Source organism: Budorcas taxicolor, chromosome 2 (assembly GCF_023091745.1).
Source record: "Budorcas taxicolor isolate Tak-1 chromosome 2, Takin1.1, whole genome shotgun sequence".
Lineage (NCBI taxonomy): Eukaryota > Metazoa > Chordata > Mammalia > Artiodactyla > Bovidae > Budorcas > Budorcas taxicolor.
In genome coordinates, this window is record NC_068911.1 from 1,472,128 (window position 1) to 1,607,291 (window position 135,164).

The 135,164-nt window shown below is 64.7% G+C and overlaps 6 protein-coding genes across 8 annotated transcripts; 1 reads left to right on the forward strand and 5 right to left on the reverse strand.

Annotated features, from left to right (window-relative positions):
- Window positions 1-26,910: 26,910 nt before the first annotated feature.
- On the reverse strand, window positions 26,911-45,736 carry MICALL2 (MICAL like 2). The gene is made up of 18 exons (XM_052635539.1): window positions 45,594-45,736; window positions 38,148-38,196; window positions 36,390-36,531; window positions 35,491-35,669; window positions 34,742-34,854; window positions 33,736-34,479; window positions 33,278-33,307; window positions 32,050-32,309; window positions 31,165-31,255; window positions 30,443-30,603; window positions 29,928-30,080; window positions 29,314-29,378; window positions 29,107-29,227; window positions 28,890-28,980; window positions 28,613-28,686; window positions 27,993-28,107; window positions 27,558-27,604; window positions 26,911-27,038 (listed from the first exon to the last, which is right to left on the reverse strand). Exons 1-18 carry the CDS (start codon window positions 45,734-45,736, stop codon window positions 26,944-26,946), a joined length of 2,673 nt encoding a protein of 890 aa, XP_052491499.1. The 3' UTR covers window positions 26,911-26,943.
- Window positions 45,737-54,039: 8,303 nt separating this feature from the next.
- Window positions 54,040-78,499, reverse strand: INTS1 (integrator complex subunit 1). The gene is made up of 47 exons (XM_052660905.1): window positions 78,180-78,499; window positions 77,248-77,538; window positions 74,958-75,154; window positions 74,684-74,821; window positions 74,272-74,431; window positions 74,066-74,171; window positions 73,784-73,970; window positions 73,553-73,698; window positions 73,137-73,278; window positions 72,726-72,902; window positions 72,180-72,288; window positions 71,504-71,624; window positions 71,089-71,166; window positions 70,362-70,519; window positions 69,814-69,910; window positions 69,249-69,340; window positions 69,055-69,115; window positions 68,392-68,589; window positions 67,957-68,086; window positions 67,592-67,771; window positions 67,249-67,398; window positions 66,740-66,919; window positions 66,474-66,578; window positions 65,492-65,659; window positions 65,245-65,356; window positions 64,435-64,596; window positions 63,644-63,790; window positions 63,389-63,487; window positions 63,035-63,159; window positions 62,513-62,767; window positions 62,162-62,321; window positions 61,821-61,961; window positions 61,500-61,674; window positions 61,298-61,421; window positions 60,637-60,767; window positions 60,165-60,252; window positions 59,849-60,075; window positions 59,644-59,767; window positions 58,568-58,701; window positions 58,081-58,273; window positions 57,488-57,615; window positions 56,926-57,038; window positions 55,940-56,053; window positions 54,995-55,065; window positions 54,691-54,782; window positions 54,473-54,582; window positions 54,040-54,351 (listed from the first exon to the last, which is right to left on the reverse strand). Exons 1-47 carry the CDS (start codon window positions 78,235-78,237, stop codon window positions 54,236-54,238), a joined length of 6,570 nt encoding a protein of 2,189 aa, XP_052516865.1. The 5' UTR covers window positions 78,238-78,499; the 3' UTR covers window positions 54,040-54,235.
- A 14,492-nt stretch (window positions 78,500-92,991) lies between these two features.
- LOC128043342 (basic proline-rich protein-like) lies at window positions 92,992-93,780 on the reverse strand. The gene has a single exon (XM_052635679.1). The coding sequence runs from the start codon at window positions 93,778-93,780 to the stop codon at window positions 92,992-92,994; it is 789 nt and encodes a 262-aa protein (XP_052491639.1).
- Window positions 93,294-102,549, forward strand: MAFK (MAF bZIP transcription factor K). 3 transcript variants are annotated; one of them, XM_052663321.1, is made up of 3 exons: window positions 93,294-93,385; window positions 100,677-100,756; window positions 101,453-102,549. In XM_052663321.1, exons 2-3 carry the CDS (start codon window positions 100,721-100,723, stop codon window positions 101,885-101,887), a joined length of 471 nt encoding a protein of 156 aa, XP_052519281.1. In that variant the 5' UTR covers window positions 93,294-93,385; window positions 100,677-100,720; the 3' UTR covers window positions 101,888-102,549. The 3 variants fall into 3 exon arrangements, with proteins under 3 accessions (XP_052519281.1, XP_052519272.1, XP_052519287.1); XM_052663312.1 differs by lacking the exon at window positions 93,294-93,385 and adding an exon at window positions 94,807-95,455; XM_052663327.1 differs by lacking the exon at window positions 93,294-93,385 and adding an exon at window positions 96,249-97,138.
- Window positions 102,550-106,226: 3,677 nt separating this feature from the next.
- TMEM184A (transmembrane protein 184A) lies at window positions 106,227-113,455 on the reverse strand. Its single transcript, XM_052635871.1, has 9 exons — window positions 113,368-113,455; window positions 112,208-112,396; window positions 109,693-109,858; window positions 109,217-109,307; window positions 109,036-109,111; window positions 108,830-108,921; window positions 107,830-107,999; window positions 107,195-107,392; window positions 106,227-106,489 (listed from the first exon to the last, which is right to left on the reverse strand). Exons 2-9 carry the CDS (start codon window positions 112,394-112,396, stop codon window positions 106,227-106,229), a joined length of 1,245 nt encoding a protein of 414 aa, XP_052491831.1. The 5' UTR covers window positions 113,368-113,455.
- A 6,449-nt stretch (window positions 113,456-119,904) lies between these two features.
- On the reverse strand, window positions 119,905-121,649 carry PSMG3 (proteasome assembly chaperone 3). The gene is made up of 3 exons (XM_052635522.1): window positions 121,631-121,649; window positions 120,788-121,025; window positions 119,905-120,381 (listed from the first exon to the last, which is right to left on the reverse strand). Exons 2-3 carry the CDS (start codon window positions 121,001-121,003, stop codon window positions 120,229-120,231), a joined length of 369 nt encoding a protein of 122 aa, XP_052491482.1. The 5' UTR covers window positions 121,004-121,025; window positions 121,631-121,649; the 3' UTR covers window positions 119,905-120,228.
- Between the last annotated feature and the right edge of the window lie 13,515 nt (window positions 121,650-135,164).

A 135,164-nucleotide genomic window follows, 5' to 3' on the forward strand; every position in this document is an offset into this window, starting at 1 on the left:
AGAGGTGGGACACCCCTAAATTTAAAGGTAGGCAGAGGGGCACAGAGCACCAGTCAGCCACCCGTGCAGACAAACACCCACCCGCGCCCCCCAGAAGCCACGCAGCTCTTGATGCTGAGACCTGGCCCGACCAGGCCCCTCAGCCCCTTGCCCCTGCTGCCCCTCTCTGGGTCCACACGTGGTTCTGCTCTGCAGGGTGGGGGGCCAGAGGACCCCAGGATCCCAACTGAGGTGACGGGAAAGGGCCTTCACACTGCCTGCTGGGATGGGCCTCAACACCTTCCTCCCCACTTCCCTGACCCTCACAAAACCCATTCCAAAGGCTCAGCGTACACAAGAACATTTCTCAGTTTATTTACTTGCTGAATAGCTAATGTTTAAGATTTTAAAAGGAGACAGGGGGCTAGGTATGCACCCTAAATAAGCCAGAGGCTACCTATGAAGTTTCTATAACCACCAGAAACTGGGAGCAACAATGGATCCCTCCGTAGGAGGATGGATAAATAAGCCTTGGGGCATTTGAATAGTGGAGTACTACGCAGCAGTGAAAAAGAACAAGGGCTGCCTGCATGCCACAGATGGGTCTCAGCATGCGATGATGAGTGAAGCAGCCTCACAGGGCTCCACACAGGGGCCCCAGGACCGGCTGTACTGCTGGATCCACTGAGCTGCTCGCCTGGGAGGAGGCATGTTGCGGAACGTGGCTTTGGGGGCTTATTTTTTTAAGCAGAGAAGGGTTTACAGAGAAAAGATTTCGTCTCACTCTGTCTCCAGCCCAGTGAGCTCCCCTCTCACAGTCAGTGTCGACGTTGCCCTGGGAGCCCTTCCAGAAACACCCTGCACACACAGGTAAGGGCAAGGAGGCCTTCCAGAAACACCCTGCACACACAGGTAAGAGCAAGGAGGCCTTCCAGAAACACCCTGCACACACAGGTAAGAGCAAGTCTGGATCTGCAGGTGGGACAAACACCCCAAGTGGTTGTGCTGAAGGTTGAGCCAAGACCCCGGTCCAGGACACTGAGTTTTATACCTTCAGGGGGACAGCAAGCAGGGGCCTGCGTAAGGGGGTCCATTTTGAGGGTGTCAACTAAGAAACACTTCCATTATTCATGGATTTTCCAGAAAACCTTACAAGTCCCATTGTGGACCACCCATGACAAGTTGTCTGCAGAAGTGTCTCCCAGGACCCAGAGTGACTGGCGGGGCCGGGAATGAATTGAAGACGCCGGTCTCTTGTTCCAAAGCTGGAAAAGGTGACCCTGGAGAAGCCCCCGCAAGGCTGCTCCTGCTCTTCTGCGGCCTCCTTCCTGCTGAGCAGAAAGTCTCACGACCCTGCGAAGAGATGCCAAAACATGGTCGGGCAGCAAAACACACATAAGGTAAACGTACCACGTCAAGCACTTGTCAGCACCCAGTTCAGAGACACGAAGAGCATCCGCGCTGCCATGCCACTGTCGCCACCATCATCTCCAGAACGTTCTCATCTTCCCAAACCGAGACTCTGTCCCCGTGGACAGTAACTCCCCATCCCCCCAGCCCCTGGCCTCCACCCCCTACTTCCTGTCTCCGTGGCCCTGGCCCCCCGGGGACCGCACAGAAGTGGGGTTGCCCAGTGCCTGTCCTTCGCTGTCTCCTTATTTCACTGAGCATCCGCGCTCTGGCAGGGTCAGAGCCCCCTTCCGCTCAGGCTGAGTCACAGCGCAGTGAGTGGACGGAGCAACCTGTGCTTATCCATCACCCATCGACGGGCACTCGGGTTGTTTCACTGTTCGGTTGCAGTGAGTGATGCTGCTCTGAACATGAGCACAGAAGTATCTCTTCGAGTCCCTGCTTTCAACTCTTTGTGTAAAGACTGAGAAGATGGGGTGATTCCGTTTCATTTTTGAGGAAGCATCGTACTGTTTTCCGTGGTGGCTGCACCATTTTACATTCCCACGGGCAAGTGTTCCAGGCTCTCCAGGTCCTCATCGACACTTGCTATTTTCCACTTTATTTACGTATTTAGAATAGCCGTCCTCACGGGTGTAAAGTGGTAGTTACCTCATTGCAGTTTTGATTTGCATTTCTCAATGATTCATGATGCTGAGCATCATCTTATGCACTTGTCAATTTGTATATTTTCTTTGGACACATGTCTATATTCAAGTCATTGAGTATGAATATGGAAATGTCTACTGTTCATTTGTTAATTGGGTTGAGTTTTCATTGCTGTTGTGATTTTTGAAATATATTTCTGGATATTAACCTCTTATCATATTTATGATTTTCAAATATTTTATCCCTCCTGTGGGAGCCTTTCACTCCATGGATTGTGTTCTTTGTCACAAAAGTGTTTCATCTTGATGATTCCAATTTGTCTATTTTTCTTTTTGTTGCCCCTGTTTTGGTGTCACCTCCGAGAAGTTGCTACCAGATATAACATCACAAAGGTGGCCCCATCTGTTCTAAGAGCTTTATAGCTTCGCTGTTCTGTTCAGGTCTTTGATCCACTTTGCGTCAATGTTTGTATGTGGTATGAGACAAGGATTCACCTTCATTCTAGAAGTGTGTGGATCCTCTGTTCTTGGTGTGTGGATTTACAGTTTTCCCAGAGCCATTTGTTGAAAGGACTGTCCTTTCCCAGTTGAATAGCCTTGGTGCCATGAGTGCTCAGCTGTGTCTGACTCTGAAACACCAAGGCCTGTAGCCCGCCAGGCTCCTCTGTCCATGGGACTCTCCCAGCAAGAACTCTGGAGTGGGCTGCCGTTTCCTGGGCACCTTCTTGGCCCAGGTATCCAACCTGTGTCTCCTGAGTCTCCTGCACTGCAGGTGGATTCCTCATCACTGAGCCACTGGGAAAGCCAGATGGTGGGTTTTATTTATTTCACATCATTCTAAGTAAAAAATAATTTTAAAAATTTTAATTATTAGCATGAATTTTACCACTCACCTTTGCATTGTACAGTGTCAGCTTTAAATGAGAATATAAGGATATTTAACTCATATGCAAAATCATCAAATGACACAGTTCATGTTTTCTTGCTCATACATCGTATGTTTTCCTCTTACTAGAACAGTTGATGGCATTTCTGCAGGATGGCTGCTGTCCCCATGTTTTTCCAGAACCTTCCATCAAGTGGTCGAGTCCATGTCCCCTCCCCTTGAACCTGGGTGGACCTCAGTGGCTGTTCAACCAGCTGCAGAGCAACTTCAAAGGGAAGGTCACAAAAATGCCAGGTGCTGCCACTGTATTCTCTTAAAAGCCAGTCACTGTGCTGGGAAGGAGCCCCCATATGGAGAAGAACCAAGACCCCCGCCCACAGCCCTCTGGGCTCCTAGGCACAGCCATGCAGACGAACGAGCCCTCACTTTGTTAAGTACAAGGAGCATGCGGCCGCTTGGGGCCCTGCCATGGGTACCTGCTGTCCACCAGAGTCTCAGGGGAATCCCGGAGGTCTTCCTGGAGCAGGGGACATCTGCACAGGTTTACCTGCCTAACGTGAGGAAAGGGAGTGAGGCGGTGAATCACAAGACTGGCAGGGGGATCCCAGGACACCCCACAGAGGCAGAGGCCCAGCTCAGGACCCACAGCCGACCCCTACACTGCAGCCCCCCGCCCCGCATAGGCCCCGCGCTCTCATAGGCCCCACCCTTAGGCCCCGCCCTCTCATAGGCCCCATCCTCTCACAGGCCCCGCCCTCACACAGTCCCGTCCTCTCAAGGCCCCGCCCCTCGAGGCCCCGCCCTCTCACAGGCCCCGCCCCCACACAGTCCCGTCCTCTTGAGGCCCCGCCCTCTCACAGGCCCCGCCCTCTCACAGGCCCCGCCCTCAAAAGCCTGGGGGTCAGCTCTCCGTCCCCTGAACAGGGGTCCAAGGAGACAGAGCAGTGTGAGTGGGGGCAGGGGCTTCTCACCACTTGCCAGTGACGGGTGGGGCCTCCCTCCCGCCGGCCCCTGAGCTGTGCCTCAGGTCAGCTGGGTGTCTTCAAGCTGCCCCGAGACCTCAGGTGACACCACTCCCAGCTCTGGGCCGCAGGCCACCCACCTATTCTACCCGGGTCATCCCCACGCCCTGGGGACCTCCCCCCGCTCAGCCCCGCATGGCAGGTTTGCCCTCCGTGCCCTCCTCGCCACCAGGCCCGCGCCTCCGTGCAGGCTGACCCTGACGTTGGCCGGGCCAGCACCGTCCAGGGCGCCCCAGCCCCGGGGAATGTGGCAGCAGGCGGGCAGGAGGCAGAGGCCCTGTCCAGGGTACGTCCTGGCTCCTGGCTCCTCCACGGAGTCTGTTTGTTTTCATAACCAATTCAATATTTAAGACCCGGCGAGCCGCTGCCTGAGCTCGCGGGCTCCCCCTTCCTTTGTCTCAGCTCCCCTCCGCCCCTCGCACCTCCTGACAAACCAAGCGGCTCTGATGGAAAATTCATTAGTGGTCCGGTCCTCCCTCCCGCCCGCGTTCCCAGGCAGCTCCTCGCCCGACGTGTCAGCCTCTCCATCCTGATTATCTGGAGACGCCAATTTCAAAGAGACATCTTAATAGTGATGTCAACGAATTAATTAGATGTGTTAATGAGCTAAAAGCAACCCAAATTAAATTAATGCAGTAATAAGCGCAGACAGCAAAATTAGCTCCAATTTCTCTAAATGATTCTGAACTGTACACAACACCTCATCTCGCTCGAACGTTACCATCCCCCAAAGCTAATCAAGAACCGGCGCAATTAACTGCTTAATTACAAACAGGCGCGTGCACGGGTGGGCGCACACGCGCACACACACACGCGTGCACTCACGCACACACGGCAGACGGGGAGAATTCAGCCTGGGCCGGCCTGGGGGGTGGGGTGGGAGCTGCAGACCCCCCCACGTAGCCCAGGTCATCATTTCCTGCCTCCCTTCCTGGCTCCAGGAGGCTCAGCCTCCCCAGCGCCAAACTGGGTGCTGTGGACAGTGTCAGGTGTCTGGACCAGGCCAGTCAGGGGGAGGGACAGCTGGAGGGCTCCCCCTCCGCCCCTGGGCATCTGCCTGGGGCGGGGGCGAGATGGGGTGGGGGAGGAAGGGAAGAGGGAGGAGGGGCGTGGCGGAGGCCGAGGGCAGGGGAGGGGCCGTGTGCAGAGTTGTTTATGGCTTGCATCAGAATCTGAGTTGCAACTAAAGAGCTAATTGTCCAGCCCGGCTGATTTCCCAGCGGGCAGGGAGAGCTGCTAATAGCTTCCAAGCCACTCAGGTATCTGATTAGCTGTAATTGCAGCTGGAGACGGGAGAGAGGTGAGGACAGGAGTGGAGAAATGGCCGGGGGCAGAGTGAGGCCGGGGGCAGAGTGAGGCCGGGAGGAGGCCAGGCAGGTGCAGGGCAGGAGGGGCTCCGGCCAGAGAAGGTGAGGGAGGGCAGAGGTGGCTTGGGAAGGCCCGCCCCTGGCAGCCTCTCCGAGGACCACGTGGCATACACACACCCCGTGTGGACCCAGAACCCTGCTTCCCTGACCACACCGTCTAGGGGGGAGGCCTGCGCCCCCGCAGGCCCGTATGTAAAACAGGATATAGTCCGCCTCGGGGACTGGGCATGCAGGCTGCACCCAGGACCCAGAGCTGGGCGATGGGAGTGGGCCAGGGCTGCACACAGTCAGTGCCAACAGGCAGGGGCTGGAGGAGCTGCCCCGTGGGCACCAGGCAGGCGGGTGGCATGGCCGGGACCCCCATCTGTCTCCCACCCTCCCCCCTTTTACAGGGAAGAGTTCTGTCTCCTTAGCCAAGAATGATTTTGTTCATTTCTGATCAATTCAGGGAGGAAGGAGCTGATTGATCAGCCCCTGCTAACCAGGTCCCCCTACCCCAGGCACCCCATCCCCCTAAGAGAACGGCTCTTCCCAGAGGAGGATGGGGCGGGGTCCCCAGGAGGACCACAGGTGGGGTCGGGGGCAGGGGGCTGCCAGGCCCCATCGGTCTGCAAGCTGTCCTCCCCCCGATGCAGGATCCCCCATCGCTGGCCCCCGGCCTCCTCACTTCCTTGTGCGTATGTTCACTTCTCTATCTGTTTGTGTTTCAATGTATTGATTGCTTTAAAATACAGTCATTTCCATCCTTGCTCCAAACGAGAAGGAGGGTGACGCTACCTCATTAACCCGTGGGCCGGGCCATAAGCTGCACGCCCGTGGTGGCACCCTGCCCTGGGGACCGCGGTGACGGTCACTCCCCTGCTCCCGGGAGCTCCTGGGTGCTGAGCCCCAACGTGTGCACTGATGAGGGGCCTGGGAACCCCTGTGCACTGGGGGCAGAGGACAAGCCAGGGAGGTGGCTTTGGGGGGGCAGGATGTGGGTTAGTGGGGTGGCTCAGTGGGGGTGCCAGATGTTACATGGAAGGAAAGTGGGGGGCTGTTGGAGTCCCAAGAGGGTGGCCCCTCAAGAGTCCCAGAGCCAGGCCTCACCCCCTTGGCCTCTGCTTTCAAGCCTGCAAAATGGGGGCATCGCAGCTGTGCTCTCAAGGAAAAAAGGCTCAGTGACTTCAGGGCTAGCAGAGACTGCCGCCACCCAAGGTCATCCAGGCCACGAGCCCACGCATGAGGCATCAGGCAGTGCTTATGAGTACAGGCAGGGCCGTGCCCCCTGGGGCCGGAGCGTGAGGTCCCCAGGCTGGGGCCTCGCTCCAGTGTACAGGTGAGGAGAGTGAGGCTGGGGGCCAGGGGTGGATACTGCTCAAGGTCACCCGGGCCCTCTGCGTGTCCCCCTTCAATGCCAGGTGTTCACTTTTGGCCGTGGTTCCAGAACGTTATTTCTCAGCAGAAAGAAAAGATTGTTTTGCTCAGCAAGTGTTCCTACGAGCTTTCTCCGCCCTGAGCAGGGGTGAGTCCCAGAGTCCCTGGGGTGGGGACAGTGGGGCGTAGGGGTAGGAGGAGCTGTGGGGCCCGCAGGGGGCGGAGAAGGGGCGGGGCCAACGCTGGCCAATCGGATGGCTAGACGCGGCAGCCACGTGACCGCACCTTGGTCTCCATACTCCGAAGACAGCTTGTGGTCTGGGGGCTTCTTTGGCCGGGGGATGTCCTGTATCAAGGCCCAGGTGCTCGTGGGCTGTGCCGTTTGCACCCACACAGGTGCACACGCGGGCCGGCCAGCTGGCCTCGGGGAGCCAGGCGCTGGCGTGTCGGGTGCACACCTGGAGGCCTCCAGGCTCCCACAGCCCACACCAATTAGGAACTCACTCTGCATTATTTTAATTTGTCTCTGGGGCCCTGGAAGGAAAGTCTTGCGATTATTATTATATTTTGGCTGCAAACTCCAGCCACCATTATATAAATTACGTGTAATTGAATCCATCAGAGGCAGTTTCTTCTAAGCAGTCATGTTTTCCCTTCCCGGACCATGGGCACCCTCTCCTCACAACTGACTGCCATGCTCCTGCTGAGAACTTACTGGCCCTTCCGAGGAGGAGGGAGGCCTGTGGGCCACCCGACCACCTCACCCACGGGTACCGGGTGCTTTAGAATCCGACTGTCGTGGGGCCCGCCCCTGCGGTGAGCTTCTTGCTGTGTGACCTCCAGCTAGCTGTCTGCCCTCTCTGAGCCTCAGTTTTCTCATCTGTGAGAGCCTCTGCCCCAAAGGGCCGGCATGAGGCTTAAAGGCGATAGATAGTGCCTGGAAAGCCCTCCGTGTGGTGCCCACTGGGAACATCCTGCTTGGGGATCTCTGCCTTCAGCCTCCCAGCCCAGGGCACACACATAGTACCGGGATCTCTTTTAATCAGGTGTGAGGGACACAGACTTGGACATGCCTGTCATGAAGGAAGTTCGGGTTATTGTCACATTCCCGCAGGGCCACACAGGGAAGCCCCAAGGTCGGGCAAGAGGTCGAGTGAGGGGCACTGTGGGCCCGGGGCTGCCGTTGGTGGTCTGGGACCTGCCAGGAGACGAAGGCAGGAGACCACGGCAGGAGGGTGCCAGCTCCTGGAGAAGGGGGTGGGCAGGCTCTGCACTGGCTAGTTTGCGTGTGAAAACCGCACCCTGGCAGGTGAGTTTACCTATCTATAGGACATGGCTAACCCCGGAGGGAAGGGTGCCTCAGCCAGGCCCCCACGAGTGTCAGAGGATCAGACAGACAGAAAATAAGGAAACACAGTTAATATGACAAAATCCAAGTGATGCTGGCAACGGAGCTCTCCGTCGGGGCCGAGAGAGGAGGCTGTCCCCGAGTGCAAGTGAGGACGCTGAGGCCCAGCGGGACCGCTTGCCTGAGGTCATGCAGGGGGGCGGGCAGGGTCTGGTGAAGGCCAGCCTGGAGACCGCACCTTCTGGGCTGGGCTCTGGGCTGTCGGAGGAGGAAGGGCTGGACGTGGGAGGCCGTGCCGGTCTGTGTCACAGGCCACCAAGGCCCTGGCCATACACACAAGTGCACAGCGGGGCTCCGTCAGCGCCCGCTCTCTGGGTGACCCCGTCTGCCCTGCGGGGGTGCCATGTTGGGTCAGGGGCCAGGATGGCACATGCCCTTCGCCGGCCACTATGGGGCCAGCAAGACACAGGACTGCTGCTGTCACTGTGGGGAGGGGGACGGTCGACATTAGTCCTTGGGCACACAGCCCTTCCGGCAGCACAAGAGGCGGCCTGGGCTCTGCACTCACAGGCAGGCTTGCCTGTCGCTCCAGCCCGGTGAGCTGCCCTAAGTGTGTTTTTCACCACATGCTTGTGCTACTTTCTTTCCAAAGAAATTTCAAGCGCTTCTAAGTGTCCAGCAAGAAAACCGAGAATCTTTCTCCATGCACAAAACTGTGCATGGATATTCACAGAAGCAGGACTCACAGCGGCCAGAATGTGGGGCCAGCCTGGAAGCCCATCACAGGATGAGGGGGAACAAGCATGGTTATGGGGCGCAGCCTCAGAGACAAAGGAGGCACCGAGCCCGCTACAACATGGATGGGCCTTGAGGATGCACACGCGAAAGCGGAAGACGTCAACGCGGAGGACGCATGTCCCATCGATGAGAAATGTCCGGAATGAGCAAATCGCTAGAAACAGAGGGGTGTCCCAGGCGTCGCTCGTGGTAAAGAACCAACCTGCCAGTGCAGGAGACACAAGAGGCAGGGATTCTGTCCCTGGGTCGGGAAGATCCCCTGGAGGATGGCAGGGCAACCCACTCCAGCAGTCTTGCCTGGAGAATCCATGGACAGAGGAGCCTGGAGTGCTGTGGTCCCTAGGGTCGCAGAGAGAGGACACGACTGAAGCGACTTGGCACGCACACATGCATACAAACAGGGAGGGCTGGGGGCTGGGGAGGGTGGGCTGTGACTGCTGGAGCGGGCGGAGTTTCTTTGGGGGTGACGGCCCTGCTGCTCCGCTCTGCGGCTTGCGCTGAGAATGCTGAAGTGTACACTTCAGAAGAGAGAATGGTGCGGCTAGCGTGTGAGCTCCCCACGGCTGCTGGAACAAAGGACCACGAGCTAGGTGGCCGGAACCACAGGTCCTGGAGGCCAGAAGTCAAGGTGTTGGCAGGGCCAGCCTCCCTCCAAGGACTCTAGGGTGTGCTGCCGAACACTCCAGGCCTGGCTCCTGGGGTGGAGCAGCCACATTGCTCCAATCTCTGTCTCCATCTTCCCGTGACTTCTCTTCTCGTAAGGACACCAGTCACCTTGAATCAGAGCCCACCCTAAAGCCCTCACTTGGATGACCTCTGCAAAGACCTTATTTCCAGGTAAGGCCTCATTCCAGTGGTCACGTATGGACTATAAAGAAAACTGAGCGCTGAAGAATTTGTGCTTTTGAACTGTGGTGTTGGAGAAGACTCTTGAGAGTCCCTTGGACTGCAAGGAGATCCAGCCAGTCCATCCTAAAGGAAATCAGTCCTGGGTGTTCATTGGAAGGACTGATGCTGAAGCTGAAGCTCCAATACTTTGGCCACCTGATGCAAAGAGCTGACTCAGTGGAAAAGACCCTGATGCTGGGAGGGATTGGAGGCAGGAGGAGAAGGGGATGACAGAGGATGAGATGGTTGGATGGCATCACAAAGTTGATGGACATGAGTTTGAGCAAGCTTCAGGAGTTTGTGATGGACAGGGAAGCCTGGCGTGCTGCAGTCCATGGGGTTGCAAAGAGTTGGCCATGACTGAGTGACTGACCTGAACTGAACAGGTACGGGAGGTTAGGACATCTTTGTGGGGGGGGGGGGGGGTCACAGTTCATCCCACCGCACTTGTGAATTATCTCAGTTATTGTTGTTGTTTAGCCACTAAGTTGTGTCCGACTCTTTGCAACCCTATGGACAGAAGTTGTTATTTTTTCTAGAAAGTTTTAAACATTAAAATATAGAAAGAAAAGAGTTACACCCCAGTGTAGGGGGCATGGAGCCTGAATCAGGCTGGGAAGTGACCAGTCTGGGAAGAGCAGACACAACTCTCCGCTGGGCTCCAGAATAATCTCTCGAATAATCCACAAGAACGACAGCAGTGATAACCAGATCCCTGGCCTGCCTGTGGATCCTGGCTGCCCTGATCACCCGGCCTTCCTGGAAGGCCCGCCCCTGAGCTCTTGCCTTGCCCACCCTTCTGGCCCCTCCCGCCCCCCCATGTCCCCCCCAGGCCTGTCAGGCGCCCACGTCCCCAACTTGTAAAGTAACAACCTGTCACACGCACAACCTCTTTGCACCGAAATGTTCTCTGGTCTGTGTACACTGCGATTGAAGCCGCAGCGCTTGATATTAATATCTTTTGTTGGTGTGTCAGGGTTCTGCAGAATCTAATTAAGGCGTGTTCTCTGCGCATCCGGGGTGTTGGAACAATTCCGCGGAGCAGACAATGCAAGATGTTGACCTGCAAGATAAACTGTGCTTACGCAGGATTTGGGGGCGGTGGGTGGGCGGCACACGGCTGTTCTTTTCTGCCGGTCACCAGCCACCCACTCGCCTGTTGCCCCTGGGTGCCAGCGGCAGGGTGTCTTCACTGGGGGGCGTTGATCACTGCAGCGGTTTTCTGCGTGTACTTCTGTGTATACACACGGGCATACGTGTGCACACACACAGATGCACTGGTACACGGGAGGCAGCCTCCCTGGCCAGGCGACTCCTGTCTCAACAGCCTCCTCCCTGCCATGTCTTGAGGTGGGCCTAACAGCCCTTATCACAGATGAGGAAGCCGAGGCTTGAGACGCCTGTGTTCAGGCGGAGAACGGCGACTCTGAGAGGCCTCTGGACGCCAGACAAGCCTGCGTCTCGGGGTTGGGGGGCTGGGCCTGGGTGAGGACACATGGCCCAACCTTCAAAGCAGGCCCAGGTAAAACTCATCTCTCCTGGACAGACAGGGAAGCCAAGGCCCAGAGAGGTCAGGGGCTTGTCTGCGACACACAGCAGGCTGGGGTCAGCCCTGAGTCCTTCCTGACCACAGCCCGGAGGCTGAAAGTAAGTGTCTTCCAGTTCCACGGCAGCTTTGAGACACCCTCCACCTATGATCCTGGCCTCTTCTGCGGGTGACCTTGGCCAGCGCCAGGCCCACTCGGGCCTCAGTTACTTCCCTGGGAGGCAGGGTTGATGGGGCATCACGGCAAAGTGACCTGCCCGCCAGCCCTGCCTGACCCAGCGCCCAGTGGGGCTGCCGTCTCTCTGCCACTGTCCCAGCTCCAGGGTCGGGAGCCCTGCTGCCGCCTCTCCCCACCGCGCTCAGGACCTGCCTGCCCGCCGGTGGGCCAGATAGAGGGGCCCACTCCAGGCTGGGGGGCTTCCTTTGGGCTCCCCATCTGCAAGTTGGACCCCAGACTCTGACAGCCCCGAGTAGAGGAAACCGGAGCCGAGGTCTGCCGAAGGCCAGGTGGGGAAAGACTCCAGAACCCCGGGCGGCAGGAGGAGGAGGCCGGCCAGGAGGCGGACACGGCGGGGACAAAGGTCTGCGGACAGCCTGAGCCTGGGATTCAGTGCAGCAGGGAACCAGCGTGGCCGCGCGCGGCGCGGGCCTGCGCCCGCGTGTGCATGTGTGTAAGGGAGGCGCAGGCACGCGGCTTACGTGTGCACACAACCGGGTGCACGCGCACCCGTGCACATCTTGTCTGTGCGCGGAGCACCTGCCCCCCGCACCCGGCGCGGCCTCGCCGCCCGCGCGCCTTAGGAAACGCCGCAGCGCCACCTGCTGGCCCCGCTCCGGCCGCACGGAGGGCGCGCGGCGGGACACGAGGCCCCGCCCCGGTGGCCCCGCCCCAGCCCCGCCTCCCGAGGCCCAGGCCCCGCCCCGAGGCCCAGGCCCCGCCCTTTGAGGCGTGCCCCAGGAGGCGGCCCTGGGACTCTGAGCCACTGGCGCCTGGGAGAGGTGGGCACCCGGGTCTGAGCTTCTGGGGGCCCGGCTGAAATGGGGACCCTTGCGAGGATTAAACGTGCACCAAGGGCACAGCGCACCGCCCTGATATGGCCCCATTTTACAGATGCGGAAAACGTCACCCGCCAAGGTTCCACAGGGGTGGAGGGTGGGGGCGAAACCTGAGTGCAGTGTGCGTTCAGCCACGACCAGCAAACTGAGATGCATTTGTTAACTATTAAGTAACAGTTATTTACAAGCACCGACCCATTAGCCCTCGCACCACTTTGCAATAGGTGTGCTAACAGCCGCTCCAGGAGCTCGTGCAGAGCCCTACCTGCATGTGGAAGTGACGGGCAGGGGTCACCCTGCCTTCCGGGCTACTGCCAGGGCCTGACAGGAGCAGGAATTTGGGATGGGAACGGAAATGGTCAGGATTTCAGAGCAAGGTCAGTAGGGTTGACTCCCATAGGCTGGCTTTTCCCAGCCATACAGTGTTGGGGCGGCTGCTCCCGCTGCTAAGTCACTTCAGTCGTGTCCGACTCTGTGCGACCCCGTAGACCGCAGCCCACCAGGCTCCCCCGTCCCTGGGATTCTCCAGGCAAGAACACTGGAGTGGGTTGCCATTTCCTTCTCCAATGCATGAAAGGAAAAATGAAAGTGAAGTCGTTCAGTCCTGTCTGACTCTGTGCAACCCCATGGACTGCGGCCCACCAGGCTCCTCCATCCATGGGAGTTTCCAGGCGAGAGTACTGGAGTGGGGTGCCATTGCCTTCTCCATTGGGGGTGGCTAGAAGAGATATTTTCTCAGGTCCTGTCCCTGCCTCTCGCCTCCCCCCCTACCCCGCAAGGCAGTGCAGGATGCCAGGAACCTGTGAAGAACTGAGCAGGTCCAGGGACTGATGGTTCTGGAGGTCTAGCGTCCGGCCTAGCCTCCTGCGGGGTCCCTCCCAGTGTCCATGCCAGTCCCCGATGGGAAGTCCGAGCGCCGCTGCCTGCCCAGGCCCCTGCAAGGGAGGGGCCTCTTGGAGAAGAAGGGGCTGGCAGGGCAGATGGTGTCGGCCTGGGTGCCAGCCCAGTTAAAGTCGCCAGAGGAGCCGGGAAGAGCCTGCTGCTGGGAAAGCCTCTGCCAAGTGTATGGCAGACCTTGCGCCTAGGGGGGGTCACGCCAGGGAGACCCTGAAGGGGGAGGGGGAGGGGCAGCTGCTGGCCTGCCTGGGCAATGTCCCTGACCTTGGGTGAGACCCTCTGCCAGCCCTCCTTTCCCAGCCCCCAGGCCCTGCTGTCCGAATTCCTGCCCACCAGCTATGTGGGCCCCCAGCCACATACAGCTCCATTTGCACCCCACTGGGCCCCTGACTGGCTGTGGGGCTCTGGGCAGGTCGCTTCACTTCTCTGAGCCTCAGTGGTGTCATCTGGAAAATGGGCTGACGCCTGGGCTGGCTCTGGCTGTGGCGCGGGTCCAGAACCAGCCTCGGAGACCCTACTGTGGGATGTCGCGGCGACAGATGCTGGTCACTGCTGGTTCACTCTGTCCAGACAGCCTGCCCGACAGCCAGGCCAGCGGGCCTTCGTTTTTCAGGTGGGACAGTGGAGGTGCGGGCAGTGCGACTTCCCCATGGAAGCTGTAAACAGGGCTCGAAGTGGGTCGCCACACCCATCCTCAGGCCAGGACCCCCCCTCACCTCTGCCCGACCTGGGGGCGGGACTCGGGACCCCAGTGGGGAGGACGTCTACACAGCTCAAGGGCTGTGGTGCTGCTGAGCCCTTCAACCCAGCTTACAGACAGTCAGCCTGAGGCTGGGGCAGAGCTGGGGCAGCCTGAAGCGTGCGTGCCTCCAAAGACCACCGCAGGCGGGACGTGCCATGGGCGGGACAGCCACCTGGACCCACAGCCACATGGCACGCGGCACACACAGCCCCAGCACACCGTGGCCACACCCCCACGCTGATGACAGGCTCCCCTCTGGGGCCCCAGAGAACAGTCAGGGCGGGGCCTGACTTCCTCTATCCTTGCGTTCAATCCCTGGCTCAGAGTGAGGAGGCCTGAGACTAAGGGCCCAGGACAGATGTCCCTCCAGGCTGTAACCATTTGCCTGGTCCCCCTACATAGACACACATGCGCACACAGCTGCACGCACGTGTGCCCAGGCTCACACCTGCCCACCCACCCGGCACAGATGTGCCTGCAGGCTGTAGGCTGAGCCAAGTGGGCTAGGCTCAGGCTAAGCAGCTAAACATGCCTGCTTTCTTATGTTCAGATGCTGGGCAGACAAATGTCCACTGCAGTTGCTGGAAGGATGGAAGGATAGACAGGGAGGGAGGGACAGACAGACAGCTGGGTAGAGACTGAAGCTGAGTGCACTGCTCACGTCCCCATTGTCTCCTGGTCAAGATGGGTTACTCTAAGGCCTGCTATGAACCCATTTTATAGATGAGGAAACAGAGGCAAGAGGTAGGAATTGACTGGCACGGGGTCACACGCGAGTTCTCAGTGATGCTCAGGACCCAGTCTCCAGGGAGGGGCCTGCCTGGCCTGAGTGATGCGGATCTCGGGCACCGGCTCCAGCACCCCCCACGGTCCTGTGCTGGGGTCTGCCTGCTCCCCTGGGCCTGCAGGTCAGGCCTCAGTGGCCTGGGAACCTGCTCCACCTGGCTCTCTAGACCCCCCTCCCCACCTGGGCCGGACCCGAGGGGCTCAGAAGCAGCGCACAGCGGGATGAAGCCCGAAACTCTCCCCACCCACAGCGTTCACAGCACACGGTACTCAGAAGCTTGTAATTAAACACTTGAGTGTCATCAGATACCCCAGCAAGGGGCCTGATGAATCCACCACCAGGACACAGACCCCTCGTTCTCCTCCCCCCGCCCAGTGTGCAATGGTGGCCCTGAGCTGCGAAGTGGGGGCGACATTCTAAAAGAGCAGATCCCACTCACCCCCCACCCCGACAGGCCCCATCCCATCTCCAGCTCTATCAGCCGCCCACCCAGGCACCAAGGCCAGAGACAGGGGTCCTCCTGGCCCCACTCAAGACTCAACTCCTGAGCCGCCCACCTGCCCCTCCCTTACTGTCCTGAGCTCCCAGCCCTCTCCCAACCCCCCCACCCCCACCCCCGAGTCCTGTCCGGCCCACCCTGAGGGGCCTGGATGCGGCCCCTCCACCACCTTCCAGGCAGCCAGACTCATGTTCTCAAAACTCACATCTGACGACGGGACTCTTCCTCCAGAAACCCAGAACCCCAGCCTAAGCCCGAGAAAAGCTTCGGCTAAACCCAAACGAAGGGGTGCCCTGCAAAATGCCTACCTAGAGTCCCTCACACCCGCCAAGGCCCTCAGAAGCAAGGACAGTCACAAAACAAAGGAGATGCAGGGGCTGAATGTCACGTGGGATCCCGGAACAGTAAAGGGGATTAGTGGAAACAAGGAAATCTGAGTCAAGTGTGGGGTGAACTACCAGGAAGGTACCAGCCCGGGTGTCTCTGCCAGCGCCCACAGCCCACCAGACGAGGTGAGGTGTTGCAGGAGGTGGGGATGGCTTGCGCGTGCCCAGGAGCCCTCCGTGCCGTCTCTGCACCTGCTCTGTAAATCTAAACTATCCCAAAATAAAAAATGTTCTAAAATGAGAGTGCATGCCAGGGGTCCGATTAAAGTGGTGAACTGTTCACAGCTGTTTAGTCTTGGTTGGGAGTCGGGGTTCCCAGGTGGTGCTAGTGGTAAAGAACCAAAGAGCCCGTCTGCCAGTGCAGGAGAGGTAGGAGACGCGGGTTCAGTCCTGGCCGGGAAGATCCCCTGGAGGAGGAGACGGCAGCCCGCTCCAGTATTCTTGCCTGGAGAATCCCACGGACAGAGGAGCCTGGCGGGCTACAGTCCACGGGATTGCACAGTCAGACACGACTCCGTGACTGAGCTCACAGTCTTGGTGGTGAGGCAGCTAGTATCTGTTATATTGTTTTCTGTGTGTTTGAAATGTCTCATAATTAAACATTTAAGAAAAAACAAACCCAAATCTAATACATTACTCAGGCCTGACACCCCCCCACAGAGACCCCCTTAAACTTTAGGATTAAGTGCAAAATTCGTAACCTCCTCCACAAGACTGCCCAGGACTCTCCCACCCACCACTTTACCCTGACGTCACGTGAGGCCTGGCCAATCCCTAGGGTCTTGCCCTGTGACGTCACACAAGGCCTGGCCAATCCCTAGGGCTTTGCCCTCTGATGTCACTCGAGGCCTGGCTAATCCCCAGCAGTTGGCCTCCATGTCACACAGGGAAAAACGCCTTCCATTTTCCCTGGACCAGGCTGCCTGCCTGCAGCTCTGGCAGATCCAGCCTTTGTCACAGATTCCCAGCCCCTGAGGGGTCACCTCACTGGGCATCACTGGTTGTGGTGCGTGAAGCTCTCCCTACCCCCAGGCCCAGGTCTGGGGGCCGCCTGTGAGGCTGGCATTGCTCTCCCGTTGCCACCCAGTGATTGGAGGGGTGTGGGCTAGAGGCCAGAGTCTGTCCCGTGGACCAGCGCTTTCCACCTCGCTGCCTTCCTGGCCCTGGTTTCCCACCTGTGAAGTGTTTCCGGGGCCACAAGGCCAGCCTGGGTGGAAGAACTCTTGGGGCCCTTGTATTCTGGGCCCTGTTACCTCTCAACCCTCAGGTGAAGGACACCATAGAATTTTACTGGGCACCTACTGTGTGCCAAGCCCTGAGTTTACAACAGCAATGATTCAAGTCCCTGGTAGGGCTTGTGTTCTGGGCGGGGGGCGCCTGGCAGTGCATAAGCAGGCGCATACTGTCCTGACTGGAGGTCTCTGAAGAATGCAGGCGGGCAGGGGGCTGGGAAGTCACGGTGGTGAAGGGGGAGCCCCCAGGAGGCCCCCTGCGAAACCAAGACCTCTGAGCAGGAGAGGGAGTCAGGCAACGACTCAGGGAAAAGCATCACCGGCCGGCGAGAGCAGGTGCAAAGGCCCTGAGGTGGGCGCTCCTCCGCTCTGTTTGAGAACAGCAGAGAGGCCAGAGGCCAGCGCGGCTGCAGCAGGGTGGGGGGCCTCGAGGAGGCCAGGGTCTGCTAGGCAACAAGCGCCCCGGTGGGACGCTCATGGTCCCAGGTCTCACAGGGCCAGGCTGCCGGGGTCTGAGGGCTGGCCAGCTGGTGGGCCCTGGATGTCCCAGGCGCCAACTGCACCAGGCTCGTCCACTGTCTTCAGAAGTCTCCCTCTGGTTCAGTGACTGTCCCCCCGCCACCGCCCATCACAGGACTGGCAGGGAAATGAGGGCTGGCAGGAGGGGTGGCCAACAGTCTTCAGAGTCCGGGCCCAACTCCCATCATACCAAAGGGAAGCTGAGGCTCAGGGGAGACTCAGAACCAGCTGCTGGGGCTAGCTCCTGGATCCCCTGCTTTCCCGGCCAGGTGTGTACAGGTAGGCAGGCAGGTGCATGGCTTACCTGCTGGGCAGGTGTGACAGGGCACAGCCGAATGTTCTGATGGGAGAACCAGTCAAAGTGCCAGGCAGAGCTAAAGGCCCTACGAGGCCAGCTGGGTCCACCCGTTGGGCTTCCAGGAAGGGAGACTGGCCCGGAGCGGGCCGGCTCCCAAGATGCCCCAGTGCACCTGGGCCAGACAGTGCCCCATCTTCCCGCCATGTCCCCCCGGCCTCGCGACAAAACGACGCCTGGGCCAGGGGCTGCGGCCCACCATGGACTCACCCTGCCCCAGGCCCCAAGGAACAATTTACCTTTCAGAGCCGGTCCAAGATATTAATTAAGATAAATCTACCTCAATTTTGAGATTCTCTTATCATGTAATTTATCAAAATTATGTTAATTATTTCTGTAGGGCAGCAAAATTATTACCTCTTTTGTGTCTGATTTGTATTAATATTCATAATTTAATAATTCAGCATCCTGGCCATCTGGTCCGGGAGCGGCTCCCTTCCCTCCCTTGGTCCTCACAGGAGTGTCCCCACCGCGCCGTCCGTGTCCCCGGGGCCCGGCTCCCCGGTCCCCACACCTTTGAGCGTCCAGTCCTGTGGCAGCCACCCCTCGCCAGCCCGCCCGGCCCGGGGCCCCCGTGGCCTCAGCCCGCAGGTTGAAGTGCAGGTACCACGCACACACCGCCACCCCCGCTTGGCAGGTGAGCCAAGCTGAATTGACATTTTCCACACTTTGTGAGTTTTACACTGTAATTTGACATAATTAATGCCTACATTACTGCTGATAATTTAGCTAGTTAATTAAACTCGGAGGAGATAATTAAGGAAAGGCTACTGCTTGGATTGCTAATTGTTTTTGTCATTATTTCAGGGGCCGACAGCTGCCGGCTGAGTCATCCTGTTTTGTCAGCTGACGGGTCACGTGATACGGGGGGGTCCCCTGGGGGGCCCCCCACTTCCAGGGGAGGGAGGCAGGCAGCCGGCTACCTGGCTGTGGCCTGGAGCCCCGCCAAGTGCTGCAGGCTGGTCCCGCCCCTCCCCACTCCTCCTGTTGAGGTGACAGCCACCCCCACGTGGGACACTGGGCCTGGGGTCACTCCAAGGTCAGCCTGAGCAAGCCAGGGGAGGAGGGCAGCCCTCCCAGCCCCGCATCCAAGCCCACGGGCTGACGTGCCCGGGCAGCACCCCAGCCTTCTGCAACGGGCAGACAGAAGAGGGGACTTCCTGGGCCGGCTGGAAGTCAGCACAGATTATCCCGCGCAGCGGAGAAAGACTGGAGGCCGTGGGGGCAGGTGCGGGCGGGACCGTGCGCCCAGCTCTGCGACGTCCATCAGCAGGTGGAGCTGGGCTTGGAGAGCTTCTCTGACTCTGCTCCAACCCTCCCAAGGGTGGGGGCTGCCCACCCCCTGTGGCAGGTGGACCTGAGGCCAGAGGAAAGGGGGGCTGCTGAGATCCCCCCAGCGGGCCGCAGTCCCCGACAAGCCGACAGTGCACGAGGCCGCCCGAACACAGCGCAGCACGGTGTAACACCGGCACCGGGGTCTCCACTCTCAGCGAGCCAGGGCCCTGCTCCAGGTCGTACCGCGGACCCGCCGCAGGCCGCAGGGAGGGCAGGGAGCTCAGGAGGATGGGCTCCGAGGCCCGGGCCATGCTGCCACAGACGGGGGGCTGCCCCTTCGTTCCCCGAGCAGGCCCTGAGGGAGTATGTGATCACGTGGTCAGGCGAGGTCGTCATGGCCGTGCGGCTCACAGTCTGGGTGGGGCACACACAGGCAAGGGGAAGGACTACACACGTAGCTGGGCATCCTTAGGGGGCTCGACTTGGCTATCAGAACACGCAAGGCAGAGGCTCAAACGATCCTGCGTTATTATCCCTTAGAACAAGAAGTCTCCACATAAGAAGGTTCTAGATCGGCTAATTCAGGGCAAGGCAACAGCCACAGGATGTCAGCAAACACCCAGGAGCCTTCCTTGTTTCTGCCCTGCCAGTCTCTGTGTGGTGACCGTATCTTCCCTCATGGCCCCAAACTGGCTGCTGTGGCACTGTGAGCCCCAAGTCCCACCATGGTTCCCCCACACCCCAGGCGGAGTCCAGCAAAGATGGGAGGGCCGTGGTATCTCTCATAATCATATGACTGTCTTAATGGGATGTTTGCAGGGAGGCCTAGAAACGGGGGCTTTCCTCCCGATGAGCCTTCTACTTCCTCTCTGCTTTTGGCAAGAGCTTTAGCTTGGACCATGAGAACTGGCTTTCTTCCCGCAACAAAGCTCCTTCGTGGAATGCTGCATCAGCCTGGATGGCAGAGCTCTGTCAGCAAGTCCTCAGTGTCCTTCCTCTAGCTTATGGGTTGGCTCCCTTCACCCCAAACCCACCTCCCTCATAAGACCTATCAAAGGCCACAAGAGGCAGTCAGTCAGCACTGTATTCTGAGTGCCTTCCTAATATTTCCCCAGCTTTGATGAATCTGTGGTCTGGAAGCTAGGGCAGTACAGGGTAACAGCTGCATCTAATTTTCTGCGAGTTCGTCATTAGGATCACCGACTCTCCAACCAGAGCACCAGGCCTCACAGCCCGCTGCCCACCGGCCCTCCCGCAGACAGGTCCACGTCTGAGGTTCTGCTAGGGGCCACACCTCCACTCCAGGAAATAAGTTCCCAGTCGTCTACAAATACCAGAAAATCTGAGTAAAACGAAATGGGGATACTTTTCCCATACAGAGTAGGTTGTCCCCTAAAACGTCATGTCTACCAGGAACCTCACAGTGCGACTTTATTTGGAAATGGGGTCATCAGTGGGGGCCCTGGCCCTTGTGAAAGGGGGCGTCTGGACCCAGACCTGCACAGCGGGCAGAGGCTGCAGGAACACTGGATTGACGCAGCTGCGCCAGAAAGCCGGGGATCGTTGGCAACACCAGGAGCTGAGGAGAGGCCCAGAGCAGGCCTTCCTCCCAGCCTCAGAGGGAGCCAGCCCACAGACACCTTGGTTCCAGAACCGGGTACTTTCTGCCTGCACCATGCGGCTTGTGGGATCTTAGTTCCCTGAGCTGGGGTTGCGTCCGGGCCCTTGGCAGTGAGAGCGCAGAGTCCTAACCACTGGGCTGCCAGGGAATCCCCAGATTTCTGTTTTTCAAGCCAGCAAGTTAGTGGTACTCTGTTTTCGCAGCCCTAGGAAATTCCTACACCATAAGAAACCCAAAGATACGGAGGTTCTGCCTGTGTACCAAGACTCTCAGTCCTGTTAGACTCTTCTGTGACCCCGTGGACTGCAGCCCACCAGGCTCCTGTGTCCATGGGGATTCTCCAGGCCAGAGTACTGGAGTGGGTTGCCATGCCCTCCTCCAGGGGATCTTCCCCACCCAGGGATCGAACCCTGGTCTCCTGCGTTGCAGGCGGGTTCTTTACCGTCTGAGCCTCCCAGAGCCTCCTTTATTGGGAATGAGAATGGTCATGATTGGCTTGTACTAAGTATGACTCATTTCCTAGGGTTGGGGAGGGGGCTGTCTAGCCTGAGCCAAGGATACCATGAGCCGTCTACCCTGGAGGGGGACATCCAGACGAAATGGGGAAGCCAGCAGGGTCTGCTCTCAGGCACACGCAGGGCCCTGGGAGTGAGCCGCGCAGGGGACGCGGTGGGGCCTCTGGGGGACAGCGGGTGGGAACGGGCCCCCTGTGGGGACTGGACAGCGGCCACTCAACCCGGCTCGTGCAGAGCGCCGCTGGCCCTGTGATAAGAGGGGAGGCGGGGTCTCGGAGGAGGGCAGAGGCAGGGGTGGTGGGCGCGGGCGGTGTCCGCACCCCCGGAGGTGGGCGGGAATAGAGGGACACCGAGCCGGCGCAGGCGGACGACCCCAGCGGGCAGGCGGGGTCATAGCGAGCCGCTGACCGCCGGACAGAGTTCAGACGGTGGCTGCGAGGGCCGGGCACGCAGTGGCGAATTCCCTAGCACCTGCGCTAAAAAAGCGAGCAAGAGACGAGATCAGTCTCGTAAGGTATCTTATTGAACCGCTCTGTGTGAAATGTCTCCATTTCTACACGTGATCAACATAAAATGCTCTGAACGGGCGGTCCTGTCCTTCCCGCCGGCGCCGTGTGGGAAAGCCCGCCCGCCTCTCACCCTGGGGGCGAGCCTTCCCCGGGACTGGCCGCAGGGCAGGTGCGCGACGCCCCCTCCCCCAGGCCGTCTGAGTGCCCCTCTCCCCCGACTGGCAACTGGCGAGCGGGGGCTCTGCCGGAACTCAAGGCTGCAGCCCAGCTTCTTCTGTCCCAAGGAAGCCCAGCCACACTCAGGCTCACACCTGCTGCTCACCTACCTGCCCGCCCTCCAACCCGCAGCTCCGAGGGGCTTCCTTCCCCCGCTGCACCTCCAGCTGCTCAGCTTGTCCCTCACGGTCCCACCAGTTCCTGCCTCTCCCCAGCTATCCTAGAGACAGCATTTTCCTGCTAAGACGCCCCTGTCCCCCCGTGGAGCCTCGGGCCCTGATCCCAGCCCCTTACTCGCAGAGAGGGGCGGGTCCACCCCGCGGGGCCAGCCCCAGAGCCGGACGCTCCCCTCCCCTCCCCAGCACGTCCTCCCCCTCAATAAATGAGGAGAAATGGCCCATACGGAAGCGTCACGTTCTTAAAAGCACTGACGAAGCTTCACACGGCCGTGCGAGAGCGAACCGAACGGTTTTAGCTTTTTAATTTAATACGATATAATTTCAATTTGTGATGAGATAAGATGTCCTGGAGATTGCGTTCCGATCGGATTCCATCCTCACGGACTTTGGGAGGAGTCAGCGGCTGCAGGTGAGGTGTGTATCGGGGGGACGTTCTTTACAAGCAGCATAACGAGCCGGCGCCCATGCCATCCGCCCTCATCAGGGTCCTGGGAGAGCCCGTCAGCACAGAACCTGGGACTCCGGGACAGGACGGCTGGGAGAGGAGCCTGGGTGGACCTGCAGACGGGTTCCCAGGCCCCCAGGCCCCCGGGCGCCGGCCTCTGCTGGGAGGGGTGGGAGGCACCATGGGGAGGCCCCGGAGTCAGAGCTCTGTCCTTGGGGTGAGTGGGTGCCACAGCAGCCTCGGAGGGCAGGAGGCCCCACTTGCAGGGAAAGGCAGTGCCACGGACGCACGGGGCAGGAGGAGGGCCGGGACCCCGTCTTCCCGCTGCAGCCCTCCTGAGGGGCTGGGAGCCTGTGGGCTGAGGGGGTGTCCACCCTGAGCTCACGTCCACTGCCCACACAGTGCCCTCCGGGTCCCCGGGCTCCAGAGTGCCGTGACCTTACAGCCAAGGTCTGAGACCCCCCTTGGGGGTCCTTACGAGCCCCCATGCACTAGTGTGCATGCTCCTAGGCCCACCCCTGCTTCTACCACGGGCAAGGAGACCCCTCCCAGGGCAGGACAGGCCCCGGTGGGGGAAAGAAGAGCATGGCCCATGGGCTCTGGGAGGCCCCTCCCCTGAGCAGACCTGGCCCAACCTCTGGCACCTTCACACTGACTCCACCAGGAAGAGCCGTGGCCAGCGCTGGGGTCAGTGGCCCAGGGGGAACTCGGTTGGGCTGGCAGAAGCCAGGTCACACCCTGCGTGTGTCCTCTAGAGGCCTGGGCAGCCCTTTCTTCCCGGGACCCCGGAGATGCTGAGAGGTGAGAACGTGACCACAGAGACTTGTCTGTGGGGCGACTGCGGCTCCTGCCAAACCGGGGGCCCTCCCCACCGCAGTGAGTCCCAGACAGGCCCCTCCCCCCTCAGTGAGTCCCAGACAGGCCCCTCCCCCTCCCCAGTGAGTCCCAGACAGGAGGGGGCCTGGACGGGGCCCAGGCTCTGTCCCTCGCACCTCCCAGATGGAGGCTAAGGACACCAGAGTCCAGGCCCCACCACGCCTGCCGTGCGACCTGGCCCTCCTCCGGGACCCACCACCTTCCTGGCAAAGGCGGTGCTGCTCACCTGACTCCTCGGCCCCCAAGACGGGCCTGCTTCCCGAGGCCACGCCTGCACCCTGGCCCCCACGGTCGGACACCCCCTGCTGCCAGCCCCGCCCAGCCAAGGATGGCTCTGTTGACCCCTCCTCCTCCTGCCTCTGACCCAGGGGGGCCCTTCCCCCCTCTAGGGTGGGAGTGGAGATGGCTGGGGGGTGGGCGCAGGGAGCCCGGGTCATCTGTGGAAAGGGCCAGACCAGCCAGTGGGGGTTGCGGGGGTGAAGGAGGCCGCGGGGCCCCACTGAAGTCGCCGCTGTTTACAGCTACTGGGGCCTCATGTGTGTGCTTGTCCACAACTCCTGCCCACGGGCTGTGCTGGGAGGGGGTCCCCAGAGGGAGAACCTCACTCTGACACTCCAGGGGGCCTGGGGCTCCCCAGGCTGAGCGCCCTCTGGGCCCAAGAGGTGGGGCCACCAGCCCTGAGATAGCCCAGAAACCCCAAGGCCTTGACCCCTCCCCGGCTCCGTCAGGTCTGAGCAGGGTAGGAGGGGCCACCCACCCCGTGGGCGCTCTGCCCACCTGAGCCCACGTAGCTCTCCAGCCCTGGGCAGTGCCCCCGCCCCCAAGGCAGTTCTGAGCCACCCCGGGGCTCAGGCTGGCCCTGTCCGGGGGCCGGGGGACCCCCAGCAGCATCCCGAGCCCCTCGCTGGGTGAGAAAGCTCAGGCCCAGGAAGGGTGGTGAGTGGGCCAGAGTCACATCCCGAGGCGGGCCTCACTCACTCACTCACCCCACGTGTGCTCGGCTCATCTGCGTGCCAGGCATGGTCCTGGGTTTGGGACACGGCCCAGCTCCCTGACTCACCAGGGTGACCTCCAAGGGCCCCACATGGGCCCGGGTGGTGGGCAGCCAGGGGCTCAGGGAGCCTCTTCAAGGAGAGCCCAGTCTTGGAGCCAGGCTTGTGGAGGGCGGGGCTCCAGGCGAGGAGCGGTCAGGGCTTGCCACACGTCTGCCCGGGGGGAGGCTGGGGCAGTGGAGGCTCCGGCGGCAGCAAGGGGAGGAGGCCGGGCGGGAGGCTCCCGGTGGGCGCGGGGCCCGGCAGACAGAAGCCCTGCTGGGTCACCTCCCCGTTCCTCCCGCAGCCCCACCCTAGGCTCCCCTCACACCCCGGACCCTCCACACAGCCAGGCCTTGGTCCGAGGTTCGCCTCTGCCCTGAAAGTCTGCCGGTGAGGCCCCAGGCCCGTGTGTGGTCCCCAGGAGGGCCCCCGAGAAACAGCCCTCTCCGAACACACAGCCCACCACCCTGTCCAACAACGGCAGCACGGTTCCTCCGGGCCACGTCTGGGAACAGAAAGGCCGTACTGAGTGCCTTCTGGATGCACAGGTGGGTCTCAAGCCCACTGCACACTGCCGTGCCCGCTCCCATCTGGGCTGCGGGCCCCTCGCAGTCGTTGGGGTCCCCTGGGAAGGGAGCACCACCTGATTCTCCTCCAAGTTGGGGGTCGCAGTGAAGCCGGGCCCCACCTACATGCCTCGAGGGTGGTCCCTGCATCCCCTCCTGCCCTGCCCCCGATGGAATGCATGTTGTATGACCTGGCAACTCCTCAGCCCCCAAGGACACCGCCATGCTTGACCTGCCATGACCAGGCGCTGGCCCCCGGGTGGACAGCAAGCACAGCCTGCCAGCAGCTCAGACCCTGGGGTGTGACCGCCAGCAGGGGCTCTGCTACCTTGAGCCCCCCAGCACCCTCAGGGGGGCCTCCAGGGCCCCAAGGATGGAGGGCAGCCCTCTCTCCCCGGGGGGGTGCCCCTGAGGTGCGTGTCCCCACCAAGGCCATCCCCTAACAGGCTGGACAACCTTACACACGCTGGGAGGAATCCTTCCCACCCCATCTCGAGATGCCCTGTGCACCTGCCCACCCGGGCTCCCGGGCCACATGGAGGGCACTGCCACAGGGGTGCTGGAGCCGGGCCGCAGGTTCCAGCCCCAGGCCACACCTAGCTTGCTGTGTGACCCTGGCGGGCTGGCCGCACCGCTCTGAGCCGGTGTCCTTGTCAGTAAAACGCAGCTGTCGGCTCTGCTGAGTGGCCCTCTGCCTCCCCCTGGTGTTGAAGAGGCTGCACTGCCGCAGGGGCCCACGTGGGAGGATGGTGTGGGGGCTGGAGCTCAGGGAGGGTCAGGCTGACAGCCCCAGGGCCCTTCCCCATCCTCCTCCTAACATGCGAGGGCCCCGGGCCTCTGGTCAGAGCCACCACTGTGCCCAGCGCCTGCAGAAGGACGTCAGGCTGCCCTACCTGACCGAGTCCCTGCAGGGCCCAGGCCCCACTGACCGCCCAGGGCTGTCCATAGCCCCGTCACCCCGCCCTCCAGCGGGATCTGGCTGTGATCCAGGGGGTGGCAGGAGATCTCTGAGCCCCTCCACCCACTGCTGAGCCAGGCTCAGCCCCGTGACCCCATCAACCTCACCGGGAACACGCAGCCCATCACTACCAGAGGCTCAGGGAGGGCAGGGCCCTGGCCTAAGGCCACATGGCTGAGCAGCACAGCTGGGGACCAGCCCCCCGCCTGACTGCGGGTCCCCAGACCTCAGCGGAGACCCCCACAGCCCGTGAGGACAGAGAGCTGAGAGCCGGTGGGCCCAGCACACTCAGCCAGGGGCTCCCACCCCTACGGGCACCCACAGGGTCCTGACGCCGCCTGTCGCCAGGCGGGCGGGTGTCAGTGCTTTGCTGTTGCCGAGGGTCCCTGGGGCGGGACCATCAAGGTGGGCTCCGCGGTGGCTGCAGACCCCACAGGAAGACTCCAGGCTGGGAGGCTGAGCCCTGGGAGTGTGACTGCAGCCCAGGGGCCCGGGCTGGAGCCGCTGAGGACGCAATCTGGGCCGCAAGGGAGCTCTGCGCCCTCACGCCTGCCCTGCGGGACTGTGGACCCCTCACCCAGCGTCGGGCAGGGCAGCGCCCGGCTCCCTTGCTGGACGCCAGGAACGCCGCCCACAGGGGCCCAGTCGGCCTTCACCTCAAAGGTCAAAGTCACAATCTAGACAGGGACCCCCACGAGGGGGGTGGGGGCCAGCACCTGGTGGCGGTTTGCAGAGATCCCGCCCTGCCCTGGCTCCTGAAGGCTCACATCTAGCCTGTCCGCGCGGCCAGGCCAGGAAGCAGCCAGCAGGGCCTGAGAGGCTGCAAGCGCCCGGGGCCACAGGCCTGTCCACACGGCGGCAGAGGCGGAGGGTGGCTGAGACCTCTGGGCTGCCAGGAGCTCGGGGCCGGACGGGACACGGAGCCCAGGCCACGCGTCAGTTTCTTTATTGAGGCGCCCCGACCCCGCAGTGGGGCAGCGTGGGTCCCACCCCGCCCGCAGACGAGGGTTCTGCAGCGCCGCCAGGCGGCTACTCGGGGGTCCTGCTCCGGCTCTTGGGGGACCAGATGCTGGACAAGCGGAACCGGGGCTTCTTCCTCTGCTCCTCGCCGCTCCTCTGCAGGTCTGGGGGCGGACACAGGGGCCTCGCTCGCCACCTGGAGGCCGGCTCCCCACGGCCTCCCACCCGCGGGGCCCCAGCAGAGCCCACCCGCCGCCCTCCTCAGGGGTCGCGCCGACCGCCTGCCTGGAGAGCACCCGCCGGGCTGGGCGCGTCTGGGGGACGAGGCCTCCCCTCGCCCCGACCATGGGGCCCCTCAAGCCCGGGGTACTCACTCCCTCACGGTGAGCCTTCCTGACCCCACGCCTCTGCAGCGCTGCAGGCCGGCCCGCCCCGGGCCCCGCCCCCGCCCCCGCCCCGGGCCCCGCCCCCGCCCCGGGCCCCGCCCCCGCCCCGGGCCCCGCCCCCGCCCCGGGCCCCGCCCCCGCCCCGGGCCCCGCCCCCGCCCCGGGCCCCGCCCCCGCCCCGGGCCCCGCCCCGCCCCGGGCCCCGCCCCCGCCCCCGCCCCAGGCCCCGCCCCCGCCCCCCGCCCCGCCCCGCCCCCAGGCCCAGGCCCCGCCCCCTGCGCCGGAGCCCCCGGTCACCCAGCTTCTGGATCATGCTCCGCAGCACCTCGTCCTCCTCCTGCTCCCTGAAACGGAGCAGCCGTGAGGGCACGCGGCGGCGGGGGTGCGGCGCCCTCACACCGCCCGACCTCACACCGCCTGCCCGCGGGCCACACCACGGAACCACCCCCTCCTGCCCTGCGCAAGTCCCCGCCTCTCGGCCCGGCAGGACCCGGGACAGTGACCCGGGACCGGAAGGGCCGGGGTGCCCCAGGGGCTTCCCTAGGGGAGACCCTGGGAGCCGGGCTGCCTGGCAGGGCCCACCCTCCGCCTCGGGCCCCACCTGCGAAATGCACAGGGTGGGTCTCCTCCGGCTGATCGGAAGGGGAGGTCCTGAGCCCCCCTCACCCGGACCCCCTACACCTGGAACACCGCCCCCCGGACCCCCTCACCTGGACCCCCCTGGCCCCTCACCTAAGCCGGTCCTCATCCAGGAAGTCGATGATGTCGCTGCGGTTGTTGACCGTGTCCACGTACTGGTCCAGCAGATCCTGCTCCCGCTGCCGGTCCTGGGGGGACTTCAGACCCTCTGCGGAGACAGCTGGCATCAGCAGAGCCCTGTTGTCCCCACCCTGCTCAGGGACGCGGTGTCCCCATTCCCCAAGGGTAAGGCCCCTCCCCCGGCGGAGAAGGGGGTCCCCGGGGCGTGAGTGAACAGCGCCTGAACGGGAGGCGGGCGATACAGGCCCCTCCCGGCTGTCAGCCACGCACACAACACCGCCCGCCCGCCTGTCCCAGACACGGCGGGCTCGTGGCACTACGGCAAGGTGGGGGCGGGCCTGCCAGGACCCGAGCCCCAGCCCAGCACTCAGCCGCGGGAACCACGACGCCAACAGATTCGTCAGCTGCTCCCGGCACGCCCTGCACAACCCTCACCACCACTGGAGGAGAGGGTGCTAGAATCGCCCCCACTTTCCAGGAATGAAACCCAAGCACAGAGAGGCTGAGGGTCTCAGCCAGGCAGCCAGCCGGGGGCCCGGGGAAGCCCGCCCCTGAGCCCCGCAGCCCCGCCCCGCGCCACTGGCTGGACGCACCCGGCTTGGCCATCAGCCGGCGCAGCTCCCCCTCGAGGTCCAGCTGCCGCTCCTCCAGGCGCTGGTCCCTGGCCCTGCAGAGGGGGCGTGGCTGTGAGCCAGCCACCTGCGAGCACGCCCACGAGCATGCCCGCAAGCACACGTGAGCACACCCACAAGCACAACTGTGAGCACACCCACGAGCACACCTGTGAGCACACCCATGAGCACACCTGTGTGGACGCCCATGTACGTGCACGGAGAAGGCCCCTCCAGGGGGCCACGGCCAGACACTCACTTGTACATCAGTTCCGACTCCAGCCTCAACAGCAGCTGCTTTTCGTGGACGAGCCGGAACCAGTCCACCATGAGGGCATCCTCCGAGTCATCTACGGAGAGGAGTGGGCTGGGCGTGGGCGGGCCAAGGGGCCCAGGGCCACGCTGGTCAAGGCCAGGTCAGGGTGCTGGGTGGCGAGGGAGAAGGGGGCCCGACGCGGGGTGTGGGGGGCGCTCACCCCCCTCGGCCGCTCGCAGACGCTTCTCCAGCTCCACGCCCCGGAGCTCCAGGGCGTCCAGCTGCCTCTCAATGTCCTGCACTTGCCGCTGGATCTCGGGCGGCATGTAGTCGGGATGTAACTGGGGATGGGTGGGTGGTGAGAGGCGGGGGCGGCCGCGGGCCCCGGGGCTGAGCTTCTCACCCACCCCTACCCCAGCCCACTCACCGTGACTGGGGAGGTTGCCGACCTGGCAGGCAGAGCGGCTACACCGGCGGGGCCTGGCGGCCTCCCTGGGGAAGGGGCAGCACAAGCCTCTTCAGGCATCAGGCCCAGCGTGACCCAGACGCAGTCTGCAGTGGGGGCCACCCAGCCCTGCCCCCCGGGACACCCTGGCAGCCTGGTATGCCTGCCATGCCCAGCAGCCCCTGCTGGTGCCCGAAGAGCGAGAGCTGGCAGACACATCCCAGGAGACCCCGTGCTCATCCGGGCCCTGCCCTCCTCCAGGTCGGCAGCAAGGACGCCCTGCAGCACCCCAGCCACCCTTCCCACAAGACACCGGGAGCAGAGGCCCAGTGGCTGCCAGGGTGACTCAGCCTCCAGGAGGCAGGCGGGGCCTCGATCCCGTCCTGCTGTCCCTTCACGTGGGAGACCCTCCAGACCTCCAGCCCCACCTCAGACACACAGAGCCCGGGCACGTCCAGCTGTGCTCGCCTCCGCTGGCACTGGAGGCTTGTCTTCCTCCATTCTAGGCTTCATGAGCTCTTACACATCCTCCAAAGCCCCAGGGGGCATGTTCTCCAAAGGGCCCCAAGCAGGAACGTGGTATGCCCTGGACTCACCTGGTTTGCCTTGCGGAGGACCTTTCTCCTCCTCCTTCTGGTTCTGGGCAGGGCCTTCCTTCCTTGACGGTTCAAGCTGCAGCCAGTCACCAGAAACATCCAGGCTGGCTGGGACGGCCAGCTTCCTGAGAGGGGATGCGGACGCAGACGCGGCTGCCCGCGGTGGGGACGAGCCAAGCGTCAGGCCAGTAGCCCCAGGCCCTCCCCCTCCTGCCTTCCTGAGCTGGGCCCCCGTGGAGGGGCGCCCACACGGGTGTCAGGCCACGATCCACGTCTGCCCGGCTGGCCACGTCCACAGGAGGGGAAGGGGACAGAAGGCTGGCCCTTGAGGGCACAGGGGACCTGCCTGGGGCGGCAGAACGTGGCTGGGAGCAGACACGCGCAGACACGCGCAGTCACGCCTCACACACGCATGCCCGCCCGCCTGGACCACCGGCTGCTCTGCCCCTGAGGAAAGGGCCCGCTAAACCAGGGCTGCCTGCGGAGGAGGGTTGAGGGCCTCTGGCCGGCAGTACCTGGGAGGCTGGCCCCGGGGCCGGCTGCGCCCGGCATCCTGTCCACCCGCACAGAGGTCAGCGTGATCTGGATGCCCCCCTTGGAGCTCCCGGATGCCTTCCCAGCTGTGTCACCTGCCCTCAGCTCTCCCAGGACCTGAGGTTCCTTTGGCTCCAGGACCCTGGGCAGAGAGGCAGGAGGTCAGCGGAGGGAGACAGGCCTCCCCGCACCCTGTGCCGACCAGCCTGGGGTACGCGTGCCGCTCTCGGCCCTGACGGTCTCACCTGGAGCACAGACACGGGTGCTCAGGTGCAAGCGTGTGCTCAGGTGCCCGGAGCGTGCATGAGGACGGGTCCCCTGCGGCTCACAGGGAGGCCGCCCCGCACCGCGGACCTGCAGCGGCCCTCTCCCTCCCCGCCCCTCTCTCTGCCAAGCCTGCAGTGAGTGGGGGTCCCAGGTCAGCCCTGGGGGGACGCACCTTGGGTGCTCTCATTCCCCGGGGCCTCCAGGCTGGTTCAGTGAGGATCCCACGGTCGTGGTGGGCCCTCCCTGGAGCTGCCTGACCCCCCGAGTCCAGTGGCCCGAGGGCACATGGCCTGTCCCGGCAGGCTCCTGCTTCCACAGCTGACCTGCACGGGCCGCCATGTGGCCAGCCTGAGAAGCGCCTGCTGGGTGCCTGCCCGGTGCCCACCCTGGCCGCAGGCGGGGGAGGCTCGGCGCCCCGGGGGCCCGCCGCACGCACCTGTCCGCGGGGCTCTTCTCCACGGGCTTCAGGCGGGCCCTCCACCCCGCCGGCTGGTCCTCCGGGCTAGCCTGGGGGCTGGTGCCCGGGCCTGGGTGGGAGCAAGCGGTCTGCTGGGAAAGGCCGCCCTTCCTGCTCCTCCCACCACCCCCACTTCGGGCGCTCCCACAGCCAGCCTGGCCCCTGGGAAGGGGCGCTCCCTGTGGGAGCTCCTGGGAAGGACGCCCCCCTGTGCTGTGTGCCTGGGGGGTCCCCGCCCGCCTCTCCTGCTGCCAAACAGGGTGCGTGAGCCCCGGGGACTCCGTGCGGGTGTGGGGTGACTGCAGGCCTCCTTGGCTCCGGGCAGAGTGGCCTTCCGGCCGGGAACTCAGCCACGAAAGAGTGGGAAGAATGCTTTGGATCCTGCGTCCTCTGAGCCGCCCAGTGACCCCACGGGTGCCCTCAGGGGCAGCCCCAGTGCCAAGAAAAAGCCGAGTGTGCAGTCCTGGAGCACAAGGCCAGGGCAGTCGGGGGCATCAGGGCCTTCGGACAGCAGGCCCTGAGGCCAGTTCCGGGCAGTGACGAGGGATGCACGGACCGGGGGTGCACACCCCCAGGAGGGGGATGGACCGGGGGTGCACACCCCCCCCGGGAGGGGGATGGACCGGGGGTGCACACCCCCCGGGAGGGGAACCCTGGCAGGGCGCCGTCACTACGGGGCGGCGGGGCTGTGGGGCTGGGCCTGCAGGTGACAGCCCGAGACTGGCCCCAGGAGCCGGGCTGTGAAACAGGACCACGGGCTGGGAACAGCGGCCACAACACGGCGGCAGGCTGGGCGCGAGGACCCCGGGGACCCCGCCACCCCCACAGCACGGCCCGTGCCCCGCCCACACTGGGGGCTCTTACCCTTGGCCAGCGGGGCCTCTGGCTTCAGCCTGGAGCCAGCACCGACCCCGACGGCCCCTGAGGAGGCAGCTGGGCCCTTCTTGGCCTCCTGGGATGGCCATGAGGCGCTGCCCACACCCGGGGCCGGGGGAGGCCCCGTCCTCGTAGGGGAGCTGAGGGTCTGTGGGGACGCCGGCTGTGATGCTCTGGCTGGTGGACTGGCTGCAGGCCCCCCAGATCTGGGATGGGAGCTGGGAGCAGGGGTGGCGGCGGTGGGGGCCCTGTGGGGGGGCACGGTTGTCAGCATGGGTGGGAGCCCCCTCAACCCCCAGGCAGTAGGCAGCCCCTCATCTCCCTGAGACGCTTCCCAAGGCCCACCCTCCTGAGGGCCGCCGCGGGTGTGGGCATCGCGTCTGGCCTTGGCACTCCCTCCTATGAGCTCTGGGGTCGGCTGGCACTGAACACCCCCCGAGGCACCACACGCAGGGCGTGGGCAGCACCCAGACCTCCCTCCCTGGCCCTCCGGCCCACCCGGAGCAGCCGGACTGCAGGGCAGAGTCTACGCTCCGTCCTGAGTGACATGCACAAGGCCCGCCCACAGCCACTGTGTCCCTGGGGGCGCACTCGCGCAGGAAGTGGGGCCCCGGGCCCCTCAGGCAAACAAGTTCTCTCCCCCGGCCCCCCCAGACTGGGCTCCCCACAGGGAGCACCCCGGGGGCACTCACGCGGCCTCGGCCCCCGAGAGCTCCGCACCCCGGGGGCGCTCACGTGGCCTTGGCCCCCAAGAGCTCTGGACACCCCTCAGTGCTGCAGGGGCAGGGGTCTGCCTGCCCATGCCCGCCCTGGGAGGCCCTGGCACTCGCCAGCGTCAGCAGCTCCGAGCCAGGAGCGCCCCCGATGGGAGGGACAGCTCTGCGCAGTGGCTGCAGCCTTGTCACCGGCCTGGCGTGGACCCTCCAGTGTGTACTGGTGCCAGGGGGACCCCCCTCATCCCTCCAGGGGCTCAGGGAGTGACCTTATTTGGAAACAGGCTCTTTGCAGGTGAGATCAAGCTACGACTTGCTCATCCTGGACGGGGTGGGGGGGCCCTGACGTCAAAGACAAGAGGGAAAGGAGAGGAGGAGAGGACAGATGGACAGACAGGAGCCCGTGAAGACAGCAGAGACGAGCCGGGGCCACGGGCGCCCCCAAGAGCCGGACGAGGCAAGAGAGCCCCCGCAAGCCTGCGTTGGGGTGCGGCCCTGCCCACCTCTGGCGCTCGTTCCCGGGGCCTCCAGCTCTGTGAAGGAACAACGCCTGCAGTTGTAGCCACCCGGGCCCCGCTTGTCCAGCAGCCCCAGGATGTGAGCACGGAGACCCACCTCTACCCACAACCCTGCAGGCCTACGTCCCGCGCGCTGAAGACACTGGGCCATGCTCAGCCCTGCTGACGCTCAGACCACCCGTGGCCCCGGCCCCTCATCTGTGCATGGCGTCTTCATGTGGACTGAGCGTGGGCAGCCCCCCTGCACACACATGGCTGGCTGTACAGGGCCAGCCGTGGCCCCCGCCTAAGGCCACCAGGCCCTCCTCAGTCCCCACACCCCCCGGTTGGGAAACAGGCCAGGGATGGGCAGCCCCGGTGCCACACGCCAGGCAGGTCCGAAGCCCCGAGCGCCTCCCCAGCTGCCCCGACCCCACCGGGCCCCAGGCCCCTCCTGCACCCACCTGCCGGGCGCCCCGAGCTCCGGGAGGGTCTTGCGGAGGAAGCTCAGCGCCTGCTCCCTGCGGCCGTCCATGGAGGGCGCATCTGCAGCGGGCGGGCCAGGGCTGGGGGCAGCTCCGGGGGTCTGGAAGAACCGCTCCCGAGCCTGCTGGGTCTTAGAGGATGACGGGGTCCAGGCCGGGGTGCCTCCTGGCACTGGAGATGCCGGCCTAGAACTGAGTTTGGTCTGGGGGGCTGTGACTCGGGGTGTGGCCCAGCCTTGCGGTGTGGCTGGGCAAGGGTCCGGGGCACACGGGGTCCCGGTGGGCCGGGGTCTGCCTGCTGGCGACGGCCATACCGTCAGGGAGCTGCTGGTCACATGAGTTCTGGCTTCACCCCCTGCGGGGCCCACCATGAGCCTGGGCGCAGCTGGGCTCCCCACGGGGACTCGGGATGAAACGGGGGCTGGCGGGTCGGCTGAAGCTGGAGGAGAACCTCTGGCAGACGCGCTGCCTGCCGCGGGGTCCCAGCCGGGCGGCCTGGCCTTTGGCCCCGCGTCTCTCTGTCCGCTCGCCTCCCGCGTCTTCCTCAGGCCTCCAGGGGTCTCCGAGTCCCCGGACATGGCCCCAGGCCGCTTGGAGGCCAGGCTGGGCAACGTGGGGCTGGCAGAGGTGGTTTCGGGGTGATGGCTGGAGCAGGCGAAGACGCCGGGCTCTCCTGTGGCCCTGCAGGCCCCCGAGTACAGCGTGCTGGGGCACTGCTTACACCTGGGGGGGCGGGGAAGGTTGCAGCCACATGCGTGTTCATTCCTTCCTCCCAGAGCACACGCATGTGCGTCCCGTGTCCCCTCGTGTGGCTGGCGAGTCACTCAACAAACACCCCATCCCCCAATCATTGTGAGGCCGTCTCGCCCAAGGCCCTCATTAGAGGTGCAGACACCCTGGGAAGCGCCCATACCCAGCAGCACGCACACAGACGCACACGCGCGTGCACGCACACAGGGGCGCGCACACATGCGCACACGCCCACCTGAAGCAGCCGCGGTGGTACAGCCTCCCGTCCGCCAGGTGGCGCTGCATGAGGTGCACGTGCTGCCCGCAGATGCCGCAGCTGCTGCTGAGGGAGCCCCCCGCGGCCTGGCCCTGGGGGGTGGGCGCCGCTGAGCTGCCTGCGCCACCCCCCACACCCAGCCCGCCCAGCTGTCGAGGGCGGGAAGATCCCAGTTTACTGACCGAGGCCCGGGAGGAGGCTCACGCCTGGACTCGGTTCAGGGTCTCCCGCCTGGCCCAAGGGGAGGGAGGCTGGGGGCTGATGTTGGGGGGCCCCCGAGGACCAGGACAGGTTCCAACACCTCCTGCTCCCACCCCAAGGTGCAGAAATGCAACCCAATTCCAGCGCCCCAGGCGGGGAAGCCTGGAGTGACCACCACACCCCGTCCCGTGTCCACCTCATCTTGCAGGGCTGGCCTGGGAGCAAAAGACACACTGCGCGTCCTCCGGGCCCACCGGGCGGGGGAGGGGCTGAGGTGAAGCAGCTGCTTGCCGCCTGCCGGGCCTGCAGGGCCTCCCTGGCCTCCATGTACCCCTCTGTGCGGTGGGCATCACACCCCCACCATCACACAGCATTGAAGGAGCTCGGGGGGCCAGTCTAGGGGGCAGCTGGGGCCACGTCTGAGTCCTGAGGGGCCTCCCCATCCTGGGCACACTCAGGGCCCAGAGCCCTGCTCGGGGAAAGCTGACGTAGAACCCGTGAACCACAGCGAGAGGCTGGGCACTTACAGCCTTCTGCGGGGGACCCTCCATGCCCCCATCCCTCCGCTGGACCGTGCGGTTTGTGCTGACTGGAGACAGTGGCTGTCCCCGGGCCGGGCTGGGTGTGAGTTGGGACGGGGCCTTCTTTCCAGACGGCTCCTCACTGGCATCGGACGGCGGCCTTTTGACACCGGCCGTGCGCTCAGCTGGCATGAGACGCGGGGTCAGGGCCCAGGCCCCACATGCTGGCTCCGAGAGTCCAGCCTCCCCCTCCCCACCCAGTGTGGGTTACCTGGAGGTGCCAGTGCCAGCGTGGGAGCCGGCGTGGGCGGGGGGGGGCGTGGCCCCAACCACTTCTACTCGAAACAGGGCCTGGACTCCCCCGCTCCCCTCTCCCATCCCGTCCTCCCCCCAATCCCGTCCCCCCCACCTTCTCCCATCCCAGAGAGCCCTGCTCTGCGGGCAGGGAATAGGGACTTTCTGTTCCCCCACCAAGTGGGGCTCTAGGGCAGGCTGGCCCTGAGCCCAGAGTGATCCGGGGATTTCTGAGCAGGGTGAGGCGAGGCGTGGGCGGGGCGGGGGGGGGGGGCTGCTGCACAAAGCAGCTGGAGTGGCGTCTCCCCCGCCAGCCCCTCCCCTGCCCAGCCTGCTCCCAGCCACGCCCTGCGGGGCCAGCTGACCCCCTGCCCAGCCTGCTCCCAGCCGCCCCTGCCAGGGCCAGCTGACTGTCAGCACCCAACGGGGGGCCTCTGTGTCAGGCCTGAGAGCCTAGTGGGTCCGGCCATGCCGCCCGAGGCGAGAGCTGTGGGCACAGACCCCCGGGGTGCAGACAGGCAGGCCCCGGCCCGGAGGGGCACGGGGGAGCTGGGTGCGTCTGCCGGCGGACAGGGAGGGGCCACGGGGGCCTGGGCGGGGCGGGCGCTCACCGGGGGCGCCCCTCTGGAAGTAGTTGTAGTACTGGGACACGTAGGTCAGGATGCTCAGCCGGTCGGGGACCTTCAGAGCCACCATGTCCTCGGCGTCCAGCAGGGCCGGGATGCCCAGCTGCTCCTCCGCCACGCGGAAGGCCTGAGGGAGGGCGGTGGTCAGCAGGGGGCCCAGGAGACCCCACCCTTCCCTGGCCAGACCACCAGCTACCCCCAGAGGAGGGGGATGGGCCCGAGGCAGCAGAGCCGCCTGGAGCCCAGAAAGGCCAGGTTCTGGTTTGTGGTCTGCTCAGCCTGTGTGGGCTCCCTGGCCTCAGTTTACCCGTCTATACAATGAGCATCACACCCCGATGACAGGATTGAAGGAGCCGGGGGCTGGTCCAGGCCCTGATCCTCAGGGACTCCAGCCCGTCACCGTGGACGCCCCTCAACGGTCCCCCACCCCCAAATCTGTGTGCCCCTGGCTGACACAGGCCTTACAGGTCAGGGGGCAGCTTTCTCCATGGGAGAAGCCCTCCCCAGGCCAACTGGGACCTGTGTCTTAGGAGCCAAAGCCGGGGTCAGCGGGAAGGGCACCGGCAGGAGGGGCTCCCCACTGGCCACGGCCTGTGTGTCTCCCCGCCCCGCCTCGGGCGGCCTCCCCTGCCCGCACTCCTCTCCTCCTCTAAACTACCATGACTCCCCCAATCTCTGTGCATCCAAAGGCTCCTGGGCCCGCAGACCTGCAGCCCCCCAGCAGTGACGGCCCCTCCACGCCAGATACAGAAGCCTCCCACCGCCTCTAACTCCTTCAAAACACAGGGAGATCTGGCTCCTCCGGCTGCCCCCCTGCCCTGCACTGACCCTGTGGCACCAGGGGCAGCTCCCAGCACAACAGCCTTCAGAGAAGAAGCCAGGTTCTCCCCACACCCCGGGGCTGCTGGCCGCTCCAGGCTCCTCCCTCTGCTCCAGCCTCCCCTCCAGCTCTGTTCCAGCCTCCTCTTTCTGTTCCAGCCTCCCCCTCCGTCCCTGCCAACCCCGCCTGCTGTCTCCCAGAGGCAGGGTGCCCTCCAGCCCCGGAGCCTCACCTCCGCAGCCCCCGTCCCGGCCTCATCCAGGGAGGCACCCCTGTCCCCTCACCACACCTTGCACCTGCACCTGTTCCCTGCGGCACCCGCACACACGCCCTCCGTGGTCAGGTGGTCTAACCACCCTGTCACGGTGCGCGTGTCCCATTCCAAGCCATGCATGCGTGGCTGGGGAGGGTCTGAAACGTGGTCAGTGCCACTAAAGAACTGAAAATGCCATTTCATTTCATCTCGATTAAGTTACGTTTAAATTCCCATTGCTCGCGCCGAGCGGCGGCTGCACCCGGGCCGGGCCCGCAAGGGAGCGCCGTGAGCACGGGCCAGTGCCCTGGCGTCAGCGGGCGGTCAGGAGCTCGCTGATCAGCAGAGATGCTGAGGCTGGTCCGTGGTGGGAGGGCCAGGCAGCAGTTGATGCTATTAGCCTGGGAGCAGGCCCATCCCAGGACCCCCGGGGGCCCCGTCCCACCCACTCCCCCTGCTCTGCCACGGGTGGGAAGGAGGGTCCGGGAAGAGGGACTGGGAGGGCCTGGCTGCAAGATCAGGGGCAGCTCTGGGAGCCGGGGTCGCCCCGCACGGGCTGGCCCTTCCCCTGACCGCCTGTGGGCAGCAGCCACTCTGAAGCAACCCCTGGGGACGTTGCCCCAAGAGGGTCCCTGGGACACGGGCCGGGGAGGCATGAGTGGGTACTCACCAGCTTGTTGTTCTCGTAAATGTTTTCCTTCCTGAGAGCATCGAAGTTTCTGGAAAATAAGAACACTGGTGTTCAAAGTAGCTCAGGGTCCAAGAAAGGAGGAGCCAGAAGGGCTTGGGGGGAAGGGGAAACCAAGGCCGGGGTGGGGGCAGGGAAGGAAGCAGGTCACATGGCGACCGCGAGGAGGGCAGGGCTCTGGCCCGGGAGGCCGTTCAGCACCTGCACTGACCTGGGCTCCGTGGCCCACACGGGCCCCCAGCTGCAACCGTGACCTCTCGCCCTGTGGAGGCCGCGCCCGATCACCGCGCCGTCCGTGAGGTGTGGCTGGAAGCAGGCCCCAGGCGGCAGAGTGATCAGCCTGGCCAGGCCCCCACTCAGGGAGGGCGGCCCCCTGGCAGGGAGCTGGGGGTTCCCAAGAGGCAGCGTCCCAGAGCGAGTAGCCCCACGGACGGAGGTGCGCACAGCCCGGTGGTCAGGGCAGGCCGGGCCCCGCGCCAGCTCCGGGCTCCTCTCGCTCCCTGTATGAATCCAGCGCCGCCCGCGAGCGCTGCTGTCCTCGGCTCCATACAAACACCGCCCCGCTCACAGACAGGGACGTGGGAGAGAGGCTCCGTAAGTGCCCGAGGCCACACAGCAGGACGACAGGGCCAGAGCAGGGTCGAGGCCCCAGAGTCCTGGCGTTTGAGGTTGCCCAGCCATCCTCCTAAGTGAGCAGACCCTCCAGGCTGAGAATGTCAGAGAGCCCCCACGCCCACCGCGACCCCGCACTTTGCCGCCAGTGTGCAGGGGCCCCAGGCCTGGCCTGGAGAGGCCGGAGCACAGAGATCACTCCAGAAGGGGAGAAGCATTGCGCCAGCTCCAGGCCGGGCCTAGGACTCCGCGCAGTACCGCACGGAACCTCTTGGACGACAGTCCAAGCCGAAGACACAGCCGGGCCCCAGTAGGCAGCTGGCCCAGGCCTGGACGCTCAGCTGGGTGGCCCGACACCTACGGGTGGCCTGGTCACATACGAGTCTGTCTGGCTGTCCACGTGCTGGGCGGCAGCCTCGCCACTTTGAGGTGAACTGCTCTGGAAGCCTCGGGGCACAGGAGAGAGCTGAGGGCTGCACCCTAGAGCTGCCCGACCCGGGCAGGGCCCTCTTCTCTTGGGGCCCCACCTAAGAGGGCGACCATAGCTGCTCACGGCCACCTCGAAGCTGGGGAGGTCACAGACAGAGAGGAGACCCTGCAGCCACCTGGCCAGGGAGTCCCTGGCTCCCAGCCCTGACTGTGCACTGACCCCCTGACCCCTGACATCCTGGGGAGGCCTGGTACACAGATGAGGAAACTGAGGCCGGCCCTGGGCCACACGTCGAGGGGGGCGGCCACGGGCTTCCGGGCTTCCACTGCCCTGCCCAGCTCCTCGGGACCCTCCAGTCTCTGCCTGGACCCCCACCTCGCAGGTAACCAGTCCCAGATGTGAGACCACCCAGGAGAACAGAGGTGCTTTGTGCCGGGGATAGGGCAGCTGGCAGACCTGTCTGCGGGGACAAATGATGGCAGGGCAGGAAGGGGGGCATGGCGGCCTGGCCTCCCCTCCCCTGCAGTCCGTGGCCAGAGGACTGGCTGGGCTCCCGGCCAGGCTGGCCCTTCTGACCTCAGCATCTGGGGGCTCAGGAGTCCCCCTCCCAGCCGCTGCCCCCAGCCACCCCTTTGAAAGCCCAATCTCTTCTCCAGACCTGCCCTGGGTCACTGACCAAACTGGCCACATCCTCAGCAAGATGCTCGGTGCCACAGGGCAGGATAACAAGGTCTGTTTTGTCTCCAAACAAGCAGAAGGAAGCCCTCTGCCCCCTGTGTGGGCCTCGGTCCACCCGGGGGGCTGCAGCGGCTCTGCCCTGCGAGGTGGGGGGCAGCCAGCTGCCCACAGGACCCTGTCCGCCTGCAGACCCAGAGTGAGCGTCTCAGAACCCAGGGCAAGTTGGGGCACCCACGACTCGGGGCCAGCCCCACTGAGCAGGCTCAAGGTGTGCCAGCCAGAGGGTGCAGAATCACCCTTCCACTCAAGTTCCAGGCCACCACCCTCAGCACCAAAGCCAAGCTGCCTCCCAGGCTCCCTGGCTGGGCCGGACCACCCTGGCCAGTCCCACAGACCATGCCCCGCCCAGACCCGGCTCTCTCCAAACTCCCTGTCTCCTGCCTCCGGGCCTCGGCCCACACTGTTCCCTGCATCCAGAGCGCGCCTTCTCCCGGAGCCTGAGCTCATGGCCCCCTCAGCAGGGGGTTCGGCCGGCATCACCCTGGTCCAGCGGGGTGGTGGAAACGCCAGAGTCAGAGGGGCCTTGCAAACCCTTTCAGAGAGCGCCAAGGAGAGCCCGCCCCAGGCCACCAGCCTTCTCCCAGCAGGCGAATCCCCGGTGGGATGGGCTGAATTATTCCCCCCCTAGGGGCTGTTTGGAGCCCTAACCCCCACGACCTCAGGACACGACCCTGATGGGAAGCAGGGACTTCACAGAGAGAATCAAGCTAAGTCAGCGGGGGCCCTAGCCCCAAACGCCTGGCGTCCTTCTAAACGGGAAACGTGGACGAAGAGAGGCCCAGAGTGGAGGCTCGCAGAGCAGACCGCATCCGCGTGTCTAGGGCGGAGGCCCAGAGGGAACCAGCCTCGCAGACACCCGCCCGGGGCTCCTGGACAGGCCGGTGGGACGGCTTCCTTCTGTACCTCAGCAGCCCGTTTGCGGGACCTTGCCCAGCAGGCCCTGCGGGCTGATCCCTTGGTCTGACTCAGGGAGGCCTGTCACCAGCTCGTGTTTCAGTTCAAGGCCTCGAGGGGTCAGAACCTGCACACCTGTGGGCGGGACCCGGAGCACCCCCCCCACCCAGGTAAATCAGACATGTTCCCGGACTTTCCCATCGGCGCACTGCTTAGGACTCTGTGCTTCCCCTCTGGGGGTGGGGCACGGGTTTGATCCCTGGTTGGGGAAATCAGATACCACAAGCCACTTGCTGTGGCCAAAAATAAAATAACCATAGTAACGATAAAATCATGGATGTTCTGTTACGGCTCCAAGGCACCTGCCTGGGGTCAGCACACAGCTGGTGCTCCACAAACGCTGCTGACAGCTCCTCTGTGCGGTGCTCGCTGAGTGAGGGGCCCCTGTGGCATCTGTTCACTGCTGCAACGCTGGCTGAATGAATGAACTCACTGGGTCTGCATGCTCTGCCCTGGCCGGCGCCCAGCCTGGCACAGTGCCCGGGCACGCACAGCCCCTGCCCCCCGCGGCCACAGCTGAGCAGGGCTGCTGACCTCCAACGCCCCGGGGGCTCTTGGGAGTGTGTCCCCCTTCCAAATTCCTGGAGGGCTGACCTCACACTGTTTATTTCCTGGAACTGAAAGCAGCTGCGTGGGGGTGGGCTCTGGGGCTGGGGCTGGGGGTGGGGAATGCCAGAAGCAGAGCCTTTTTTCCAGGTGCCTCCAGCACACCTGGGGTTAATCCCACAGGGAAGGGGAGCAGAGAGGGGGACAGATGGACAGACAGGCTGAGGCACAGACGGAGGGACACACAGGCACCAAAGCACCGAGGGAGGAGACAGGAGAGGCCACGGGGCAGAGGGGAGTGCGGGGCGGGGGGAGCTGGTCTGGGGCCAGAGACACCAAGGCAGACACCCCGGAAGAGGCCGGGGGAGGGCGGGCAGAGCTAGGGTGCTGGGGCGAAGAGGCAGCCGGGGCAAGGCAGGGAGGGCTCCCCACGCGTGGGCCTGGCCTCAGGACGCCCCCCTGCTTGCCGTCCGGCTGCAGGCCTCCCCCAGGCCGGAGCAGACCGACCCCCACCTGAGCAGGCCCAGCCAAGAGGGGTCAGCCTGGGGCTCCTGCAGCGGCTGACAGGGGAGTCGGGCGGGGGTTCGGACCCGAGCCTTTTCCCACAGGTGTTGTGGAGAGCCGGCCGGAAGGCGACAACAGGGCTGGGCTACAGCTCTGAGGCCACAGCCAGGGCCTGGTCCCCATGTGGCTTCCTGCTGACCACAAAGCCAGCACGGGTGCGGGGTTGGGGGAGGCCACCCCATGCCCGGGCCTGGCCCCTCCGCCCTGGCCCAGTAATTAGCTCTTGAGTGGGGGCCTCTGGGACTGGGCCTCCTGACTCCCCATGACTGGTGAGTCTCCCAGAGCAGCCAGGGAGCACCCCTACCACCACCCCTGCTTCTGGCCCAGCCTGATAGGAGCTGCAGGGAAAGGTCAGGTCACCCCCCACGGTGCCCTGCTCCCTGCCTCCTGACCCCTCCAGGGCTCCACAAGGCAGGGGCTCCAGCGGCCCACCTGCCCGAAAGGCCCTGGAGAAGGAAGCCCTGCCTCTGGGAAAGGCTCCCGCCGTGGCCCCATGCCCGCCCGCCTTCCTTCCGGCCTCCTGGAGTCTTGGTCCCTCCAGGTCCAGCCCCACAGGTTTACTGCCCGGAGGCGGAACGGGCATGTTTACTTTGAGCCATTCCTGAGCTCACCTGGCTGCTGGGCAGGTGTGGCGTCACTAGGGAAGCAGACCCTGCAGGCAGGCACCTCCGGGCCCACCTGCGAAACCTACAGCTCCAGGGTGGGCTCGGCAGGCAGGCTGGGGGCAGGGACAGCCCTCAGGGTGAGCCTGTCTCCCCACTCGCAGCACACACTGCACACCTGCCAGGGTGCCTGCGGGCGACCAGCGCAGGGCACACGGGAACCCCCGGTCCTGCTGGGCAGAGCCGCCGTGAGGACCCAGCAGCAGGCAGCCGGAGCCTCGCTGGCGGGCTCAGCGCCCGCTCCTCCAGGGCTGCGCTCCTCTGCTGGGCGCCAGGAGCAGACAGGCGGCAGGAAGGCCTGAGAGGAGATACAGGGAAGGCCTTCTGGGTGGCAAAGCTAGGAGAGGCCGAGACAGGATGTCCACTTTCCTGCTGCCGGGGGGTCTTCACAGGATGGGGGAGGGGGTGTCTCACCCAGGTCTGACCAGGAGGACAGCCATCCTGCCAAGTTCCCACGTGCTTCCTCCCCATCCTGCACCACTGGGAGCTTCTTGGGGAGGCCACCCCCTTGGCCAGAGGCGTGGCCAGAGCCAGAGGTGACAGAGGGGTGCTTAGGGCACAGACAGAGGCCCGTGACGCACTTGGGCCCACGCTCATGGGATCCCACCACTTAGTATCTGTGGAGTCCCTTCCAGGCCCCCGCCACACACAGGAGCCTGATGCACCGCCCGCGGCTGCATGACAAACATCCGCAGACGGGGCGGCTGGGAGTAACAGACGTTCACTCCCTTCCACACTGGAGACAGGAAGTCCAACATCAAGGTGCCGGCAGGGCTGAGCTCCCTGCGGAAGCCCCGCGACCCTCTGGCCTCCTGTGGCCTTCCCCGGCTGCAGCCACGTGCCTCCACCCTGCCGCTGTGGCCACGGGCTGCCTCTGCCCTCATCTGCTCCTCCCAGGCGCCTGCAGAGCCCTCACCAGGCAGCAACAGTCTCGCCTCCTGGGCCCCAAGCACCAACCACATCTGTTGACCTCCAGCTGCGTGCTGTTAGCTACTAACCTCCCGGCACGCGCCAGATACTGTCCCAGGCGCTGGGACACAGCAATGCATAAAGCGGACGCCCCCCGCCCCCTGGACCCCCGCCCCCTGGAGCTGGACGTCTGCGGGGGCAGGTGACGGGCACCAAGCCAGCAGGAAGGGGCTGCGCCATCCCGCACGCAGGGCGAGGCCGCCTCCTCCCCCAGCAGCCCTGCCCGACCCTTACCACCGCCTGGAGCTTCTGTCCATGTGCCTGTCTCTACGTCACTCCCTGCCTGAGGCAGGGGCCAAGGCCACCTTGCACAGTACACAGTGCTGAGTATACAGCAGGCACTCAATAATGGTTATCGGAACTGCTGTATGACACCAGCTTGCGCCAGGACACAGACACACCCACACGTGCACGCCTGTGCTCACCTGGGGGCAGTGCATGCCGGGAAAGGGTGGCACACGCACACACACACACAGGCCTCCAACCCCAACTCAGCTGAGAACAGTTGGGTACTCCTGGGGCTCGGAAAGGCCCCAAATTTCCAGTTGCACTCATGTGGTGTCCTGAGGCTGCGGGGCTGGAAGGAGGCCGCACCCGCTGGTGTTGTTGCCAGTGGCAGACTCCTCCCGCTGACCCTTCCAGGTTTCCTGGGCTCAGTCACCAGCCAGCCTTCCCCAGGACCCTGCCTGCCCCAGCCTCCAAGATCCCAGCCCACCCCTCAAAGCCCAGCTTCAGGTGTTCAGGGTGGAACACTCGCTGCATCCCCAGGCCGGGGCTGGGGGCAGAGAGCATGGGCTCCACCCATGCATTTCACAACCCCCGGCTGCAGGAGGAAATCCTTGCGGGCCTCTTAAGACCAGCTTCCCTCTAGAGGGCCTGGGGACAGTCCCCGGGGGTACAGCGGACATCTGGGTGCGGGGGGCGGGGGGGGCACGTGCCAACCCTGGTTCTGCTCTGTCCCAAGCAAGGATGCCTCCTCCCTGGGCCTTGAGACCGGAGGGCAGCACTTGCTGTGGGAGGTGCAGCCTCGGGCCTCTCCCACCTGCAGGCTCCCTGGAAAACCTGCTTCACCCCTCTCTGGCTCCACCCACGACTTCTCAGGAGAACTTTGAAACACCCTGCTTTCCCTGAAGGCATCTTCTGAGGACACCCTTCCCGAGCCTCCGTCTGACCAGCCCAGGCACCCGCCCGGGGAACTTTACTCATTGTGAATTCTCACGATGCGGGGGCCCAGGGCCTCACGGCACAGAGCTTTGTCCCAGCCAGCTGGGTCCCAGTCAAAGAGTGTTTGCCGAGTGCGTAACAGATGGAAGGGCCAAAATGGGGACAAGGCCTGGCAGCAGGGCAGGGTCCACCTCCCAGCCTCGGCTCCGAGACGCTGCTGGGGGGAGATGACCTAGTCCCCAGACCTCCCCACCGCCCAACGCTCCTGTCTCTGGCCCTATCACCCTAGGGTACTGAGGCCTAGCCAGTGGGACCTGGACCCGGGTGGTCTCAAGCCTTCGGCTCTGTTGGCCCCTCCCCTACAGTGACCCTGGGCTGCATTCCTAAAGGTGCCTAATCAGGCTCGGGGAGGGGCAGTGCCCCGCAGTCGGTCCGATCAGTAAGGGCCCCTGATCTGGTGGCTAGGTCTCAGGACAGTGGGGGGTCTCAGAGGGCCCGGAAGGGCAGCTGTGCCGGCCCTTTCCCAGGGAGGCCAGCCAGGAAGGCTGGCTGTGGCCAGAGCCCAGGCCGCTGGCCTGAGTCACAGATTTACTAAGCCGGCGGGGGCGGCCGGAGGTCCTGGCTCCGGCCCAGCTCCACTTGGTGGTCGGGCAAACTGAGGCCGCCGGGGGGCAGCCTGCGGAGCGTGCCGCCGGGCCGGGGGTCCTGACCGCAGCCCACTGCCCCGCGCCCGGCCCGGGCAGCCCCGCCTCGGTCTCCTCGGCGGCGCGCGGGCGGCGGCGCACTCACATGAGGTCCGGCCGGTGGCGGTGCAGGATGGCGCAGAAGGCCAGGCCGTCGCGGAACGACGTGGTCATGTCGGTGATGCTCACGTCTCGGTAGCCCTCGCACTGCTGCCGGCACCACTGCTGCAGAGCCTTGATGGCCGCCATGCGGGCGGCGGTGTCCGCCCGGCCGGCGCCGGAGCTCGGACAGCGCTTCCGGGGGGCCGCGGCCCGGCCCGAGCCCGGGGGACGGACGAGAACCCCGATCCCGAGCGCTGGGAGGACGACGAGCCGCGGCCGAGGAGCCCCGGGAGGACAAGAAGCCGGCGGGAGCGCGGCCGGACCCCGCCCGCCTGGCCCGGCCCCCGGATAAGCCACGCCCCCTACCACCAGGTCCCGCCCCCCAGGCCCCACTCCTCCAGTCAGGATCCGCCCCCGGAGAGGCCCCGCCCCCGGGCCCGCCCGGGTCCCGCCCCCGCCTGGCCCTGCGAGGCTTCGGCCCGAGCAAGCCCCGCCCCACAGGCCCCGCCCAGGCCCCGCCCCTCGCCCCTCCCTCCCGGGGTCCGGCGGAGGCGCCTCGACGCTTTCTTTCCAGCCCCCTCCCGCACCCTTCAGTCACGGAGGCTGAGGCCCGACCCGGGTGCCGCCAGGCGGGCCGGCCGGTGGCCCCCACGCCCTCCCGGCGCTCAGCAGGAACGGCCCTCGCATTTCTGGCCTCTGGAAGGACTTTCCGATCCGGCCTGTCTTGCCGGCGGGCCCGTGAACCTCCCGGATACAAAGAAGAGGCAGCGGAGGCCGGGGAAGAGGCGTGGTGTCGTTGGCTGCCCTGCTGGTGGGGCGACGTCCTCCAGGAGTCTCCCTGCCCGAGATCCCTGGGGGGGGTCTCGGTGTTCTGGTCTGTGTCCCAGTTTTCCGCTACGAGCATCTGAGCCCCAGGTTATTAAGGAAAGGGTCCCCGTGGGGACCTCAGTTACGGGGCTGCTCCCGGCGGTCCGCGTTCTCTGGGAACCCTGTCTGTGTGCAGGAGGACAGCCAGCCAGAAACACATCAGACATGTGCGGCGGCCCCGCCCACCCGGCCGGGCCCAGGGCTTGTCCAGACAAGGCTGCGGCGGGCAAGAAAGAAGGTGTTTTCGCGATAGAGCCCCAGCAAGGGGACAGGGAGGCTTCTGTGCCCACAGGAGTGGAGACGGCCTTCCCGCGCAGAGGCAACTCCTTTCTGCAACTGGGCCCAGTGCTGGTGAGCTTCCCATCATAAGGGGCAAGCAGGTACTAGACAGGGAGCACCTGTAACCTGAGCCCATGGCGGCTGCCCTGACCTGCTGGGGTTGTCCAGATGGGGGACAAAGGGTGATGTCCTGCCAGCTCGGCTGGGCTGGTGCTTAGTGCTAGAGCCAAGTGGGTTTTCCTGACCCCAGGGCAGAATTTAGAACTGGAAAAGCCAGTGAGGCAGGGGAAGGCCAAGGCCACGAGGGGCGGTCACAGGGCTGGACGAGGCTGGGGGCTCAGAAAGAAGAGGGAGGTGGCCGGAGCGCTGACTCATAGGAACTTAAGCTGTCCCTTGCCTGCGTGGCTGCCTCTGGGGACAGTGGCATGGCAGGCGGCATGTGTGGAGTGTCCCCTTCAGCACCTCACAGAGAGCGCGACCTTCTACCTTGGATACCCCCAGGCTGCCCATACCTCCCGGCGCGGCCCCTCCCGTCCAGGCCACGGACACCTGGCCCCTGACTTCGGGCCCCTCCTCCACAGCCTAGGGATCCTTCCAGAAAGCCTGCTGCAGGAGCCCTTCCCTGCTTGGCCCCTGGAGCACTCTGGGTGAAGTCCGGCCTCTTATCACTTCTGCTGCCTGGCCCCACCCTCCCACACCCACCCTGCCCCTCTGGCCTAGAGCCTCTGCCCCAGGGCCCCCTGCACTCAGCCACTCCTGAGCCTCCCAGCCCCCAACCAGCCCCACCCACAGCCGCCGCCGTGGTCCTGCTGCTGGGGCCACAAGCCTGGGCATGACCCTCGCCTCCTGTCTTCCCCCTGCCCACATCCAGTCCAGCCGGAAGCTGACCGTTGCCACCACCTCCACAGCCACCAGCTGCTGCAAGCCTGGGTTTCTCCAGGAATCTCCTAGCCAAGCCTCTGCTCCTGGCGTGACACCTTCAGTCTCTTCTCAGTACAAAGTCTTTGACAACAGTGGGAGCCAGAACTTGCCTCCCAACTTCTCAAACCCCTCCTCCGACCCCTCCGCCCCCACTCAACAGAAAAGCACTGTCTTCAGAACGGGCCGTCCAGCCCTCACTGAGTCACCTCTCCACGTCCCTGCCCACCACCGCCCCTCAGACGCGCGCCTCTTCCTGCCTTTCCCGCTGCCTGGAGGCGTGTCTCCAGCCTCCCCCGCAGGTCAGGAGACTGTTGTGGCCGACGGAGGTGGTGGGTGCACTCCGTCTCCGACTTCTCCATGGTCTGCTGGCTGGGTGGAGAGAATTTACCAGATGATGGGGCTGCAGATGGAGGAGCTTGGACAGCGCAGGTCCGGCAGAAGGTCATCACTGACCAGGTTGGCCTCTGGGTAGTGAGAAACACTGGTGGGCTGGATCCAGGTGCCGGAACTTTGGGACGTGTTTGTTACAGCAGCTAGCGTTCCTACCTGACTGATACACGTAACACAGACAAAGGCAAAACTGACCCCATGACCGTGCCCCAAGGGGACCCACAGTCCCTTTAGATGGTGAACGAGGTGCCAGAGGCATGAGATGGCTTCCTTGCGGAGGGGACATGAGAACTGAGACCTGAGGGTAAGTGGGAATTGGCTTCTCACAGAGGAAGGGCGGAGTGTCCCAGGCACAGGGACTGGCCTGCTCGGAGCTCGGCAGCAGGGATGAAGCCAGGGGAGCGCCCGAGGGGTGGAGGAGCGCCCAAGGGATGTAAGGACCCAGCTGTGGAGGCGGCTGGGGGGGCTTGGGGAGGCAGCAGGGCCAGGCCGGCCCCACTCCAGCCTTTTCTAGCGTTTCCACACCCGTTTTTCTCACCCAAAGTGGGTTGACCTGACCTGTTCTGCAGCTCAGGAAAATGAGGCTCTGAGGGGAGAGGGGACCACCGGGTCGGCAGACAGAGCTGAGACCTCGGAGCCCCAGCCCTGGCATGGGGGAGGGCCGGGGGAGCCTGGGTCAGCCCGGCCGGCCTCCTGCCCTGCTGGCCACCCTGGTCCTGGGCAGGACTTCCAGGCCAGATGGTCTCAACCTCCCCACTCCTGCTTTCCAGACCTCTTGGCGAGGCTGGGCGCCCTCCCTGGGAGGAAGGCTGGCAGGCACAGTGCTGGGGACCAGGGACACTCAGGCCACAGGCAGCAGGTTCTCATCCAGAAGCCTGCTGGGCCCATAGGCAGGCTCGCGGCGGGGGACCCTGGAGTGGGGGGGTGGGGTCTGCAGACCCTTTAACCGGTAGATTGAACTGCAAGTAACAGATGTGGTCAAGGCTGATGGCCTGAGCTGGAACAAAACCGGGGGTGCCTGTCCAGACTCAGCAGAGCTGGCAGTGCCTGGAGCCTTGAGGCAGAGGGAGGAAACCAGAGTGGGAGTGAGGGGCGGGTGGAGAAAGAAGGGAAAGGGACCCACCCACAAGGCCCCTCCTGCAGGGCTTCTCAGAGCCCCCGTCCCCTGCCAAGCAGCGTGACGCCCAAGGGAGCGGCCACACTGCACAGGGGTTCCCAGGCTGACCCCCGCGGCAGGGCTGTCTCGGCTGGGAGCCCGGGCTTGTGTGGAAGACGCGCTCGGACCCCAGCGGGCGGGCGCGGGCTGGCAGCTGCGCTGTGCACAGCTTTGCCCCATCCGTCACCCCCCTTGTCTGAGCCTCCTGAGCTTCACAGCAAGGCGGGCGGCTTGTCCCCAGCAGCACCGGGGCTGACCCGTGGGAGTGAGGGCAGCTGCGGTCGTGGTCGCCGGGTGCTTCGGGAATAGCTGAGCAGAGCACCCCGAGGGGAACCAGAGCCACTTGCAGGGGTACCCAGAGGGTCACATGGACCGCAGCAGAGCATCCAGGGGGCACCCCGTCCTCCCGGTTCCCAAGGCCGTCATCAGTTCAGCTGGTGGCTCACACAGGCGGCTGTGGATGCCAGCACCCCAGGCAGGAGGGAGCTGGAAGCTGCGACACCCCATTTTAAGGGGCCACCCATTAATTAATTAGGCCCCATGAATAATGCACGCTGCCTTGGGTATATTAATAGCATATTTATACGCCGTGCTATGGACAGTATACGTTCTCGTCCCAACACCTCACGAATAATTCACGACCCGCTCCTTCCCCGGGCTCCGGGCAAACCCGGCCGGTGCTTTGGCTGGGGCTCACGGTTTGCTTCCAACAGCCGAATTTTACATTTCATTATAAACGGCTTTGCTGGGCATGTCGGTAACTTTTACATTTCCATCCACTTTATTATTAATGGCTTTCCCGAGCTGTAGCAGCCCAGCGCTGCGCACAATGCATTATGAATATCTGATCCGGCATCTATAGTCCGCCATCTATCATTTATAACGGGTTACAAAAACATTATAAAACATTAACCGCACATTTATAGATCATTTTCGGCTACCACGACGGTGTGTTATAAATACATTATTAATTCTTCTCATGCCATTTATAGGAACCCCGTGTAATGGGGCCCAGCCCTCTAGTCCTGTTAACAGCACGAAGGGGCTGGTGGGGGCACCGGGCGGCGGGACCAAGGCGGAAGGAAGCCGGCCCTGCCTGCAGTGATGTGTCCTTGGCGAGGTTGCAGCACCTCTCTGTTCACAGAGCAGAGCATGGGGCCCCTTCACTGAGCACTCCTGTGCTCACAGCCCCCAGACCCAGGCGTTGTCACATTCCATCACATGGAAGCGGGGGCTGTAGTCAGGGATGCTGAGCTGGCCCTGGAGGCCTGGGGTGCTCCGAGCCACCTGCCCCTGGCTCGGGGCTAAGAGTTCAGACACGGCTGCCCTGGCCTTGAAGGGGCCAGGCCTGGAGGACCCCGGGGGTGGAGCAGAGGTTCAGTGCGAGGGCACCCAGGCAGGGGCAGCGGGCTGATGGAGCAGCTGGGGCCTGGCGTCCCCCAGCTCCTGCTGCCACAGCACTTCCATCCCATGGGCTCTCCCGGCCTGTGGGCGCCAGGGATGCCGACGGTGATGTGGGCCAGGGATGCCGGGCTCGAAAGCCCTTGAGAGCCCCCTAGAGACTCGCCTGGGTGCGCAGAGCAGACGGCAGTCAGCAGCTGCTTCCTCCGCTGCAGCGGTCAGTGGGGCCCAGGGCTCTGCTGCCTGAAGTCCTGCCCCAGTGCCCCTGCTCCCTGCGCGTGGCACGTGGTCACTTTCTGGACGATGCCCACGGAGCCCTGTGTGTCGGCCGCACCCTCTGGGCCCCTTGAGCCCCACAGACCTCCCAGGCCAGACTTTACACTGGGAGGGCACCACCCAGGGCTGCAACTGTAGCTTGGCAAGTTGAGTCCCGCAAAACTCCACATCCTGCAAAACCCACTGGACACCCCACCTTCTCGGAACAGCCCTTCCCAGCTCCCCGGAGCGTGAGCCTGGTGGGGTCTGACCTCTGGGGGCCCAGCCTGGGCCTGGACCGGGGAGAGGGCTCCAGGGTCAGCCTGTCCTCCCTAGAGCCTTAAAACAGGCCACTTCACCTGGGAGGGAGGGGCTGGCAACCCTGGGGGAGCCCCCGCCATAGCCCTCACGGCCAAGACGCCTGAAATAACCCCCCCTCAGCCCAGCCAGGCCGAGCTGCATCAGTTTTCAGTTGCTCTGAGGGAGGAAAAGATGGAGTGTCCGGGCCCAGGACTCCGGGGCAGCTTGACCTCATGGGACCTGACCAACCAACAGACTCAGTGCCTCAGCTGCAAAGCGGGGCCACGAGCCGGCCCTCCCCAGGTGAAGGCGCGGCCCTGCTGCTGGGAACCTCTGTGAGAACACCTGGGTCCTGAGCCCCCGCTGCCCACGTCTCTCTGGCCCTCTGCCTGGCTGCCTGCAGGTCAGGGTCCACCCCTTGCCAGGACCAAAAACGAAACTAGGAGGCGTTTGTTAATGAGGCTGTAAGGACACAGGTGAGCTCGTCACCATGGCAACGGCACATCTGGCCCCACCCCTCTGCACCTGGTGAGGAAAGCCAGGTCCGCTGCGCCTTCTGACAGCCCTCCCCGGACAGTGAGGGGGCTGGGGGCCAGCGGGACTCCTCAGCTCACTGCCTCCCTCTGCTTGTCGAGGGGGCTGAGGCCCAGAAAGGTGCGGAAATTACACATCAGGGCTGGAGCCGGGGGCTCCACCCACCCCCGCAGCTCCCCACCTTCCTGACTCGCAGGAGCCCCAACCCCAGTCTGGCCCGTTTCCCGGGCCCTGTGGGCCCAGCCAGGCTCCCGGACCTTGGACGCCGCCTGGGCAGCTGAGCCCGCCCTGCTCAGCGGGGAGCGGCCCCGAGTCTCCACCATGCAGGGAGCGGGGTTCGGGCTGCTGCCCACACGGGCTGTGCACAGGAGCCTGTTAGGTGGCCTTGCTCCCCCGAGGGGCTCCCTTGCGGCCCCACACCCCCTCACCACACACACACACACGCACACGCCGCCCCTGCCCCCCTCCGCTGGGCCCTGGGCCAGGCATCCCTGTGTGGAGTGGAGCTGGCCAAGGGCGCCCACGGGGACGGAGCCAAGCCAGGAGGCCGCCCACACCCCCGCTCTGCACCCCCCCAACCCCGCGCAGGGCCATGTGCTCCCCAAGTGGTCCCGGCGGGCCCCACCCGCCAGGCAATGCTGAACCCTGGCTGGTGAACACAGGGGCCACGGACGCCACCGAGTCGCAGCCACCCGCCCACAGCCCTGCCTTTGCCCCTGTGGGTGGAGATGGGCAGCGCCCCCTCCCCCAGGGCCCGGCTGTGCCTCCCTGCCAGCCTCAGCCCCGACGCTGCCAGGACTGGGCAACAAGGGGCCGCAGGCTCCCCTGGAGCCTGCCTGCCGTCTGGGCCTGTTCTCAGCCCGTGCTGGGGTGAAACGCCCCAGCCCCCATCCCCCCAAACGCCAGGGCGCCTGTTTCCGGCCACCCTGGCCCAGGTGAGGCCTGCAGGTGTCCCCACGGCCGTCACCCAGGCCCAGATGGGGGGCTGTGGCATTGTGGAGGTGCCATGGGGCTCCCCGCAGGGCACCCAGGCTGGGAGGGGACCCTTCAGGTCCATGCCCGTCTCTGCAGGGGCAGCAAGGGGACTCCGGCCCCCAAGAGGGGCATCCATCCCACGTGCCCTGGGCAGGAGCCACACAGACGGGACAGGAGGGGGTCTGGGGCTCCACTGGGGAGTGTGCGGGACCTGGACACTGAGGAGCAACCACACAGGCAGCTGCGTGGCTGACCCGTCAAGAGGCACGGGGAGCAGGGAGGCTAGGTGAGGGCGCAGGGGTGGGAGGGGTCCTGCGAGGCATCCTGCAGCCGGACAAGGCCATGGCTGACCCGGGGCCGCGGGGCAGGGAGGACAGCCCCATCCCTGGGGGCAGGAGCGCTGCCTGCCCCCGCCCTCACCCCCACGGGCCTGTCCACGTCACCCAGGCTGGCCTCCTGGGCCTGGACCCATCAGAGCCTCAGTGCCCCCTGGTGGCTCGGGCTGAGCAGGAGCCGGGTGACCCTGCTGGGGGGGTGGGGCGGCAGTGATGAAGCCAGCGGGGGGGGGGGGCGGGTGGAGGGGGGGGAGAGAGGTGGGAGGGAAGACGTGCCCTGTGTGCGGGGAACACCCCGCTGCTATGAGCATCGATGGGGGGGACAGCATCACCCCGCAAGATGGACATTGGCCTGGAGAAACCAATGCTGCCTGGGGGTCCCGGGGCCCTCACTAGGCAGGGCCCTCCCCTGTCCTCGGTGCCCCAGGCCAAGTTCCTGGGCAGACCACCCCCCAGCACTGCAGCTCCATGGGGCCGCCAGCCACGCTCAGTGGACAGATGCGGCTGGCCGTCCCCATGCGGCTGGCCGTCCCCGTGCGGCTGGAACAGAGGCTTCTGGGAGGGAAGCCTGCAGCCTCAGGCCTCAGGCCCTGTGGTCCCTTTTGGGCACGGAGCGGGGGCTGGTCTGCATCCCCAGCACTCCCCACTCCCCCAGGCGCCAATGAAGCCAGGCCCATGGGCAGCGGGCACCCGGGCACCGTCGTCTCTCCCCACACCGCTGCCAGAAAGGAGAGCTGGTTGGAGGGCCAGGACTGTGCCCAGGTAGGGGGCCTCCTGTCTCCAGATGGACATGCCCTGTCCCCACTAGGGGCCAGCTGGCTGGGCCAGGCTCCCGGCTCCCACTCATCATCCCCAGCCCCCCCAGGTCTCTCCCCACTAGGGGCAGGCGGGCCGGGCCGGGCTCCCGGCTCCCACTCATCATCCCCAGCCCCACCAGGTCTCTCCCCACTAGGGGCAGGCGGGCCGGGCCGGGCTCCCGGCTCCCACTCATCATCCCCAGCCCCCGGGTCTCCGGAAACCACGCAGGCAGTGGGATCAAGGAATTCAACACGTTTCATTTGAACCCAACTCTGAGCCACGACCCGCAGGACATCAGCGCCCTTCCCCCCAGCTGCGCCCCCAGCACCCGCAAGCGGGACGGCCTCTGGGGTGGGCGGCCCCCACTGCTGGCTGGGGCCCTGGGTGTGGGCTCCAAGCGCTGCGTGGCCCGCCTTGGTGGTCCCGAAGCTCGGCTCACATCACGGCCTCCAAGTGCAGGATTCTCAGGGCCTCGGAGATCTGGGCACTGGTGTCCATCTGGCCATACATGCCCACCAGGAAGGCCCGGTGCAGCAACACGGCCGCGTGCTCTGCGGACACAGGAGGGCCTGTCAGCTCTGCCCCCGCACCCCAGCCACTCCCAGGAGCGGAGCCTCTGCCCGTTCTCGCTCCTGGCCGGAGGACTGAGGCCCCCAGGGGCAGCAAACTGACCTTGGCAGAGGAGGGTGTACTCGGGCAGGCTCCTCAGGGCCGTCTGCACCACCTCAAAGTCTCGGCTGCCCAGGCAGTACATGAACGTGGGCAAGAAGTCGGCTGCGGTGCTGAAAAAGCCACGAGTTCAGGGGAACTGAACTCCACCCCTGCCCTGAGCCAGGAAGGCCAAGGCCCCGAGGCCCCCCACAGCCCTGGCCCCGGGGACCCTGGCTCACCCGGGGTTGTTCTGGATGGAGCGCAGGGCCAGGCTGAAGGCCAGGCTGCGGCAGGACTCCTCGGCCGAGCTCATGAGCCGCTGCAAGCTGGTCTGTGGGAGAAGGTGTGTCAGCGGGGCCACCTCCCGGTGGGGCTCCCCCTCAGCGAGCGTGGCCGGGGACCCCACTCCCCCAGCCCCGCTCCACCTCGCTGGGCCGCCTCGTCCCGGGCTGGATGACGAGACGCCCTGCCCCCGCAGGGAGGGGGGTGGCAGTGGCTATGCCTCCCATCCCAGCATCCCTGGGGCCCGCGGCCGCTCCGCACCGAGAAGAAGCCCAGGATCTCGGGTCTCCGCCGGGACATCTCGTCCACGTCGCTCAGGACCTCCAGCAGATCTAAGTCAGGCAGAAGGCGCGTGTGACGGAGCTGTGTCCCCGCAACCCCAGCAACCTGGAGGCGGGGGGTGGAGTCTGGGGCCGGCCCGCTGCCCTCTCCACACTGGCTGGGCAGAGATCCCGGCCTGGCCGAGGCCCCAGGGTCCCGGGTGCAGCACAGCTGCTCAGAACAAGGTGGCCAAGCCTCCTGGGACCCTCCACACCGCCTCAGCGCTCACTCATGCTGGGGAGCCCCCAGCACCTCGGGACACCAAGCCTGGGGTTCTGCCACCCTCCCGACTCCACCGGGACAGCACCCCTGGTTTGGGATTGACCCGGAGGTGCACGCTCCCCCAAGACCCTCCTCCAGGTCCGCGGGGCCCGGGACCTGCGTGTGCACCAAGTCCCTGGGTATCTGTCCCTGCCCACCTCAGAGTCACGCTGCAGACACACCGCCCTGCCCTCCCCCAGGGGCCGCCGGGCTCAGCTCCCCGAAAGGGACCAGGGGCCGCCGGCCAGCTCCCTTAAAGGGACCAGGGGCCACCGGGCTCAGCTCCCCGGAAGGGACCAGGGGCCGCCGGGCTCAGCTCCCCACCAGGCCTCCCTTCCCTGGCGTCCACGGGGACTCCAGGGGGTTCCCAAAGGACACCGGCCAGCAGAGCAGCCCCAACCCCCACTCTGGTCTCCAGCTTCCTCCTCCAGGGCCCTCTCCGTGCCCCCACCCCCACTATGAGCAGAGACCCAGCCCTCCCAGCCTTCCCAGGGGCCCTGCCGTCTTCTGGATGCCCCCCAGGAGGAGGGCTGGTTTGGGACCCAGGACCGCAGGAACAGAATGGGGGCCACTGCCCACCATGGGGGCACCCCGGCCTGGAGGGCGCACACCCCCCTAACTCACCCTCGACCGTCTGGCCCCGGGACAGCCTCTTCATGTAGGGAGCCATCTCGGCTGCGGTCAGAGGGGTGAAGATGTAGACGCTGACCAGAGGCAGGGAACCGGCCGAGCTGTCGTCTGTAAGACAGGAAGCCAGTGCCTGTCACGGGCGGGGGGGACAGGATGGCCCGCCCCTGGCCGCCGTCCACAGAGGGCCTGTGCAGCCCAGACAGACTCAACGCTGCAGCCACAGAGCCCCGGCGTGGAGGGGAGGGGTGTCCCTGCTGAGCAGCGTCTGGAGTCCCAGCAGACCCCTGAAGACGTGGCCCTGCCCAGGCCGGGTACAGCACCAGCAAGCAGCAGACGCTCAGTTGGCGTGGAGACCACGAGCCTGCTGGGGGCCGCCTGGGAGACATGGGCTTCTCCCCAGAGCCTCGCACTCCCTGCTGCCCTGCACACAGCAGGTGCTCAATAAAGGTACCACCGTACACAGCACTGTGCCAGGCGTGTCGGTGGGTGCCTGAGAGTCACACTCAGCACCAATGACTGGGCAAAACCGGGGCAGGACAGCTGTGAGGGGCCAGCGTCAGGGCAGTCCCCGGGGACCGTGAAGGGCCAGGGGCAGGGCAGTCCCTGAGGCAGGACGGCCATGAGGGGCCAGCGTCAGGGCGGCTCCCGGGGGCAGGACGGCCGTGAGGGGCCAGCGTCAGGGCGGCCCCTGGGTCCTCAGCCCGCTCACGAACCCACCACTCGCTGGACACACTGCTGCAGGCGCCGGGTCGCTGCCAGGGCAGTGGGGGCCGTGGAGGAGGGGCAGGAATGTGGACGCGGCCAGGCGAGGGGACAGAGGACCGGCTGGCCCCAGAGAGCAGGTGCCGGACGTCACACGGGCCCTGGCACCACCTGGGGCTGCGTGCGCGTCACAGAGCCGGGGCCAACAACACCCCAGGGACACCCAGGGCAGTCCAGCCCGCCCCCCCCCCGCCCAGCAGAAGCCCAGCCCCACTCACCCTCACCCTCCTCGTCCAGGGCCCGGTCAGCCCCACCATCCCTGCTGGGCAGGCTGAGCCCTGCCAGGAGCGACTTAAGCATCACCAGGTCGCTGCTGTCAAGGGACAGGTCACTAGGGGGACAAGGAGGGGGGGACAAGGCTCTGCGTGAGGACTACACGCAAAGGGCAAAGGGCGACAAGACGTCCCTGAAGGCCACACGGGGGGGCGGGCAAGGTCTGCCTGAGGGCCACACGGAGGACAAGAAGGGGGCGACAAGGTCTGCCTGAGGGCCACACGGGGGCAACAAGGGGGCGACAAGGTCTGTGTGAGGGCCACACGTGGGGGGACAAGGGGGCAACAAGGTTTGCCTGAGGGCCACACGGGGGAAGGGGGGACAAGGCTGTGCCTGAGCAGCATGGGGGTAGGGGACTCAGGGGGCCGGGGAGGAGGGAGCCAGCTCAGGACGGCCTGGCGCAGACCCAGCATCCGCGGCCCGGGCGCCATGGCCTTGGGAGCTCGCAGCGCTGAGCCCCACCACGGCGGGTGCTGGCCGAGACAGCGCAGACGGGGAAGCGCTCACTGTAGTACGTTCAGGTGCTTCTGCAGGAAGGCGACGGCAGCCGCGGGGCTGCAGCTGATGTACTTGTGGGTGAACCGCAAGAACTTGCTGGCGAAGGGCACGAGGTGGCGGGAGGACTTCCTGTAGTTCTGCAAAGGGCATCGCGAGGCAGCGCTCAGAGCCGGGGCTGCCGTAGACAGAGGCCGTGTCCCCCCGTCCTGCTCGCACCCCTCCCAGAGCCTCACAGCGCAGGCTGGACACCACCAGGCGCCGCCCTCTGCTGGGTCCCTGAGGCTCAGGAGTGGCTGTGGCGCTCGCCCCACCCCCCACAGGGGCTCCCCAGGGAGGGGGCAGCTGGGGGCCTGGCCCGGCCCCTGCCCCCCTGCGGCCTGGGGCTCCGCTCTCCTGCAGGGCTCCCTGGAGCCACGTCTGCCCTCGCCCACTGGCCTCTGGGGACAGACCCCCCACTCCTGGTCAGGAGGCCCGAGCCCGCTGCAGTTGTGGGAGCGGGAGGACAAGCCGACTGGAGAGAGAATTCAGAATGGGGGGGCGGGGCCTGGCGGCGGGGGCGGAGCGGGGCGGAGCGCGGCGGGGCGCGGGGGCGGGGCACCCACCCGCAGCAGGCGCACGAAGGAGAGCAGGCAGTCCCACAGCGCCCCCTGGTGCTCGCTCTGGAACACCTGCGGCTGCAGCAGCTCCAGGACCCCCAGCACGTGCATGAAGAAGGTCAGGTGGTTCTGCTGCCGGAACTCCTGGAAGTTGAGGTGGGTGCGGCCGTGCAGGAGGGCGGCGATCATGGGCAGGTGCCTGCGGCCAAGCCAGAGCCGCCTGGTCCTGGGCGTCCCCCAGCCCCTCCCCTCAGAGATCTCATCTGCTGGGACCGAGACCACCCCGAGCCCGCAGATGCCCACTGCGAGGCTCGCGGCTGCTTGACTGACCCGCCCAGCCCCGCCCCCCAGGCTTGGCTTGTCAGCAAGCAGCCTCCGGCCCGGACCGACCCCAGGATGACCGCCGCAGAGCCCATTCTTGCAGGAACACCAGGTGTGGGGCCCGCCCCTGGCTGGGGGTGGAGAGACACCAGGCCGGACAGACAGGCAGTACCTCAGCAGCAGGAGGGGGTGGGCCACCGCCAGCTTCCGACAGGCCATGCTGGCGTCGGCCACTCGGCTCTCGGATGCCCGGGAGTCGCTGGTGTCCGCCAGGAGGGTGATGAAGCGGTGGATGAGGCCGTCCAGCTGAGAGGGGCAGGGAGTCAGGGCCAGGGCCCTCGCAGCCTTCATGCCCACCTGCCCACCTGGGCTCAGCCCCGAGGGCCTGGCACAGTCCCTGAGGACCCTCATGGTGTCCCAGAGAAACCTGCCCCCGCTGCTTTCTGGGGCTTCGGAGGATCAAGCTGGCTGTAGCCGGAGGTCGTGGCCAACCTCAGCACACAGTGTGACGTCAGCCGCTCCCCGCAGACAGACCAGAAGCCCTGAACTATCTCAGGTGAGAAAGACTGACCTCACAGGTAAAGCGTAACTTCAGGTGTGTGAGACACGGGACACACACAAAGCAAAGAAAGCACAGCTAAAGAAACGTCGCTCTCTCCTCCTCCCGAGACGCAGGGCTGGAGGCAGATCTGACTCAGAGCCCTGCCCAGGGAAGGCGGGGAGGGGGCAGGGAGACCCACCAGACCACACCCCCCGGCCCCCTGCACCGCTGAGAGGAGGGCAAGGCAGACGCTGAACACAGAGGACCCACACTAGGCAGGCGGGGGAGGCAGGCGGCCAGGGGAGGCAGGCAGCCAGGAAGGGACACGCTGTCCACACGGGCCCAGCAGAGAGGCTCTGACGTCAGCACACGCGCAGAGTCTGCGACGTGTGGGGACAGAGCAGGGAGCCGGAGCTCAGGAGACATCACACCCGCCGTGCAGCCTGCGGTTCTCAACAGGCCCCATCGTGGAACGAGGGGGACACGGGGGGACGCCCACTCTGCTCCGCTCCACACCCGGAGGACTTCCCGGAGGAGGAAGGACCCTCCAAGAGGTCAGACAGGAGAGGGTGGCAGGGTGGGCTCTGCCCTCAGACACTCATCCACACTCGCTGAGTTCGGAGAAAAAGCACTTCCCTACCTCGCGGTCTGGGTTCCTACCCCCAAGCAAAGCAGCCAGGCGCCCTGTGGAGCCCGTCAGGCCTTACCTTGCAGACACTGCTGCCGGCGGCCCCCTGGCTGTGCAGCAGGACGTCGGGCAGGGGCACCCGCAGGTCCGGCCGCTGCAGGTAGAGCTGCACCAGCAGGTCGCGGCTGCACCGGCCCAGCACGCTGCGGGAGAGCAGACGCAGTGGTCGCGTGGCCGGGGCAGCCCCCACCCCCACGCGCAGTCTGAGCCGGGCAGGCCCTCACCTGTCGCCCCACTGCTGGACGCAGCCCGTCAAGTGTGCCGTCACCTTCTTGATGCCTTCATCGCCACCGCGGCAGCAGCTCAGCAGCAGGGGCAGGCGCGCCTGGAGCAGCCCGCAGGCACCCGCGTCCCCGTCCTGGCTGCGTGCCTCCGCCTCGGCCAGGATCAGCTCCACTAGCCCCACGAGCTCCGCCGGCTGCACCCGCAGCACCAGCTCCTCCCGCCGCTTCTGCAGTCGGACGCCGTCGGATCAGCCCCGCGCGGGACGGCCGTGCCAGGGCCACCCCGCCCTCCGGGCAGGGGACACCCCAAACCTGCCTGCGGGGTGCGCTGGTCCCTGCCCTGCCAGATCCGAGGGACGTGGATGCAGGCCCAGAGGAAATCAAGGGAGGCCGAGGGGTCAAACCTGGAGGAGGCGGGGAGGCCAGACCCAGCAGGAGGCGTGACTCCGGGCGGAGGGAGGTGGATGAGACGGGCAAGACGCCCCGTCAGCTGGGACCCTGGCCGGCCGCAGAGGACGTGGGCCACCCACCCAAGCTCGTCCAGCCCTGCCCCCACCCACCCTCGCTTGCAGCCATGTGGCACAAACAGCCCTTCACCATGACTGGAGCACAGGGGGCCGGCCACCCAGAGCAGGGCCACCCGGGCCCGCCGGGTCCTGAGAGGGCCAGGGTGGTGCTGGGCCAGATCCCCCAGGCCAGGCTCCCAGAGGAGCTCTGCGCTGGGCGGCTCCACTTGGCGCCCGTGGTGACAAGGAAGGAGCCGGCCTGTCGGGTGGCGGGGGACTCACCTCTGCTCCCGGCCCCGGCCCAGCAGGACGCGGATACACTGGTGCAGGGTGGGCCAGCTGGACTGGTGTGTGAGCAGGGCCAGCAGGTAGGGCCGGAAAGACGGCACCTGGGGGCCAGGGTGGCCTTTGCCCTGGGACGGAGAAAACCTGGGTTGGCCTCCACCGGGCTGCCCAGCTCTGGTGAGTGGGGCCAGTGGACGGCAGGCAGCCCGTGGGAGGCGGCACAGGGCAGAGAGAAGCCGCCGCTTCAGGGCAGGGCCTCCCAGGCTAGTGGGTCACTCCGCAGATTAAACGTGGGCTGAACTGAACCCACCTCTCAGAGCAGGGACACACAAGCAGCGCTGTGGGCGCAGGAGTGTGACCCACACCCTCAGAAGCGCAGACCCGCCAGCACTGGGTAGGAACAAGGGCAGGGGTCACACAGCCCCTCCCCGGCCCCCACCCCTCATCAGGGGAGCTGGGCTCCACTCCCTCCAGCGCCCTTCGAGGACCTGGGCCCACAGGGACCAACCCCGCCCCTGCCCTCCCGCCTCTGTGACCAGATCTGGCCGGTCGTGGCGACTGGCTTGGCACACTCAGGACCTGTCCAGCTGATGAGACTCCAGCCTGGGGCCTGTGAGAACCAACAGGAAGAGCGTGCGCTGGGCACGGCGAGGCCCACCTTGCCCCGGGAGAAGAGCAGCCTCTGCTGAAGGTCGGGGCAGCTGCCGACCACCTCGGGGTCCAGCATCTCCAGCCAGTCGACAAGCAGCCCCGAGCAGGGCCCCAGGCGCTCGGCCTCCTGGCTGCAGGGAAGGGGGTCGGGGGTCAGACACAGCCGCCCGGGGCTGTTCCCAGGCCCGACCGCAGCTCCGCCGGCTCACCTACAGCTGTCGGCATCCTGCTTCCCTGGGACCAGGGGCTCCTCCTTCTCCGGCAGCAGCAGCGAGCTGACCACTGCCACGGGCCCCGAGGCTGGGACGGCGGATGCAGTGGAGAAGAGCGCGGCCAGCAGCTCCTCCAAGTGAGGTGACCTCGCCGCGATCAAACCCCTGAGAACTGCGGGGCAGAGGGGGCGTGCATCACACGGGCCCCGGCTCCAGGATAGACAGTCCCGCTCCCGGGGTTCTGTTCTGCTGGGGGTGCCCGGCAGAGGGACTCTGGAGCGGCAAGGGGGTCCTCAGTGGAGCCCGCGGCCCAGATACCTTTGCTGATGAGCTCGGGCTCCACGTCACACTGCTCCCCAGACTTGAGGGTGGCCACGATGGCACGCACGGTGGAGCTGACCGCTTCCGGGTCCCCGCGGAATGTCAGGGCCTCCACCAGGTGCAAGAACCCGCTCCGCACTGCAGGGGAGAGTGTGACTGGCTGGACTCCCGCCAGGGCCCCGGGAGTGATCCCTCAGTTCCCACACACACTCCCCTCCCCGAGGGGCCGGCCCTGGGCCCTGGTCCTGAAACCACTTGGCCATGCACGCCGATACCGCTGGGCCCCCCTGGGAACAGGACCCCCAACACAGCGGCAGAGCCCGGGAGCCCCGCCTTACCGCTGCTGATCCGGCGCCGCGCCGAGCACTGCGCAGTAAACAGTCTGAGCTGGGCCTGCAGGGGCCCAGCCTCCACAGAGGGGCTGTCCAGCCACTGCAGGGCCTGCACAAGCACTTTGAGGAAGAGCGACGAGAAGCCAGTGTCCTGGGGTGCGCAGCGCTGGAGATGGGTGAGGCACGGCTCAGACAGGGCCAGACCCCCAGAACCCACCCGCCGCACAGCGCCCCACCCTCCACGGCAAGGGCCCGTGTTTAGCTCCCCACAGTGATCCCAAGGACATGCGACGGGGCAAGCACGTGTGCGGGCGCAGACGGGGCGGGCGAGGCGAACGCGGCCCGCCCGCTGCCCACCTGGTACTGGCAGAGCTGGCGCATCAAGGGGCAGGCGAGGACGTGGCTGCGGTGCATGGCCAGGGCCAGGGCGCCGCCGTGCGGGGAGCTCAGCAGGGTGGCGAGAGCCTGCAGGAGGCGCACGGCCACGCCCGGCACCTCGGGGCTCCCCTGGCGGACTCGCGCCAGCTCCCGGCCCAGGGCCTGCTGCAGTGCCAGGGCGGCGGGGCGTGCACTGGAACTCTGCCACCGCGGGCCCGGGCTCAGAGGGAAGATCTGTGCAGAGAAGGGGGCCGTCAGCGGACTCTCTAATCCACCACACTCTCCAGGCGGGCGTGCGGAGGGGGCCGTGGACTGGGGACAGGGGCCCAGGGCAACAGGCCCTGGAGAGCACGTGTGGACCTGTGCACACACATGCGTGTGCAAGCGTGTCAGCCAGGAAACGGCACGTGTGCTCTGCAGCACCTGTCACTGCCCGGGGGCCCGGGCCGTGGGCCCGGGCGGAGGGTGTGGGGTTGGAGGGGTGGGGGGCGGGGGCCCTACCTGCAGGAGCAGACCAGCCAGGTCGTCCTCCGGGCCCAGCACCCGCACCCGTGTCACAGCCCGGGTCCCACCCTGGCCCGGCGGCTGCTCTGGGCTGCTTTTGGGTTTTGGCGCCTCCGTGCTGTCTGCAAAGAGGGAGAGGCGGTGTCAGTGAGAAGCCCTCCCACCTGCTTCACTGGGGCCCTGCCAACCGAGGCCAGGCTCGCCCGGGGCCCACCGCCCACAGAGGAGCAGCTCACGGGCCCTCCTGAGAGCTCTCGCCCAGTACCCCAGCCTCGCCAGGGCTCCCGAGGCCCACGAGGTTCAGAGCCCGCTAGCGGGTGGGGGACGCAGGGCAGCGGCCGTGCACGGTACCTCGCCGGGCAGGCAGGGAGGCTGTGAGCAGGGAGTGGAAGGTCTGGCCTCCGGACGCGCCGCGCTCGTGCTGGACCTCCACCAGGTGCGCCATGTAGTCTGCGGGGACACCGCGGGTGACCGGACGGCCAAGGCGGGGGCTCCTCCCCACCGCGCCCGCAGAGCCCCGCGCATCCCCGGAGCCGCAAGCAGCGTCTGAGGCGGCCATCCGCCCAGAGGCCCTGCCCGGGGCGCTCGGCGCGGCCCGGCGCTCACTCTTGTCCATGATGTTCTGCTCCAGGGTCTGGGGGTCATGGGCCACGGCCTGGTCCAGGTACTGCAGCAGCTTGCTCATGCTGGACACGGGGATGCCGAAGGACTGCACGAACAGCAGCAGCTGCTGCGGCTCCAGGTCCTGCAGGGCTGCGGGCAGCTCCCCTCAGCGGCCGGACGACAGCCCCAGGGGCAGCCACTGGGTCCCCCGGCCCCGCCCCGTGTCAGGCTCGCCCAGGTGTCCCGGTTCCCAAACCAACTCGCCCCCGACCTGCCCGGCCTCCCCAGCTGTCGGGCACTTTTCTCCCTCACTGCAAGCTGCCCCAGCCCACCCCACAGTCCAGACCACCTGCCTCCCTCCCTCCTCCAGCACCCCATTCTCTCTGGGGCCTTGTAAGGCCAAAAGAGCTTGAAGACAGGGTCAGCTTCCTGAAGGATCTAGACATGAGCCGAATAACGGACGCCCCAGAACCTGCCAGAGGCCCCCGAGCTGCTCTCTCTCCTTGGCAATGGCCTGCAGTGAAAGGCGAGGCCTGGCTCCCCCTGGGCCATACCAGCGTCCCCCACCCCAGGCTGTCCCTCCCACCCCGGCAGTACCGGCATCCACCTCCCTGGGCTATCCCCCCAGGCAGTACCAGCATCCCCCTCCCCGGGCCATCCCCCTGCCGGCAGTACCAGTGTCCCCCTCCCTGGGCTGTCCCCCCTCCCCGGGCAGTACCGGTGTCCCCGTCCCTGGGCTGTCCCCCTCCCTGGGCCGTCCCCCTCCCCAGGCTGTCCCCCGCCCCGGGCAGTACCGGCGTCCACCAGCCGCGGGACCTCTGAGCGGATCATACGCAGTTTCAGCCAGTCAGGCAGCAGCAGCGCCTCCTCCGATGTGTCCACCAAGAAGGCCGTGGGTAGCGGCTTCTTCTCCGGGAACCAGATGTCCAGCAGCGCCTGGAACTCGCTGTCACCACCTTCAGGAGAGATGCTGCGGTCAGCACCGCGGCCACTCTGGGACCTCAGGCTGAAGGCTGGAGTAGGCTTATCCAACCTTCACAATCACCGTGTTCTCCCCTCTCAGTCAAGGAAATCGAAGTGCAGGGAGCCAGCCAGGCCCCCAGAAGCTGGGTGAGGCCCAGACCAGCATGTGCGCCGGGCTCCGTGGGCTTGGCCAAACCAGCTCCTTCCCGCCCTTGTCTCCACAAAGTCCTGGGCAGCCAGCAGGCCAGACCGGCCTAAGGCTGCCTCCCTGGACACATGACGCACAGTCACCGACTCCATCAGCCTCACAGGAGGGACGGAGAGGCTGCCAGCCCGGGAGGTCTCAGGCGGCCAGAGAATCGGCCAGCTCTGCACACAGCCCCTGGCCAGCAGGTCAAGGGCCAGGCCCAGGCCTGTGGCAGGGACCCGCGGCCCCTCGGTGGGCAGCCCTGTGCACACGTCCACCTCCAGAAACCCAGCAGGAAGGGCAGGCCCAGGTGTCTGGAGTACCCATGTGCACCTCAGGACGAAGGGACAGCGCCTGCCCCGGAGAACTCCTGCCACGGAGAGGTTCACGTGCTCCCCAGGAGGGGCGTCTGCCTCCCCGCGGGACCCGGCCCCAGCACCCGCAGCCTGCTCACCGCGGGGCGGGCCCAGAGTCAGGAGGATGACCATGGCGTGGACCACCAGGATGTGCATGGTGGCCGTCTCCCCGCTGCTCCAGCGCAGAAAGACCTGGTCCTGCGACTCTGACTGGAGAAAGAAGGCGGCATGAGAGGCCGAGGCAGGGTGCGCGGCTGCCGGGCTGGGAGGGGCCTGGCGCGGCCGGGCGGGGGCGGCCAGGTGGGGCGGGGCGGGGCGCGGGCCGGGCGAGGCCCACCCCCTTACCCAGCTGTAGACCTCCTCGCCCTCCTTGCTCTTGCGCATGCGCTGCACGTAGCGGGAGAAGATGGACAGCAGGGCCGCCAGCACCACGTCCGACTCAGCGCTGCAGGAGCGCTTGGAGAAGAGGTGGGACATGATGGTGGAGCGCTCCACGATGAGCCGGGCCACGTCCTGGGGGACCAGGCGGCAGGGGGCGGGGTCAGCAGCTAGGGCTCTCCTCCCGTCACGCCCGGCCAACGGCCCATCCCCGTCCAAGGCCACCCGACGCCGCACCCCATTAGGCAGACACCCCAACACCGGCCAGGATGCCAACGACAGACGAGGCCCCATGTGCAGCCCCCTCAGACGCACGGGCTGTGAACTGGAGAGGGCTGGCCCCGCGGAGAGGAGAGAGTGACAGGAACACAGGCGTCTCAGGACCCTCAGGGAAAAGCCGCCTGCCCACAGCCAGACAGGCATCTACTTGCAATCGGCAGCAGTGACGCAGGGCAGGCTGGCCCCTAGACCAGACTCAGAAGGCAGAGGCCGCTGGCCCCTCGGCAAGAACACAGGCTTGGACAGAATCCCACTGCCCACCAACCTCAGTCCTCAGCCAATCCAACTCCCTCCCTCCACAGGTACTGGGGGCCTTCAGGACCCCTGCGCTGCCAGCCGACAAGCTCACAGAAGAGCAAGGTCAGGAGAAAGACAGCCACGAAGGAGCAAGCCGCGGGAGAACACAGGCCCGTGCCCGGCTCACGGGGCCCCTCAGGAGCAGGGTGCGCGTCCTGGCCCCTGCGCGTCCCAGGCTGGCCCAGAGCCACAGAGGTAAGCAGGGCTGGGTGACCACAGACACACGGGTGCTCCTGCCCTTGACTCCTGCTCTGGACAGAAGGTCCCTGGCAAGGAGCTCGGCACTCGGGGCCCAGAGCCAAGTGTGGCCGAGCCGCCTGCCTGCTCTTGACCCGACTGGCTCACAAGCTTCCCCCCCATCCCCGCCCCTCACCAGGGCCAGGTCGCTGTGCTGGCCTTGCTCCTCCACGGGCGTGTGCTGGGACAGATAGACCAGGTAGGCGCTGATGGTCTGCGGGTCGGTCTCCATGTGGATGGCCTGCGGAGGGGGCCCGTGTGAGCAGCAGGGAGGGCCCCCGGCCCCTCCACCCCGCCCCTCCCGTCGTGGCCGGCCCCGCCCCTCGCCCTCCCGCCCCGCCCCCGCCAGGCCCGGCCCCGCCCCTTCAGTGCCCCTCCCCTCGCCTCCGCCCCCACCCGCACCTGCTGCAGCGCCAGCGCGGTGGTGTTCCTCACGCTCTCGAACAGCGGCAGCCGGGGCAGGTCGCGCAGCAGCCACTGGTAGCCCTGCAGCGCGTCCGCGTCGCCCGAGTCCTCCTCCAGGGGCGGCTCCTTCTCCTCCCCGTCCCGCAGGCTGCCCTCGGAGAGCACCAGGGACAGGCCCTGCAAGCAGACACGCGGGCTCGGGGGCGGCCGGCTTCCTCCAGCCAGCAGAGACGCCGCGCGCTCAGAGCTGCCAGGACAGAGGGCCGGCTGCCCGGGAATCCAGCGCCAGCGCCTCGGGGGGGTGGCAGGACGGACGCGGGGCCGCCCCAGGACACTTCCGGTCACCCAGAGCGGGAAGGGCGCGGGTGGGACAGGACCCAGTGTCTGCACGTTACTACCGTGCCCTTTTCCCTGACAGTCTCTTCCAGTGAAGCCCCGGTGAGAAAGACAGTCGTTTTAACACAAGAGACAACCGTGCCCGGGGCGCGGAGGGCCCAGCCCCTCACCTTCATGGCCAGCGCCCTGGCGGCCACCTGCGAGGAGCCCAGCCGCCGCAGGAAGTAGTCCAGCACCTCACACGTCGTCTGCTCGTCTGCCTTGGGGCCCAGCAGCAGGTCCTGCAGGCGGCCCAGCAGCTGCTTCTGCTTCTGCTGCCTCTGTGGGGATGGAGGTCGGGGGTCAGGAGACGGGGTCAGGGCGGGCGTGTGGGGCCTGGGATGGGCATATGGGGCTCCGGGGGTCAGGGTGGGCATGTGAGGGTGGCGGGCTCAGGGCGGGCACATGGGCCCCGGGTGTCTGGGGTCAGGAGACGGGGTCAGGGCTGGCGTGTGGGCCCGGGCGCACGCTGACCTGCCGCTTCCTGGCCCTCCGCTCCCGGCTCTCGCCCTCATCCTCCTCCCCGCCCGAGGCGGGCTCGGCGGCGGCGTCGTGCAGCAGGAACTCACACAGGCACTGCACAGGCAGCACGTCCAGGGAGCCCTCGCTGGACTGCACCAGGTCGGCCAGCCAGGGCATGGACTGCGAGGAGGCCTGGGCGGGCAGCAGGCACACGGCTCTCACTAGTCAGCCTGGCTGCCCTCCTCCCCCCCGCAACTGCCCACGAGGCAGCCCCCTGCACCCAGGAGCCGTTGCTGAGGGGCCCGGTCTCCAGGCACGCCCTCCAGCCCACAGTCTCATCTAATGCCAGAGCCCCCCGCAGCCTCAGGGGTACTCACCTGCCTCTGGATGATGTTGAGGAGGAAGTCGGGGTTCCGGCTGCGACACAGCAGGTGCCCAAGGCGCAGGGACTGGTTGAGGCCTTTCACCTGGTCCAGGATGTGAGGCGGAGGCCTCCGGGGTGGCCCTCTGAGAGTGCCAGTCGACACGCATGTGTCAAAGTGGCAAGTGCAATGCCCCCAGCTAAGAGTAAGCAGGGGGCGCACCTGCCTGCCTCCCACCTGCAGCCCGTCCTCCCACAGGCCCATGGCTCCTCCCCTCTCAGCCTGGCCTTGGGGGCTCTTGGCTTCACACACAGTGTGGCCTGACCTCCCATTAGACCCCAACCTACCCCTCAGGCCTGGCCACGCCCCACGCCCCGCCTGGCCCTGCCGCACACCCCCGCCCTCGCCCGGCCATGCCGCCACGCCCCACCCGGCCCAGGCCGCACGCACTGGGGCTCGAGGCTGGTGAGCTGGGACAGCAGCAGGCTGCTGCTCTCCGTGATGGTCTGCCGGGTGGAGGCTGCGGCCAGGTGCCCCTCAAACGCCAGGATCTCCTGCTTCTCCCGCTGAGAGACCTGCAGCTCCCGGTTGATCATCTCGGTGCGGCTCTCCTCGTCCGTCAGGGTACACGGTGGGTACGAGTAGTTGCTGGGACCAGGAAACAGGAACCTGTCGCCGTACCGCCCCCAGGTAGCGCTCAAGGGTAGGGGTCAGAGCCCATGGCGACGCCCCCGGCCCAGGACCGGATGGAGACGTCAGACCGTGCAAGGCGTCCCGGGGCCATCGGCAACACGGCCACAGTCAGACCTCAGTGAGGGAGTGGATGTCCCTCAGGGCCCACAGGTGGCCACCCTCTCCTTCCACACAACTGCGCGCTGGTGCCTCCAGAGCTGGCCGACAGGCATCAGGGCCCCGGACCCAGAGCGGCATGTGTGCGGGAGGGCCGTGCAAGACCCCTGCCGCTGGGCCAGGCGGTCCGGCACAGGCACCCAGGCCGACTCCCACTTCAGAGACAACAGGCACCCTGTGGGGGCCTGAGGGCCGGGGCCCCCGAAACACGCCCAAGTGTAGCCGAGCCCCGCGCCCCAGCCCCGCGTGCGGTGAGCGGCTCACTTGGTCATCGCCATCTCCATCAGCATCTTCAGCGTGGGGTACTCTTCCCAGGCGGCCAGGCCTAGGGCACAAGGCGACAGGTGGCGCGGGCCCGGCCCCCAGCCAGGCTCCGCCCCCTGGCCCGACAAGTGGGACGTCCCGGAGAGGCGAGGCCCAGAGGCTCAGGTGGCCGGGGCGGGGCAAGGGGCGCTCACCGATGTTCTCCGGGTTGAACGCAGCAACCACCAGCAGGAGGGGCCACGCCTTCCAGTAGAGAGTAGAGATGGCGAGGTTCGGGGGCTGGTACCTGGAAGCAAGGTGGTCACTGCTCAGCCTCGGCACCAGCAGTCCGAGAGGCGGACGGGTCGGGGCCCGGGCAGCAACGGCACATGCGTCCTGAGAGGGGCCACCCTGCCGCAACATCTCAGACGCGAGACGTCCAGAAACGTCGAAGCTACAGGATGCATGGGAAACGGCCGCGTGTGCTTGAGGGGAAGGAGAGGGGAGCACCAGCGGATGGGGAGAGGCTTCTTAGAGGGACGACGCTGTCAGTCACACAGACGACGGCTGCGGAGCCCTGCGGGTGCGCTGAGACCACCCTGTCACAACCGCCAACGAGTGACGCACAGGGCAAACGAGGACTGCACCGCCGTCAGTGCTGAGGAAACGGCGTGAACACCCTGTCGCCTGGGAGCCAGACACGGCTGCTGGCTCACACACAGGAACTAGGCAGCAGAGGGGTGCGGGCGGAGGAGAACACGGGGCAGCCGGGGGCCTCACCCTGGCGGGAGCTGGATGTTCTCGGGGTGGTGGTAGGTGCACAGGTTCAGGACGGCGTCGATCAGCTGCACTCGCTCCACCTTCAGCACGTCCACGTCTGGAATGCGGGAGCCACAGGCAGGTCCCTCGGTGGGCGTCCCACCCAGACTTGGGCCGCGGGCATCCGGAAGCAAGGACGTGGGGCAGGTGGGGCAGGGATGATGCAGGCACGGGACGCGCTACCCCAGGAGCCCCAGGGCGCCAGGGTGCGCAGCGCCCGAGGGTGCAGCACGGCCGGGCTCACAGACGGGCAAGGACGCGCCAACACCCGTGGGTGCAGCGGCCACGCCAGGGAAGGCAGGGGGACGGCGAGCCCCCAACACTGCAGGTCAGCCCAGGCCCACCAGCAGCGAGACGCGTGCTCTAGAAGGGGACAGCTCCACGTCAGGCCCCCCCACGGCCCTTCAGAGAGGCGGGACACAGACACTCCTGCCGGGTTCAACCATGCAGAGAACACACGGAGGCCCAGGAGGTCGCGGGGATGGGAGCCGGCAGCGGGAGGCCCTCACCGTCTGCCTGCACGGCTGCAGCCCGCTTCACCAGGTGGTCGGCCAGCTCCATGGCGTCGGCAGGGCCCAGCGGGAGCTCCCGAGAGAGCCCAATGACCAGAATGCGCATCAGCGTGTCCTCCAGGATGGGCACCTCCGAGCAGAGGCGGAGGAAGAAGCTGCGGGCAGAGGGGCAGAGGCGGGCTCGTGGGAGCCCACCCCAGGCCCGCAGGGCCCGCCCACCCCCAGGGCAGGGGAAGCCCCAGCTCCAGTCTGGTCTGGGCACAGAGGGAGCATTGCCCACCCTCCTCGAGGTCACTTGTGCCTGATGCCCATGTGGACAGGGCCCTGCAGCCCTGCGGAGGGCTCTGAGTGGGAGCCCGGCCTCAGGGGCCCACAGGCCAGCTCGCCCCGAAGCCATGCCCCCAGACGGGGAGGGCTCCAGCGGGTGTGAGGGGAGCACGCTGACCCCGCGGTGGGGCCCAAAGAGGCAAGACGGGAGCGATCTGTCGGAAGCTTGGGGAGGGTGACCTGGCTCGGGGACCAGTGAGGGCAGAGAGGACACGTGTGTGTGCTGCCTGGACTCGAGGGGTGGGGGTGGGGCCGGGGCCCCGCCCAGCCGAGCACCCGGGAAGGTGCAGGGGCCTGCAGTCGGTGCATCTGGGGAAAGGGCGGTGCAGGGTGTGGGCGCAGGGACGGCGACCCCTGGGACGCCCACGGCCCCGCCCCCGCCAGCTGGCCTGCTCACTTGCGGTCACTCTCCGGCGGCCAGTTGTCCCATTTGTAGTAGGTTTCGGGCTGCTCCGTGAAGAGAACCTTGTGGAGGCTGAAGGGCGGGAGGGCCATCAAGCTGGGGTCCTGGGGCCCCCACCCCATCAGCCCCCATGGGCGGGGAGGCCTTGCACAGAGGGATGGCTGGGCTCCTGGCTCTGCAGTGAGGCCGGGGAGGCTGGCAGGAGATGGGCCCCTCCCAACAGGGGGCTCCCCACCCCACCAGATAGGACCCCGCCTCCCCGAGGCCCTGCTGGAAGCTCGGACACCACGAGGTGCTGGCTGCTGCCCACTGGCCCCTCTGGTCTCAGAGAGCCTGGCTCCAGCCAGTGGCCTGTCACCCGCAAGCCCCGGGAGCGTGGCCGGCCGGGGCGGGGCAGAGCCAGCCGCACCAGTGCACGTAGTCCTTGGGGGCGAGCTTGCTGATGGAGGGCACGACGGTGTGCAGCCACCAAACAGCATCGCGCTGGATCGCGGCGATCTGGTTCTGGAAGGAGCGCAGCACCTCGAGGTCTGGGGAGGAGGAGACGGTTATGGCGCCTGGGTGGCACAAGCATCCTGAGACCTCAAAGGGGAGGGGCCGAGATGGGGCGGGGCCGAGACAGGGCGGGGTCGAGACGGCTGGAGCAAGGCTCAGCGAACAGGTACCTGACTGTCCTCCAGGGTTGAGGACACCTCAGGGAACTGAAATCCTGAAATCCCAAGTGTCCTTCCAGCCAATCGCTTAAAGGGCCTTGCAGCCAATCCTTTCCAGGGTCAGTAATGACCCAGAGCAGGCTGACCCAGACACTGCTGCCCTGGCCCCCACCCTATCCCCAGCCCAAAGGCACCAGGACCCGCACAAGCAAACCAGCAGAGGGCGACCCCAGGCTGGGAGCGGTTGCTCTCCGCCCGGACAGAGTAGGAAACCAGCAGTTTCAAAAGCTCCTGGGACTCCAGGAGCCGAGCTGCAGCTGCGACCCTCCCGCCCCAGGCCCACACTCAGAGCAGAGCCCCCTTCTCCCACCCAAGGCCGCCTCCCCACCGTGAGAGCCCCCCGCAGCAGGCAGCCCGCCCCCTGCTCCTCACTCTTCTTCTCTCCTTTGTCCCAGGCGATGCCAGCCTCCTTCACCTGGGCGGTGATGCCGAGCATCATGGACACGGCCAGCACGTCCGTGACGTGCACCACGAAGCGCTCCTGCACGACAGAGCAGCCCCGCCCAGCCCAGCTCAGCTCAGCGGGTCCACGTCCCTGTCTCCCCTCTGACCGCCCCCCACCACGGCCAGCTGGGCAGCAGGAGGCTAGGGACCCAGAACCGGCCACAGCAAGGACAGGTCAGGCGACAGGGGGAGGTTCAGCCCACAGAGCTGGACTGAGCTACCCTGCAGAGAACAGGACCCCCACGGGCTGTCTGCTGACCAGCTCACGTGGCACTCCAAATCCGCCACCCTCGGCCCCAAGTCCTATTCTCCAGAGGCCCTTCCCGCCTCCCCAATCCCCCCAAAATCCACCCTGAATAGACCCCCGGCCCTGGGGGTGCCGTCGCTCTGTGCACACCAGACAGCGGCCGCGGGGGCCGGCGGCGGCGGCGGGGGCGGGGCCGGGGCCGGCGGCGGGGGCGGGGCGCCGCGCACCTTGAGCTCCATGTCCAGGTACTGCGGCTCCTTGCGCTCCTGCATGAGCCCGAGGCAGAAGGCCTGGAAGTTGATCTCGTGCTTCGTCTGCTTGATGATTTCGCGCAGCAGCGCCCGCGAGGCCCGCAGGTAGTCGTCCTTGTTAGTCAGCAGGTCCTGGAACACCATGGCCAGGAACTGGGGAGAGAGCGTGCGGGAGCTGCAGGCCGCCTGCCCCAGGCCACGCGGCCCCCGCAGCTCTCATCCTCGTGGGCCAACAGGAGGCCTGCCCAGAGTGCCCGCGACCGACACCCCGGGACTGGCCCCAACGGCCGCTGCTGCGCAGCCAGAGCCTCCTCACAGCGCTCTGCACCAGCAGGTCCACACCCTCTCCTCCAGCCAGGCTCTGGGGCAGGGGCCCCGGGGCCCCACCTTGGGCGCCAGCTCGGAGCTGTGCTGCAGCACGGTGTACAGGATCTGCATGTTGTTGGGGTTCCGCGCGTTGGAGAGCTCGTTGAAGACCACGAACTTGATCGTGGTGCCCAGGTTGTCCTTGTGCGCGTTCAGCAGCTCCCTGGGCACGGCCAAGCAGAGGGAGCTCCAGCGGCTGCCGCCTGCGACCCCGCCGCCCGCCCCCCACGCCCCCGCCGGCCCCGCGCCCCCCACGCGCCCGTGCCCCTGCCGCCCGCGACCCCGCCGCCCGCCCCCCCACACCCCCGCCGGCCCCGCGCCCCCGCCCCTGCCGCCCGACCCCGGTGGCCCTGCACCACCCACCCCCACCCCCGCGGCCCCGCACCCCCCACACCCCTGCGCCCCCCACACCCCTGCCCCGGCGGCCCCGCGCGTACCTGAGGCAGAGCATGTAGTGGTTGAGCAGGACCTTGGGCTTGAGGCGGATCTTGATCAGGTGGGAGATGACGTCCATGTCCTCAGCGCCATGCGTGCAGCAGTTCATGCACACGGACATAAGCAGGTCCTGGGCGGGCCGTGTCAGCTGCGGGCGCGGGGGCGGGGAGACGCCGTCAGCCCCGCGGGCTCGGGCGCGGAAGGGCCCCGCGTGCGCGCGCCCCGCGCCTCACCTTCGGGTTCTGCAGCCACATCTCGAGCTTTTGCACCGTCATCAGCCGCACCTCCTTGTAGCCGCAGGTGGAGGTGAGCAGCCGCAGGAGGTTCCGCGAGACGCTGTCGATGGGCTGCCGCCGGTTGAGCTGGTCGCGCAGCATGTCCAGGACGTACTCCTCCACGCTCTCCGCCAGCTCCTCGTACCTAGGCCAGAGGGGGGACGGCAGCAGGCAGGAAGGCAGGCAGGTGGGGGTGCTCTCCTGGGGCCATGCAGGCGGGGGGGCGTGTGGCACACCTACCTGGGCATGAGCTGGCCCTCCTGCTCGGGGCTGAGCTTCTCCTCGGCGATCAGGAGCTCCGTCTGGCTGTCCTCCTCCTCCGTGAGGGACGGGTGTGGGCTGCTTCCTGCAGAAGGAGCGTCTAGTGGACACCGGCTCCCCCCGGCGCCGCATGCCCAGGCCGCTCCCACAGGGAACCCCAGCCCAGCTGCCGCAGGGGCTCTCACCAGCACTGAGGTCCCCTCCACCACGCCCCGCCTCCCCCTGCAGGAGTACACTCTTGGGGGGCATCTTGGTGTTGAAGGCCGTCTGGATGTTGTCCACGAAGGTCCTGCAGTGTGGGCTGTCCACCCAGATCCGCTCCCCCAGGGAGTCTTCGATGTATACCTGTGAGGACGGAGCCCGAACGTCAGCCTGCCCTCTACTGCGACCCCCTGCGTGTGGGCAGGAGCAAGCTGGGAGCCTCCCCCAGGCCCCGGCTGCCCCTTCACAGCCAGCAGCTCGGGAGAGGAGATGCCCTGGGTTGCCACACGCAGCCCTCAGATGCCTTTACCCCCTGGTGGTCCAGCAGTCCCCCCGCCCCGACCGCAGCCCCCTGCCCCCTTCACCGAGAGCGCTTGCCCGGGAGGAGCCGCTCACCTTGACGAAGATTTCGGGCCAGTTCTCGTCCTCCTCGTACGCGGCCATGAGGAGGTTGCACGCCAGCACGGACACCAGGCTGTTCCCCTTGGCCTTGAAGCTGATGGAGGCATCCCGCCGCAGGAGGCTGCACAGGGCCTGCGGGAGACCGCACGGTGGCGGGGAGGCCCGTCCAGCGCCACCCGCCCCCTCCCTGATCCCCGGAACGGAGCAGGGTGGCGGCCCTCACCTCGCCTTCCCCGCTCCCTGGCACGGAGGGGGCGGCGGCCCTCACCTCGATGACGCCCTCCGTGGCGAAGATGTTGGGCTTCATCTTGGCCAGGTACATGAGGCTGAGGTACAGGACGCTGTCCGGCTTGGCCCGCGTCACCTTCAGCTGCTTCACGGCCCCGCACAGCACGCCCTCCAGCCGGTCATCGTTGCCCTCCAGCTCGGCCGCCTCGATCTCGTCCAGCAGCACCGTGGGTGGGACTGCCGGGGGGACAGCCCGGTCAGGCGGGCAGCCCCGAGCAAGACTGCGCCACGGGGCCCCCAGGCCAGGGGCTGCCGAGGGCGGCCTCCAGGGACCTGACTGAGAGCCTGGGGTGGAGCCGCAACCGCAGGTCCCCAGGGAAGCAGGGGCGCAGCCGGGCTGTGCAGTGAGGGGTCGCCGACCCCCAGGAGTGACCAGCCCCAGGAGGGGCCATGCGGGAGCCCACCGGGCACTGCCAGAGCCCTCTCGCTGCACCCACACGGCTACTCAAGGGTGACCTGGCCTAGGAACACCTCTTTTGCTACAAATTGGTCCTTTTTCCTAAGCTTCCAAGCGAGCTGGCCAGGCGCCACCTGTGGCCTCCTCCTCCACCGTGGCCTCCCCGCATCTCTGAGAGAGTCCGCCGGGGGCTCCGACTCTCCCCCCACACAGCTGCCCTGCGCTCTCTCCCTCCTGCTACCTGCTTGGGCATCCTGGCCCCCACCTTCCTTCTCTGACGGGACCAGAGCCCCCCTCCACGCTCCCCACCTCTGGGGGCCCCTGGGCCAGGCTCGGCTCCCCCCGTGTCTGATCTGTGCCGCACATGTGACAGTTTGGGTCCACCTACTCTCTCACTCCCACTGTGATTTCTTCTCTGACTCAGAGATTTTTTTAGGACTGTGTTTTTAGATACCCAAGTGATGGCCACGCAACAGATTTCTGACTCAAATGCATGGAGGACAGGGGTGGACCGACACTCCCCGAGTGATTTCCACGTGCCAGGGAGAAAGACAGACAGACAGGACAGAGGGGTGGCGCTCAGAAGGTCCTGGCCGTGGAGACACTCCAAGTGCCAGATGCCTGAACTTGGCCTCTTCTGCTTTGCTAAATGCGTTTCATTTGTGACATGCCTTTCGTAACCATGCTCCATGTAACCAAAGCCACCTCATCTGGGACTTGTGCGACGGTAAAACCGAAGCACGGCCAGTGAGGAGAGAGCTGTGGCCTGAGTTGGGACTCTGCCCCTCAAGTGCTCCCAGCGCTGACCTGGCCCAGCTGCCGGGGAGGGACCCCGAGACGGAGATCCGAGGCAGCCACCACTCAGCGCAGCCCAAGGCCAGCCTCCGCCCTGGTCTCACCGCTGCCCAGCGCAGCCCCGGCCCTGCCCCAAGCACGGGCCCCTCCACCAGCACGAAGGCTGCCACGCCACGGCTTCTCACTGCCAGTCGAATCCCAGCCAGCCTGTCAGGCTCTGTTTCCTGCCACAGTCCCCGACGGGCCTCCTCTCTCCCCGCTTCCCTGATGGGCCTTCCCCTCCCCGGCTGTCTCGTGATCACCTGTACACTTTAACACTCGGGACTGGTGTGATGTTAAACAGACCCAACCTCCAGAAAAACAGGGGCGTGTCAGGTGCAGAACTAACAGCTTCTGTGGGTAAGCTTTAGGCCTGTCTCTAATGCTATCACGAGACCTCATCAGCTAAGAAAGAGAAAGCAAGCAGGTAAACTCTGCATTGTTAGGAACTGGGAAGAGGGATGAGGCAGCACGAACCACCTCATCCTGGGTGGACAGGGTCCTCACGAGACGCACAGCCCCCAAGGACAGCGCCTGTCTGTCTGCACTGCCCTGGACTTCCTGTGCTCAGAGAAGACTGTCACAGAGGCGGCCTCAGAAAATACGCCAGACCAGCAAGGGAACAAAAGTGAGCCTGTTCCCCAAGGACCGGAGCAGGCAGCCCTCCAGGAGGGCATCAGGCTCACGCCGGCTCCAGCCCTGGAGCAGAGCCAACAGAAATCCGTACGAGGCTTTCCAATGCAGGAGCCCCCTGCACGGCTCTCTGCTCCCCAGAGAGGGCCACGGAGCCGCGCACTCAGCAGCGGCCCCGGATCGATGTGGGCCACCTTGCCCTGAGTGCCAAGCACCTCTCATCACTGTCAGTCTGAAGCAGAGGTGCGGTCCTATGAGATGCTCTGGAAAACAAACTCACAGCTGACTCCTGTCCTCCATTCTCCAGAGCCTCCAGTGCTGAGCCTGGAAGTAGCCTTTCTGAACCCTGGTGCTGGGACGAGGCAGGGGCTGTGCTTTCTGGGAGATGTCCAGAGGCTGTCTTTACCTTCAATCGGGACCACGGATGGCTCTTTAATGGAGGGAGAGATGGCACGCTTCTCTGCAACCGCAGCCTCAGCCAGGCGTCCCAGGGCACTCAGCGGGGGCGTGGAGGAGAGTTTGGGGCGCTTGGTGAGCCCCGGCAATGCCGAGGCACCCGCCAATGCAGCCGCAGCATCGCGCTTCCGCTCCGAGGGCAGGCCGGAAGCGGCAGGCTTCAGCAGGGTGGAGGCTGTTTTCGACTCAGTGGTCTGACCCTTTGAGCCCAGAGCAATGAAGTCTCCCGGCGGAGGGTGACCTGCAGAGGGACACGCACCTTCACAAGGCAGCTAGGTGGAAAGGGAGTCCGAGAACGCCAACCTCCCACGATTTCCATAGGGATTCAACTCCGGTTGGGGCAGGCCAAAAAACAAGACACCCAGCAAGTCCACAGCAGTGCTGGGACTGGCCAGTGAGCAACAACGGACAGTCACACGGCGCTGAGTACAGACCAGGCCGTTTCCAGCCGATCAGCATCCGTTCCCTCCACCCTCAACAAGTTCCTGAAACAGGTATCATTAACCTCACTTTACAGGTTGAGTACCACCAGGCACAGAGAGGTTAGGTAAAGCGCCCAGGCCACTCAGCTAGGAGCGGAGCGCGGGTTGGAGGCCAGTCTGGCTCCAGCCCGCTGTCAGCCCCTGCTTGTACCGCCCCCTCCTCCCGCCAGGCACTCCTGGGCTGCTTGCTGTCCGCGGCCTCGGATGCACAGACCAACGAGACGGCCTGGGTCGAGGAGGCGGTGGCAGCGGTCCCAAACCCCCGTCCCGGGACTCCCAGGGCCCCCGGGACCAAGGACTGCTGTCCGAGACAACATTCCTAGGAACCGCGTTCGGCTCGGAGAAACAAAGCCGCGACCCGGAGGCGCTGCGCCGCGTGCCGCGGGGAGAGGCCGCGCACCCGAAGGCTTGGCCGCAGCGCTGGGCCTGCGGACAGTGGTGGGCTTGGCCCGGTTCATCCTGCCCCCGAGCCCTCGCCGCTCCGCGCTGCCGACGCCGCGCTGGGGCGAAGAGCGGCGCTAGTCAGCAGCCCGCCGCTCGCCCATTCATTCCAATCTGGGACTGCGGCCCGGGGCGAACGCTCCGCCCCGCCGCGGGCAGCAGCTCCTGAAGCGGCCGCGCGACCCCGCCTTTGCGCCTTGGATCCCGGGAGGCTCTGTCTCTCCGGCGGAGGCGGCCCAGTCCCTTCCCGTGAGATCGGCAGGAGCCTATGGCAGTGGCGCCCGGGCGCCGCCGCGGCCGCCCGGAACCGGAAGTCGCCCTTCCAGCCCGACTTCCGGAGCACCCGGCAGCGGGGCGGCGCGGCGGCGCGGCGGGAAGGCGCGCGGGGCCGCGGTGCTTGCAGCGCCCTCTGGCGGCGGGAGGCCGGTGCAGCCCCGTCGGTGAGGCGGCCTCTGCCGCCCGCCCCCGCCGCTGCGGCTGCCCTCACGGGGCGTCGAGCCCAAGGACCGCGGCTCGGAAGGCGGGCCCCGGGCGCTCCCCGCACGTGCCCCCCCACCTGCGGGCCGGAGGGCCGGTTGCGGGGTCCCCTGGGGGCGTCCAGGAGGGAGCCCGGCCGCCGGGAGGGCCCGCTCCGTGCTGAGGACGCGGTCGCCGGCCACGCGCGAGTGCGGCCCCACGCAGGCCCTCGCGCGCTCGTCCTCCCGCGGCCTCCACGCCGCCGCGCCGCCCAGCCGGGACCGAGCCCCGCGTGGGGGCCAGGCCCCGCCCCCGGGACGGCAGAGCCGGGGGGCCCCCGCGAAGGGCGAGGCGACCGTGGGCAGGACGCGGCGCGCTCGCCGCCGCGCGCGTCGGCGAGGCGGCATCGCTGACGGCGGGACGGGGCCGGCGCGGGGGAACGGGGTCTATTCCGTGACTGCCGCGGCGCGGGCGGCGCTGAGCTCTGAGGGGCGCAGAGGGCTGGGCTCGGCTGAAAACCTGCGGACGGGGGTCAGCGAAGGCGCCCCGGACCAGCTGCCGGCGGCTGTCAGAGCCGGGGCCTGCCCGCCGAGCCCCGGACCGGCCTTCCCCCCGAGGATGGTGCTCGGAGAAAGGGCTGCGTCCTGGAGACACCCCTGCCGGGGAACGGGGCCGGGCCCGGGGCCGGCGCCGGCGGCACGGTCGGTCCTCTTGGCAGCCCCGACGCTGCCGGACGCCGCGCACCCGGAGGCGGCGTCCCGGGACGCTCGTCAGCTAGCAGCCCTGCTGGTCTCGGTCACGTCTCTGTGAGGGTGTTTGTGCACAGGTGGTTTCTCGTTTGGCTTTTTAAAGTGAGTATACTTGTTTTTGTCTGCGCTGGGTCTCCGTTGCAGTGTGGGCCTCCCTCCAGCTGCGGCGAGTGGGGGCTCCCTACGGTTTTGGGGTGCGAGCGGCTCACTTCAGCGGCTTCTTTTGTCCCAGAGCACCGGCTCCTGAGCGCAGGGGCTTCAGAAATGGTGGTGCAGACGCTTGGTCGCTCCACGGGATGTGGGGTCTTCCCGGACCAGGGACCGAGCCTGTGTCCCCAGCATTGGCACGCGGATTCTTATCCACCACGCTGCCAGGGACCCCCCTGAGCAGGGATGTTGTGTGGGTCTCACAGCCCAGCCCCAGCCCGAGAGGGGCCTTCCCTGACCCCACCAGTCCCGCCCCCGCCACCACCCCCCCCCACCAGGTGGTCTGCTGCCCACCTGGGGTAAGGGGGGGCCGAGGTCACGCTTCCCTCTGCTGTGACAGCATCAGTTGCAGTTGGGGTGCTGAGGTTCTAAGCCAAGGGTCCAAAGGCTCCCAGGGGCGTCTGCGGGAAGGACTGCTCTCCTCAACACCAGAGAGGCTGACCTTGAGCACCCCCGGATGGTGCCAGGCAAGCTCCGGAAGGTGCCAGGAAGCCAGCACCTCCAGGTGCAGGGAGCGGGGCCCAGAGGGCCAAAGGCTCAGCAGAGGCTGCAGGGAGGGCTGGACTCTGCTTTGCCTCCCTGGAGCTGGTCTGCCCAGAGGAATAACGGATGGTGAAGAATGAAGGGTGGAGCAAGGGAGGGACACTCAGTGAGGAGAGAGGTGCCCGCCTCCCGAGAGGGGAGACAGGCGGGGAGGCCGGGCTGGAGGGGCGCTGGGGTGGGTGCACAGCCAGGGGTGCATCTGGGCATACAGGTCAAGACACTCCCCCTCTGATGGGGTTGGAGGTGGGAGGGGGGCTCAAGAGGAGGGGACATGCGTACACCTATGGCTGACCCGTGTTGGTGTATGGCAGATACCGATACAGTAGTGTAATTATCCTTCTATTAAGAATAAATTTTAAAAATTGAAACAAACAAAAAAGACAATCCCTCTGCATCAGACTCCCGGCGGCCCACCCAGCGCTCCTCATCAAGGCTGCCCCTGGCTGCGCTGGAGAGGCTCCCTTAAACCTGGGACTGCTGCAGACAGCGGGGCTCCAGGAAGACGGCTCAGGGAGCCGTCACGCCAAGGCCAGGTTCCGGCAGAGGCTCAGCCAAAGCTGGCCTTCCCCCGGGGCCGCCAGCCGCCCCCACACCACCTGAGCGTACAACCATCCGGGGGGGATGTCTAGTGACAACCTGATTCTGTCAGCTGTGCCCGCCCGAGCTCTGACCCAGCCAGCACACCTAGGGTCTGACCCCAAATGTGCAGGAATTCCAGCACCAAGTTGATCCTCTTGGAGGCCCGGGGTCCGGCTGCCTGGACCGATCAGCACAGCCATAGGGAGTCCAGACGGCGCACTCATCACAAGCTGCTGCGGAAGGACCAAGCAGACCTCCCATGAAGGAACAGCCCGATGGGTGGCGAAGGGAAGAAGCCCGCCGTGCATCAGGGTGTCGGAAGTGAGCGCATCTGCCTAACGGCGGCAAAGGGCTGGGAAGTGCGCCCAGCAGGCCGGGCTGGGCGGGGACAGCCGGGCAAGTGGCCTCTCTGGGTGCTTCCTTTTCACTGATATGTGAGTGGCCCAGAAAAGGTTTCCACTAGGGAATGAAGGGCAGCGCGCCTGCCCCACGGGGCTGTCCTGGCTCCTCCCACGGGGGCCACTGAGGCCCCAGCCTCCCTCTGTGTCCCAGGAGGGGCAGGCACGGTCCAGGCTGGCAGTCGCCACCCTGGCCTCTCCCTGGGACTTCAGCCTCTTTCTCACTGGACAGCCTCTTCTTCCTTCACAATCCAGCCTCCCAGCACAGTCCCTTCTTCCATGAAGTCCTCCAGGCTCCCCTCGCCAGGGCAGGCGGTGGCCATCCCCCTGCTGGTGCCTCCACCCTGGCAGCTCGCACACCTGGCATCTGTGCTCACGGGCAGTGCCCCAGGGACAGTGCCCAGCCCTTGTGGAATGGAGCCTGCCTGCCTGCCTGAACTTTCTGGACAAGCCCCAGATGCTGAGGTTGGGGTCACAGAGGTCAGAGGTCAAGGGGTGATGGACAGATCTTTCCCGTTGGGATTCCGGGGCAGCAGCGCTGGAGGCCCGTCTCCCATGGCACTGGCCGGCCACCTGGAGCCCTGCTGCACCCGGTCCAGGAGGGAGGAAGGGGCTGCAGGGGCAGCGAGGGGCCACCTGGTCTGCCCCCAGAACTGAGTCTGGGGGGCGGACCTGCTTTCCACAGGTTCCTCGAGAACGCAGGGGTCTCCAGGCCTGCCTGAGACCCCACTGCATTCGTTAGCTTCCCAGGGAAGCCCCTCTGCCGGGCGGCTGGAGCACAAGCGTGCCCTGCAGGCTGGGCGTCGAGGTCGGGCATCCAAGGAGGGGCCCTCTGCCCCTTCCAGCTCGCGGGGCGCCAGCTCCTGGGCTCCGGCCGCATCCTCCGTCTCTGCCGCCTGATCCCCAGGCTGCCCCTCTCTGGTCCCCTTTTCTCTCGGTGGATGTAGGGCGCCCCCAACCCAGACGACCCCAGCTCGAGGGCCTTCCCCGAATTAGAGCCACCAAGACCCTGTTTCCCGGCACGTCCACTCCGGGTGTCCGGAGTGGGCCTGTGTCCTGGGCCCGCCCTCCCGCCACGTCAGCTGCATTCCCAGGACCCTCGCCTGGTCTGCCGCCCCCCCCAAACCCATCCGGCACCCCAGCCTTCTCATCTCTGCGTGCACCAGGCTCCTGTCTCGGGCCCTCTGCCCGCCCAGGCTCTTCTTGCGTCAGAAAGCCCAGGCGCTGCTATCCTCACCCCAGGACCGTGGCCCGGGCCCCCAACAGCTCCCTTGGGAGCCCCCGCCACCCTGAAATCCTATCGTTTACCTCCTTCTTTAAGGCCTGCGTCCTCCTGCCTCCCCTTAGCAGCACCTTGCCGGCGTGTCCCCTGCCAGATGAACGTGGGTGGGGTGAGTGGACCGGGCAGGCAGAGCGAGGTCGCGACCTGAGAAGCCGGGAAGGGCCGGCGTGGGGTTCAGCCTGGACGGACGCGTCAGCTGGACAAGCCCAGGCCTCTGACCCCCGCAGCTCCAGGCCATCTGGGCAGTGACCCCGAAGCCATGGTGAGAACCCTCGGCCCCCAGACTCCTGACCTGGCGGCCGCGTGGCAGGCACACACCTCCGCCAAGCCCCCACGGCTCTGCGGGAGGCAGGAGGGCGGCCCCTCCCCAGCACCTGCTGGTCTCAGGAGCTGAGGGGGCTGGGAGGTGGGGGTCAGAGGTGAGAGGCACCTACCCCAGCCCCCCTGGTCGGGGATGGGGCAGGGCTGCAGCTGCGTGTGGTCTAACGGCCTCCACGCAGGAAGCAGCTGCTCCAGTCTGGGGCCCTGGGCACCCCCTGAGCTGGGTTCCAGCCCCGGGGGGCGAGGGGTCTCCGGCTGAGTTCTCCTTGGCCAGGGCAGGGGTCCCCAGCCCAGCCAGGCCTGGCCCGGCCCAGCACTCACGCTGCGGGGGCTGGGAGATGGGCGCCCCCCAGCGACCACCGCAGGCTGGGGGCCCATCAGCTCCTAAATCTAGAAGCCACCTCGTCTGCGTCTGCGCTGGAGACGGGGTCAGCCGTGAGTCAGCGGCCGTGGGGACTCTCGGGAATTCCCTCCGCCAACGCCAGGGCTGTCGGGGGGCGCAGGGGCCTGCCACGGGGTGCAGCTGTGGTGAGGCCAGCTGGGGAGCGGGAGCCCTGGGCGCCCCCCACACCTCCACCCCTCCTGAAGCCTCTCCTGGGGCTGGGGGGCCGGGGAAGTGGCGCGGAAGCCCCAGGGAGGCCGCCTCTGGCCGGAGGTGGGAAGCGCCTTCCAACAATGGTCTGAAAATAGAACAGGCAGCTCCCGAGGAAGCTGACCCGTCAGGGGAAGGGGTGGGAGCAGGAAGGCTGCCCGCCCGGAGGGGCCCCAGGCCTCAGTTTCTCCACCGGCACCGCCCGGGTGTGGGGACCTGAGGCTGAGGAAGCAGGCCTGGGGGGCGGCCCCCCACGGGAGAGCCTCTCTGAGGACACGCTTCCCACCAGGCTGCGGGCATGCCCAGCAAACGGATTCCAGGGATGGTCCCATGTCAGCCGGCGCCCCCTCCCGCCCAGTGAGGGCTGGCACACTCTGTGGGGCCTGCACCCACCCACCCCAGCACCCAGGACCAGGCTCAGCGCCTCTGGGGACAAGACTGAGCCCAGGGCCCAGCTCCGGTGGAAATGCCAACCCACTTGTGACACGCTGCTCCCACACCTTCGAGAGCCTGCGAGGCGGCGGGAAGCAAGTGTCAGCCACAGACAGCAGGGCGGGGAGGAGCCGGGTGCCCCAGGGCGGCGGGGGTGGGGTGGGGGGGGAGGGCCAGGACCCTTCCACCGTCAGAACCCTGGGGCCCCAGGGAACCCCGCTGGAGACCCAGAGCAAGTGGGCTAAGCAGCAGGGACCCCAGGCCCAGCCCGACCCCCAACCAGCGCTCCACCGGGTTCCAGGCTCCCCAGAACAGCCGAGGCTGAGCACCTCCACCGTGGCTGGGAAGCCCCAGGTGCACCTGAGGGGCTGGTCAGCTACGGTGGGGAGAAGAGGTCAAGGGCACGGGGCTGGCAGGGCTGGGGTCACTGGTGTCAGGGCCAGGCTCACGGGACAGGAGGGGCTCCTCCAGGCCTGCACTCGCCCTGGTCGGCGGACGGAGACCCTCAGGCCAGCCCCTCCTCCTCTGCTATCTGCCGGCTGGCGGGCCGGACGAGGGTCCTGAGATGCCCCCAGCGAGGCGGTGCCCCTCTGCCCAGGGCAGCCCCGAGTCCACGCTCCCGTCTCGCCGTCCCGACACTGCCTCGGAACCTCCCCGCTCCCCGGCCGGGTTCAGTTTCCTTGTGGGGTTTGCCCAAGTTGCCTGCTAAGAGCATGCACCAGGTTTGAAATTAGAAAAATACCCTCACAGATTTTTCTTTCTTCTTCCCACTTAAAAGCAGATACACACAGACAAATGTCGCAGAGGTTCCGACCTCCTCCCAGGCCTGCTTCTCCCAGTTGACACTTTTCTGTGGGAAGTGCCCTCACAGACTCACACTCCGTCACGTGTTCCAACCTGGCTCAGAACCGAGTCTGACGTCTCCAGGTTGGCTTGGTCTCGGCGATATTCTCAGGCTGAGCAGAGGCCAGTTGGGGAGGGGGGCGCAGGCCCCACGGGTCACGGGACTCTTTATTCACAGCCCATGTTACCATCTCTCCCGGCCCAGGGCTCACTGGACTCAGCTGGGCAGTTCTGGGGGGTGTGTGTGTGTGTGCACGCACACGTGTGGGGCGGGGAGGCAGGGACAGAGGGCCGGACGGCAGCACCCGCGGTCAGTCTGGTCAGGGGCCGGGACCTCCTTAGGGGCAGCTGCCCATGGCTCCAGCCACCTCACTGCAGGACACCAGGTTTCCAGGTCAGGAGGCTGAAAAAGACAGGGCCGGCAACACTGTATAGCAGGAAGGGTGTGCACTTCCCCGGTGGTCCAGGGGCTAAGACTCCGCGCTCCCAGCCGGGAGTTCGATCCCTGGTCAGGGAACTAGCCCCCTGGACCACAACTAAGATGCGCTACAGCCTAATGGCCTTTGTTTTAAAATAAGGATACGCCTGGTCTTCGCGCAGACCTCCCCGCGGGGAGCTCCTGAAGCCTTGAAGCTTCCTGAAGGGCAGGGTTGCCTGCGGTTGTTCCTAACAAGCCCCCGTGGACCCCACCAGAGTTCACGCTAAGGAGGCGGGGCCTTGCGCGCCTTCGGGTGGAACCGCCCCCGTGAGGAGGGGATGGAGCTTACAGCTGCACCCCACCCCCAACTCGGAGGAGGTGGGGGTAGGGGGACCGGAGAAGGTCCGGTGAGTTCAGTGGTCAATGGCCAGGGGCTGGATCGATCATATGTACATAGCGAAACCTTGATGGAAACTCTGGAAGGAGCGCTCCTAGGAGCCTCCGGGCCACTGCAGGTGCGGCCGTGCGGGGAGGACGTCTGTGCGGGGCAGGCCGGAGCTCTGCGCCCCGGCCCGCCCACCCACGGCCTGTGACCGGCCCGCGCCCTCCCCACGCCTTCGCTGTGACCATGCCCCGGTCGTTCCCGAGTTGCAGCCTCAGTGACGCCCTGCCCTGAGTACAAGCCCTTCCTGCACCCTGTGCATGGGTCTCTTTGAATGAATCATTGAACCCGAGGTTGGAGTCATGGGAACCCCCCAAATCTGCACTCAGACAGGTAGATGACTGGAGAGCCTGGGGACCTGGGGTTTGAAAGGGGCTCCTGAAATCGTGGGGGGACCTCGTGGGACCGAGCCTCATCTGCGGGGTCTGCTCTGACCCCGGGACCTAGTGCTCGAGTCGAATTGAGTTGTAGGACACTCCGCTGGCGTTGGAGAGTCACAGAGCGGGCTGGTATTTGGAGAAACCGTACAGCTCCTCTGGTGAGCTGGGGTGGATGCGCCCCCACCGTCCTCTGGGGCCGGCGCGCTTCGGTCTTGAAAGCGGGACTCAGGGCCCGGCCACCGGTGACCACAGCGCGTGGTAACAGCTCTGCCTGCTGCTCGGAGGATGCAGCGGGCGCTCCAGTTTGGGGCGATTACGGATCAGGCCAAAATGAACCGCGCGCAGGCCTGCTCCTTGGACGGACGTCACCTCCACACAGTCACCCAGACGTGGCTCTCTGTCCTCCGTGACTGGGAGGTGACGGAGCTGTGTCTCCGGGTCCTCGGCGGGGGCATCTAGTGAAGGCGTCTGACAGCCTCACCCTGCGTCTGGGGCCGAGAAGGACACAACACGCGGCTGTCCCTCTTGTTGTTGCTGTGGGGCGTGGGGGACACAAGACTCACGTTTCCCCAGAGCAGTTTCTTGCCATCCTTAAAAAAAAATCAATATACTGTTTATTGATAGGGACTGTGTGTATGTACTGGAGAAGGAAATGGCAGCCCACTCCAGCACTCTTGCTTGGAAAATTCTGTGGACGGAGGAGCCTGGTGGGCTGCAGTCCATGGGATCGCACAGAGTCGAACACGCCTGAGCAGCTTCACCGCTGTGTATGTATAGCTGTCGTTTAGCCGCTAAGCCTTGCCTCCAGGCTCCATCCACGGGGTTTCTAGGCAAGAACGCTGGAGTGGGCTGCCATTTCCTTCTCGTTCTGCCCTGCAGGCTTCTTTGCTTTGCGGGGCTATCCTGTGTATTGTGGGATGTTTAGCAGCATTCCTGGCCACCGCATGCTAGATGCCAGTAGCAATTTTTTTTCTCAGTAGGACAGGGGAGAACCGCTCAAAACATCCTCTTGAGCAGACCCACAGCATCGGCAGGGAAAGCTGCAGGGCTTCTGTGTCTGTCCCACACACGTGAAGCGTCGCTGGCTTCACTGGTGAGGAAGCCCCTGGCGTGCTCTCTGAAGCAAAGGCCACACGGCTGTGTAAACACGCACCATTATCGTGGTCACGTACCACTCCAGACAGAAAGGCATGACTTGGAAAAAGAATTTTTAGTTTTGGATCCTAAAGTCAAGTGCAGTTACTGAGAGAGGAAGTTCTGACCACAACTTTTGTCCCTTCTCAAAGCTGTGACGACCCCCAATACAAAACAGTGTCCAGTCTTGGCCAAGTGGCCCCAGGCCTGAATCACCCTGGTTGAGAACCCCGCCCTCCAGCATCTCTAAGTCCCACAGGCAGGAGAGCTGTGTTTCTTTGCAGAATCAAAGGATGGAGGGAACGTGGCGTGGCACGCTGTCTCCCCACCCCACAGGCTCCTGTGAGAACCAGCTCTCAGAGCCGCCGTCACCGCGGGTCCCCCTCCTCCTTTAGAACCTGCAGGGTCTGGGGGCCCCAAGACAAGGGAGTGAGCATCTTCAGTGAGACGCTGGTGGCCACAAGCGAGCTTGCCATCGCCTGGGCCTCAGGTGCTCCGCCTGGGAAAGGGGGCCGAGTAGCGCCTGGGTAGCCCGTGGGTACCAGTGTGGGGCGGGGCTGCAGACCACGAGGTCAGCCAGCATGGCCCCCCTGGCTGGCCGCTGCGGATGGGCTGGAAATGTCAGGGTGGGGCAGTCACGGGACCCTCACCTGGGAGCGGGAGCTTTGCAGAGCACCCGGCTGCCACCCGACTCCTACAAGTCAATCTACTCCGGCACTAACTCCCAGGGTCAGTGCAGACCCATGGGTGGGGGCTCAGGCCCGCGAGGACCCCCACAACTCCAGGAGCCGGTTTCGAGCCCCAGGGCCCCAGGGAGAGGTGGTGGGCAGGGAGGTTGTGGGGGGTGGAGGGAGGGAACTTCTTTAGGAAGCTTGATAGAGTTGTTCTCAAAGTGTGACTGGACGCCAGCTTTATCACTCAGTAACATGTGACCTGGGGCCGTCACGGCTGCGATAACTGAGGGCTTGTCCCTTCACGGAGAGCTCCCCCGTGTGATCCTCGGGCAGCCCTGCTCGGATGGACACGGAGAGGGCCATAGGCACACAGCTCCCTTGGGAGCCCGACTCCACTTCCTCCCTCAGCGGCCCCTTGCTCCCCTTCCAGGGTGGAGATGGTGGGGCCCCTTCCCCAGAGCTAGAGGGGGAGGAGACCGCTGGGACACAGAGGATTCCAGACGGCCCCGGTCCCGGCCAGACCACCACCTCCTTCGCCCCAGAAGCCAGGTGGGAACCAGCAGGCAGAGGCTCCCAGCCGCCCCCCCAACCCCTGCTTCCTGGTGGGGCCCAGGCTGCAGGGAGCCTGGCGGCTCTGCACTTCCAGGCGGGGCCTTGGCCCCGGAAGCTCCCCCGGGGGAGGGCCCAGGGCCTGGAGAGGTGCACACGCCCCCCAGCGAGGGCAGCCCCTCGCAGGCCTGAGGGCCAGCACCAGCCCGTGGTTCCTCCAGAGACATGCTGGCCTGTCCGCCCGCACCCGAGGCTCCAGCCCCCCACCTTTCAGGGGTCCGGGATCCTGAGGGCAACTGTGGGGATGCTGAGGGGTCGTAACTGCTGGGAGACCCTGGGCTGAAGCGGGCCGCTCGTCCCCTCCCTGCAGACAGAGTTGCTGTTCTTCTGGCCTCAGTGTCCCTCCCTTTACCCGGACCTTGGCCAGGGCCACCTGAGTGTGCCCACGGCCTCCAGCTATCTGGGAGGAGGGAGGAGCCGGGTGGATCCTGGGCGGGGAGGGGGGGCCCAGACTCCTCCCTGGGAACCAGCTCTACCCAGCTGGGCAACAGGCAGGTCTGTCTGCTGCAGGCGGGGGCCCTGAAGGTCACAAGCCTCTTCCCAGGGCAAAGAGGAGCCGTTTATCTGGTAACCAGCTCTGCCTTCACCATAAAGCCATCATAAAAGGGCTATTTGTCAAGGCCAGCCAGGACCCAGGGCTGTGCAAAGGTCTTCTCAGCCATTTAGAAACTGCACTCTCACGACGGTCCTGTGAGTTCAGCCTAGTTCCCTCCATTTTATTTCACTTTTAATTTGACTTTATAGCTTTGAATAGCTAATACGTTACACGGTCTGCCAGTGGAACTGACGTAAAGAGGCTGACACAGCACTCATTTCTGTCCCCACAGCGTCGGCCCCGCCAGCCACAGGCAGCCCTCGCCCCCGGCTTCCATTTTGCCCCCAGCCTGTCTCTGCAGGTAGAGAAGTGAATACGGCTGAACGTCCGCCATGGAAACCAAGCTCCAGGGATGCTCAAGTCCCTTCCATGACATAGCACAGGGGACTTCCCTGATGGTCCAGCGGTTAAGACTCTGCGCTTCCACTTCCAGGGGCCAGAGGTTCGGTCCCTGGTCAGGGAACTAAGATCCCATATGCAGTGAGGCACAAGCAAAATGATTCGTTTTAAATCGCACAGTATCTGCATGAAACCTACACACATATGCTCTCAGTCATCTCTAGATTACCTGTGTACGTCTGCTGCTGCTGCTGAGTCGCTCAGTCGTGCCCGACTCCGTGCGGCCCCATAGACGGCAGCCCACCAGGCTCCCCCGTCCCTGGGGTTCTCCAGGCGAGAGCACTGGAGTGGGCTGCCGTCGCCTTCTCCGACCTGTGACACTTAACACGATGTAATTTCTATGTAAATAGCTGCCGGTGCATCGCAGACTCGAGTTTCTGCTTTCTGGAACTTTAGAGAAGTTTTACCCCTGAATATTTTCAATCTGAGACTGGTTGCATCTGAAGCTACAGAGCGCCGACTCTCCGTTTTCGTGCCCTTCCCTTCCACACTAAAGGTAGCGCATCACCCCCAGCTCTGCACCTTGACTTCGTGTAAACAGACCGAGGTCTTTGGTATCAGTGCGTGGGGCTCTCGCGTTCTGTTTGCACGGCTGCGTAGTGCCTCCGTCGTGCAGGCGCTCCACAGTTATTCAGCAGGTCCCTTGATGATGGTGATGCAGTGGTTTCCCATCTTCTTTGTTACAGGTGCCGCCACAACGGTGAGCTCATATACTCCCAACTTCACATGTGACCAGGTGCACGTGTGGCCCAGATTTCCAGAAGTGAGTGACTGGGTCTGAGGTCAAGTAAGGTCCAAGGTAAGTATGGAAGAAGCTGCCAGATACCCCCCCAACCGCCCCCCCCAGCACTGCGCTCCAGGGCTCATTCCCCAGCCTCTCCATCAAGGACGTCCTCTGGCTTTTGGACCCTGGAAGATGAGCCGTGGTGTTGCAATGCATGGCTACATGCGTCTTCTCTGCGCTGGGCGTCTTTGCTGCGTCTGTCACGTAGATGTCCTTTGCAGTGACTGGTCTCTTCCTATCCTCTGCGCCTTTTATTTGCTTTTTACGTTTCTAGGAGTCCTTTGCGTACGAGGAGAATAGTCCTAGTCTATTCTTTGTGTAGTAACTTGGCTTATGGTGACTTTTGCCTTAAATTGCTTTTAAATTTCTTAGTGTTTTGTGGCTGTGCTGGGTCTTTGTTGCTCCCCGTGGGCTCTCTCGGGTTGTGCTGAGTGGGGGCTACTCTTCGTCGGGGTGCCAGGCTGCTCCTTGCGGTGGCTTCTCTCACTGCAGAGCGCGGGCTCCAGGGCGCACAGGCTTTTCTTGCTCCGCAGCACGTGGGATCTTCCTGGACCGGGGACCGACCCAGGCCCTCTGCATTGGCAGGCAGCCTCAGCCACTGTACCACCAGGGAAGTTATTAAGTCATTTTTTACGTGTTTGGATTTTTCATCATAATCTGAAGAAACCGTTTCCCACTGAGAAGTTATAACGGAAGTCACTCATGTATTCTTCAATATGTGAATGTTTTCTTAAGCTTTTTTTTTTCTTGTGGTGGTAACATACAAATAAGGTGTAATTCTCCGTTTTAACTGTTTTTGGTGTTTCAGCTGAGGGGCGTCAAGCACACTCGCATTGCTGGGCAACCACTGCCGTCCATTTCCAGAACCTTCTCATCATGTCATGGTTTCTTTTAAAATATTATTAATAATTACTTGATCCCTTTGAGATGCATAATACTGCCGTACCAGTATTATGGGCCCAGCTTTATCTTATCCTGAATGGTTATCATGTTGTCTCAACATCACTTGTTTAAAAAGCCCACCTCGGGACTTGCCTGATGGTCCAGTGGTTAAGAAGCTGTGCTCCCAGGGTGGGGGGCCTGGGGCTGCTAGCGCAGGTTCGATGCCTGGTCTGGGAACTAGATCCCACATGCCGCAACTATGACCCAGTGCAGCCCGAGTAATTAATTAATTAAAAATGAAAAGCCCATCTTCATTTTGGTTTTATCAAGCCCATCTTATTTTTTATTTAAAAAATGTATTTTATGTTGGAGACTACCATTGCTATGTTAGTCGGGTACATAGCAACGTGATTCAGTTACACATGTATATGTGCCTGTTGTTTTTCAGATTCTTCCCCATTTAGGTTCTCAGAGAGCACTGAGCAGAGTTCCCTGTGCTATTCAGGGAACTTGTGACACAGGCCCTGGTTGGTGGTCTGTTTTAGCTACAGCCGCGTGCGCGTGTCAGTACTAAACTCCCGATCCTCCTGCCCCGCGACACTCCCCCCACCCCCACCCCGGTAATCATAAGCTGCTGCTCCAAGTCTGTGAGTCAGTTTCTGTTTCGTAAAGAAGTTCGTTTATCAAGCCCATTTTCCAGCTGAGGAAACTGAGGCCCAGAAGTGAACCCACGTGATCAGCCCCAGCACAGGTGTGTCCTCCAGCTCCCGCATCCACCTGCTGCCGCTTCTGCGTGCCGGGCGGTCGCGGCACTGAGGAGGCCATTTAGACAGCGCCCTTGGTAACCAAGCTAATACAGAGTCTGCAGGCCAGTGAGGGGAATGAGGAGAGTGAGGAGGGAGTCCATCGCCCTGACCTCTCACCGTGGTGTCCTGCTGAGAGAGCCACAATCTGAGGACAGAGGGCGTGGGCTGGGAGAAGGGGAAACACCTTTCAAATTCCAGCTCTGAAAACATCCTGGAGAGGCGAACGCCGCTGTGTTTGTTGGCAGCTGTTACTGCTGAGGCCGTCGGCAAAGCCCAGCGTGCCTGGTGGCTCCACAAGGCCAGGGCACCCTGGCAGTGCAGGTCGCTCAGAAGGAAACCCACCTGTCGTGGGAACTCGAAAACTCCTGGCACTTTCTCCCATTTGTTGCCGGGATACACTGTGAAGGGCCCAAGATGGTTCAAGGCCCCCCCCCCCCCCCGCCCTCATACCAGCCTTAGCAACTTTTCCTGCTGTCTCAGAACTCAGAAATGTGGCCTCATGGACATAGCTCATTATTTCCGAGAAGGATCCAGAAACCGTCCAGGGATCCCGCCTGCCATCCAAGTGCTGGGGAGGGGGTGTGGGTCAGCTCCCCAGCTTTCAGCTTCCACGTGCAGCAGGAGGGGGCTCTCCTCTCCCGGGCTGGCCCTGGCCTGAGTCTGGGCAGCATTCTATTCTGCTTTTTCGGGGTCTGCCACCCCACAGCAACCATCAGCTGGGCCTTAGGTGGGCAGTGTTTCCAGGCCAGGGGTCTTGGAGCCCCTTAACACTGAGGCTCTGGGTTGAAACCATTTAACACCATTTTATCTTGCTCTCTTTACCCACATCTAGGTCAAACTGGGAAATCAAAAGACGGCGCTGCCTATCTGGAGGGGCATGTCAGGGCTCTTCCCTCATTGGTGGGGCCAGGCCCCCACCCAAGACAGGGAGGTTGGTGTGTCCCCAGACCCACCTTCTCTTTTGATGAAACTACCAGACTGTTCCCAACAGGGACTCCCCAACGGGGGTTCCCGCGGCGGCCAACCCTGGGCAGATCGGGGGTTCTCTGAGGGCCCTGGTGAGTCTCAGGGATGCGCGGGCCTGGGGGCTGGGGGGCCACCTGGCGAATACGGATGTGGATTGCAGACAGGAGTTTGCCCTTCCACCGAGCTGAGAGCGGACGAGTTCGAGGGAGACTGGGGGTGCTCCCGGCTCTCGACGTCTAGGGACTGTTGCCGCCACCGCGCGGCGCGCGCGGCACCGGCGTCACAGGTACGGCGGGCCGGCTCCGCGCAGGTGGGCTCGGGGGCGGAGCCTCCGCTGGGCGGGGCCCGGGCGGGGGCGGGGCAAGCGGTGGGGGGGGGGGGGTGCCTCGAGTGGGCGGGGCGCTGGCGCGCGCGGCGGGTGGGCGGGGCGGCGCGCGGTGGGCGGGGCGGCGCGCCGCGCGCCGACGCCGATCCCGGAAGCGGTGTCAGATGCTGGGGAGCCGGGCGGGCGGGCTGGCGGCGGGCGGCGCGGGGGACTTGTTGTTCTCCGCGAGGTCGGAGCCCGGGCGCTTGGCGGCGGCGGCGGCGGCCGACGGGAAGCGCGAGCCTGAGCGCGAAGAGAGCGCGTGCCCGCGAGGAGCCGCCGCGCGCCCGCGCCCCCCGCGCGACGCCAGGTGAGGGGCGGCCGGGCGCGGCCGGGCGGGGGGCCGCGGGGCCGCCCGGGGGGCGCCCGCCGCCGAGTCTCGGCCGCCTCGGACCCGCGGCCGCTGCTGCCGGGCCGCGCGAGCTCGGTCCGGTCGGCGCGCCTGCGGTCGGGTGTCCCGCCCCGAGCGCGCCGTACGGGCCGGGCGGCCCTTCCTCGGGGGCGCGCCCCCGTCCCTGAGCCGCGGCCCGCGTCCGGGGGCGGCGGGCGCCCGGCGGGCCCGGGGAGGGTCGGGAGGGCCGCGCGGCTTTTCGGCGGGCCCGACGCCCCTGCCAGGCCCGCCCCACCTGTTCTGCCCTCCGGGCGCCCGGAGGTGCGCCTGGGGGAAGCGGGGGCGCGGCGAGGGCCACGTGCCGGGGAGCGCATGGCGACCCGGGCGACCCGGGCCTCGCGCACCTGGGCGCTGCCCGGCTTGGCGGCGCGGTCCCGCCCCGGCGGCGCTCAGGCCCGGCCTGCGCTGCCCGCGCGCGCCCGGGTGCCCGCCGCGCCGGACGTGCGCAGGGCGAGGAGCAGGGGCCTCGCTGGCCGGGTCCCTGTCCGAGCAGCCGACCTGCCGGGGTTCACCGAGGGAGGCCTCGGCGTGGGAGCTTGTGGTGGGGAGGGGGGCGACGAGCGCGTCGTTTCCCGAAGCCCGTGGCTGGCGTCTCCTCTTTCTCCTCGTTGAGTGGGGGTCTCCGCCTCTTCTAACTGGAAACAGAGGCCTTTCGCTACTTCTGTTGAGTTCCGGACACCGCGCGCTTCCACACACCTGCCCCGCCACCTGGCCTCGGGTCTGCGCTGGGAAAGCACGGTCGCTCCGCCCTGGCCCCCCGTCCCCTGTCCCCCGAAGCAGTGTCCTCACTCGCCACGTGTCCCGGAGCCCTCAACCAAGCGGCACTCGCCCCTTCTGCCCACATTCCGGGAGCAGCCTGCGGCTGCGTTGCTAGAAGTCCCCTGCTCTCCGTCTGGTGTTAATGATTACGCTCTTGTTTACCTTCCCCACGGTAGGGTAGCCTAGAGAAGTGAGGTCCTCCCCCTGACAGTCCATTCAGAGTTGACTGCCATTCAGCCCCCTCTTGCCAGGTGCCTGTTCTCCCGCGGTCCCGGGACTCGGATGTCCACAGGCATCCCATAGTGACAGATCAGTGGCTTGGCTGCCCATTGCCCTCCCCTCGCCCCTTTGTTGGCATCGACCAGGTTTTGCCAGCACAGTGGTTGCTGCCCAGGAGTCTTAATGAAGTGTGACCGAATGCCTTGCCTGCCATCTCTGAAGCCCAGTCCGCAAGCCTGATGTCTTTGCTGGCTGGTGGGGAGGTTGACCCTTTTTTAAAAAGCATTCCTTCAAGCAGGTGGGAGGGCCTGGAGCACTGAAGGTGGGCTGTGCGGGTGGGTGGGGCACACCAGCGGCTTGTTGCATTGTGGATGGTTGCCTCCTATCCTAGAACTTCCCTCCCTGGGTCCAGTAGGGATGTTTGAGCTCGGTAGAGGGTGTCTGCTTTTACAACTTAAAGCTGGACCTCTCGGTATTCCAGAATAAAACATTTATTGGTTCAGAACCACAAGCGAGGCTTCTCGCCCGAGCGCGTTTGTGCCTCGTGCTTGAGCAGGGCTGGCCTTTAAGGGACAGCTTCCAAGTTCAGCATCGTTCACTTTCAAGGTAGTTGCTAAAAATGGGAGTTGAATCGCGGCTACTGGGGAAGTCGGCTCCGGGGCTTGCTGCGTTCCAGCCCTGCGGCTGAGGCTGCCGCCAAGCGAGGTCGTTTTCCGGACCGTTCTTTGTCCACTGCGGTGCGTGCTTTCACTCTCAGGCTCTGCCATAGCTGGAGAGTTTGTTTACAGTCTCAGGCAACCTAGGATTCCTGCCTGTGTCCTGGCTGTTCCTGAGTCTAAAGGTTTCTGGATGGACTTTCTGGACAGCAGGTCCAGTCCGCACGGGAGATGGAGCCCCGGCCAGTGGGGACAGTCCCCTGCGTGGCTGCTTCTCGGGGCAGTAAACAGTGACTCACTCTCCTCTCTGCTCCCCGCCTCCCTGTTCTCGGCTGGTGGAAGATGCGTTGCTCCGGTATTTACTTTTGCTTTTTATAAGTCACAGACTTGTGTTTCCTCTTTCTTACAGTTTCAGGAAATTGAGAGTGTCATCTTACAGCTGTAGGATTTTAGAGCAGGTAGAGATGAACCTGCGGGGTCTCAGTCTACAGACACACAGCTCTCCCCAAGGAAACAGCCTCGCGGTGCCTCACCTGCCAGAGGGACGGGCCCCACGCCCAGTGCCTGGTGTGGCTGGCCTGCCTTTCTGCGCTGCCCACCTGGGTGCCCGGGGCAGAGAGGAGACAGGGTGGAGCGCCCCAGGCCCCTCCCTCATGCAGGCGCTGGCATCTGCTCATGCAGCGGGCCTCCCACCTGCCAGGAGTCTCGGGGAGTGGGGAGGTGAGAGCGCCCCTGCCCTCTGCCCGTCGAGGGAGGCAGGCCTTGGACAGAAAGGCCAACGCTGATCCTGAGCACCGCCCTGGATGCGTGCTCAGGAGGGGGCGCCCACCTCCCACACGTGAAGCGAGGGAAGGAAGGGGGCAATGGCAGAGGGGCGGGAGCTTGGAAGTGGGGGCATCCCCGGCGCAGATGGGCGGGGGGCTTCAGGAAGCCCGTGGGGGAGGCCTGGCGTGGTGACAGGTGGCCCTGGGAGTGACGGGCTTCAGGAGGGACTCCCCCTGCCTGCCTGTGGGAGCTAAGGCGCTGGGATGGGAGTCCAGACCGAACTCGGGGGCCTGTGCCCGGGCGGTGCCGAAGGGCTGCAGCATCAGTGGGGACGCAGGCCAGGCCAGCAGGTGGGTGTGGAGGGGGGGGGCCTGGGGCCGCCACCCAAGCTGGAGACCCAGGAGGAGCGCAGTGTGAGAGCGGGTGTCTCCAGGGCCGTGCAGGCTGGGGTGGTCCACGGCCGTCGTGTCCCCGGCTGGACAGAGAGGTGGGGCTGGTCGGAGCCCTGGTTGGCCCCGCTGGGCTGGGGCAGAGCAGAACCCCCCGCCGTGGGGGCTCCAGGGGAGCAGGTGCCCTGCCTGAAGCTGGGTGGCGGGGGTGGGGCGGCGTTCAGCCTTCTGTCAGCCCTGCCTGAGTCACCTCTGGACGTGGCCAGGATGACACAGCTTCCTCAGGCTGCAAAGGCAAGGTGACCAGACGTCCTCCAGGCCAGGCAGACAGTCACGTCTTGCCGGAGGGCAGCCAGCCAGGGCCAGCCTGCAGGCTGGGTGCGGGCCGGGCCGGTGGGGTGGCCGGCAGGGCGCGGCGGGACACACCCCCGTCTCAGGGAGCTGGCTCAGGCGGTGGGCGCCCTCCTGGTTCTGGGACCTGCTTCCGGGGTCGGATGAGTCGACGGGCGCTTGTTCGGCAGACAGGCTCCTGCTGTGGCACCAGCCGGAGGGGCAGTCGGCCAGGGGTCTGTCAAGAGGAGGCCCCCAGTCCCCAGAGCAGAGGCAGCCTGGCATGGTGGTTCTGGCTTTGGGGTTCACTCTCGGCTGCCATGCCCCCTGGACACCCCTGAGGCCTGGCAACGGAAGGTCCCCTCTGACCCCCTCTCTCGAGCTGAGTGTCGCGGGTCTCGGGAGCCTGCCCTGCTCGACGCTGACGCTGGAGACTCGGCTTCTCCCGCCTGGGCTCACGGCCTGGGCTTGCAGACTGTTTGTGCAGTCCGGTGAGAATCTGAGACTCTCGAGGCCCCTTTGCTCCTGGCTGATCTAAGCCCAGGGCTGCCCAGGTGGGTCGCACCCCCGTTCGCCAGTGGCTGCTCTGAGGAAGAACGGGTTTCCTGGGCCCCAGCCCCTGGCCTGGCCCAGAGAGGGCTGGAGCACACAGGGGCCGGCCAGGCCGTGCATCACCCCGGGAGCCAGGTCTCAGCCGCGGTAGGGACTTGCGAGCAGGAGGGCAGGAAGTGATCCTGGCCCTGGCTCACCTGCCGTCTGGAAGGGCAGTCCTGCGCTGTCAGACCCGGGCGCCCTGCCCTGCCCGGCTTCTCATGGGCCCAGAAGGGGAGGGACGCTCCCAAATGTACCGCTGACTGCGTGGTCCCCAGGGTTGCCTCTGTCTAGGGTCCCCTTCCCTACAGAGGACGTCCTCTTTCCTGTTCAGCTGGACATCGGAACGGAGTTTCTGGCTTTGGGCTGAAAAGCAGCCTCTGAGCCAAAAGCTGGCTGGGAGGTGTTCCTGGGCGAGGTGCTGGCTGCGCGCTGCACCGGCGGCTCCGCGGGGCAGGAGGGGGCAGAGCAGCCCCATCCAGTGTCCCAGCCTGGCGCGGGCCCGGCTTCGCGGGTGGCGGCACCAGGATGAGCCGCTGCTGGCTGGGCTGTCGGGAAGGTGTGTGGAGGGTCCAGGCTCCGACGCAGCAGCGCTGGCCCTGGGCGCCCTGCCTGCCCCTGGCCGCCGTCTCCCCGGCCGGTTCCCGCCTCTGAGCTCTGCTGGCCCGCACGGCTGCGGGGTCACAAACACCCTTTCAGGGCAGCTCTTCCCAGTCAGCTGTTCTATAAACTCTAGTTCACACCTGCAAAACTCTTCTCTGAACCTCTTTCCAAAAGCAAGCTATTGTTTTCTGAAGCCCGAAGTGACTCTGGGGGTGTTTTGGGTGTTTTGGGGAGAGCCGAGTAGCCTGCCATTTGTGTTCCCTTACCGAGTCCACGGAAGGGCTCCGCCGACCCACAGCCTGACTTTGACGTGAGCCCCCGGGCCCTGAGGGCATTGGAAGCTGAGCACTAATGCGCCTGGGTCTGTGGGGGTCGTGACGATGCGCAGGGCCGGCCGGCATCTGCTTGCCTGGGGCTCACCCCCCTTCCCCTGGGGTGGGGGTCCTGGTGCAGCCCCTGGGGTGAGCGCCCAGGGTCAGGGTGTTGTCTCCGGGGTCACCAGAATGGCCCAGCTGAGGACGCTTGGCATTGGGCCCTTGGTTCCGATCCCCTTGTTTTTCAGAAGAGAAGGCCAAGGCCCGCAGAGAGGAGAGGGTGTCGCCCGCGGCTTGGTCTCAGAGGCTGGAGACCAGCCCCTCGGCTCCGTCTGGTTGGGTGGGGGCCTGAGGACTGAGGGCAGGCCCCGGGGGGACCCCAGCCAGGCTGCCCTCCCCCGTCTCTGCCGAGGCTCCTCGCCCAGGTCCTGGGCCCGAAGGCCAGGTGGTGGACTAGGTGGGCTCAGCGCCAGCAGACGTGGGGCCTGGGGTCTGTGGCCAACTTGACCCGGTGGACTGGGTTGCGGAGCCTACAGGGTGCCGAGCCCCAGTCCCGTGTGCATCCTGGGCCCCTGGGTGCCCCACCCGGCAACGCCACGGTGGGCAGGTCCCCAGGGGAGGCGTCCCTCGGAAGGCGCTGCTGTCCCGGCCAGGCTGGCGCGCCCCTGAGGGCCTGCTTGGCGCAGCGCAGGCCCCCTGCCCTTCCTTTTCCCACCGGGGGTGGGCGGGGCCTCCGCCTGTGGGAATGTGAGCCCAGCTCTGTAAACAGCTGGTGACTCACCGCCCAGCTATGCCCTGGCGTGCTGGGAGCGGGCTGGAATGAGAGCGGCCCCTCCTCGCTCAACGTGGAGAAGTTTCTCATGGCCTCTCAGCCACCCGGCCTGCTGGCCCTCACAGTGGCTTCTCCAGGCCGGGGCTGACTCCCAAGCCAGAAGGAGGGGTGGCCCATGGGGCGCCCTGGGTCCCCAGGGGTCAGGCCGCAGTCAGGCGGCAGCTCTCACCTCCTGTGGGGTCACCCGGGTGGCCGTGTGTCCACCATGGACACACGAGTGAGCTCCAGAGGGCCCAGGGGCCCGGTGCCCCCAGGGCTGGGAGAGCAGAGGCTGTCTGGTGCTGAGGGGTGGGCGGGCTGCCAGAGGCGGGGCCAGTGCCTGTGGGGGTCCAGGCGGGGCCGCCGTGAGGGTCTCGGGCTGCAAGGGGAGACTGCCCAGCAGGTCCCCCTCACCCTGAGACGGAGCCTCTGCTGCGGCTCCGCCTCTGGCCCCAGACCCTCCTCGGGTGTCTCTCTCTGCTCAGTTCACCTCGTGGCGTTCGGAGCCAGGGGGCGGGCCCTGGTCCCGTGAACCCGACTCCTGCACGTGTCGGGCCGTGTCCTCCGCACCCTCCCCCCGAGTCGGGCCTGGGGGGCCTGCTCGCCCCCCACGACCTGTGACCTGTGCCGGGTCCTCCGCACCCTTCCCCCGCGTCGGGCCTGGGGGCCCTGCTCGCCGCCCCACAACCTGTGCTGTCGGGCTGGGTCCTCCGCACCCTTCCCCGCGTCAGGCCTGGGGGGCCTGCTTGCCCCCCACGACCTGTGACCTGTGTTGTCGGCTCGGCCGCCCAGAGCCATTGTTACTGTGGGCTTCCCCGTTTCCATGACGACCATCAGGGGTTGGCTACCTCCCAAGGTCGCCATGGCAACTATCAGAGGGGAATCATGCTTGGGATGCTTTGGCTGGTTTTTCATGAATGATTAGAATGTGTGACACAATGCAGACGCGAAAATGGGAAGGGCGGGCGGCGGGGGCTGGCGGGCGGCAGGGGCAGCGCCCGCCAGACGGGCGGTGGGCACTGGAGGCGGCAGCTCCCACTCCCCCGGTCCCAGGCTGGCCGGCGGCGGGAGCCCCCACTCACCCGCTGGGCCTCGGGTCATGGCGGTGGGGCAGCCTCAGTGGAGGGGGTGATGTCACCGCTACAGTGCCCTTGGCGGAGGTAGGTCTTCCAGGGAGGGTGGGGCTGCCCCCACCGGTCGTAGGGGCAAGCTCAGCAAGGCTGGGGTTCCCCAAAGGGGGCCTTCCTGTGGGGGGCCAGGCGGTTCCAGGGTGATGGGGTCCTGCCCGGGTGGGTATGTCCCTGCGGCCGGCGCCCTCCTCGGCTGAGGCGTGGCCTCCCGGGAAGGGACTCTGCTGCTGCGCACGTGGACCCCCAGGCGAGGCATCCCGCGCACTGCCCAGGCACCGCCGTCCAGCTCAGGGCGAGAGCAGGAAGCAGCCGCGGCTCCTGACTGGCGCCGGCGCTCATGGCCGGGGCCCTGCGGGCGGGACGGCCACTGTGACTGCTGGCCCTGGACGAGGTGTGTCCAGGCTGCCCCATGGGCAGATTCCGGGCTGGAGGGAGTAACCTGGCATCCCCTCTGCCCACAGCAGAGGCTCAGGCCCACCAGGATGCCCTCGCTTTCAGGGAGCTGTGACCGGATGGTGTGGACTGGGGAGTGGGGCCTCCCGGGTGTCCCTGCAGGGGGCTGTCCCCACTCGGGTCACTCGTGACAGCGGCCTGTCCCCCCAGCCCTCACCAGAAACTGACCGCACGCGTCTCTGATTTCCAGCTACCGTTTCCAGGTGGTTCTGTCCGGGTGACTGTGCCCAGGTTATGACGACTAATCCCAAGGCGAACAAGGCGTTGAAGGTAAGGGAGGGTGGGCGCAGCCCCGTCTCTGCCCCGGGCACCCACCTGGGACAGGCCCCCTCTGGCACCAGAAGCCCGGGACTGCCCTGGTGTGTGTGGAGGGAGCCTGTCAGCAGGGTGGGGAGGGGCCTGTGGGCTGGAGGAAGTATCTGAGGGAGGCGGGAAGAGTCAGGGCTGCAGCCTCAGGAGACGCTGGGGAGGAGGGGTGGGTGCCTGCTGGCCAGGATGTGCTCGTCAGCCCAGCACCCGGATGTGGGCGCGTGGTCTCTGATCCCGCAGAGCCCCTAGGGCTGGCCAGAGTCGGTTCTCTGTGTGTGTGTGTGGCCTGCAGACCTCCAGGCCCTGCTGGGTTCCGCTGGGTCAAGGTGGCCTTGGGGACACCCCATGGACTGGAGGGGCGCGCAGGGCAGGCGGGGCAGTTGTCTGACCAGCAGCCCGCACCAGGCATTGGAGGTCCCCAGAGGGCAGCACAGCTGGGCCGGCCTCGCGGGGTTGGGGTAGTCGGCTCACAGCAGGTTGTAGCCAGTGGCTCCCTCGGGATGCCCCTTGCCGTGTGTGCCCGATGCCCGGTGAGGCCGCAGTGCCTGTCCCATGCCCGGTGGAGGGCAGCCTGGGGGGCAGAGGGGCCCGGTCCCTCGAGCTGCTCACTGCCCGAGTCCTGGCCCCCGGAGCTGACCCTGCACCGTGGCCCCGCAGGTCAAGAAGGAGGCGGGCGAGAACGCCGCGGCGCTCAGCGACGATGAGCTGGTGTCCATGTCGGTGCGGGAGCTGAACCAGCACCTGCGGGGCCTCACGCGTGAGGAGGTGGTGCGCCTGAAGCAGCGGCGCCGCACGCTCAAGAACCGCGGCTACGCGGCCAGCTGCCGTATCAAGCGCGTGACGCAGAAGGAGGAGCTGGAGCGCCAGCGCGTGGAGCTGCAGCAGGAGGTGGAGAAGCTGGCCCGCGAGAACAGCAGCATGCGGCTTGAGCTGGACGCCCTGCGGTCCAAGTACGAGGCCCTGCAGACCTTCGCCCGCACCATGGCCCGCGGCCCCGTCACGCCCAAGGTGGCCACCACCAGCGTCATCACCATCGTCAAGTCCGCCGAGATGGCCGCCTCCGCCTCCGTGCCCTTCTCGGCTGCCTCCTAGTGCCCGCCCGGCCGAGGGGCGTGGGTCCCGCGGAGAGGGAGCCCCACGGACTCCTGCGGACCGGCCGGCGGAAACAGACGGGGTTCAGCCGGGGTTCCGAGCGCCGCCCGCCCTGCACCCGCACACACGCACACGCACTGCACGCCCCACCTGCCCCGGGCTCCGCCGCCCTCTCCGGGCCGCCTCCTGGGCTCTGTCCGGCGCCGGCGGGGGCAGGGGGTGTGGACGGAAGGCCCTCAGGAGGCCCCTGGCCCAGACGTCTTCCACCCCTCCCTCGAGCTGCCTGTCCGCACACGGCAGCGTGTCCACACCCTGCACGGGCCCCCAGCTGGGCCAGCACCCCTTCAACACGCTGACTGCACCTGGGCACCCGGGAGGAACCGCCCCCCGCAGGGTCCAAACACTGTGATCCTGCTGCAGCCTTGGCCAGAGGCCCAGACCCCCTGAGTGGGCGGAGGAAGGGCTTGCGTGCAGGCATGTGCGAGGGTCACCTGTGCGTGTGAACATGCCCGCATGTGTGCTGCCCTCCCGCGGGGCGCCGCCGCTCTGGCGGCCTCGGGAGCGGCTGGTCACTGGGCCCGCACACGCTTTGTGTTTCCTCTCCGTGTCGGGTGGCCGGGGGTGGTCCCCAGTGAGGAGCAGCCACCTGGCCAGGAGAGGGGAGCCCCAGGGGGCGGGGGTGGGGGGGGAGCACGTTCTCTGGGGAGCAGGTGTGAAGTTGGCCGCGGCCGAGGTCCTGCTGGATGAGACGGAAGGCAGGGAGGAGGGTGGGTTGGCGGACGAGGAGTGGTGGTGGTGAGGGAAGGTGAGGACGGGGGTGGGGTGGGCGCTGGGCTGGGCAGGCGGCAAGGACCAGCCTCCCGGGGACACGCGGACGGTCTGTCGGCGGAGGACATGGCACTCTGCCACCTTGGTGCTTAATCGTTGCCTGGAACCTTCATCTGCTCTTCCCTCTCGGCACTCGGAGCCACTGATGATCGGGTGGCCTTTGCTGGGTGTCCCTTCCCCGAGTGTGGCCAGGCTTGGGCGCCCTTTCCTGCCCTTCCTGGGAAGGTGCCCGGCCCAGAGGCGGGTGGTGGGGGTGGATGGTGAGCCCCAAGCCCCCCGCAGGCCGGAAGCTCTGAGCTCCAGCTCCCGGCTCCTTCTCGGCTTGCTTCCCACTGATAGCCCACCCGGGAGGAGGCGGTGGTGTGCGGGGAAGGCACAGGGCCCCAAGGGCGGCGGATGGAAAGTGTCCCCCTGTTTGGGGGGAGGCGTGGTTTAGGGGGGACGTCTGGGTCCCTTCAGAGCCAGGCGGGCGTGTAGAGAAGCTGTCCGTACCATAGCTGTGGTAGGTAATCCACATTGGATATCAATAAGAACCATGGGGATATTTAAAAGAGAGAAAAGTATATATATATATAAAAAATTATATACACATTTTATCGTTCAGATTTTCGTACCTTTTCTTCCTATTTGATACTGTAAATCTCTATAGAGCAGAGCTGACTGGCAGTGCGGGTGGTGGGGGGGGACCCCCTCCCATGCCTGGCCTCTCAAGTCGGCCACCCACCGCCCAGTGCTGCCCACCGGGCCGCCCCCTTCCCAGGACCAGGCCTGGGAGACCCGTGTGCCCCTCCTCCTTTCAGAGCGTTGGAGTTTCATTGTCACAGTTTTAATATATGGTTTTTTTTTTATTTAAGAAGACAGGCCCGTCCCCCTGCTCCCGGGTGGCAGGGCCCTGCGCGTCAGCTCCACACCCGTCTCCCACACCTCCGGCCACTCAGCAGTTTCATTTCAATATTTATTTTTGTGCTGCTTTTATCCTGATATAAATTATTGAGAAGAGACCCTATGTCGTGGCCCCGAGGTGCGAAGCGGCCTGCCCGGCCGGCCACGCCTAACTTATTGCTGTACATCTCTGCTGTGACGCTTTTGTACCTTTCAATAAAGAGTTTTCTGGTTTCATGGCGTCTCGCCGCGTGGCTACCGCTCAGGGACAGCTGTCTGTCTGTCCTTCCCCAGACTGAGGGGGCTGCGGGCACTCAGCGCCGTGACCACGCCCCCCGGGGCCGGGTCAGCAGCAGAGCTGCCGGGGTGGGCGGCCTGGGCTGCGTGGGGCGGGGGTCAGGCGCCGATGGGTGGGCTCCCTGGGACCCCACTGCCCTGCCGGGGAGACCCCGTCGCGGACGCCCGCTCGGCTGTCTTGGCTGGGGCTCCAGTGAGCCCACAGGAGGCGGCAGAGCTGGGGTCTGTCCGGGGTGTGGGGGAAAACAAGGAGGTAGGCTCCCCTGAAAGCCAGTGCCGGGGCCCAGCCAGCCTGGGCCTGTTGGGGTGGGGCACCTGTACTCAGATGCCACCCCTTCCATGCCCCACGGACCTGCCGAGGGTCAGGCGGGTCAGCACTCAGCCTCTGAAGAGAGGCTTGCAGGGGAGCTGTTCATCGGCGTTTCTGACCGCTGGGGGCCCTCCTGCCCACCCCTGCCTGAGCTGACCCGGCGGCACCTGATAACCCAGGGACTCTGCTTCCGCGCCAGCCGCTCCGCGAGAGTCCATGCCCGGCCTCCGCCGGCTCCTCCTGCGTGCCCTGAGCGCCCTTCCATGGAGTCAGGTGGGACGGGCACGCAGCTCCCCCCTGCCTTCCCTCAGCGAGGCTGGCCCCCAGCCCCGGCCTGCTGCTCCTCAGTAGCGTCTGTGTAGTGTATGGGTGTCTGTGAGAGAGCCACACACACACACACAACAGGTGCTCCCCCCTGCCCCCAGGACCCCACCACCTTGGGGTCTCCAGGAGGAGGCCTGGCCCACGGGCCCTCTGGGTGCACAGCTTTGGGCAACTCACGCCGCACGGGGGTCCGTGCCGACAAGGGCCTCCAGGCCGCCGTGCCCCTGGCTCACCACAGAGCCTGGGCGTCAGGTGCCTGTCCTATAGCCTCCAGAAAACCTCGCTTCTGGGCCAGCACGTCTCTGGGGAGCCCCATGGCTGCTCCCACACCAGCTGACAGACGAGGGGCCTCCCCGAGCTGGTCTGACAGCCGCAGAGGGCGATAGGGCAGGTGGGGACTTCCCAGGGGGTGGCAGGGAGGAGGCCAGCCTTGTCTTATCAGGCAGGCAGGCAGGCTGGGCCCTGGGAGAGGCTGCTGGCCTTGAGCCCCATGTCCCCAGGCCCAGGGGTGACGCTCTGGCCCAGACACCACAGGCCGTTCCTGCCTGGCTGAGCCTCCCCGAGCCCCTCGGCCATTCGCTCTTTGCCTGGTGAGGTGAGGACCAGTGACTGGGAGACGGGGGCGTCGCGGCTGGGTGGTGCCTGGGCCTTCCTGCCCACCCAGCCGGGCCACTGCCCCCGCCCTCCTCCTTCCCCCAGACAACACTGGACTGACTCAGCCTCCCGGGTGGCTGCCGCCCCATCCCCATGTGCTGACCCCCTATGCCTGGGGCCCGCCCTCACTTCCCCCCTCCTGTTCCCCCTCCCGGGTCCCAGGCTCCCCCGGCACGCCAGCCTGGCACAGGGCAGGGGAGAGGGTGGGGAGGCGGCTCCAGGGACCATTTCCCTCCTTGGCCTCTGGGCTCTGCACACCCAGCCTCCTCAACCCATCCCAGGCGGGGCAGTACAGGGCCTCAAACCAGGAGAGCGGAGGCTCTGGATCTCAGGGCCCGCGAGGGGCAGGCCGCCACATCTCAGGTCCAAGCCCCTCGCCCGCCCACTCGAGCTGTGACCGTGGCCGGTTGCCCCACGGTGGATGAGACCCTCCCCGCAGCACCCAGACTTGGGACGGTGGTGTCATCTGTCCCCCCCCCCCCCCCCCCGCGATCCGTCCGTCGGAGTGCTGACCCTGCAGGGACACAGGCCGCTGGAGGCACTGGAAACCCCGGCTGTTTATGTATAAACACACGCAGCTCACCAGGAGACCCTGTGCTCTCCGCTGGGGGCCCTGCCGCCCTCCGACCCACAGCCAGCACACCCTGCGCCTGGCAGGCCGGCTGACCTGGGGGCTTGCACCACAGCCCCTCCCTCCACAGCCTGCCCCACCTCCCGCAGCCCACGTGGAGCCCTTCCGTGTGGCCCGCAGCTCCCAGCCGCCCAGCGTCCTTCCCCACTGCTGCCCCGCCCGGGGTCTGTCTATACGGGGAGGCCACCTGAGCTGCAGGCCGGGGGAGCCTGGCAGGTCCCTGGGGTCACCAGACAGGCGTGAGTGCCCTCTTCTGGGGCTGCAGGCCCACTGGGTGAGGGAGCGGCCTCTGGGCGCCTGGCAGGGCTACCAGGTGACCCGCTTCACCGGCCACAGGTGGGTGGGCAGGAGGCTCCCAGGAGAGGCCTGACCTTTGGCAAGATGGTCAGTGGGCGGGGTGCCCTGTCGTTTCCCTACAGCTCCTCCGCGGGTATTAGCATCCTCTTCTCCACGTGGTGGCCCTTCCTGCCCCCGCCGGGGCCGCCATCCGGGCTGTGGGGGGGCGTGCGCGGTGAGGGCGCCCTGCCCTGGCCGGGCCGGGGGGCCTCCTGCGTGGCCTGCTGCGTGTACTTCTGGTAGGCGGGGGAGAAGTTGTGGATGGCATCCTGCACGATGTCCTGCGGGCTCATGGTCTCCTTGAGGCCACTGGAGATGCTCTGCATGGGTGCTGAGGGGGCTAGGGGTGGGCAGCGGGTGGGCTGCATGCTCCCTGGGCACGCACCACCCCACCCCTCGTGCTCCCAGCCCCCAGGACCTGGCTTCCTCCCTGCCAGCCTGCGCACTGCCCAGGGCTGAGGCCTCTCTTCTGCATGTCCCGGTCCTGGCTCAGCCAGCAGGGGTGACTCCAGGACCCCTGGATCTCAGCCCAGCCTTGGGGCGCTCCCAGCCCAGACCCTCTGCCAGGTTGCCTTGGGTTGGCCCCCACCTTATCTCCACCTTGGGGTGACCCCTTCACCTCCTCACCATTCCAGGCTGACCAGTCCAGGCCGAGGCCCGTCCCTACCCACATGGGCCTTTCTCTAGGGGCACCAGTGCCAGCCAGCCCCCCGACTCTCCTGCTAGGCCTGTCTGAGCGGCTGGGAGTGCTGGTGGGGACCCCTTAGGCCCAGGGGGCAGGAACTGTCTATCACTACAGGGACCCTGGGCCCAAACGCCGGGTCCCGCCGTCTCACTCAGCTCATCCCGCCCCTGGTCTCCTCCCTGGGACTGTGTGGAGGTGACACACTGCTGGGGGCTGGTTCCGTCCTTGGGGCCGTCTCCCTGCCCACCAGGGTGAGATGGGGAACAGAGGCGTGGCTTGGGGGCTGCCCAGGGCCCCCTCAGCATCCCTGCCCTCGAGACGGTCCAGGCGCCCCTCACCTGGGCTGCGGGCCCTGCATACCTGGCGAGCTCTCTGTCTTCTCCGAGTACACCTGGCAGGTGAAGGCGTAGCGCAGGGCGATGGAAGCAAAGAGCATCTCGATGCAGATGATGAAGTTCTGGTAGCCAGCGGCCACCGTGCCGGCCCCCACCGTGCTCCCGTCGATGACCTGGACCTCGGGGATGGCCCCACACCTCTCCAGGATGGCCAGCAGCAGCCCTGGGGGGTGGTGACTGCCGCTCAGTCAGCTGCTCCGGACAGGAGGCTGGACGGGAGCCGACCCCAGCCAAGAGCCCCCCACCCAGCTGGGGCTGCGTGAGCATGGTAGGGGTCTGCAGGGTCTGAGCTCAGTTCAGGGGGGCTGGGCACCTCCAGTGCTGGGTCCTTGGCACAGTGGGCATCAAGAATCCCCAAGGGCCTGTCTTGCTCTCCCCCTGGTCCCAGCTGCTCACTGTCCTCTGAGAAGTGGGGACCAGAAGTGCCCAGGGGCTGGTGGGCACAGGGCTCCAGCACCCCTCTGGGCGTCTTGTTTCCCCACATCAGGCCCCATCTGCTGGGGTCCTCGCTGTCTCCCCTGCTGAGAGGGCCATCTGCTGACCGGGGCTGCAGCTGGGCGTGGGGCTGGGCCTGGGGGCACTAGGGACGTGCCCACCCACCCTGCCAGAAAGAGAGGAAGATGACGGCCTTGATGGTGAGGAACTTGAGGACGGGCTCGAAGGGCTGCAGCAGCTCTCTGGTGGCGGAGTAGAAGAGGAACAGGGCGCAGAGCGCCAGGCTGACCGACGCGTTGTAGACGAGGGTGACGTACAGGTAGCCGCTGCGGACGCTGCGGGCCAGGGCGGGAGCCCGTCAGGGCGGCCACAGCCCAGTGCCCACCCCACCCTACCCGCTGTGCCACTGGCCTGAGCCCCCAGCCTGGGCACCGCAGAGACTCAGACCTGGGCCCCCCTCCAGGGCCGCACGGGGCACCCACGGTGGGAGGCCAAGGAGCTGGCGGCCGCTGGTCTCCAGACTCCGCCCCCTCCAGACAGGAGACCCGTTGCCCCTCCCCAACCTCCGCAATGGGAACAGCCCTGTGCAAGGCAAACCCACGTCGTGTGCGGGCCTTGGTGTGCATGTGACCGTGTGAGCGTGCACACGTGTGCACACGCGTGCACACGTGAGCCTTATGTGTGCGCTCCTCTGTGAGAGCGTGTGTCTGCACATGTGCATGTGTGAGCATGTGTGCACGTGAGCAGGAGTGCGCATGCGTGTGGCATGTGCGCCTGAGTGCGCATGAACATGATATATGCAGGAGTGCGCATGCGTGTGGCATGTGAGCAGGAGTGCGCATGCGTGGTATATGTGCAGCAGTGCGCATGTGTGTGGGATATGTGCAGGAGTGCGCATGCGTGTGGGATGTGCCTGTGGCCCTGGCCCAGGGGCACGTGCGAGGGCGGAGCTTGGCTCACTGGGTGCCCTTAACTCCGTCCCGGCTGCCCGGGGGCCGTGGGGTCGTGGCCTCGAGGCGCTGGGGTCCCCAGGGCTCACCTGTGGCAAGGGTCTGTTTGCCACAGCTTTGCCCCCGGCCCTTCCCCCTGCGCTGAGCCCTGCCTCCCTCTCCGGCCCCCCAGGGTGCCCCCTCCCCGCCTTGCCCGCATGCCAGCCGGGCCTCACTTGAAGTCCCCGTCGTGGTATTTGCCGAATGCCTGCAGGACGATGGTGACCAAGGCCATGACGGGCTTCACGACGCAGAACTGCAGCGTGGCCTGGGGGTCGGGGAAGGGCTGAGGATGGCGGCTGGGGCCACTGGTGAGGAGCCAGCCCAGCCCGCTCGTCGCGCAGGGGCCCTGGGGGGCTGGCTGGGGGGCCCAGGCACTCACCTGCTTGCAGAAGCGCAGAAAGCCGATGGAGTAGGTCATGCCCCGAAGGCAGCAGGTGCCGTGGAAGCAGCTGGTCCTGGGGTGCAGGAGTCCCTGAGGCGTGTTCCCGGAGGACACCCCCAGAGTGGCCTGGCTGCCCAGCAGGGGGTGGGGGACCCGCGGGCTCTGGGCACAAGCTTACCGGACGGGCTTTCCGCGGATCTCAGCCATGATGGCGCTTTCGCCCCCCAAGTACTGGAAACAGAGGCTCAGGAAGCTGTAAATGACGAAGGCTGCAAGCAGGGTGTGGGCATTGAGCCTGGGCCGCCCACGAGGCCCGCTGGCTGCACAGAGCTCCTGGGCTCCCTTGCCCAGGAGACACAGACCCCCTCCTCATGGGGCTCGCAGCCCAGCCTTGGGACGTTCCCCGGGGCGGGGGCGGGGGCGGGGGCACAGCAGTCCCTGTGGCTCTGACTCCCCCACGACCTGGCCCACAACCTCTCCCAGGCTCCGGGCTGGCCCAGCTGCAGCCCCACCCCACCTTGGGAGTCTCCTTAGCACCCCTGATCTGGCCATCCGGCGGGGCCATTGCTAAGCCAGACTCAGGCTGGCAGGGGCTGTGCAAGCCCCTAAAGCCCCTCACTCGCTCCCGGGCCCTGGAGAGCTGGCAGCACCCACCTTCATAGCAATCCCGCACGGAGTCGAAGTACACGTAGCGCTGGTGGGCCCCCAGGAGGAGGAGGCTGAGCCAAGAGTCGAAGGCGTAGACGGGCACGATGAACAGCAGGCGGATGATGTACCGTTGCTCCTGGGGCACCGTGTAGGCGCGCAGGTGCAGGTAGATCTGGGCGGAGAAGGCAGGCCTGGGCTCGCTGCCCGCCCCTGGCCCCCACCAGTGGGAGAAGGCAGAGCCAGCCTCCCCGGGCCCTGCCGCGGGCGGACACTGCGCACAGGAGCACGCGGTTAGTCATGGGTGCGCTCATTCATTCACCTCAGGGCTGGGCGTGTACGCTGGCCTGAGGAGCAGTGTGGCACGGCGACATGGGGGCATTAGAACAGCTGATGCCTCCCACCCCTCCTCCGGACTTAGCCCACGGAACAGATTTATTCAGAGACGAAGACAGGATTCACGTTCAAGGACGTTCGTCATAGGGACATGGGAGACCGAGCCTGGTGGTGGGCCCGTGACTGCCTCGCAGAGGGCAACCCTCAGCCCCGGGCACCAGCCTGGGGAGCTGCTCCGAGAGAATGCTACAGGACGGCAAAGCAAGTGGGGCCCAGGTGCGTGCCGCAGCTGGGCAAAGACAAAGGGGAGGACGTCCCCGGACGAGAGGGACAGAGGGGTGGTCCCCGTGATCGCCTGTAACCTACCCACATCGTCCTTGTTTTCTACGAGGACATGAAAAAGCAGTGAGGGGAAGAAGCACAGGGAGCCAGGCAAACAGGTAGCTGGCTGTGGTCCCCAGCACCCCTGGGAGGCTTCCTGGAGGAAGCCATGGGGGGGGAGGGGCAGGCAGAGGGCAGGCTGAGTGCAGAAGCCCAGCCTCTGGGGGCACAGCCCGGGGTGGCGGGGGCAGGCTGGCGTCAGTCAGGCTCCTTATCAGCCGCTCCCTCCCCAGCGGGTGCAGTGGGAAGGGCACGGCCTGACCAGCCATCAGGAGACAGACTTGGGCCCCTGGGCAGGCACTGCCCGCTGCGGGCCTCGGCCAGCTGCTGTCCTCTCAGGCTTCAGTACCCCATCTTTAAAGTGAGGGTTGAGTCGCTCTCTGTCCCCTTGGATGGAGAATGAGGGACTCCCCGTAGCGGTCGGGGGAGGAGGGGCGGTGGGGGCCTGGGAAGTGCCGCCCACCGGCTGTCCGTCAGCCCTGCCCAGGCCATGGGGCCCTGGGACGCTGGGCTCCAGACACACGCTCCCGGAAGGTCAGGGCCGGACAGAGGGCCAAGCCAAGGACCAGACTGTGGCTGGAACCGGGACAGCCTGGACTTAGGATGGTGGGTGCTCCCCCCCTCAGGTGCTCGTTGTCCCACAAAGCACAGCCGCCTGGGAACCTAAAGCCATGCTGCCACCAGGAAGAAAGCCTGGCTTCCGTGTGATGCAAACACACCACCCACCTGTCCTGTCTCCCTGTCCAGATGCTCCGGGACAGCTTGCTAAAACTCAGGGCAAATACTGCCTCCTCCAGGAAGGCCTCCTGGATGGCCCCAACAGGAAGGGGCCACCTCCTCCTGCTGCTCTCAGCTGCACATGGCCCGCCCTCATATGCTGCCTCGTCCCCCTTAGACCGGTTATCTGAGGCCACGCCTAGACATGCACCACCCCGGGGGTGACTCTCACTGGGGGGACATCGGCCCCCACGGCCCTGCCTCGAGGCCTCTGGCCACCTGCTGTCCTGCCAGCCAGCCTCCCGACTGCCCCTGCCCCAGGCTCACGCCGCCAGCCCAGCACCTGCAATAGTGCCAGCCGAGCCATCCTACAGGGCCACCCTGCCCTTGGTGCCCACCTGCAGCCCCCTCTGGCTCCTCAGCACCCCTGGCTGAGGGCCAAACCCCCGCATGTCCGGGGAGTGCCTCCAGCCCGGGCAGCCCGCTCCCGCCCACCTCTGCTCATGCCTCCCTGGGCTGGTCCTGGGTCCCCGAGCCACTCTGCTATCTGCGATGCCCGGTACCCACTGCCCAGCACTGCCCCCAAGCACCGCCTCTCACCCCCGCCCCAGCCACTTCCTCAATCTCTCTGCCAGGCCCGGCACTTCCACCTGGGGCGACCTGGCTCCCCAGCTCTGGGCCCCTCCAGCCATGCTCTGACCCCCGGGAGCAGAGTACTCTTCCCTTCCCAGCAACACGAGCCTGGGAAAGACCCCCGGGCTCTCACAGCCTCAGTCTCCTCAGCTGTGAAAGGGGACCCTGCTGCTGACCTCAGCAAACGGGCCCACGGGCTCATGAAGCGCCCCGGGGCGGGGTAGCGGGGCTGGACGTCCAGCCAGAGTTCTTCCCACTGCTGGGCAGAGGCTGTCCGTCTTCCGCCTGGCTCTCTGCGTCCCCTGACCCCCCCACCCCCACCCCGGCCCCACGCAGCTGTGGTGAGCCCCCGGGTGGTGCTCCTCCAGCCGGCCAGGCCTCCGGGTCTGCCCCGAGGCCGAGCAGGCCCCCTGGGGCTGGGCTGTGGGTGCCCGGGGGGCACCGAGGGGAGGCTCACCTGGTGGCCGGTGAGCAGCAGAGCTGCCCACACGAAGACGCCTGAGACGCCGCGGGCCAGCGGCGAGGTGAGGAAGAGGGGCCCGGGGCCCTGGGAGCCGTTCCCTGCACGCTCCATCTGCGGCCCCGCAGGCCCGGCTGGCGGTGTCCACGCCAAGGGGGTGCCCGGGAGCCCGGGGGCGTCAGTCATCTGCAGAGGGAAGGAGGGCACATGGGGCGTGGAGAGGGCAAAGGTGCGCCAGGGGGCTGGCGGCATGTGGGCGGGCGACATGGGCGGGCGGCAGCGCCGGGCTGCCTGGCCATGCTGGGCTTCGGCCACTGGCCCTCCCACAAGGGTGCCAGCCGGACCCTCCTGCCCGTGTGCCTGGGCTCTGGGCAGCCCTCCGTGTGCAGGGACCCAACTCCAAGGCCCGGCCCCAAGGTGGCCTCCTTCCTGGTGTCGGCTGCCCGGGCGCAGACGCCAGCCGCCAGCCCGTGACCTGGGGCGGTGCCCCCTCTGGCTTGCGGGGAGCCCTCGTCCAGGAGCCAAAGACGTCAGAGGAAGTCGGGGGGCGCCCGTGGGCCTGCCCGCCGGGGACAGGGTCTGGGAGGCCAGCCAGACCGGCCCTGCCCTCAGCAGCAGACGGGGTGAGGGGCGCGCCCGGTACCCACCCATCCAGCCTGCCTGCCTGACCGTCTGGCGTCCTGCTTGGCCGGGGCCCCTGGCCACCTCAGGACCGCTCGCCCATCCTGGGTGCCCACTCTGCAGCCTCTTGTAACCTGCTGGGGCGCTAGGCACCTCCCCGCTCTCTCACTCGAGGCCTCCACCCCGCCCTCCGGCCCTGGTCACAGGGCCCTGCACCTACCTCTCGGGCAGGAAGCTCCCGGGCTAGTCCTGGGCGGCCGGGCCTCTAGGGAAGCCAGGCTGGTCGTTTACGTGGCCAGTGAACCCAGCGGGCAGCCCCGGTGGGGGTGGGACCAGGCTACCTTCAGGAGGCCACGCCAGGCCCGGGGAGGGGCGGCCACCAGCAGGCACAGCCCCGTGGCACCCCCAGCCTTGGGCGGAGGGCGGGCCGGCAGAGGGGCGGCGCGGAGGGCGGGCCCCTCCCCTGACACCCTATCCCTCCCCCGGCTGCTTGCTCCAGGCGGCTGGCCGGACTGCCTGCAACCAGGAGCTCTCACCTGTGTGGACCAGAAGGCCAGGCCCACGGGGGCCTGAGACGGGGCGGGTCTGCAGCAGGCCAGCGTGGGCTGCGCCCCTGTGGGTACGGGCTTCCCGTCGGGCTGATGGAGAGTGGGCATAGCGTGACACAGAGGGTGGATTAAATGCCCCTTAAAATGGGCAAATCTATCATCGGGTCCCAGCCCCCAAAGGTCTACAGGAAGCGTTCCTGTGTTTGTCTGCTGGGGGAGGGGAGGAGGGGCCCAGGTGAGTGAGAAAGGCCGCTAGGCCTGCAGGGTCAGCCCTGGGCCTGGGGCCCGGGAGGTGGCTCACCCGCCCGGCCTCAGAGTGGGTGGCGGGGGGCGCCTTGGCGGGCGTCAGCACGGGTGCCTGCCCGTACGGTCCGTCCTTGGTGCCGCCCACCCTCCCCGAGGCCCTGGGTCAAGGCGTCAGGCTCCTTTCAGAGGTGGGAGTCATTGGAGGGACGTAACTGGGGTCCCCCAGGGGCATGGGGGCACCCCAGGGAGGCTGCCAGCCCCTGTGCCTGCACCTGTCCACCCCAGGGAGCCCCCAGACATGCCCTGAGGTCCTGGTCCTGACCCGGGAAGCCCGGGACTGCCTCCTCCCCCAGGCCCCTGCAGGCCGCCTCGGCCGGGGTCCCCTGGGCCCAGTGTCCTCGTCCTCCGTCCCAAATGTCACCTCCTTCAATTCCACAGGCGCATCAGGATCGCTGTGCCCTGCCCAGCCCACATCCGGGCCCCAGGGAGCCAGCTCCCTGCCTGTGAGCTCCCACGCTGCCTGGTGGGTGGCCACTGCGGCCTGTGGCTTCTTCCGCCACCGCGAGTTCCCGCAGACCCCAGCCCCGCCTGCCCACCGCACAGTGGCCGCACATTATAAGCCTGGGCGCCCGCCTGTCCTGAGGCTTCCTGATCAGGTCACCCCAGCGGCTGCCTCAGCCCTGCCTCCTGCCAGGATCCCGGCCTCCTCGGAGGCCCCTTCACCTCTGCTTTCTCGCCTGCGTAGGTGAGTCTGGGTTCCGTCAGCCCTTCCGTGGGGTGCTGTGTGCAGACTGCAGGCCCTGCCCCACCTGCTCCTTCCTTGAGCCCCAGACCCCAGACCCCAGACCGCACACCGCAGAGCAGGGCCACGTACCAGGCGCAGCAGGATCAGGGGCCCTGGGGGGGTGAGGCGTGGCTTCTCCAGCTTAGAGGGAAGGACCAACTGTGTCAAAACCGCACACGACCGGCAAAGGGTCCTGGGTCTGGGGAGGCGAGGGCTTCAGCATCTCTGTCCTGGGAAGGGCCAGGGTGAGGCTGACTCTTCGGCCACCATGGGACTCTTTGGCCAAAGGAGGGCCTACCGCTGTCACAGCCACACTTCCTTGGGAGAGGTGGCCGGTCCGGCTGGGCCTGCTCGCCCTCCTGGGGCTGGACACCAACCGAACCTGTCTCGGGGCAAACCTGCCCACCCAGAGGCCGAGTTCCCTGACTGCGGGTCCCCTGACAGGTGACGGGGCCCCAGGCGGCTCCCGGCCGGGCTGCAGGAGGCTGGGACGCCACGGGCCTGTCGCAGACCTCAGTGCCCTTTCCCCGGCGCCTGTCCCTCACCTCAGGGACCTGACGCCTGGGGCGCTCAGCATGCGTTGGGCACCGAACCTCCCTCCAGGCGTCCCGGCTGAACCAGCCCCTTTCTAGGCTGGCCTGCTGCCTGGGGACATGTCCGGGGGCACGCGGGGGCAGACTCTCCCCGCCCGCCCTCCTCACATCCAGGCCCTTCCCGTCCTGAGAGCGCCTGCCCTGGGCCAGCCCGCCAGGGTCCTTTGATGCCCCCCAGGCCCTCGCTGACAGTGCCCACGGGCGGCGAAAGGACGCACCCCTGGGCTGTGGCTGCTGCCTGCAGAACGGCCGCTGGCTCAGCCAACACCTGCACGGCCTGCGCTGGGCGCCTGTCAGGCCCCCAGGACACCTCTGCAGCCTGCGGGGGATGAGTCCTGGCCTGGCCGCCCACCAGCCTGGGGGACCCAAGCCCCTCCTGCACTCCGTCTGGGCCTCAGCGGGGCGGGGGCTGAGAGGCCTTCCAGCTCTAGTGTGGGGGCAGCTTTGGAAGCGTGGCCTCCCTCTGTCCAAGGTGCTGGCTCCTTGCCTGGGTGGGGCCCTGGGCCTGAAGCCTGGGCAGAGACAGGCCTGGGTCCCTGCGGGCCCCTCAGTGTCTGCGGCCTCGGCCAGCTGCGGCCTCTCCGGGCCCTGGCTTCCGTGGGTGATGATGGCCGTGTGCGGCAGGGCAGCCCTGGTCAGCGCGGGGCCCGGGAGGCTCTGCTGGCTCCTCCCAAAGGCGGCCTCGGCTGCCGCCGCCGGGGACTGGGCGAGGGTCCCGCCAGCGAGCACACGTGGGCGGCCTTCTGCTGCCCGGTCACCAAGCCAACCAGCCCTGCCCTGCGACACACGGGGACCCACACGAGGCTTTCTCCTTGCATCCCGCCCTCTTTCCTGCCCGTGCCCAGCCGAGTCCCTCCCAGGCCTGCTGCCTCGGTCCCCGGGAGAGCCTGTGGCTGCCCAGGGCCTGTCCATACCTGCCCGTTGCCCCAGAGCAGACTGCCAGCCCTTGCGCCTGCCTGGGGGGGCCACTCTTCCCGGTGGCTCTGGGGCAGGGGTGCGGACCTGGGCCCGGCCTGACCGGGCTGAGGCCCTCTTTGACCACCCGGTGGCACCCAGGACACGGATTGCCTGGCTGGGGGCACAGCCTCTGGGGTGGAGGTGGGCTGGGGATAGAACCGCTGTGAAGCTCAGAATCTCAGGGTGTGGACGTTTCTCTCCAGGGGTGCACAGGGGTCCAGCCTAGACACATCTCTCTCCTGGGTGTGCGGGCATGCTCACATGCGCGCACACACACACACACACACACACACACACACACACACACACACAGCTCACCTCCCTGGTCACGCCCTCGGGGGCCCCTGAGGCAGGTCTGACGCAGGCCTCCGGGCCTGAGGGGGTGGCGGGCTGTCGGGCACCACTGCCAGACCTCCAGGCCTCTGCCGTGCCTCCTCCCGGCGGCCGGGGTCAGTCGATAAGCCTGCTGCTGGGAAAGCACTGGCCTTGCCCCAGACCGAGCAGACGCCTCCCTGCTGCCCACCCCAGCCGCCCTGCCAGGCCGGCCCTACCTGCCCGGGTAGGCCAGCCACACCCTCCGCTGTGCCCTGCTCAGGGCTGGGGCCGGCAGTCCTTCCCGCCCACCACCCACCTGGCTGTCCTGGCCCCACCCCTGGGCGCGGGTCTCGCTAGGCCAGTGACCGCTGTGGCTCTGGGCCCTGTGTCTGCCCGGCCCGTCTGTGTGGCCGGGGGTCTGAGGCCTGCTTTGCGTGCGGCGAGGGTTGAGGGGGTGATGGGGCCTCTGACACCCGGAGCTCCCCACCCGGCCCTGCTCTGCTCACGCTGCCCCATTTCTCTGTCTTCCACCCCTTCTGCCCTCAACTGCCCCACGTCAGGGAGCCGCGCCTCCCGGGGCTCCGGCACCTCCCACGTCTCGCAGTCCGTGCGGAATGTGCCCTCCTGATGTCCCTGGTGCCCACAGGAAGCCGGGCCTGCCCCCTGCTCTCCAGCTGTGGCTGTGAAAGCCGGCGGCGCACTCACCATCCACGCCACTCAGCCAGCTCTGAGCGCGTTCTCGCGGACCCGGCCATCACCTTCGTCCCCTGCCCAGCACCCCCTCCTGATCTCCAGTTTCCTTCCAAGGCGCGAAACAGAACGGCCGATGCCAGCTTATCCAGCTGGGCCCACGCCCGCTGCCTCATTCCGTGGGCTGTCTGTCATAACTGGTTCAGGGGGATCCAGGGCTCCATCAAACCCCGGACACGCTGCTTGGATGGATAACCGAGGATGACCGCCAAGGGATCCACTCGCCCTTGACTCAGCTGGGGCTGCAGGCCCGTGTCCACTCAGCAAAAGGCAGCAAACGGAGAGCGTGGACTTCTGTGCTTGCAGCTCAGCAGCAGGGGTGTCCTCACCACCCCACCCCACCCCACGTCCACCCCACACCGCGCGTCCACACAGACCACACCTCGCGTCCACCCCACATTGCGTTGGTCCAAGGGCACGGCCTTGAACAAGGGCACTTTGTGCACCTGTCGGCGTTGCAGGGGCTGGCACACCGACCCCACGTGTGTTATCCGCATTCGGCCATAAATTGCTGGGAGTTGTAATTACAGTTTGATTGCTGGGTAAAGCACCATGTGCAGCCTTTCCATCTAAAGGAATAACAATTTCCACGAAGCCGACAGCCCTGCCTGCGGAAACCGCGGCTTTATGGATCTCTTTATTGGAGCGTGTATCTCTCCTCCTGAATTACAGCAGCTGCGAGCAGAGCACCGGGGAAGGCAAGGGCCAAGTGCCTTCTCACACGAGCTGCTCGTCTTGATTTACAAGGCAGAGCAGAGCAGTGAGGCGCTGGCTTCAGTGACGGAAGTCTTTGCTCTCGATAGCTACCAGACAGCTTTGGGCAGCTGTGAGTAAGTGCCACTCGGGACAGTGCTGGGGACCCTGGTTTCGATTATACATCAGGCATCCCCCCACATTCCAGGCAGACAGCTGTGGGACAGCACAGATGACGGGCTTAAGTGTGTTGCCTCCTGGGGGCGGTCCCCTGGGGGTCTGAGCAGTTTGCCCCGTCCTGCTGAGCCTCGATTGCCTCCACTGCCCACCTGCCTCTTAACCCAGTCACCAGGCCTCGGTCAGATGGCAGGGGCGCCGCCAGGGTTTGGCACCCAGGAGGCCTCCGCACAAGGCTGCACCGGAGCCCTGCACGCAGAGCACGGAGGGACGTCCGCCTTCAGCGTCGACTAGGATGGCCTGTCCCTTAGAAAAGGGACCAGGGAGTGCCAGCGTGGGGCTGGGGCCAGGTAAACAGTGTGGAAAAGTGAAAGTTGCTTGGTTATGTCCAACTGTTTGACCCCACGGACTGGAGCCCACCAGGCTCCTCTGTCCATGGACTTCTCCAGGCAAGAGTAGTGGAGCAGGTGGCCTTTCGCTTCTGCAGGGGATCTTCCCAACCCAGGGATCAAACTCTGGTCTCCTGCATTGCAGGCAGCTTATTTACAAGCTGAGCTACTAGGGAAGCCAGTGTGGCCCATCCAAGGAGTGTCAGGGAGGGGCCTGGGGACGGGTGAAGGGTATGGCCTCAGGGCCCTCTGCTTGCTTCAAACCCTAGCCCTGCCGCTTGGTGGCAGCGTGCCTCCGTTTCAACTGCCGTGTAGACCTCATGGGGTGGGCGGGAAGATTAAATGTGTTACCAGGACTGAAGGGTGAGCCCGAAGCTCACCAACGGGCAGCGTGAGCCGGACCTCTCATACATTTAGGGGCCGAGTCGGAAACCAAAGCTGCCGATCGCCTTGGCCCCAGGCTGGAGCCTGACCCGAGGTCCAGGCTCCTGGCTGGTCAAGCAGGAGAAGCACGTTTCCGGACTCGTCTGATGCCCAGATGACAAGCGTGCTAATTACAGGCTGATACGGATCGAGGCGGCTCTGGCCCAGCGGAGCCCGCGTTGACCCGAGTGCCCGGCCAGGCGCCGGTTCTCCGGGAGCCGTCGCCCCCACCACCCCAGGCCCTGCCGAACCCCAGCACCTCTCTCCTACTCGGTGCGTGTCCCCACACCTGCTGTGACCTGTGTCACCCCTCGGGTCCTCTCGTGGGCGGACAGGCCTTCCCCTTCTCCAGCTGGCCAGCTGCTTTCAGGCTTTTAAAGCGACCGTGCAGGCCCTCCAAGAGCAGACGCCGGGCAGGGTCTTCTCAGGAGAAAGGCCAGGGCTGAGAGGAGCAGCAGGGAGGTGGGACGCGGAGCCCCCACCAGATGCAGCCGCCGAAGAGCCCTGAGCTGCCCACCATGGATCTGCCTGTTTCCCCTGGTGGGGGCCTGGCTTCCGGATCCCTCAAGCTCCCCACACTGGGGCATCTGCACCGCTCCAGAAGTCTGGTGGACCTTTGTATGACTGCCCGGCCCTCCTGACACAGGTCACCGGGTTACCCCACAGCGGGTGTGTGCCTGCGGGTTTACCCGATGGTCCGGAGGGGCTGTGGACGTGCCTCCCCAGGGGCCCCAGCATCTGCTGAGGGAACGAGCCTTTGAACACAGCTGTCCTGTCCCATGCTCAGCAACCCCACCCGAGTCCTTCTCAGACCAGCAGCGTGGTCTCACCATCACCAGCCCTCAGCAGCCCCTAACGTCCCAGTTTGCACTTCTGCCCCCCGGCCATTCCCATAAGCACCAGCGCCTGAGGGGGGATGCGCCTCTACCCTCCACCTTTAAGCACACGGCTCTGGAGGCTAGGGTGCCAGCCCATCAGGAGGCTGTGAGCCGTGTCTGGGCAGCGGAAGGATCAGAAAAGCCACGGGAAGAGGAGGAGGATGAGGGAGGGGCAGAGTCAGCTCCTGGAACCATCTCACCACATGAACCTCAGATCGAGCTTTTGCCAAATAGGTTTTCCTTCCCTCGGCTGTTCACTGCAGTGAATGCGTATCGAGTGCCTGACGTTTCTCAGCATCGTTAAGAAGAATGGTAAGGTATTTGTAGATATGCATTTATTTTTAATAATAAAAAAAAATCCCCCCGACAACTGAGGGCCATGACTCATTCGTCAGCTCTCACACGCGAGGGGCTGTCTGGGCCTGGGGAGGACGCACAACCGTCTCAGGACACGCTTCCTGCCCTCCCTCCACAGGGGCCGTCGGCCTCCAAACCAACGTCAGCCTGAGGTGTCTGTGTTTCTTCCAGCTCCAAGGGCCACAGCCAGAGAGCGCCTCCTCCTAACTAAAGGAGCGCCTTCAGAGCCTTGAGGTGTCTGAGCTGCCGCAGGGCCCTCCCGGACGGCAGGGGTGGCCACTCCAGCGTCACCACACCTGGCACGTCTGGATCACCTCCTTCAGGCCCTTCACCGCCTCCATGCTCTTGTCCTTCATGGCCAGGGCGAGGAGAACGGCTCTGTTTCCAGCTTCTTGAGACACAAACGCCACCAGGTTCTTTGCGAAGACATGGACGAGGGGCTGACAAGGGCAAGGGGAGAAGACCACTTTAACTGCCTTCACCCAGTACCTCTCAGGAGCCCAGGCCAGCTTCCCGGCTCCTCTCTCTCCTGGTTCTCTCTACTGAAAGGGCCGTGAGAGTCCACAGAGGGAAACCCTGTCAGACCTCACAGATGATCTTTCCAGAACGGAGCAGAACAGGAACTCATTACCATGAGGCTTGCGTTACAGATTCACTGCCTCTGCGCATCTGTCTGATAAAATGCCGACGGGCTGCACGCAGCAGGCGGACACCCTCAAATTATCTGGGGGCCCCGCACAGTGCTGCCCTGGGCTGAGGTGGCGGGGGACGGGGGCTGTGCTTGCCTCCAGATGCTCCACATCCTGACAAAGCACGGGCAGTGGGAGCCCTTCCCAACCACATTACCTCATCCTTCCCGAGGAGGACTTTAGTGGTCAGCACAGGCTTGCCGATGTCACCAGTCACACTGCTGGGTTCCAGGGAGACCAAGGTACCCATCTTCCCCAGCTGGGTTACCACCACCAGGATGTGACTGCTGAAGGCTGTGCAGACCACCTGAGTGGGGACTCCACACACCACTGCAGTCTTCTGCTTGGATGCCAACAATGGTTTACCTTCCATGGCTGAGTCTGCTCAACGGCACCTTTCATTTATGTTAAGGAAAAAAACAAAAAAGGAAATCAGTCAATGGCAGATAGCCTGGGAGCTCCAGAATAAACACTATTTGGTATCAAAAGAGAAACACAAGTTGGCCCATTCACAAGCCTGTCTGTTCGCCCACACAGGCTTTATTCGCCCGGAACTTTCTGGATTCACTCAGACACACACAGGCTGGATGTCAAAGTACGCTTCTCCCTGTGGAGGCAGACGAGGACACTCCCTCCCCGCGCGGGGGCCCCACCCCACCCCGAGGGCCCTCCCTGAGTCCCGGCGGCCCGCCCTCGCAGGGGAGTAGGCGCCGCAGATTCGGAAACCCGGCAGAGAAGGGCCGCGCCTCCGCCGCCCCTCCGGTCCGCCCACTAATCGTTTTCTGCGTTTTGAGAAACCGTCGGTCCCACAGAAGCAGCAGCAAAACGACCACAGCGCGGGGAAGAGGGCGGGGGCCGGGCGGCGCCCCCGGGGGCGCCCAGCCTCTCCGCCCGGCTCCAGCCGCGCGGGACGCCCACCACCCCGCCGCCCGCCGCCCGCCGCCCGCCGCCCGCCGCCCGCCGCCCGCCGCCCGCCGCCCGCCACGCCGCCCGCGCTCACCGCGCCGCGCCCGGAAGTGACGCACGCAGGCTCCGCGGGCCCGCCCCCGACAGGCCCCGCCCCCGACAGGCCCCGCCCCGCGAGCGCCGAGCCCTCCCCCCGCCGGAAGTGCAGCCTGCGGGACTTCCGGCTCCTGCTGCGGCCTCGGGACTCTGCGCTGTGGGGTTCCGCGCGCCCGGGCGGGAAAGACTGGGCGCCATGTTTGCGGAAAGAGGCTGCAGCACCAACCCGTGGGCCTCTCGGCCCCTGGCCCTCAGGCGAGGGGCGCCTGACTTCTCCAGAAGGGCGTCCTCGCGCCCTCCTGAGGGAGACCCTGCAGCTCTGTGGTTGAGGAGCCTCAGAAACGGGGCTTCTGGCCCCTTGGCCATGGGTTCCAGGACCTTCAGGGAAGCACGGGAAGCTGAGAGAAGCAGGGCCGGACGCCAGTTTAAGCGCCGAAAACATCCCAGTCAGGACCCTTGATGTAGGGCGCAAGAGGCCTCAGTGTGGGACCCTCTGGGTTCATCCCAAATGCCTGTTGACTGAAAAAAAAAACACACGACCTGAAAGTCGGGAGTTATGTTTTATTCCTTGGACAAAACTGAGGACTTAAGCCCAGGACGCAGCATCCCAGATAACTGAGGGACTGCCCCAAAGAGGTAAGGGAGGAGCCAGGGTATATAAGGTTTTTGCAACAAAGACTGGGTAGTCCGAAAGTCAGAAGATTGCTTAATACAGGAAAACCAGGCATCTCCAGGAATTCAGCGCTTTCCTACGTTCCTTTGATGTGCACCTCAGCTTCCTGGGGTGCTTTCTCACCCCGAGTCCCCTCAGGGTGCACCGTCGGGCAGCTGTGACGTGACGGCTTGTAGGTTGCAACATTCTTTGCTTACTGATACAGCACGTGACGTTTTTCACTTAGAGCAGCAGGAACCAGTGGGGATTTACAGCCAAGGATCAGGATAGGGTCAGGGGGTGGGAAATTACTAAGGGAAAGGGGGATGGGGGGTTTCTAGGCAGGAAAACCCAGAACTCCTGCTGGAGGCAGGCCAGGGACGCTTCAGACCACCTGGGGGACGGTGGGCGATGAGGAACTGGTTAGACTTCGGCGGTTACCAGACATGCAGGATCGGGGGAGCAGTTCTTGCTAAGACTGGAAAATGCAGAGACATCACAGAAGTCCAGAAGTGAGCGCCTAGTTGGGAAAGAGTTCAGAGGGCTTCCCTGGTGGGCCAGTGGCTGACACTGCTCCCAGCGCAGGGTTCCATTCCTGGTCGGGGAATGAGATCCCACATCCTGCAGCCAAGCCCAAGCGCTGCGGTGGAGACCCTGTGCAGCCAAGATTAAATGAATAAAATGTGGCAGAGAGTTTTTTTAAAAACAGTTAAGGGAGTAGAGTCTGGTCTAGGAGAGAATCTTTGTCAGTACGCTCTGCCTGGCGGTAACAAAAGCCTTTTTGAAAAAAAAAAATCTTTTGCGGGCTTCCCTGGGGCTCAGTGGTAAAGAATCGGCCTGCCAGTGCAGGACACAGGTTCAATTTGTGGTCCGGAAAGAGTCGACATCCCGCGGGGCAGCTCCACCGGTGCACAGCTTCTTAGCCTGTGCTCTGAAACCCACAAGGAGAGAAGCCACCACAATGAGAAGCCCACGCACCGCGGCTAGAGAGCACCCGCCGCTCTAGAGAGTAAAATACCCGCTGCTCTAGAGAGACCCGCCGCTCTAGAGAGTAGAGCACCCGCTGCTAGAGAGCATCTGCCACTCGCTGCAGCGAGAGAGAAGTCCTCGCGGCAGCGAAGGCCCACACGGAAAATGCGTATGTTCGAAAGTCACTGAGATTGCAGCAAACGCTTTTGGTTGCACCACGCGGTATGTGGGGCCTTAGTTCCCTGACCAGGGATTGAACCCACGTCTGCTGCATTGGAGGTGCGGAGTCTTAACCACTGGGCCTCTAGGGAGCTCCCTGACTAAGGCCCGCGAACCCCTCTAGGTGGTTCCAGGAGCCTCTACCCTCGAAAGCCCCTCCGGGCCAGCCGTGCACGGCCGAGGGGATGATGACAGCTGACATTAATTTGGCACTTAGTGTGTGCCAGGAGTTGTGCCAAGTGCTTTCCTACAGTGACGTGTCTAATCTCAACCCCGCTGAGTAGACACGTTACCATCCCCGTTGTAGAGACCGTATGTTCAGGCTCACAGGACTTGCCCAAGGTCACAAAGCTGAGAGGGGCGGGATCTGGGCTTCCGAAACTTACTTTTGATTACTGGTCTCACGATGCGCACGCCCAGGTAAAGGGGAAGAGCGGGGGCAGTGCTGTCCTGCAGCAGGATGACTTCTGGTCCCCCCAGGGGTCTTAGAGCCCCCCCACCCCCGCATGCATCTCTCTCTCTCTGAGCTGAAGTGATGTTGGCAGAGGGGGGGTCTTGTGCTGACTCTGCAGTAATCAGTCTTGAGCCTCTCGCTGAAGAGATGAACACCCCCTCAGAAACCTGTCCGGCTTCCTGACAGCCTTTCAAGGAAGGCTCCCCCCGGCCTGGTCTGTCCATATCACTTAACCCCTTAGGAAGCCCTGTGGTCATGTCCAGCTCTCTGCGACCCCGTGGACTAGCCCAGTAGACTCCTCTGTCCATGGGATTTCCCAGGCAAGAATACCGGAGTGAGTTGTCATTTCCTCCTCCAGGGGATCTTCCTGACCCAGGGATTGAAACTGTGCCTTCTGCCTTAGCAGGCAGATTCTTTACCGCTGAACCACCTGGGAAGCCCTGGGTGGCACCCTCCTATCCTTACTGCTTTTTCTCAGGGTTTAATAACTCCGTGCACAATCCAGGTTATGTCAAATGAAACATGCTCCGTGCGCAGTGATTTCTGGTGGCATGAAAGCAAAAGGCTTGCCTGCAAAACATGATCAAGACAGACGTAGAAGTGAAGAGAAACCTTGTATTTTGAGCTTTTTTGCAGCCAGTTCACCAAGGGAAAGATTAGGAGTTTCATGGTTTGAATATTCAAAAGAAGAGGCATACAGTTTCTCAGGAGGGTCTAGGTTTTTGTTGGCTCTAAATTTAAAAACCCATCCATCCGCACATGCCTTAAAAGCCAATTGCCAATGTATTGCCGTGTGAAACCTGTAAAAGGTTCATTTACTTTTATTTACCAATTCATGCATTCTCTCTCTGAAGGCAAATAGGTACAGGAAATCTGACCCCCTGAAAAAAACCCCACCCAAAACAAAACAACCCCACAAGTCTGGAATAAGCTTATCGCCTTTATTAAAGAGATGCTGAAGAACAAAGCAGATAGTTTTTTTAAAGACTCTTTTTGGTGACCGTTTTTTAAGTCTCTGTTGAATTTGTTGTAACATTACTTCCGTTTTATGTATTGGATTTTTGGCTGTGAGGCTTGTGGGATCTTAGCTTCCTGACCAGGGATAGAACCCACAGCCCCTGTGCTGGAAGGTGGGAACCCACAGCCCCTGTGCTGGAAGGTGAGCTCTTAGTCTCACTGGGCTGCCAGGGAGGTCCCTAAGCTGGATACTGTTTTTATGATGGTGTCTTTGGTTTAGATCTTTGGTGAAGACTGAGTGTGGAGGACACATGAGGTGAGAGCCGTCCCAGACTGCGGCGATGGCCGTCAAGGCGGGGGGCTTCCTGGTGGCCTGAGTGGGTGTTTGAGCAGAATTTACACAGTTACAATGTCGGAGCGGGAGGTCACCGCCTGCCCTCGACTGCTTGAGTGCAAGATGAGACTCGAACTGGAAAGAAAGATCCATCCCTTAGGTGAACTCGCTGGAAATCGGGGTGACGCAGTAATGAGGTGGGGCAGAAGAGTTTGAGAATTTACCTTGAAAAAAAAGGAGGGGGAGTGTCTTGAATGTGTCTTGCATTCAAGGACGTTTAGGTTCTTACTGCAGTGATAAGTTGTAGAACCAGCGAAGAATCAGTCAGGTGCTGGTTTGGCAGGTCATAATTTTTCCAACAAATTGAATGCTTGCTCTCCACGTTCTCCTTCAGGTCGTGTATGGTTTTCTCAGCTCTGTCATAAAAAGTGTCAGTTGTGCTGAGATACATGCGCTCGCCATCCATTTCCCCAGGAGCCTCTCCTAGCCCTTTGCTGTCCACGTCACTCACAGTCGGAGCCCCAGCCCGACACCAGCTCTGTCAGTTCCCTGGTCTCAGTTGCAGTCAGGCCCTCCCACACTTGCCAATGGCTTTGGGCCAGGTCTGAACATCCCTCAGCATTTCGTTTATGGACTTTCTGAAATGTTGCATCTTTTGCAAGGTTTACAATCTGACTTGATCTGCACCGCACTTCCGCAGCCTCACAATACGATTCCCAGGGCGTTCAGTGTTGGGGGTGTGTGAGAGAGAGAGAGACAGAGAAAGAGGCGGAGAGAAGTAGATTCTGGAGCTACACAGTGAGGGACGCCTGAGCGGAGCCCAGTTATGCAAATAGTCAATTCGTTCATGAAACCCCTTGTGTTGTGACAAGGCCTCTTTTCCTCTGCAGCCTCCGACCGCAGGCACTCAGGCAGCTGACACCTGGACCAGCAGGACTTCCGGGTATTGCCGTCTTGGAACAGGTAAGGCATTGCCAGGGTTGCCTCAGTCTTGTAGAGGCAACACCCCTCTAAACTTTCATGAGACGCGGCAGTTAGTGGAACCCCTTTACTTATTTGACTGCACCTCCTGGCTTTCGGGATCTCACTTCCCTGACGAGCAGTTGAGCCTGGGGCTGCAGCAGTGAAAGCGCTGAGCGCTAACCACTGGGCCACCGGGGAAGTCCCAGAGCCACTTTACCTGCGTGAACGATGCTCGCTCTCACTTCTCTGCGCCAGTCTGGGTCGCAGCCGTTGCAGATCACATCTGTGACGCAGGCCTGAGACACAGCCATCAGAGGCAGGGATTTCATTACATTTAGGTCATAGAGATCTTCCAGTGAGAAAGCTGCATCCGCTAGGGTTCTTTTCAAGTGTAGGTGGCAGACACAGATGTGAAACCATCTTCTGCCCAAAAGGAGAGCAGACGGGCTGGTACAGAGAAGACCGGAGCCCCGACGTCCCCCTCCACCTCTCAGCTCTGCAGGCGCGGGCCCCACCCGTGGATGGGCTGGGCCCCCAGCGCAAGTCCCGTGACCGAATCTCCTTAGACCGTCCCGGGTCACGCGCCTGTCCTCGAATCAGCCACTGTTTTTAAAAAGAGTTAATGTCAGGAGTTCCCCGGCTGTCTGGTGATTAGGACTCGGAGCTTTCACTGCTGTGGGTTCGGTCCCTGGTCGGGGAACTAAGATCCCGCAAGCCGTGTGGGTCGGTCAAAAAAAGAAAAGGAAAAGTTAACGCAAAAGCATTAACCCATGTATCTAGGAGCTTAAACAATACTCCTAAATAATATGCGTCAAAGAAGAGGTTGTGAGTGGATTGACAGAACATTCAGGACTTCCCATTGGCAGCCGCTCATTCACTTTCTGCTTCTGTGATTCATCCTGTCCTGGTTCAGCGTTTCCTACAGATGGGCTGACGTTCTGTGGCCTTTCATGTCCGGCCTCCTCCCTCGGCGTTCGAGGCTCATCTGTGCTGTGGCCTGGGTCAGTGCTTTTCCCCCTTGGAGGAACCCATTCTTGCTCATTCAACACTTGGGAGGATTAAGTGACATCCCACTTGCAGAAGGGCCTCCTTTAGGGCCTGTCCCGTACGAGGCGCTTAGAGTCCCCTTCCCCTCATGAGTCATTGAGTGTCACTGGCAGTGCCCTGCGCACAGGCCCTCGCGTGATCTGTGACACCAGCCACTCCATGCGCCAGGCCTTGCAAGAAGCAGAAAGACCAGGAGAGGCTCGGTCCCTGATTCCCCTCGATGCCGAGTCTGGTATCAGAGCAGCATCCTAGGGACCGTCGGGGCCGTGAGGTCCTGATGCCATGGCCCCCTCTCTGGAGAAAGGCTGCGATGACGCAGAAGCCGCGTCTTGCTGAAGCAGGACGTGCATTCAGAAGCAGGCACAAGAGCTGTGGGGCCGAGAGAGCCAGCGTGGCAACCACGGTCAGCCTCAGGGTGTCTGCAGACCTCTGGCCACCTGGCAGCCCTGGGGCCAAGGGTGGAGCCCCTTCGTGCTTGCGGACCCCGGTTGTTACCCCCAGCCTGCCCCTGCTCCTTGTCTGCCCTCGGCAGCGTGCAGCCTAGCCTCCAGGTGTGGCCACGTGCCCGGCAGTTACCTGTGTGGTGTGGGGCACCCCCGCTCGGCGGTTGCAAAGAGCCTTGACTAAGTAGCAGCATGGAAATGACACAGTTCCAGCCAGGAGGCTCTGGGACCCAGAAGCGACCTCTCACTGCACCCAGTTATCTGGGAAAAGATGGTGAACCATGAATTTTTTACGAACTAGGGAGGGAGGGGGAAGGATACAAAGATTAAAGGCACCCATTGAAAATCACATGTATTTTATTGCAGGAACAAACTCCTGGGACTCCCTGAAATTCTGAATTTTCCTGAGGGAAACAAACACCATAGACACCGAGCCCAGTTTATAAGGGTCCGGCGAGTGTTTCCCAGGAAAGGGCATAAATCCTCTTCCGCAGGCCCGCAGTGGAAGCAGCATTTGCCTGTGGAGGCCGGTGCCGTCTCTCCGGCCGGGTGCCCGCTGCGTGGCCTAGCGGTGCCCCAGCTTTGGAGCTTTATGTCAGCAGGAGTATTTTTATTTACTGTCACATGGTAAACACAAAGAAAACCCTCTGTTCTCAGACCTCGTTTCAGCAGGGCGGGGAGTTAAGAGTTTAGCTCGTCGCCTTGTTTTCTGCCGAACTTAGTCAGGCTTCAGTATTTTTGTTCCTGGAGTGAAGCTTCCTGCCCCCATTAGAGACATTGAAAACTTCCCTGTACTCATATCTTGCACTGTTTGTTTAGTTCTTTAATAAATGAAACCCTAATCCAAGTGCAATTTCTGAAAGCCTTTCTTTCAACATTTTAAGAAGTTACTTCCCCTGGTGAGAAGCCATCTTGTCGCCCGTGTCGAGCTGAACGACAGAGCCTGCCAGGCTGGTCATTGCTCGTCCTCTCCTCTCTTACAGGGAGAGGACAGAAAGCCAGCGTATGCCTTTGATAAAGGCTGGCCAAGCTGGAGTGTCTTCTAGTAGGAGTGTGAGACAGGGCTCCAGGGTGGTGGGTGGGCGTGGGGATGGGGTAGGAGGAAGCCCTGCCCCTGGGCCTCGGCACTAACGTCCGACAACCACGGACAGTGCCTTTCCGTGCTCTGGGCCTCCATTTCCTCATGGACGTCGACATTCTAGGAATCAGCGAACTAAGACGGACTGGAATGGGTGAATTTAACTCAGATGACCATTACATCTACTACTGCGGGCAGGAATCCCTCAGAAGAAATGGCGTAGCCATCACGGTCAACAGAAGAGTCTGAAATGCAGTACTTGGATGCAATCTAAAAAACGACAGAATGATCCCTGTTCATCTCCAAGGCAAACCATTCAATATCACAGTAATCCAAGTCTATGCCCCGACCAGTAACGCTGAAGAAGCTGAAGTTGAACAGTTCTATGAAGACCTACAAGACCTTTTAGAACTAACACCCAAAAAAGATGTCTTTTTCATTATAGGGGACTGGAATGCAAAAGTACGAAGTCAAGAAACACCTGGAGTAACAGGCAAGTTTGGCCTTGGAATATGGAATGAAGCAGGGCAAAGGCTAATAGAGTTTTGCCAAGAACATGCACTGGTCATAGCAAACACCCTCTTCCAACAACACAAAAGAAGACTCTACACATGGACATCACCAGATGGTCAACACTGAAATCAGATTGATTATATTCTCTGCAGCGAAAGATGGAGAAGCTCTATGCAGTCAACAAAAACAAGACCAGGAGCTGACTGTGGCTCAGATCATGAGATCCTTATTGCCAAATTCAGACTCAAATTGAAGAAAGTAGGGAAAACCGCTAGACCATTCAGGTATGACCTAATCAAATCCCTTATGATTATACAGTGGAAGTGAGAAATAGATTTAAGGGCCTAGATCTGATAGAGTGCCTGATGAACTATGGAATGAGGTTCGTGACATTGTACAGGAGACAGGGATCAAGACCATCCCCATGGAAAAGAAATGCAAAAAAGCAAAATGGCTGTCTGAGGAGGCCTTACAAATAGCTGTGAAAAGAAGGGAAGCGAAAAGCAAAGGGGAAAAGGAAAGATATAAGCATCTGAATGCAGAGTTCCAAAGAAGAGCAAGGAGAGATAAGAAAGCCTTCCTCAGCGATCAATGCAAAGAAATAGAGGAAAACAACAGAATGGGAAAGACTAGAGATCTCTTCAAGAAAATTAGAGATATCAAGGGAACATTTCATGCAAAGATGGGCTCAATAAAGGACAGAAATGGTATGGACCTAACAGAAGCAGAAGATATTAAGAAGAGGTGGCAAGAATACACAGAAGAACTGTACAAAAAGGATCTTCACGACCCAGATAATCACGATGGTGTGGTCACTCACCTAGAACCAGACATCTTGGAATGCGAAGTCAAGTGGGCCTTAGAAAGCAACACTACAAACAAAGCTAGTGGAGGTGATGGAATTCCAGCTGAGCTGTTTCAAATCCTGAAAGATGATGCTGTGAAAGTGCTGCACTCAATATGCCAGCAAATTTGGAAAACTCAGCAGTGGCCACAGGACTGGAAAATGTCAGTTTTCATTCCAATCCCAAAGAAAGGCAATGCCAAAGAATGCTCAAACTACCGCACAATTGCACTCATCTCACACGCTAGTAAAGTAATGCTCAAAATTCTCCAAGCTAGGCTTCAGCAATATGTGAACCGTGAACTTCCTGATGTTCAAGCTGGTTTTAGAAAAGGCAGAGGAGCCAGAGATCAAATTGCCAACATCCGCTGGATCATGGAAAAAGCAAGAGAGTTCCAGAAAAACATCTATTTCTGCTTTATTGACTATGCCAAAGCCTTTGACTGTGTGGATCAGAATAAACTGTGGAAAATTCTTCAAGAGATGGGAATACCAGACCGCCTAACCTGCCTCTTGAGAAATCTGTATGCAGGCCAGGAAGCAACAGTTAGAACTGGACATAGAACAACAGACTGGTTCCAAATAGGAAAAGGAGTACGTCAAGGCTGTATATTGTCACCCTGGTTATTTAATTTATATGCAGAGTACATCATGAGAAACGCTGGGCTGGAAGAAACACAAGCTGGAATCAAGATTGCCGGGAGAAATATCAATCACCTCACATATGCAGATGACACCACCCTTATGGCAGAAAGTGAAGAGGAGCTAAAAAGCCTCTTGATGAAAGTGAAAGAGGAGAGTGAAAAAGTTGGCTTAAAGCTCACCATTCAGAAAACAAAGATCATGGCATCTGGTCCCATCACTTCATGGGAAATAGATGGAGAAACAGTGGAAACAGTGTCAGACTTTATTTTTGGGGGCTCCAAAATCACTGCACATAGTGATTGCAGCCATGACATTAAAAGACGCTTACTCCTTGGAAGAAAAGTTATGACCAACCTAGATAGCATATTCAAAAGCAGAGACATTACTTTGCCGACTAAGGTCCGTCTAGTCAAGGCTGTGGTTTTTCCTGTGTTTATGTATGGATGTGAGAGTTGGACTGTGAAGAAGGCTGAGCACCGAAGAATTGATGCTTTTGAACTGTGGTGTTGGAGAAGACTCGAGAGTCCCTTGGACTGCAAGGAGATCCAACCAGTCCATTCTGAAGGAGATCAGCCCTGGGATTTCTTTGGAAGGAATGATGCTAAAGCTGAAGCTCCAGTACTTTGGCCACCTCATGCGAAGAGTTGACTCACTGCAAAAGACTCTGATGCTGGGAGGGATTGGGGGCAGGAGGAGAAGGGGGCGACAGAGGATGAGATGGCTGGATGGCATCACGGACTCGATGGACGTGAGTCTGAGTGAACTCCGGGAGTTGGTGATGGACAGGGAGGCCTGGCGTGCTGCGATTCATGGGGTCGCAAAGAGTCAGACACAACTGAGTGACTGAACTGAACTGAAAATGGGCAAACTGACTGGGTGGCCTCCAGGTGCCTCTGATCCATCCTCTGAGCTCCGGGCCTGCTATGGGGAACCCGGCGTTGGTCTCATCCAAGCAGGGAGGGCGTGGAGCTGTCTGGGGAGGTCAGAGGCAGGCTCACCTTTCTGAAGGCCGTTCTGCACCTGCGCACTGGGCTGGGGGCCTGTACCCCGTGGAGGGTCTGGGAAGGCAGACTGGGCACAACACAGGGACTCTCTGGCCCCTGGGGGTGCCGGGCCTCCCGTGGGAGGTGGTGAGCACGCTCCCTCCAGAGGTGTTGAGGCCGGACGGTCACTGGGGGTAATGATTGTGCTGCGGTGTCTGCGCTGAGGGGACTGGACTCAGAAGAGTTTGAAGGCTTTTCCAAATCCAGCATCTGCAGTTCTGTGAGTCAGTGTGGGCCGATGACCGCAAGAGATGTGGCTACTACAGCGTCTCCAGCAAGACACACGGTGAACTCCGCAGGGACCCGCCACGCCAAGTGCTGGCGGGAACTCGGAGCAGTTGGGGCGCCCCTGCACCGCTGCTGGGGCTGCTGAGCAGGACGGGCACCTTACAAAGCAGTGTGGCTGCTCCTGACAGAGGTGAACACGCGCCTGCCACACGACTCCCTACACGTTGGTGTTTACCTGGGAGACACGGACATCATGCCCATACCAACGCCTGCACACAGGCGTTCGCACTGACCACAACCCGAATAAGACCCGGCTGTCTCCAGCAGGTGAACAGACGACAAGCTGTGTACATCTGCGGACGGAGCACTGCTCTCTGACAGGAAGGACGGAGTTATTGGGGCTTTTGATGACGGGATGGACCTCAAGAACAGCCAGGAAGGGAGCCAAGCATCCAAGGCAGTGTGCTCTGTGAGTCAGCTCGGGCGACGTTCTGGAAAAGGCAGGATTCTGTAGGGGTCAGTGGTTGCAGGGCAGGGGTGAGGAGCAGGCTTGAATGAAAATGGGGTACGCCCGGGGGAGGACGGATCTGCCGTGTCCTGAGTGTGATGGTGGCTGAGCACTCGTCTACACTCAGATCTGTGTGTCAGGAGTGAATCCTCAGCCTTGTAAATTAAAGAAGGGCATGGAAATGGTTCACATGAAGAGCAGACAGAAGCAGTCGGACACTCCCACCCCCTTCCAGCAGTGACTGCCTTTAAACGGGGCCGTCACACCCGTTGGGGTGGCTCACATATGCACAGACGTGGTGAGAACAAGCGTTGGCTGGCGTGGGGGGGAGCTGGGCGCTGGGCGCTGGGTGGGGGGCTGTAAATGGTGCGGTCGCTGGGTAAAACCATGTGGCGTTCCCTCAAAACACGGAATCATGATGTGATCAAGGTGGATCCACCCAGAAAAACTGAAAGCAGGGCCTTGAAGTGATATGCCAACACGCACACGCATGCTCACCGCGGGATCGTTCCCTGTAGCCAGGAGTGGAAGCGACCCAAGTGTCCATGGACAGGCAAACGGATAAACCCCACGCGGGCCGTCCCTACAGTGGGAGACCATTCAGCCTGCAGATCCGTGCACGCATCTGTATGTCCATCCATTCATACATTCATCCCTACACTCTCCGCCCGCCTCTCCATCCATCCAGCGGTGAAATGCTTGCTGGCTCACTCAGTCAGTGGACATCCTCTGCGGGGAGCTGGTCTGAGGGCCCCCAGATGCCCACCACCTCACTGCAGACAGGAGGCCAATGACAAGCAAACAGCTGCAGGTCAAGGCAGCGTCAGGCAGAAGCAGGAAAAGCCCCGCCCCACAAAGGGAGCAGGTGAGACTTTCAGAGGAGGCTGAGAGCGCAGGGGGAACGCTCCTCCAGGCAGACAGCTCTGAAACGCAAGGAGGCGGATGCATACGCAGCGAGGTCCTGAGACACAGGGCCGCTGCCCGGTGAAAAGGCCCGTCACGACGCTGGCCTTCTGGGGTGGTGGGGGTCAGGAGTTAGGCGGGACTTCTGGCCTCCACGGCCATGCATTTTTGTCCCATTTGAATCTGTAGCATCTTTCAGAAGAGAAGTACAAAGGGGAAGGAAGGAGAGGTACCCCTGGCTGTCAGGGGGTTTTGTCCTGTGCAGACGCACCCCGAGCCCCAGGTGAACCCAGGCTGGGGTCTGAGTACGGTCTGGGACGGAGGAGCTGGGCGGGGAGTCCCTGCGTTACCAGCAGACACCCCTGGGGGGCAGCAGAGGCCGCAGAACTCGCTCAGCGTGTGGAGCAGGGACCGGCCAACCCCAGTGTGGGCGGAGGACCGGCCCTGTCCGCCTCCTCCCCTCAGGCCCTCCCACCTCATCAGCCATCCTGCGTCTTCCCAGAGGCCAGAGGCCGCCTCTGCTCTCCGCCTCCCTCCCCGCCGCGCCCCCACCCTCCCTCCCCCCGGCCCCACCCTCCCCCCCCACCCCGGGCGCCTCCCTCCCCCCCCGGCCCCTCCCTCCCCCCCCCGGCCCCTCCCTCCCCCCCCGGCCCCTCCCCCCCACCTCCCTCCCCCATCCACCCACTCTTCCTCCCACCCCAGCGCACCCACCCTACCACTCTCTCTCCCTGCCCTCCCCACGCCTCCCTCTCTGCCTCTCTCCCCATCCAAGGAGCCACCTGATGACGAAGCTCTTTGTCCTTCAGAGGTGTCAGCATCTGTACTTTATGCCACAGTCACCTGCCGAGCTTGTCCTGGGGCCTGGACTCTGAGCCGCAGGCTGCAGGGCTAGCAGGAAGCTCAGGTCCAGCCCTGGCACCTGGGAGCCCGTGGGGTGAGCCCCGTGTGGGCATTGCCCTCAGCGCTAGGAAGTCCCACTGGACAAGACTGTCGCGGCCGTGGGTCCCACCGGCCTCTGGGCCCCACGTTCGCTAAGACTGGCCTCAGGTTTAGCTTTGTGCTTCCTGGTGCTGCAGAGAGAAGGGGAGCAAGGTCAGGCATCCAGGTGCTTCCCCCGCTGTCCACGGTCAGAAGCCTGGGCTGTGCAGACTCCGCAGAGAGGGCGGGCCTCTCCAGGCTTTCTGCAGGGGCCGCTGCAGGGTCCGAGCTGCCTCTTGCTGGGATGTGGCCCCGGAGCATCACTCAGACAGGACTGGGCGGCTGGGGGACGGAGAACAAGCCTCCCCCGGGGCTCAGCCTTGGGGCCCTTGGGGCCATGACTTTCCCTGAACAGCAGGACTCTCAGAGCGGGTGTTTAGTCTTTTAAAAAATTGAGGCGTGATGTCCATGCGGGGGCTGCCTTTGGCATGCCATCCTGAGTTCTGACATACATGTGTCGACCCATAACCGTGACCCCGTGCCCCGCCCCCAGCTCCCCCTGGCCCCCGGCTCCCATGACCCCTGGGCTCTTCTCTATCCCCACAGTTTTGCCTTTTCCAGGACATCACCTGGAGAAGGAAACGGCAACCCACTCCACTGTTCTTGCCCGGAGAATCCCATGGACAGGGGAGCCTGGAGGGGTACAGTCCATGGGGTTGCAGAGAGTCGGACACAACTGAGCTACTGAACAATAAAACACGCCCCTGTGCAGAGCCGCATGGTGCGCGCTGGCAGGGCTGCTGGGGACAGTGCG

Bases quoted from the DNA above. Each gene is read 5' to 3' on its own strand.
- TMEM184A (XM_052635871.1), bottom strand. From the start codon at position 112,396: ATGACTGACGCCCCCGGGCTCCCGGGCACCCCCTTGGCGTGGACACCG. The intron at 109,308-109,692 runs GTGGGTGCTGCC...CCCTGCTTGCAG, and splicing joins CGTGCGGGATTGCTATGAAG to CCTTCGTCATTTACAGCTTC. The intron at 106,490-107,194 runs GTATGCAGGGCC...GCCCACCCCTAG, and splicing joins GAAGACAGAGAGCTCGCCAG to CCCCCTCAGCACCCATGCAG.
- PSMG3 (XM_052635522.1), bottom strand. From the start codon at position 121,003: ATGGAAGGTAAACCATTGTTGGCATCCAAGCAGAAGACTGCAGTGGTG. The intron at 120,382-120,787 runs GTAATGTGGTTG...TGCCCTTGTCAG, and splicing joins TCCTCCTCGGGAAGGATGAG to CCCCTCGTCCATGTCTTCGC.
- INTS1 (XM_052660905.1), bottom strand. From the start codon at position 78,237: ATGAACCGGGCCAAGCCCACCACTGTCCGCAGGCCCAGCGCTGCGGCC. The intron at 77,539-78,179 runs GTGCGCGGCCTC...GTCCCTCTGCAG, and splicing joins CGCTGCGGCCAAGCCTTCGG to GTCACCCTCCGCCGGGAGAC. The intron at 68,087-68,391 runs GTGCGTGCGGCC...TGGCACTCTCAG, and splicing joins CTCACCAGCCTCGAGCCCCA to AGGGCCACCCCGGAGGCCTC.
- MICALL2 (XM_052635539.1), bottom strand. From the start codon at position 45,736: ATGGCGGCCATCAAGGCTCTGCAGCAGTGGTGCCGGCAGCAGTGCGAG. The intron at 33,308-33,735 runs GTGGGTGCAGGA...GTTCCTTCACAG, and splicing joins GAGCTCGGGGCGCCCGGCAG to AGCTGGAGGCCCCGGGAACG. The intron at 31,256-32,049 runs GTAAGAGCCCCC...GCTCCCACCCAG, and splicing joins AGAGGCCCCGCTGGCCAAGG to GCCCGGGCACCAGCCCCCAG.
- MAFK (XM_052663312.1), top strand. The intron at 100,757-101,452 runs GTAAGGGAGGGT...GTGGCCCCGCAG, and splicing joins AGGCGAACAAGGCGTTGAAG to GTCAAGAAGGAGGCGGGCGA.
- LOC128043342 (XM_052635679.1), bottom strand. From the start codon at position 93,780: ATGCGCTCCCCGGCACGTGGCCCTCGCCGCGCCCCCGCTTCCCCCAGG.